The sequence below is a fragment of the Gossypium hirsutum genome, chromosome D07 (genome assembly GCF_007990345.1).
Source record: "Gossypium hirsutum isolate 1008001.06 chromosome D07, Gossypium_hirsutum_v2.1, whole genome shotgun sequence".
Classification (NCBI taxonomy): domain Eukaryota; kingdom Viridiplantae; phylum Streptophyta; class Magnoliopsida; order Malvales; family Malvaceae; genus Gossypium; species Gossypium hirsutum.
The window spans coordinates 11,921,546-12,065,724 of NC_053443.1; the positions used below are offsets into that span (position 1 = coordinate 11,921,546).

Sequence of the window (144,179 nt, forward strand, 5' to 3'; positions counted from 1 at the left end):
GTTTTTCCTATAATTTTTGAATAATAGACCTCAGTTCATCACATTCCTAGTGCATTCAAGTCTCGCATTACAGAATTCATAATTAATTTCTTTCTTCTGCTAAGAATTTTAATGAAATTAATAAAATTGTAAAATTCTCATAAGCATTTTACTTAAAATAAGATATTTCATTTAACTAATAGCATTATAAACATTGAGATACCAAATTATGTAAAAAATTAAAATATAAATATAAAATCTCAAATTTACGAATAGTAAAAAATTAAAATATAAATATAAATATAAATATAAGATATTACATAACTTACATTAGTTAATATACATAAATTACATAACTTAGTTAATTAATATTATACATAACTTACATTAATATTATACATAATTACATAACTTAGTTATTTAATATTATACATAACTTACATTAATATTATACATAAATTACATAACTTAGTTAATTAATATTATACATAACTTACATTAATATTATACATAAATTACATAACTTAATTAGTTAATATACATAAATTACATAACATACATTAATATTATACATAAATTACATAACTTAGTTATTTAATATTATACATAACTTACATTAATATTATACATAAATTACATAACTTAATTAGTTAATATACATAAATTACATAACATAATTAGTTAATATACATAAATTACATAACATAATTAGTTAATATACATAAATTACATAACTTAATTAGTTAATATACATAAATTACATAACTTAATTAGTTATTATACATAAATTACATAACTTAATTAGTTAATTATACATAAATTACATAACATACATTAATATTATACAGAAATTACATAACTTAGTTATTTAATATTATACATAACTTAGTTATTTAATATTATACATAACTTACATTAATATTATACATAAATTACATAACTTAGTTAATTAATATTATACATAACTTACATTAATATTATACATAAATTACATAACATACATTAATATTATACAGAAATTACATAACTTAGTTATTTAATATATTATACATAACTTACATTAATATTATACATAAATTACATAACTTAGTTATTTAATATTATACATAACTTACATTAATATTATACATAAATTACATAACTTAGTTATTTAATATTATACATAACTTACAACTTACATAACTTACATATTTTTAATTATTCGTAAATTACATAACTTACATAATTTTCATAATAAATAACTTACATAAACATAACTTACGTAGCTTAATTATACTTATTCCTAAATCCTAAACATGTGCACATTATTGTCAAGATTAGGCTTCAAGAAATAAGAAATGGACCGGTCTTGGATGAATTTGTCAAGGGTAAGCGACGATTATCGAAATGGAGTACAAACTTTTCTAGATTTTGCATTTCAATATGCAAGCCAAGAGAACATGATTCTTTGCCCGTGTAAGAAGTGTGTCAACATAAACTGACATTATCGTGAAGTTGTATACGAGCATCTAATTGTTGATGGGTTTGTTCGTGGTTATAAACAATGGTTTTTTCATGGAGAATGCCCGCCTAGTACTTCCTCTTCAAGGATGGATGTATCTTATGATAGTACTGCTTACCATCAGTCTGTTAGAGGGGATGATATGGAAGGGATGTTGCGGGAAGCATTTAATATTCACAGTCATGGTTTACAATCGTTCCCACCCGACTTTGTGCCATCTGATGATTGCCGAACCCGGAAGATGTGTACATCATGAAGAGCCGAATGGAGAAGCGGCAAAGTTCTACGCGCTACTTAATGAGATGAATGAAGAACTATATGAGGGATCGAAATTTTCAAAAATGTCTTTATGTATTCGTCTTTTCCAGTTAAAATGTTTGGGAGGGTGGACCGGGAACTCATTGACAATGCTGTTAGAGTTTTTGAGAGAAATGTTTCCGTTTGCAAAGATCCCTCAGTCATGCAAAGATATGAAGAAAATGATAAAAGAATTAGGTCTTGGGTACAACAAAATCCATAGTTGCCCGAATGATTGCATGTTGTATTGGGGCGATCGGAGAAACCAACAGTACTGTCATGTATGCGGCGAATCCCGTTGGATAAATAGAAACACAGAAGATGGGAACGACGATGAAAATGATGCACAGCCAAGAAAGAAGCCGGTCAAGATTTTACGGTATTTTTCGCTGATACCAAGGCTTCAAAGGCTTTTCATGTCCTCAAAGACAGCGGAGTCAATGACGTGGCACCATGAAGGACGAACCGATGATGGATTATTAAGGCATCCGGCAGATTTTTTAGCTTGGAAATCATTTGACAATAAATTTCCAAGCTTTGCAAGCGATCCCAGGAGTGTGAGGCTTGGCCTAGCATCGATGGATTTAATCCTTACAAGATCATGAGTACTGCATACAGTACTTGGCCAGTGGTGCTTGTTCCTTACAATCTGCCTCCGTGGATTTGCATGAAGCAATCTTCCCTTATCTTATCTATGATTATCCCTGGAGAGAAAGGGCCCGGGAATGATATCGACATTTATTTACAGCCACTTATTGAAGAGTTAAAACAATTATGGGCTGTGTCGAGACATACGATGTGCTGAGAAAGGAGAACTTTAATTTACGTGCAGCTTTGATGTGGACCATTAATGACTTCCCCGCTTATGCCAATTTATCCGGTTGGAGTACCAAGGGTCGTTATGCGTGCCCTTGTTGTGCTGCACAAACATGTTCACAATGGTTATACAATGGGAAAAATTTCTCTTACATGGGGTATCATCGGTGGTTACCGGAAAATCATAGATTTAGATCTTAGAGTTCGGTATTTGACAGTACTGAAGAGTTCAGAGAAGCTCCTTCGCAGACAAGTGGATCTGAAATCTTGTTAATGTTGGAAGATATGAATTTTAGTTATGGGAAGATGAATCAACCGCCAAACACGCAAAGACATAGAAGATCAAATGATGAAGCTGATGATAACTCCGATGAAGAGGATGATCCTAATGAGGCAGACTTGTGGAAAAAAAGAAGTATTTTTTTTGAGTTGCCTTATTGGGAGTACCACCTTTTACGACACAATCTTGATGTTATGCATATTGAGAAAAATGTCTGCGAGAACATTGTCTGTACAATTTTGAATGTAGACGGAAAATCAAAAGAAAATCTTCAGAGTCGACTTGATTTAGTTCAGATGGGAATTCGACCTGATCTTCATCCGAATCCACTTCCGAATGGTAAATATCGGTTGCCGCCTTCTATTTTCTCAATGTCGAAGACAGAGAAAGAAGTGTTCTGCATGGTGTTGAAGGATATAAAGGTTCCTGATGCGTATGCATCTAATATATCTCGATGTGTTAGTGTTAAAGATCGAAGACTATATTTGCTAAAATCACATGACTATCACATCTTGATGCAAGATTTACTGCCAGTTGCTCTACGATGTTGTATTTCGAAGAAGGTGACGTCTTGTATAATTGAACTATCCAATATAATGAAAGCCATTTGTGGCAAAGTTTTGGATGTTCAAGAACTTCAGAAGGTACAGGATCGAGCCGCTTTAACTTTATGCAACATGGAGAAAATCTTCCCACCTTCCTTCTTCACTATTATGGTTCACTTGATAATCCATCTCCCGCATGAAGCAATTCTTGGCGGACCCGTTTTCTATCGATGGATGTATCCCATAGAAAGGTGTTAATCGAAATTTTTAAAATTTTCCTTCATTCACCTATATGCCTTTAGTTACAACTTTTGATAATGTTGTATACTGTGTTTAGGTTCCTATCCAAATTAAAGTCTTATTGCCGCAACAAGCGTTATCCAGAAGGATCGATTGCTGAAGGCTACTTGGCAGAGGAATGTATGACCTTCTGTTCAAGATATTTGGAAGATGTTGAAACAAGGTTGAACAGAACAAATAGAAATGCTAGACTCACGGATCATAACTTGGCCGATAATTATTTGTTCCAAAGTTTTGGAGAACCAATCGGTAAAGTTGAAATTGCAGAATTATATGATTTATCGTGGGTTCAAGCACATCGATATGTTCTGTTTCACCACGAATCAGTGGAACCTTTATGCAAGTAAGTTCTACAAATTTGTTGGATATTCATTATTTAAAAATTGTTTATAATCTAACAAACTGAACATATTTTTAACATAGTGAGTACAAACAAATATTGAGATCTCGTTCGCGCTCCCGAAGAACACAACATCGAGATATCAATAAGTTGTTTACAGAATCTTTTCATGAATGGTTAAGCCAAACGGTATGTAATTGGAGCTTTCACCGACAAATAATAATATTTACTCAAAACATTTTTAAATACAAATGTTTACTTTCCATTCAATAGGTTTGGAGTGGGAAGAACGTCATCGACGAAGTTAAATGGCTTTCTCAATGTCCAAATCGGGTGGTTAAAAGATATAGTGCGTTCCTCATAAATGGATTCAGATTTCATACAAAATATCGCGAGAGATTGAGGAGAACGCAAAATTGTGGAATAGTGGTTAATTCCTCAATTACAAGTTATGCTAGTGCTAGGGACAATAATCCTGTGGAGGGAAATGTGGAATATTTTGGACTTCTTATTGACATAATTGAGTTGAATTACTACGGCAAATGGAAAGTTGTCTTATTTTGAGGTGATTGGGCCGATGTTAATACTGCACGTGGAATCAAGCATGATCAATTTGGTTTCACAATGGTAAACTTCGCTCGATTGATTCACATAGGACAACAATTGATTGATGAGCCGTATGTATTTTCTTCTCAAGTCAAACAAGTTTTTTACTCAAAAGACCCAACTGATGAGGGCTGGTACGTTGTACTCCGTAACATCCCTAGAGACTTGTTTGACATGGGCAGTGGAAGTAGACATGACATTGACGACAGAACAGAAACTTTGCCATTTCCAGAACAGAACTTAAACGAAAACATCCCTAGTACTAGTACACAATTTCAATGGGTCCGCCAGGATACGGACGAAGAGATTTACGAATTATAATGTATTAACTTTTTACGATTATCTAATTACATCTACGAATGATAATATTTCAACTATTTTATATGTGAAATTATTGTTGTAATTGTATACTAAGTTTTCAACTAATTTATTTGTATTGCAGATAAAATGCCTAGAAGAAAAGTGCAATCGCACCGCATTGTTCAAGGTACTCCAAACTCGGCGGAAACAAACAGCACTGAACAACAGACAGCTATTGGATCTTCGAATGTCCCGGTTACACCTGAGGAACCTATAGAAGTTCAAAGTAATTTAACATTTAATTTACATGTGTGTTGACTTCTTGTTTGTTTATTTTTAAATTTCGTATATTACAATACTTTTATTTTTCAGATGAAACTGGTGGGACGCGGAGAGGTCGCGGACGTACGGTACTGAGCGATTTATACGACCTAGATCCAGTCGAGCGTGTCCAAGTATCCAGAGGTCAGCCTATTGGATCAGAAGCTCGCCTTTTAGCAGGATACATGGGCATTCTAGCAGGGAATGCAAATATGTTGCCAATTAACTTCGAGTCATGGCATAAAGTGCCCGAAAGTAACAAGAACCAAGCTCTCGATAACATTAAGGTAAAAAAACGTGTATGTCATTTATAATACTTGGGTTTAAGATTAGTTTACATTTACTTTCTTAAGTTGTGTTTTTTGTAGGCGAGATTTGCTCTAGAGGTCTCCGATGCTTATGTAAAGAAAGCATTGGGAAAAAGATGGAGAGACCATAAGAGCACTTTAAAGAAAAACTATTTTAAGATAAAAACAACACTCGACGAGAGATTACAAAATGTCCCGCCGGGAATACTGAGGTACCAGTGGGAAGAGGTCGTTAGATTTTGGACTTCGAAGAAAGGAGAGGTATGTGTAACTTATAAAATTTTGTAATTATTTTTGCGTATAGTATTTCCTAATTAACGTACTAATAATTTCATAATGTAGGATCGTGAAGAAGTTGGAAAAAAAGTAGGCAGCAACAAAAATTCACTCACATAGCTGGGTCGAAAAGTTTTGCGTGTGTAGCTCATGCAGAGGTATTTTCAATTTTTTAATATTGGCAGATATTTATTACTTACTTACAATAATATTTTTACTATTGTATTGTAGGAACTGTCGTCCGGTCAAAAAGTTGGACGCCTTCAACTTTTTGACATTACACATAGGAAGAAAGATGGAAACCCTATGACTCCTGAAGCTGCAGAAATTATGGTACGTTTGCTTAATTAATACAATTTCACTTGTTTTAATTATTTATAGTGTTTATTTTCTAATGATTTATTTCATTTATTGTAATGCAAATATTGTTAAGTTATGTTGCATTGGGTTTTTTAATATATATTGCGTTCCTAACTATTTGATTTATTTTTTAGGAAAAATTGAAGGATAAAAAGGCGGAGTACGAAGCGATTACTTCCAGTGATAGTTCTGTTCATATTGACGACATTGATAACCGGATTATCACTGAAGTTTTGGGTCCTGAAAGGTATGGTCGGGTTCAATTTCAAGGATCTTTTGTTAACCCATCCCAATATTTTGGATCTAGCTCGCAGCAATATATGCATTCGGAGAGTCGAGCCGAAGCTGAAGTTCAGAGGTTAAGAGACCAGATGGCTCAAATGCAAGCGACAACAACTGAGCAAATTACACAACTTAAAGCGGAGGCAACATCGAGAGAAGCTGAGGTTCAAAAAAGATATGAAGAACTCCAGCTACAACTGAAAGCAGATGCAGTAGCGAGAGAAGCTGAGGTTCAACAAAAGTATGAAGAACTCCAGCAGCAGCTTAAAGCAGATGCGACAGCAAGAGAAGCAGAGGCAGCAGCGAGAGAAGTACAGGCTGCAGCGAGGGAAGCAGAGGCTAAAACGAGGGAAGCAGAGGCTAAAGCGAGGGAAGCAGAGCAGCGTCAAAAGTTTGATGAACTCTAGCAGCAGCTTCAGAGTATGATGAAGATGTTTCAGCAGTTGCAACAGCCGCCGTCTTAGACTATCGTGTAAATATACTTCGATTTTGACTTTTAATTATCATTTTAACTTTTAACATTTTTGTAAGAATAATACGAATTTTATTTTATTTATTGATATTTATTATATTATTTCTTTAATACATAGATTTATTACTTTTGGCTGGTTTAGATATGATTTCTTCTGATTTGTTTTTACAGGAGGGCTGCAAAAATATAAAAAATTTTATTTTACAAATCTGCCAAATTTAGTGGCGTTTTTTTTAAAAAAGTGCCACTAAATTTGGTGGCCTTTTTAGTGGCGTTTTTGGTTAAAGCGTCGCTAAAGATAAAGGTCTTTAGCGGCGTTTGTGGAAAAAGCACCACTAAAGATCATGGTCTTTAGCGGCGTTTGTGAGAAAGCGCCGCTACAGATCAGAGTCTATTGCAGTGTTTTAGGGGAAAACGCCGCTAAAGAATAGGTCTTTAGTGGCATTTGTGGTCAAAGCGCCGCTAAAGAATAGGTTCTTTAGTGGCGTTTGTGGTATAAACGCCGCTATAGATCAGGGTCTATTGCGGCCTTTTAGATAAAAACGCTGCTAAAGACCCTGATCTTTAGCGGCGCTTCTCCCAAAAACGCCGCTAAAGATCAGGGTCTTTAGCGGCGCTTCCACTAAAGCGCCGCTAAAGGTCTTACTCTTCAGCGGCGTTTGTGCTAGTAGCGCCGCTATAGACCAACACCTTTAGCGGCGTTTATTTCTAAAAACACCGCTAAAGTTAGCGGCGCATTCTTTAGCGGCATCTGTTGCGACGCTTTTCAAAGCGTCGCTAAAAGTATCTGCGGCTCTAAAAAGCGCCGCTAAAGGCCTAAAAAAGCGCCGCTAAAAGCCTGTTTTGGTGTAGTGCAACAAAGGATCATGTTTTGAATCTTTTTCAAATTTTCAATCTTCGACACTAAGGCACTAATTAATTAACTAGGTACCAATTTGGGGCGTTGCGAGGGTGCTAATCCTTCCTTGTACGTAACCGACTCCCGAACCCGTTTTTTTATTTTCATGGACCAAAATAGTTGTTTTGATAGAACCAAATTGTTTATTAAAACAACTATTTTTCGAGGTGACCCGATCACACCTCATCAAAAAAGATTAGTGGCGACTCCCATTTTTATTTTCATTTTTCAAAAGCCAAGTCGACTCCGTTTTATAATTTAAAACGACTGTGAATATAACTTAAAATCAAACCTTTTTTATAATTTTTTTTGATATATCAACAGAGTAACACACAAAAAATTTGAAAGGGAATCAATATATAGACTTATTCCTAGGAATTAAATATATATTCAGAATTACACAACTATGGTAAATTTTATAAGTAGAAATACCATATATTTATAACAGAGTAGGACTAGAAGGCAGACCCGTGCAAGTAGGGTGGGAAAAATGGAGAGCATTTTATACCTTAGTCTTTCAATTGAAATCTGCATTGAAGCTTTGCCATCTTTAATGCTATTGTCAATTTGGTCCAATCTTCTAACTTGTTCACCAACTGAAAGTATTTATGTCTCCAAGACATACAAATTAATAAGGAACCAAAAACTATCCAAAAATCCAACAAGGAACCCAACGACCATCCTAGTAAAAAAACATAAAGGTTCAAAGAATTCATCATTTTTCCAGATAAGTTGTTGTTTGATAAGTCCAAAACACTGAGAAAAGATAAAACTAGATATGCTCTTCGGGATTTCACTAGCAAGGTTGTTTGTGGACAAATTGAGTGATTCCAACACCTTCATTTGGCCAATCTCCCTGGTTATGCTTTCCTCATGTTTCTTGATATATTCAGTGCAATCAACCCTTTCAAACTTGCTATTTATTGAGGGATTCCCCCACTTTTTGTTGCACGCCAAGTCAATGATCTTCAATAGTCCAGGGGTTTTCACATATTCTTGTTCCACAGCTTTTCATATAACTAATAGATGATCATCGAAGGTGCTTGTTGGGACTAAGAAAACAGAATGAAAAATTTGACAGAAACTTGAGCTAGAAGGCTCGATGTCTTGCTGAGGAAAACATTCAAAATCAGCTTAAGAACTTGAGTAAAAACCAGAGAATGAAGAAGAATTTCTGAAAGTTTCATTACAAAATGAATTAAGGCATAAAGCCATTACATATACCAGTCAATAAGCTGGTCAAAATAAGCAAATGTCATCTAAACATTTACCTAACACCACTAAGTAACCTAGTAAATTGATAAACATAACTTGCACACATAGTGAAGCTGATTTATCAATCCATCAGCACCTAATTACATCAAATATTTTATCAACTTAGTTCAAATCTAAATAAGTAACAAAATATTTCCTTGAAGTAACAAAATCAGCAGCATAGGCTCTAGCTGCAACATGCATGGCTCGGGCTGCATGGTCTGCTCCTTGTGCTACTCCTTGTCCTGCATGGAAGCCAACTTCAACAGTGCCACCATATACTCAAATTTTGGAATTATTGTCCCCCGTGTCATCGATGTCAACATAATAATACGTCAACTGGATTGTTACTTCCGAACTTCCAAGGGGAGCCATAGCAGTCAAATTGCAGAGGCATGAAGGAATGGTTCCTGAGATATTGTTGAGAGAAAGATCCAATACTTGAAGAAACTGTTGGCAACATAAAGTTGAATGTATGTCTCCATTAAACTCATTCGATCATAGACAAAGAAAAATCAAATTCTCCAGTCTTTCTCCTATCCATGGTGGAATGATTCTACTAAAATTGTTATCCTTTTGTCTGTTGCAACAATAATATGTCATTGTCTTGTTCTTTTCTTTGATCTGATTATTGTGCGTGGGTTGTGGAAAACTAATAAATGAGAGAATTAAGTTACATGCTCTCATTCAATTAAACTGGTTTATCAAATAAAAAATAAGTTTAACTCCTACATTCTTCGAGTTTGAAATTAAAATTATTTGTGATACTATTTTTTAAATTTGAAAAATTGATTAAGTTCAAAAATAACTTGAGCCAATCATTAAGATATTTGATTCCGAAATAATTAGTTCAGTACTTCATATGTTGTCACCATAGTTTAATATATATTTGAGGTTATTGGAATTTAAGAATCCAGAACTGTTACAATTTGACCAACCATGCAACTGTTACAACCTTGCCCCTTGGGGCATGCAAAATTTGCTCGAATTTAGTTCTTTTGTTATGTCGTTTGGTTGAAAATGATAGGTGCTGATTGACATAATCAGTTTGAGTACAAGTTAAGTTTTACTAGTTTCCAAGTTATTAGTGGGAGTAGTTGTGTATTTGGTAGATTTTTATCACTTAAGTGGATTGTTTTCTTGTTGAATTGATAAGCTGATAGTTTCATACTTTCTATGCTGCACGTTTGTGTTTCTTTGTTCTCTATTCTTCTTTCACAAAACCACTAACAATTGGTATCTAGAGCTCCCATGGTTAGCCATTGTGGTAAAATTGTTGAGGCATGATGGAATGCTTCCTGATATATTGTTGAGAGAAAGATCCAATACTTGAAGAAATTGTAGATGACGTAAAGTTGAAAGTATGTCACCATGAAACTTATTTGATCGCAAACAAAGAATAATCAGACTCTCTAGTCTCGCCCCTATCCACGGTGGAATGATTCCAATTATTTTGTTCTCCCCCAAATCCAAGAGTTTCAATCTGGAACAATTTTTTAAGGATTCAGGTATTTCACCATACAAACTAGTGTTCCTTAAACGCAATGATCCCAACTGCTCAATTGTTCTCAGAGAATTGGGGACTGCCCCTAACAAATTATTGTTCTCTAAATTGATAGTATATAATTGCTGGTATGTAGTCCAACAATCTGGAATCTGTCCCGATAACAAATTGTTAGAGAGATCAAGATAAGACATAACTATTCTTCTCTGTGCATAAGAAAGACAACGATCTATTGAACATGTTGTTGGACAGATCCAACACTGTCGATTTAGACAAGAATTGAGGTATGGGGCCATAAAAAAGATTCGAACTCACATCCGTTGAAGGGTAAGTACCAAATTTTAGCGCAGATTTGGAACTCTCTCACTGATTTGGTTGAAGGATAGGTTTAAAAACAGGAGTCTTGAAGGCAAATTCCAAAACCAATCGGGGATGACGTCTGAAATGTTGGAATTGGAGATTTATAGATGGAAGAAACTCTTTCAGTAAGAAGTTGCAGCCAGTAGTCATATTCTGGGAAAGAATCTATATGTAAACCATGAAAAATTGGGAGCAACTTTGACCTGAAAACGTTGCCAGGAAATGGAATTCGATCTGTTTATGTGGGACGAGTGTACTTATACTAAAGAGTGTCAGAAAATGGCATGTTCGAAACTAATTTTTGGCCGAGAATGGCTTTTAATAGTTAGAGTTGCAGGAAATGGTCATATTTTGGGAAAGTGTTGGGTTTTTTATAGCAGCAAAACAAGAGAACAATACAGAGAACAAAGGAGGAAGAAACAAAGAACAATTTACTTACTCACAAACGTGCAGCAAGGAAGCAATCTGCTTTACACAACTGATATGCTTGCTCATTCAATATGAAAACAATACATTTATAGTCAAAATACATCACCAAATATTCAACTAACCCCACTAATCAGCATTAGGACTATTAAAACATTGCTTGTACACATGGATAAGCAGATTTATCAGCTCAATCATCCCATCAAAACATCAACATCAAAGTTCATTTTCAACCAAACTAAATTACATTGCAACTAAAACAGATATTGTTGCTATAACGTGCACAATTGCTGCAGCATGCATACAAGCTGCATGCACTCAACAAAATCATCATAGTATTATGTACTTTAACAAAAACATAACAGCAGCATGGTTGGCCATTTTTCAACAGAAAGAATCTACATGTAGCTCATGAAAAACTGTGAACAATTTTGACCTGAAAACGTTGCAAGGAAATGGAATTTGATCTGTCTATGTGGGAAAGTTTCAGTAAGAGTGTATTTATACACTCTAATACACCTTCATTTATTGCTTGTTTCATTAAGAAACATCTGTTTCTTAATTTACTTCGTTTCGCTATGATAGAGAATGAACTTTGTTGGTTCATTTGGGAATTTTGTTTCCTTGAATTCACTTTTTGATTCATTGATGTCTCTAAGCTACTTATCTCATCCTGTATTCTTTCTGGCAGGCTGATGGCTAGATTTTTTTGTGGACTTTAGATATTATATATCGATACAGCAACAGTGAGTATCACTTGAAATTAAACCTTATTTTACAAATGTTTTGATATACCAAAATAATAACACACACAAAAAAAGTAGTCCGTATATATATTCACGGGAAATTAAATATATATTCAAGATTACACAACTATGATAAAGCACACAATATATTAAAACTAGCATATGACTAGGAAGCAGACCCCAACGTGTAGGGAGAGAAAATGGAGAGCATTTTATACCTTAGTCTTTCAGTCGAAGTCTTTGCTGCAATTTGACTGTCTCCAATGCCATTGTCAATCTGATCCAATCTTCTAGTTTATTCACTAGCCGAAAGTATTTATGTCTCCAAGACCTGCTAATAATTAACGAACCGAAAACACCCCAAAATCCAACAAGAAATCCAACTGTCATTCCAGTAAAAAACCTGTAATAAAAACCCACAAAACATTTGTTGCCAAGTTTTTACATTTATGAGGGATGAAGGTACATCATTTGAAAAAATTTATTGCTCCTCAAACTCACTGATGGACCCTGCTCTATCAAATCCATTGAGCTTGCTATTATTCCCAATAAATTATCATTTGAAATACTAATGATTTAATGTCGCTGTAGCTGTAGTCAGAATTTCAAACCTCATTATATATGATGAAGTTGGTCAGTATGAAGCAAACACTCGACAGCAGGCAGGCCATGAAGACCAAGCTATGTAGGAGCTGCTGATGCAAGCTTATTTTGCTCATTTTGTAATTTCTAGTCAATGAAATGTAATTTAGTTCATTTAGAACTATGTTAGGTAGATGATTGATGTAATTTTCTATCATATGAGCTGTTAATTCAACTTTGCTTGTATGCACAAGTTAATTACTTCAAGTTTCAATGTTTAGTGGTGTTAGGTAACCATTAGGTGAATGTTTACTGTTTTTGACAAGCTTAGAGCTTGATTTATGTATTGGCATTTTGCCACTGTTAATTCTATGAATGAATCAAGTTTTGTTCATCAAATACTCTCCATTTTTCTAGCTTTTTCTTTTTTTTCTTTTGCTCGAATTTATTTGTTTGCTCAGCAAGCATCGAGGCTTGTTGCACAAGACACTTGCCGAGTCTGTTATTTCTGTTAGTGCACCAACAATTGGTATCTAGAGCCTATTTCTTAAGGGACCTGGTATTCAATGAATGGCTTCATCAAACTTTTCACCAGCTACACCATAAGTTTTCAATGGGGAAGGCTATCACATATGGGTGGTCAAAATGAAGACCTACCTGCAGGCTTTCGATCTGTGGGAGGTGGTCAACTTTGATGTTGAACCAGAGCCACTTAGAGCCAATCCAACAGTGGCTCAGATAAGGCAGCATGCTGATGAGAGGACCAAGAGGCACAAGGCTATGTCCTGCATACAGAACTCAGTGTCAGATGTGATTTTCACAAGGATTATGGCCTGTGAAACACCAAAGCAGGCCTGGGATAAGTTGAAAGAGGAATTTCAAGGGACAGAGAGGACAAGGCAGCAACAGTTGTTAAATTTAATGAGAGAATTCGAGAACTTGAAGATGAAGGAAGAAGAAAGTGTCAAGCAATATTCTGACAGGATTATGGCTGTGGTAAACAGCATAAGGCTCCTTGGTGAGCAGTTCAGTGAAGCTGGGATAGTGGAGAAGGTGATTTCAACATTACCAGAGAGGTATGAGGTAAAAATCTCATCTCTCGAAGACTTAAGGGACTTGACCAGCATTCCCTTGACAGAGCTTATCAATGCTTTTTATGCACAAGAGCAGAGAAGAGCTAGCAGACTGGAGGAGCACCAAGAAGGTGCCTTTTAGGCAAAAACCAATACTGCCTATAAAGGCAAGAAGACCTGGAAAAATAGGCCTAAGCCTGATGCTGCAAGGGGCAATGACCAACCTTGCAGGCATTGCAAGAGGCCTAGTCATCCAGAAGAAAAATGTTGGTTCAATCCAGATGCTGTATGCCAGCATTGCAAAAAGAAGGGTCATGCTGAAAGAGTCTGCAAAAGCAAGGCCAAATCAAGGCAGAATCAGTTTCAACAGATGAAAGCTGAGGCTCGAGTAGCCAAGGAGGACAGTGACCAAGAGGAGTAAGTTTTTATTGTGTCATGCTCAGCTGTACAGGAGAGGCTCTCATCTGGTTGGCTTCTAGACAGTGGATGCACCAATCACATGACACCTGATGCTGCAATCTTCAAATCTTTAGACAGAAGCTGCAGAACCAAAATCAAAATAGGTAATGGCCACTTTATTCAAGCTGAAGGCAAGGGTGATGTGCTGATATGCACTCCCACAGGTGCCAAAGTGATTTCAAATGTGCTCCTGGTGCCTGAAATTGACAGAAACCTGCTCAGTATAGCTCAACTGCTGGAGAGAGAGGTTATTCTGTGATGTTCAAAGATAACCAATGCCAAATCAGTGATCCAAGTGGATCCAAGCTGATGGCAGTCCCTATGACTGATAAGAGCTTTGTAGTTGACTGGACAATAGAGTCAGACACTGCCTACGCAGCTACAACAGTTGAATCCAAGCTTTGGCATTAAAGGCTTGGACATGCCAATTTCAGATCAATGGCTCAAATGGTCAGAGAAGGATTAGCTGAAAACTTCACCAACATAGTGAAGCATGATGATGTGTGTGAAGTATGTCAGCTAGGCAAGCAGGCTAAACTTCCATTTCCCTCAAATCAAGCCTGGAGAGCCTCTGAAAGATTGCAATTGGTGCACACTGATGTGTATGGCCCCATGAAGACTGATTCATTAAGTGGAAACAGGTATTTCATATTGTTCATTGATGATTTCTCGAGATATTGTTGGCTTTACTTCTTGAAACAGAAATCAAAGGTGGCCTCTGTGTTTTGGAAGTTCAAAACTGCTGCTGAAACTGAAACAGGTTGCAAGCTAAAGACCATAAGGTCTGATAATGGGACTGAGTATACCTCAGCTCAGTTCCAAGCCTTTTGTGATAAGGCAGGCATCAAACATCAACTTACCAACACTTATACACCTCAGTCAAATGGTGTGAGTGAAAGGAAGAATAGGAGTTTGATGGATATGGCTAGGTGCCTGGTGATTCAGAAGAATCTGCCTAAAGCTCTATGGGCAGAAGCAGTTAACACTACAACATACATTCAAAACAGGCTTCCAACCAAGGCTTTGGACCAGAAGACTCCATTCGAGGCCTGGTTTGGATTCAAACCATCACTGGCTCATTTGAAGGTCTTTGGATGCATCTGTTATGCACATGTACCTGCTGTTAAAAGGGACAAATTGTCTGAAAGGGCTCGACCTGGTATTCTGATGGGCTACAGCACTGTCAAGAAGGGTTTTAGGATCTTGGATCCTTCAACAAACAAATTGTCAGTCAGCAGGGATGTGGTATTTGATGAAAGGTTATGTTGGAACTGGGAAAGACATGAACCTGAGGAAGTTTCAGAAGAACTTGCAGCAGATCAAGCTGAGCCAGACCAAAATGGTCCTGAAATGGACATTGATGATAAAACAGTCAGGGGAACAAGACCATTGACTGAGATTTATGAAAGGGCTCATGTAGCCATAGCTGAACCAAGCAACTTTGAAGAGGCTGAAGCTCAGCAAGGGTGGAAGCAGGTAATGGCTGAGGAGATCAGCATGATTGAGAAGAACCAGACCTAGAAATTGGTTGAAAGGCCAGTCAAAAAGAAGGTAATTGGGGTGAAATGGGTGTACAAAGCCAAGCAAAATGCTGATGGAACCTTGAACAAACTAAAAACAAGGCTAGTTGTCAAGGGGTTCAGTCAAAAATATGGCCTGGACTATCTGGAGACCTTTGCACCAGTGGCCAGGCTTGACACCATCAGACTGCTGATTACCTTAGCAGCACAGCTCGAATGGAAGATCCATCAACTAGATGTGAAGTTAGCTTTTCTGAATGGCTTCTTAGATGAAGACATTTATGTTGATCAACCACAAGGGTTTGAGATAGTTGGCAAAGAGCACATGGTCTATAAACTGAAGAAGGCCCTATATGGCTTAAAACAGGCTCCAAGGGCCTGGTATTCCAGAATCGATGGCTACTTGACTAATTTGGGATTTTTTCGAAGCAAGAGTGAACCAACACTGTATGTCAAGAAGGAAGGGGCACAAACACAGCTCATTGTGTCCCTATATGTTGATGACCTGCTGGTGACAGGAGGAGATCAAACAATGCTGGTCAATTTCAAGACCAAGATGCAGGAGGTGTTTGAAATGTCTGATCTAGGGGAGATGTCCTATTTTCTTGGAATGGAGGTGTCACAAACACAAAATGGGATATTCCTAAGTCAGAAAAGCTTTGCCACAAAGATTCTGACCAAGTTCTCCATGCAGAACAGCAAGGCAACTAAAACTCCTATTGCTGTTAGAGAGAAACTATCGAGCCAAGGTGAATTTGAGAGAGTTTGTGAAACTACCTACAGAAGTCTAGTTGGTTGTTTGCTATACTTAACTGCCACTAGGCCAGACATAATGTATGTTGTAGGATTGCTCTCAAGATTCTTGCATTGCTGCAATGAGAAGCATTTTCAGGCTGCAAAAAGAGTGCTCAGATATATCAAAGGCACTTTAAGCTATGGTTTGAAGTATAGCAAGGAAGAAAATCTGAAGCTGGTTGGCTATACTGATAGTGACTAGGCTGGCTCGATAGATGATATGAAAAGCACCTCAGGGTATACTTTTAACCTTGGTTCAGCCATGTTCTGCTGGAGCTCGAAGAAGCAAAGCCTGGTGGCTCAATCTACTGCTGAAGCAGAGTATGTGGCAGCAGCAAGTGCTGTCAACCAAGCCATTTGGCTAAGGAAAATCTTGGCCGATTTGAATGTACATCAAAGAGAAGCAACAGAGATCTTTTGTGACAACCAATCTACTGTTGCAATTGCTAAAAATCTAGTGTTCCATGGAAGAACAAAGCATTTCAGCATTAAATTGCATGTTGTTCGAGAAATGGAGCAAGCACAAGAGATGAAGCTAATTCATTGTAATTTAGAGGATCAACTTACTGACTGTAACACCCCTTAACCCCGAACCGTCATCGGAATAGGGTTACGAGGCATTACCGAAAGTATCAAACAGTTTACAACAAATCTGCCCAATCGCGCAGCAGTTACTAAATTACTTATAATTTTAGCTACGGAACTCAAAATTTAATTCCATAAATTTTCCCTGAAACTAGACTCGTATATCTTCCTACCATAAAAATTTCATAATTTTTGGTCCAGCCAATTAGTACAGTTTATTAGTTAAAGTAAGCCCTGTTTCACCAATTGACTGCCCTGACCTCTTGTCACTAAAAATAAAATTTCTCATTGTAGGATTGTCATATGAAGTTATTACTTGTTTCTACAGAAAATATACTCAATAAGGATTCTATACATATAAACTACAACTCATAATTATTTTTGTACCATTTTTAGTGATTTTCTAAACTTAGAACAGGGGACTCCAAAAACAGTTCTGACCCTGTCTCACTAAAATTCACATATCTTAAAATATAAAATTCTTTTTGCTAAACCGTTATTTTTATATGAAAATAGACTTAACAAGCTTTAATTTAATATATCATTCACCCTCTAATTCATTTTATACTATCCTAGGTGATTTTTCAAAGTTACGCCACTGTTGCTGCCTGAATTCTGTTTCTTTGCAAAGTTTACCCTTTCTTGATTTTCATACTTAACCATTTTAAAAGCCAAACATTATCACATACTCACACATCTTTCTTTAGCAATCTCATAGATACAACATTCAAAATGACTAATCCCTATACATCACTTAGGTTTATACATTACCTAGGTACATGCCACATTATCAACAGAAAGGTACATCACTAAAATGTCTCTGAGGTCGGGATTACTTTGGATGCTGGATCGAACATTAGTTTTTTTACTAACCTGCGCACGGAAACAACCGTACGCTGAGTATGGGTATACTCAGTGGTATTACCATAATTCAAATTAATAACATTAATCGATAAATTATAAATATTTTATTTATGTCTACAATTATTCATTAATTATCTCATACATTAAATCAACTTGATAATTAATAACAATAAGCAATAATTCAAATCTTATATTTAATTGTATTCATACCTTATTTCACTATCTCAATTCCGTGGGATTTTTTCTTATAGTTCATTTCAATTCATATACAATTCATTTCATTTAATTTATATTCAATATCAATTTTATTGCAATTTTTACTCACTAATATCATATAACAAAATTTACTCTTTATCATATTATGAACTTTGGGTTCATATATTTAAATCTCATATCTCGATTTCCAATTCACATATCAATTCACAATTTCACTTTCTCATTTCTTTCCATATCCCAATCAGTCACACTTATTCAAATTTTCTCATTTCAATTATTTACCCCTATTAACAAGACTCGGACCTTGGCGGATACACGGATCCAACCAAACACACCAGAATGGCACCCAGTGCCTCATCGGATAGTTCGAAGCAATAGTTGACACCCAGTGTCTCATCGGCAAAGCCGAAGTAAGTTGGTACCCAGTACCTCATCGAATCTATCCGAAGTAACAGTATGACACCCAGTGTCTCATCGACTCAAGGTCGAAGTATCCCTGAACACTTCCAATCCTATGGCATGCCAACTATATCCGACTCAGCCCGACTAGTTAATAGGGTTTCCGAATCACATTTCAATTCAATCACTTTCTCATACTTTCAATTCAAATCATTCCAATTTAATCACCATTTGATTCAATACATTTTTCTATTTCAAATTCACTTCCCACTTTCAAATCAATGTACAGTTCAGTACCAATACATATTTCACAAATCATACTTCGATTCGAATCAAACCACTTTTCAGTCAATACTCAATTCACGTATTCACACTTATTCATAATTTAATTCACTTTTATTCAATTCATATTTTTAATTCATTCAATTAAATATCGATATTCTCCTTATTTTTATTTACTAAACATATTATTCAAAATTCAACAATTACTATCAATAAATTCAATATCAATACGTATATATATATATATTTCATTCGATTCAATCATGATACTCACCTCAATTTTCTTATCATGTATATTAATTTAAATTTTAACGATTAATAATTAAATTCGAATTATGGTAATACTAACCGGAATTTCTCTCGAGTCACTTCTTGTCCACTTTCCCCTTTCCTTTCTCGGACAATGACTCATGCACGACATTAGCTACGTAATTAAACAATTAAAAATCATTAATACACAATTTCATTAAAACATTTCCCGTATACCTAAACTTTACCCAAATTCTAATTTAATCCCTTATCAATACTAATTTTATTTTTCCATTCTAACTCTATATTCTCTCTTAATTCTTACTATAAACTCAGTTTAATTCTTCAATTTCCCCATAAATCCCTAATTTCGGGATCTTTCAATTTAATCCCTATCAGTTCAAAACTTATATTTTATTTTACAAATCAATCTTTTACTAACTTCTAACTTAAAATTCAATCATTTTAACCTCTAGTTCATCAATTAATTCAACATAACTCATGTCTAACAATCTACTAACTTTCAAAATATCAACATAAATCAAGTAGTATTTATCTCTAGGATTCCAAAAACTCAAAAATTATAAGAAAAAGACTTAATTTGACTTACCAATTGAGCTTGGAACCTTAAAACCTTAAATTTCCCTTTTTCTTTTTCTTTCTTTCTTTCTTTCTTTCCTTCCTTCTCTGCCCGTTTTGCTCTCTGTTTCTTTCTCTGTTTCGTCTCTTCTATTCTGTTTCTTTTCTTTCTTTTTCTATTCTTTCTTTTGTTTTATGTATATATATAATATAATATAATATATTAATAATAATATAATATAAAAACATAATCATTACTATAATATAATAATATTTTTTAACACATAAAAATCTCAGATTTTTATACTTATGCCGCCTCAACTTTGGAAAAAGGCATAATTGCCTATTTGGTCCTTTTAACTTTTCTTTAATCTATAATTAAACTTTTATCCCTATTGCAATTTAATCCTTTTTCATAATTAACTATCGAAACGTTAAAATTTCTTAACGAAACTTTAATATTATCCTATTGACACTCTGTAAATATTTATAAAAATATTTACGGCTCAGTTTATGATATCGAGGTCTCGATACCTCGTTTTTGACCCAATTTACCTAATAATTTCTTTTAAATCACAAAATTCACTGATTCAAAAATATTTCTAACTTTTTCATCGAATTTAGTGATCTCAAATCATTGTTCTGACACTACTGAAAATTGGGCTGTTACACTGACATTCTAACTAAAGGTCTTAATGTCATAAGGTTCGAGCATTTGAGAGGAAAATTAGGTGTTTGCACCATACTAACCAAGGAGGAGTGATGAAGTTGGTCAGTATGAAGCAAACACTCGACAGCAGGCAGGCCATGAAGACCAAGCCATGCAGGAGCTACTGATGCAAGCTTATTTTGCTCATTTTGTAATTTCTAGTCAATGAAATGTAATTTAGTTCATTTAGAACTATGTTAGGTAGATGATTGATGTAATTTGCTATCATATGAGCTGTTACTTCAGCTTTGCTTGTATGCACAAGTTAATTACTTCAAGTTTCAATGTTTAGTGGTGTTAGGTAACCATTAGGTGAATGTTTACTGTTTTTGACAAGCTTAGAGCTTGATTTATGTATTGGCATTTTGCCACTGTTAATTCTATGAATGAATCAAGTTTTTTTCATCAAATACTCTCCATTTTTCTAGCTTTTTCTTTTTTTTTCTTTTGCTCGAATTCATTTGTTTGCTCAGCAAGCATCGAGCCTTGTTGCACAAGACACTTGCCGAGTCTGTTATTTCTGTTAGTGCACCAACAATATACAACAATTAACCATGTGGAGATTATAAGCATAATATGTATCCAGTCGACCCCTACCACATGTAGATGTACGTAATTCAAAATTATGGTATATTGGGATTACAAGCATACTGGTCGCAATTTGGTAAACATTACATCCAAGATGTGAAAAATAGAATGTCAATAATGACAATGAATCATAAAAAGAGGAAGAAAATAAATACATACAAATTTTACATAGAAATATTTTCGGAAAAAAATCAAAATTCATTATGTTGAATTCAAATAATACAAGAGGAGAGATGAATTGTAACACCCCTAACCCGTATGCGTCATCGAATTAGGGTTAAGAGGCAATACTAATCAAAACAGAACTTAGAACAGACATTCAATATAGTTCAATAATTTTAACGGTTACATATAAATTGCTAGGTCTAATATTAAACATGCAAAATTTTAAACTTCTCTTTAAAATTACAATCCAGTTAAAGCATAAGAATATAAGCCATTTTCGTATGGCTATTAATTTCATATACAATATATCAAAGTACGACTTTCCAAAACATTTATCTAGCCTGTACATGCCATAATTAAAATTTATACATTTACTGTACTCAGACCATTTTATTTATAGTCAAATATATGTACCTTTCGAAATGCATTCAATTGAATATATATATTTATACCAAACAACATTACAACCAAATGAATATAACCGAGCATATATGTATGTTATACACATATCATATCCAACTGTGTATGTATACTCATAATAAACTTATAACCAAATACAAATCTAATACATGTGACCGAATGCATCCTTCTTCATCAAATAATTATAAATAGAGGTGTATACATTTCAAATGCATATGTAGATACTTATCAAATACATATACCGAATATTTATACGTATACATTTATCGACTGCATAAATCAAAAGCATGTATGTATATTTTACAAATGCATAGACCGAATATGTACATATTCATTAAAGATAACCAAAATCATATAACTGTACACTTAATCACATACTTTAAACAGATTCACTGGCACTTAGCCTGCTAGGCTTAAAGCCTGATTCAGTACACCGGCACTTAGCCTGCTAGACATATAGTCTGAAATGTTTCACCGGCATTAAGCCTGCTAGACGTAAAGTTTGATATTGTTTCACCAGCATTAAGCCTGCTAGACGTAAAGTCTGAAATTATTTCACCGGCATTAAGCTTGCTAGACATATAGTCTGAAATGTCTCACCGACATTAAGCCTGCTAGACGTAAAGTCTGATATTGTTTCACTGGCAATAAGCCTGCTAGGCGCTAAGCCTGAAATCTCAATTTCACATACACAAAATAATTCCTCGAAAAATTCTTAATAGCAAACACATGTTCGTTGTACTCCATGTTCAATCATAAAAGAGTTTACAAATCATACTTTCAATTCAATTCAAGTATTTATAAATTTATAAACATATATCTATAATCGAACCTCACATATGAAAATATAAGATTTTATATCTTTAATTCAATCCAAGAACCTATATACGAATATACATATAGATATATTCGAACTCTCATGTACGTATTTAACATTTATACCTTTAGCTAAAATCATAAACTAATACATGTATATACATTTATATTCGAATATATATGTATATATATATACACTGTAGAAGCCCAAATTTGCTAGGCCCATTGTCCAAATAAAATAAAATACAACAAACCCAAAATTCAATCCCAACTGCCCAAACCTTAAGCCCAAACCTAATAGCCAATAACAAACTTTCAGCAGCAGAAAACCCTAGGGTTCCCTAACCCTAGGGCGCCACCCTAGCGCCGCATGCCTCTGCCAAGGCTCCCTCACGCACTCCACCGCCACCGTCGCCAATCGCCAGCCTTCCATGCGCGTCTGACACCACCTGCAACACACAAAAGAAGAAGACAACAAACACAATCCAAATAGTAAACAAACAAAAAAATAGAAATTAAGAAGTCGTGTGGATCGGCTATAAAAGCCTAGAATATCGCCCTTGTATTTTTCTTTGATTTTTCTTTATAAAAGACGCATACCAGAGAATCAAAGGAGAAGAAAAGGTTGCCCATTCGTGTTCTTCGTTTTTTTTCTCTGTCGATTTAGTTTTTTTTCTTTTTACGAAATTGTTTTTATCTTTTTTTAAAAAAAAACTATTGATATAAAAAAATAAAAAGGGAGAAGAGGGGTTACCTGAGCCGACCGGTAGCCCCGCCATCGGTCTCTTCGCCGCTCTAGGATCCGAACGCGGGGGAGGGCTAAGGACCCTTTTTCTTTTTTTCTCCGATTTCTGGCTTCAGGGACTCGGCCTTTAAACGCGCTTCAAAGAGCTGGTCGAAGAGGCGTCTTCGCGCGACGCCGGCTGCCGAACACGGTGGCGCTACGGCGGCAAATGTGGCCGGTTTCTGGGATTGATGAGAGTGGGGGAGGGAGATTTCTGTTTTTTTTAAATGAAAGAGGAGAAATGAAGTTTGTAAAAAAAATTGGTTTAAATAGCAACAAGGAAACGGCGTCATTTCAAGAGTGGCGACCCGCATGCGCGACCCAACCTACCAAGGGGATCCGCGCGTTTCATGAAATGGGCTATTTTCGCCCTTGGTCCTTCCTCATTGTTGACTGTTTTAATTTAGTCCTTTTGCTTGTTTGTTTGTTTTCTTTAATTTGGCCCCACGCACTTTCTTCATGTTTCAATTTAGTCAGCGCGCGATTGCTGTGCCTCAGGACTTGGGCATATTGCCCGATAAGTCCTTCGCACTTTGCGCGTGCTTCATTCCATCCCCCGAACCTCTTATTTGCAAATTTGGCCCCAAATTTTGGCCAGATTTCAATCTGATCCTCGACCTTTTAAACCTCAAGTTTTTTTATTTTTTATTTTTTTTCTTTTTTTATTTCATATATATATATTTAAAAGTCAGTTTTATTTAATACTTGATTTAATATTGTTTATTTGTTTATTTGTTCATATTTTATTTATTATTTTATTTGAATATATTGGTTTGTGTATTTTACTCTTGTTATTAATATTACCCTATCATTTCATTATTTATTTATTTTGTTATTTTTAAATACTTTCAAAGTTCTACTATTATTATTGTTGTGATTATTATCGTTAATATTATTATTTACTGATTCTTATTTTTTTAAAAAATTAAACTTCAGATTTTATTATATACATATACATACATTTTTAACATGCATACACACATAATTTTTTCAAATTTATATACATGTATGAATATACCTACTTCAATATATATCATCTATACTTTATACTTTACATATGTGTACATTTTTTTATTTTTATAAATTCGTACACGTTTATATTTTTACATTCTCATATATAATTTATATATAACTCTTAAATTTTTACATATATGCATACATTTTGTAAAATATATCTATATGTAAATATTTTATATAAACATGTACTTATTTTCACATTTTTTATAATTTGTATACATCTCCATACATACCTATATCTTATAATTTATATATTTATTATATTTTGTACTTTTAAAATATGTATAATAAAAACATACATGTTTTTATTTTATTTTATTTTTCTTTTACTCGATGTTTATTTATTAATTTGCCTATATGTTCATTATTATTTTAAAAGGACATTTTAATCCTATTTGCTTATTCATTTGTTATTATGCGATTGATCCAACTCTTATTTATTTATTTCATTGTTAATGTTTGTTCGTATTATTTATCCTTAACTTGTTGCATTCATTATTGTTTCGTCACACATGTTAACACCATACGTCAAAAGAAAATTTTTTAAATAAGGCAATATTTCGCGTTTGGAAAATCGAGAAAACGTGCCCTAACGTGCTGGGTTTCGATTTTTCGTTTGACCAAATGGCCAAATATCCTTTTAAACTTTCAAAATAATGAAGGCAATATTCCGTATTTGGAAATTCGGGAAAGTCGTGCCCTAACTTACTGGGTTTCGATTTTTCTCGCATTGAATCTAAATAATCGAATATCCTTTTAAAATTGAAACAAATGAGGTTTAAAGAAAATAAAAGGCAAGCTTATTCTCAAAATACGAGGTGTCGTGTCCTAACTTACAGGATGTGACATCTTGCTAATTCAAGATAAGAAGGCCTTTTTCATTTTAATTTATTCGAGTAATTTTAAAATAATACAATATAAAGAGGGATCGTATTTTTAAATTCTTTTCGAGTTTCTGAATTTTTGACACCAAGACATTAAGTAATCAACTAGGTACCAATTTTGGGCGTATCGAGGGTGCTAATCCTTCCTCGTACGTAACCGACTCCCGAACCCGTTTTTCTGAATTTTGTGGACCAAAATCGTTGTTTTAATAAAATCAAATCGTTTATTGAAAACAACCACTTTTTAAGGTGATCCGATCACACCTCATCAAAAAATATTGGTGGCGACTCCCATTTTCGTTTTCATTTTCAAAATCCAAGTCGACCCCGTTTTGTCAAAAAAATGGTGTCAACATACGTTAGACATTCTTGTCTTTATCTAAGTTCATAATTTATTCATGTATATATACACATATATAATTTCTTAACTAAATTTAATACAAGAAATTTACATGTATATATACACGCTTAATCGAAAATAACATATATATTTAATTTCATACCTAAGTTCAATATAAAAACATATATATGTATATTCATACATATTCAAAACTCCACATGCATACTTAACATTCATACCTTAAAATATATTCAAGATTTATTCAAGTATTTTCATATACAATCGAACCCACATAGACATACTTATTCAAAATTACCTACACAATTACAATATACTTACCTTTAATTAAACCAAGAATATATACATGTATATACATATATGTATTCGAACCTTGTGTATACATATATAACCCTCACACAATCAACTAAATTCAAGAACATATACATACAGATACATATATAAATATTCGAACATTATATATATATCTATATACCATTCCTACTTTAACTTAATTCAAAGATTTATATAAGTATATACCTATATATTCGAACATTGTATATACATATATACCATTTATACTTCAATTTTTTTTTGAATCAAATTACTTTTATTTATAGCTCAGCAAAAATACATACATACATACATACATACATACATATATACATACATACATACATACATACATACTGATTTGATAACATTAAATAGCTAATAGACTTACCTCGGACAGTGTAAAATCGAAACCGGACGATTAGTCGACGACTTTAACTTTTTCCCGATCTAACTCCGATTTCTTTGGTTCTTGATCTTTAATTAAGCAAGGATATGGCCAAACTTTAGAAAGCCATAGTTGAGCTTCTTTTTGCTTAACATTCGGCTTGGAGAAGATGATAAAATCATCTTTTCTTAAGTTATTTTAACTAATATATATTTTAATTACTTAATGACTAATTTAACCTTAGTTTAATTAATTATAAAACATATAACTTAAGGGCAATTTAGACCATTGCAGCCCACTAACTATTAAATGGCTTAATTTTCATTTATAACCCTTATTTTTAAAAGACAACAACAATTGGGTGCTTTTAAATTTAACCCTTAAATTTTTATTTTACGCGATTAAGCCCTTTTTATCAAATTGTGCACTCAAACGATCAAATTTTTATACAAAATTTTTACACATAGTCATTCACATACTGCAAATATCAAAAATAATTTTAAAATATTTTTTGACTTGGATTTGTGGTCCCGAAACCACTTTGTCCAATTAGGGTCAAGATCGGGTTGTTACATGAATACATCTATTTATAGGTTTAAAAGCTTTATTCTAATTAAAGTCTAATAGAAGTAATGTAGTAAAGTTAAAACATCTAATTCTAATCAAATATCAAATAGAGGAACTACACTTCTATACGGATTCCACTTGTGCAACTTGTATCTGCCCCCGCACCCCCGGTTGCGACCCTAGTCCAATATTTTTACTTACTGGGGATCTACAATGAGCTATGTCTTTGCCCTCATAAATCTCCCTATCTTGCCACTTATATTTTATTTTAACAAGAATTTGGGTCATATAACTCTAACATAAGAGTACAAGTTGAGATATTTTTCAAATACTGACCGTAAAAGGCCCATCAGATCGGTTCAGTCTATTGAATATATTCAACGTATAATTATCTCAAACAGAAAATGGTAGGAAACTAGGTAAGAATCTAACGGATACTATGTTTAAATTAAGAAAAATCGCCTCAGTGCCATCGCTATGCCTAAAGTAAGTCAAGCAACGAGACAACTCTTTTAAGTCTTTTGAGGACAACGGGTTCAAATGGGAGTTGTGGATGTGATTTACATTGGTTGGAAAATTGGAGCTTTGAATCAATGGTTATATATCTACATGAGGCCCAGCACAAAAGACCCATCAACGTTTAATTGTTTCAATTTTGCTGTCAAATTTGGCTGCTTCACCCACAGTTCTATCAATATTATGGCTTTCCTTCTTGTTTCCACCAACGCAATGATCGAACCTGTTGCGTCTTAAAAGAGTAGTTGTATTGAGAGAAAGAAATCTGAGCAAGAGGATAAAAGGATAAAAAGAGAGGATAAGAATCTACTTTTCCTCCTTAGTACAATGACTCATCAAGCTTTTAAAAAGTAAAGGTACAATAATTTACATGACTCAGAAAATAAGACAAATGATTCAGCATCCTTTAATCAGTATCATAATTCGTGCTGATGTTAGAGGTAAGGTTTAACTCTTCTACTTTTCTTTTCTTTTCCTCTCGTGCCCTATAACATTTCAGCTCCAGCTGTTCAATTCTTTGCTCCAAATCAAGTATATTTCTACCATATTTGATTAAGTTTATTTATCAAGTAATTCAGTTCTCACATTCGATTTCAAATTCAATTATCTATGTTTGTGATTTGATTCGAATTCTTAAAAATAATAATAATAGTTAAGGAAATTCAAGTGTTGCTCAAGTCCAACATTAAGATTTTTCTTTATTCCAGTTCGCTAAACAGATAGAACCACTCCAACTTAAACTTAATTTATGATTGAATTGAATTTGAGTTCACTCAAACTTGATTAATAAAAATGATTGAGTTGAGTTTGAATTTGGGTTTCAGTTTGAGTTTGAGTTCGAGTTCGGTTTCTTATTTTATTCAAATTTTTTTCACGGTTGATTGGGAATGAGATATGTGGAATGTCATATTTGACTATGATTGCTCAATGATTACCCCTTTGCCACATGCTTTCAAACCTAATGAGATATGTGGAATGAGATATTTATGTACTCTTAATTTATTTTCAATTTACTTGTGTAAAATGATTTCCCATGCAACATTTTATTAATTGAAATATTCTACTTGACAAATTTATTCAGAGTGTGACATAATTGTCACTAATTTGCATATTAAGAACATGACATATTTATCACAAAGAATATAGTTTACAATTATATTGATACACTATTAATATTTATCAATTTCCACAAAGTTAATGTTTGCAAATAAGGAACTTAAGAAATTTGTTCATTTAAATTTTAAAAATATTCACTAATTAATTTTCATAATTGATGTTTTAATTATTTGGTAATAGTGTTTTATTTCAATAATTTCACCAAATAAAAACTAAAGTATTATAAACAAATAAATATTTAACAATAAAATGTGCCATGATCTTATTTGTCATTTTACACATATCAGCTTTCAGCTATATTTTACCAAACACTTTTAAATAAATCGCTAATAGAATTAGTTGGTCAAACCAGCCACAACAATCAGCAATCAATTATCAGTCAATTACCAGTCAGGACTATTATATATTGATATGGAAACGGAAAGTATTACTTTAAATTAAATCTTTTTTATAATTTTTTTTAGTATACCAACATAATAACACAAAAAAAAAAGTCCATATATATATATATATATATTCCTAGGAAATTAAATATATATTCAAGATTACAAAACTATGGTAAAAAACGCAATATATTAAAACTAACATATGACTAGGAAGCAGACCCCAACGAGCAGGGAGAGAAAAATGGAGAGCATTTTATACCTTAGTCCTTCAATCGAAGTCTGCGTTGCAATTTGACCGTCTCCAATGCCATTGTAAATCTGATCCAATCTCCCAGTTTATTCACCAACTGAAAGTATTTATGTCTCCAAGACCTGCTAATCAATAAGGAACCGAAAACTCCCCAAAATCCAACAAGAAATCCAGCTATCGTTCCAGTAACGAACCACAAAGGCTCAAATAATTCTTCATCACTTTCAGCGATAATTTCAGTACCACCATTGTTAGGTAGTTTTGGTGACTCATCTCCAAGACATTTGTTCAACGGGTCTCCGCACAATCTCGAATTCCCTGCAAAACAAGTAGCATTGAAACTTTGCAATTGAGTGCTTAAGGGAATTTTTCCAGACAGATTGTTGTTTGATAAGTCCAAAACACTGAGAAAGGATATATCAGACATGCTCTCCGGAATTACACCAGACAGATTGTTTGTTGACAAATCGAGTGATTCCAATGCCTTCAATTGACCAATCTCTTTAATTATGCTTCCTTTCAACATATTTCTTGATAGATTCAAAGTAATTAACCCATGTAGACTTGCTATTTCTCGAGGGATTTCCCCACTTAATTTGTTGCACGACAAGTCAATGGCTCTCAATAATCCAAGGGTTTTCCCATATTCTTGTTCCACACCTTTCCATATAACTAATAGATGACCATTCAAGGTACCAGCAAAGAAAGCAGTAGTACTGTCCTCTATGTCATAGACATCATTATAATAATACGAGAACTCGATCGTTGCTGCTGAGCTCCCAAGGTGAGCCATGGTAGTCAAATTGTTGAGGCACGATGGAATGGTTCCTGATATATTGTTGAGAGAAAGATCCAATACTTGAAGAAACTGTTGGTGACATAGACTTGAAGGTATGTCACCGTGAAACTTATTTGATCGTAAACGTAGAACAATCAAGTTCTCAAGTCTTTCTCCTATCCATGGTGGAATGATTCCAGTTAATTTATTTTCCCCCAGATCCAAAAGTTTCAATTTAGTACAACTTTTCAAGGATTGAGGGATTTCACCATGCAAACTCGTGTTCCTTAAACGCAATGATTGCAGAGTCTCTACTGAGCCCAATGAAGTAGGGATTACCCCTGACAAATTATTGTTCTCCAAATTGATTATGGTTAATCTCCGACTTTTGATCCAACAATCTGGAATGCCTCCCGACAACAAATTGTTAGAGAGGTCAAGATAAGACAAACCACTATCCTTATTTGTGCATAAAAATGACAACGATCCATTGAACATGTTGTTGGATAGATCTAACGTTGTCGACTTAGACAAAAATTGAGGTATGGGACCATGAAAAAGATTTGAACTCAAATCTATCAAAGAGATACGATCAAATTTTAAAGGCAGGTTTGGAACTCTCCCGCTGATTTGGTTGAAGGAAAGGTCCAAAAACATTAGCCTCGAAGGCAGATTCCAAAACCAGTATGGGATGTTGTCTGAAATGTTGGAATGAGAGATATCTAGATGGTAGAAATTTGTTTGATTTCTAAGCCAACTAGGAAATTGGGGTCCAAGCTTGCAGGAACTCATTTCAATAAAATCAAGTTGAAACGGAGGTGTCCAATTAGAGCTAAGATTGAAAGACAAAGCATTAAAGGATATCGAAAGATACCGTAATTTGGTAAGATTAAATAGGTGGGCTTCGGAAATGACATCATGCAAAGAGTTGTCGGAAACATCCAAGAGCACCAGTTGAGACAATTTGCCGATGTTGACAGGAAGGAGACCCTCGAATCGGTTTCCTCTAAGATATAATTCTCTCAAAGATGACAATCTTAAAAGATCAGGCAATGGCCCAGTGAATCCATTTTCATCTAAATTCAAAACATTGAGCTTTGAAAAGTCTCCAAAGTTGTCTTCGAAATGCCCGCTCAATTGGTTAGATCCAACATCTAATTCTCTCAAAGATGAAAATGGTACGAAGCTGGGCAAGGATCCATTGAAATGGTTAAAATCCAACTTCAAAACCTCCAGAGAATCATTGGCACATCCACTCAAGTTCTTCACAGCAAAGGTGAGAGGTCCACTGAGCTTGTTATCCCTTAAGTTTAATTCTTTTAAATGGCAGAGATTCCCCAATGACTTTGGTATTCCACCTTCGAGACTATTAAGCTCGAAATTAATTCGCTCCAGAGCTGGCATGTTGTCAAAAGAATCCGGAATCAAACTCGATAATTGATTATGTTGGAGATCGAGTTCAACCAAGTTTCGACTTATATTCAGCAACAGAGGAAAAGTCGAAGGATGCAAACTAGAAGACCAAATCAGGTGAAGAACAGATAAAGAGTTTGAGGAATTAAAATGGACAAGAGATGAAGGATCAACCTCCGCAAAGTCACAATATCCAAAGTGTATAACTGAGAGGGAAGGATGAGATTGAATAACCTGTAGCCAGTTTGTAGCTTTTGTAAAATTGGTGCAACTGATTTTCAGCAATTGCAAAGAAGAAAGATGGGAAAGCCATTCAAGGTTGTCGGATATCAAAGATTGATTAATATCATCGGTACTGAGATCAAGATAAACTAGCCTGGAAAGGTTCCCAAGCTGGAGAGGAATGAAGCCCGTAAGAGCATTTGATGAGAGATTGAGGTATGTGAGGTCAGAAAGTGAACCAATGAAGTCTGGGATCTGGTCGAAGTGATTTAAAGAGAGGTCCAAGTGACTCAAGTGCTTTAACTCAAGCAAGGAAGTGCCAATCACACCTGAAATTGCCGTCCAACTGCCACCAAAGATACCGTAAGTGATTCTGGGACGGAGGTCCAGCATGACAACATGGCCGGTCGTGTTGTCGCAGCCGACACCTTCCCATTTGCAACACTCTTCTTCTTTGCTTGTCCATGAAACTAGGAGGTTTAGGCTATTGTCGTAACCAATAAGACCTTTCTTGAAATCAAGGAGAGCTCGTCTCTCTGCTGCAATGCACCTCACACTCTGATTTTTTACACTGATGCCAAAACTAGCAGTAATCAGTGCAAACAGAAGCGCAAGCCATAGGTGAAAATGAAAATGAAGTCCTCTTCCTCTCATGAAGATGGAAAATAATGGCTCTGAAAAGATGGTTCCAAAGAAAATGTATAGCTAATAAGTACTCCGTTTATCCGCATAGCTTCTTAAATAAAAATAAATTTGCCCCACTCATCACGGCCGTTGCTATCCCAAACCAAGTCAAGAAAATAGCCATGTCGGTAAGTTTGAGGAGAAGGGGCCGCCCCCCTAGGCCTAGAATCCACACGTTTGAAACAGGAATTGCAGATATAAATTCCTGGAATGTGTCCACTGTCCTCCAAAAAATTACCCAACGACTATTAATAATCAACATTCTGACTTTCCTTCTTGTTTCCTGGAAATTACTAAGGAATAAGGAGAGCGAACGAGCTATTGTTCCTCAAACGCAATGATCCAACCTGCTTTATCTTTAAAAAATGTTTATACTTGAATAATCTACTTTGAAATTATGGTATATAGGCTAAATTTAATGAATATGCCGAACATGGAGAAAAATTATGGAAATGAGCCACTTTCTGCCTCAGGATATTTAGAGAAAAAGTTGATTTTGGAGACAGAAATTAAAAATGCATTAACTTTTTCGGGATAGTTTGATTTTTGAGTCCTGGGTTTGATTTCTCTTCTACTTATGTTTGTATTTTTTATTTCATATTAGTTTAAGCTTTTTTTTACTTTTAATTATTATTTTTAACACGTGAGTTGCTTTGGTTAGATGGTTAAATAATGGTGATTTTATTTTTAAGTCCTAGGTTTGATTCCTCTTCTAGGCATATTTGTATTTTTTTTGTTTTATGTTGTTTCAAGTTTTTTTTAATTAATAAATATTTTTTATTTTTAATTAATAACTCTTGTATTTATAAAATCAAATAATAAATATGTAGTTATATAATAAATATATATTTACATATATCATTATGTTAAAAATATTTGAAATTAATATTTATATATAATATAAACATCAACTAAATTTTTTGATATATTTTTCTTTATATATAATATTTATCCTCTCCCTATATATTGTGGATATGGTGATTTCTAATATTATAAAATGAAATAATTATTTCAAATATAATTATTTTTATACGTAAAATATTTCAAATATCATTGTTTTTTCATCTATAAGGTATGAGATTTCAAATATTTTTATATGTGAAATATTTTAATTAATTATTTCAAATATAATTATATTTATATGTGAAATATTTCAAATACACATATAAAAATATATAATAATAAAATTTACTACACTCGTGATATGGATTGAAAAATAAATATTACAAATATAAAAATTATATTTATTAAAAATAATGACATTTGCAATAACTATTTGGTTTTATAAATAAAAGAGTTATTAATTAAAAAATGAATTAAAAATAAAAAACTTGACAATATATTTATTAATTAAAAACATTTTTAACATAGAAGTTATGAATTAAAAATAAAAAAACTTGAAAAACAATATATTTTTTAATTAAAAAAATTAATTAAAAATTAAAAAAAAGCTTGAAATAGCATGAAATAAATACAAATATGCTTAGAAGAGGAACCAAACCTAGGTCTCAATGAAATCGCTATTATTTAATCATCTAACTAGAGGAGTTAATATGTTAAAAACATTATTTAAAAAAAGAGTTTGAAATAATATGAAGTAAAAAAATATATAAATATGAGTAGGAGAGGTATTGAATCCGAGACTCAAAGACAAAACCACTAATATTTAATCAAAAAAGTTAATGTGTAAAAAAAGTCAAAAAACATGTGTTGTAGAACGTGTTTTCAGCATACAACGCGTCCAGACTTTCTTTCTCCAAAATCGGTTTATTTTTCTAAATATCCCAAAAAAATGTCCTATTTCCTTCTTCTTCTTCTTTTTTTATGTTCAGCATATTCATCAATTTTAGCCGAGGGATTACATGCATAATTTAGCAAGGAAATGGAATTTGAGCCGGCTCTCAACTTGAAATTATTGCCCCTTGTGTCATAAGATAATCATACATCAACTTGATCGTTGCTTCTGAGCTCTCAAGGTGAGCCATGGTGATCAAATTATTGAGGCATGATGGAATGGTTTTTGATATATTGTTGAGAGAGATACAATACATGAAGGAATTGTTGGTGACATATGTCACCATGAAACTTATTTAATCGAAGACGTGGAACAATCAACTTCTTAAAACTTTCTCTTATTCATGTGAGGGATGATTCTATTTAATTTATTTTTCTTCGGAGTTAAAAGTGTCAATTGAGTACAATTTTTTGGGATTGAGGGGTTTTATCGTGTAAACTTATACTAATTGAACTTGTTATATTTATGAACTTTATAATTAGTCATGTGAAAGGATGTAAAATAAAATATGCACAAAAGCAATAATGCATGCACCAACTATATTCTGTGCCGAATCTAGAGGGGGGTTGGCGTGGGCCTCGACCCCCCCTAAAATTTAAAATTATTATTTAAGTCTTTAAATTTTTTAAAAAATTTTAAATTAATAAAGGTAAAATTGTACTTTGGCACTCTTAAAATTATAAAAATTTGATTTAATCTTTTAAAAATTATAAAGATATAGACTATAAAAAATAAAAATTTCATTCGGCCCTTCTAAAAGATTGTTCTGGCTTCGCCCTTGACTATATATATTTTAATTTTGTTGATTTGATTCCCACTTTCTTTTTATTTTTAGAACATAATTCTCACTTTCTTTATTTGATGTAAATTCACAATATAAATTCTATGATAAGTTTAGAACTATTATCTGTCCATTACAGCATGTTATTATAGAGAGGAGTGACTTGACCTTTATAGTTCAAAACTCAACGAATTCCCTTATATGCTCTTTTTGCTGAAAAGGGTTAAATCACTATTTGAGACTTGAAGTTAACAACTATTCTCACATTGGGTCTAATTTTTTTTTAAATTAGTCCTTAAACTTTGCAATTAATCCTATATTGAGACTTGAACTTTTTGTTCAAGTTAGCCCCTAAACTTGTTAATTATTCCCATATTGAGGCTTAAACTTTTTTGTTCAAGTTAGCCCCTGAACTAGTTAATTATTCCCATATTGAGGCTTGAACTTTAGAGTTTTCAAGAAAATATCAAGGATCAACTTGAGAAAAAAACTTAAACCCTAATCTAAGGATAATTGTCAAGTTTAAACCCAAAAAGTGATTTAACTCAACTAAAAATGGTAATGTTGTATGATTTAAGCGTCATTGACATGAGCAAGTGCATTGATCTTGCATTTTGCTCTGTTCAATTATTATTTTTTAGCCAAATATGAATTTATTTACTCATCCGATAAGGAGTTTCAAGGTTGAGAAACAGAGTTCCTTTTACATTATTCGTCAACAAATAAAAGCAGTGTAAAATCAAGACTAAGCACAAGAAATCCGGATTGTGATGCATTCATTACACCAAAATAATATTAGTCCAGTACTTGTTCATCATCCAAATTCCAGTTTTCAATAGGTTCTCATCTTAGTTTCTTTTTTGTAAAGTTATCTACATATGGAAATTCGGAACACAGGTAATGTTTTTCCACAGCATTAACAGGCCTACTCGTTGTCGCCATCACCGTCGGGATCGAAATCTCTAATCTTCACATCAGCATCTTCGCCATATTGAATGCAGTTGTCAATTTGAGCCAATACATATTGTATGCTGTAAAAGTAGAACATTTCACCATTATCAATGATAAAAACAAAAAGAACATAATTTGTCAAGCATAAGCACTCCCAAGAACATGGTGTTCTTTACGAAATCATTTCTAAGACAAGAAGCTTACAAAAAATATAGTTCTCGAAAGCAATGTCACCATCCTATTGTTTTAATCTTTTCATTTAAAACTTAAATTATTATGCTAAGTTACTATGTTACTCATACTAAGGTATGTGAGTGTCAGATAATGGCATGTGTTTGACACGGGTATGTATATAGAGAAAGAATATACCTGCTTTCCTTCCTCAAGTCGAGGGGAATAAAGCTCACCATGCTATATTCATCCACCTAACATACAACAAAACAATGATGTGACAAGTTTTAACATGATATATAACAAACCCAAGCAAACAATTTTAAGACTTTGTATGAATCCTATGAAAATGTGAAGAATTACATGCAAAAGAGTGCAAATGAAACCTTGCAACAAATAAAACAATGTTTGATGTATTCACTTAACTGGAACTAAATAATGCAACTTTATTGGCAACCACCAATAGAAAAAGCCACATTAATGGTATGATCATATAATAATTGAAACGAGCTTGTAAGCATTCCAAGAGACTCCAAATAGCCAACCAAAGTTATCTTACCAGTTCAATCAAAGATTTGTTTAGCTTTTTAAACCGAGGAGCCATCCGTTCATTCAACTCTGACAGTAAATGATGAGGCTCTGGATCCAAGTAGCTATGAATAACAAAGACATTGATTAAGAAAAGAAAATGAAATATATGAAAGGAAAAAAAAATGGACTGCAGGCTGGAGAAGAGTGGCGTAAAAGAAACCAATACTAACTTTTCGACATCCCTCTTGTTTGTTACAAGGTCCATCTTGGAGAGGATATTAATATGTGGTACTTCAAGCTGGACCATTGCAGAAAGTGATGCCATGCATCCACTTACGTACTTAGTAACATCTGTGATAAACTGGTGCAAATTCAAATAGTTAGAGATGGTAAATGCCATAACCAATTATAGAGACATGCCAACTAAATTTGAATAGCAGACAGGCATGCTGAAAGATGCAGAGCTGAGACAAACCTGGGAATCAAGCAAGTATACAGCACACACATTAAAGTTCTTGCGCTTCAAGTGCTCTACAAAGTTACGGAGCACTGGTACATGTGAAAAAAGTTCTATTTGGCCTATAAAATGACTGAAGGTTAGCAAAATTTATTCCCATTTCTAGTACACTTCAACAAATTATATCACAGCAGAAAGCCTAATTCAGTAACGTAAGACCCCCAGTGTAAACCGTTGCCAAGGTAAAAGCTAAAGAAGTTGAAAATACTTTTCCAGCTTTTGCTGACAAGATACTAACATACGCATCCAAGCAAAAGAGATACCTGGACAATCAAATACCAGATAGTCGTCATCCAAGTAATTGTCCAATTCTTCATTCAGCCAATCATCAAGATTATCTTCAAGATGTCTGGTTGGAGATTAAGGTTTACATTTTCGCTCCCAAAATCTAACAAAGAAAGGAATAAAATGCAGATCTTCATATGATAGAATACAAAGCTAAGGACATTGGCAAGATGAATAAAAATGAAAATCCCACTGATAAAGCAAGACAAGAATAAAAGGAAAGGATACTCCATGCAGTATATAAGGCCACCATTTGGACCCAAGCCAAGCTCCTCCATCACATCATCCAAACTAATGAGTTCTCGTATATCTACAAACCAACAAAACTCCATTGCAACAAAACCAGAGGGGAAAAAAAAGAAAGAAAAGAAGTTAAAAGCAGTGAGAATCATTCAAGCAGAAGGTTGATTACCCATGGCTACAGGATAGTCGAAATTTTCTGCAGCAGGATCTAGGTTCACAATATGTATTGACCGTCCAAGGGTTTCGCAATGCTGGTACAGGCTAGAGCAGTAGGTTGACTGATTCCAAAAACACAAAGTCACTTTAGCATAAATAAGCAATGCCAATAAAAACCAACTGGCTAAGCAGACCAAAGACTGCACAGACTAAACCAGGAAAACCCAAGGTAGATAATCCTCATTCCAAACCCTTGAATGGAATAGTTGATAGACTAACTCACCTTGCCACTGCCTGCAGGACCAATAACCAATTGTGCATAACCCATGATAGCTTTTCCCACTTATCAACCTTCTTCACTAACTCAGAACGAACACAAGGAATTGACTATCCGGAACGATGCAAGAATCGCGACAGTAACATATGCAGTACACCACACACCAACAGCAAACAACAAAATCAAGAAATCAGAATGGCCCATAAGCAGTGGTGATAGAGAAACACAACATCACATAACCTGAATTATCAATACCAAAGAGAAAACTGGAATCACATTCTGATTACATTACCCAAATATGTAAGAAGAAAGAAACCCCATCATAAGATTTAAATATTAATAAAAATGTAAATTAAACAATAAAAAAAACATGAATTTTGGATAGAGTTGACCGCTACAAATTCAGCAATTGGCATAATAACAAATGAAACCAGCTTCATCCAGTTCATTATATGTAGAAAATTTGTGTACTAACACAAAACCCAAAAAAACCCATAAACGAAAGTGCAGAATATAATCATATTAAAACCAAATAAGAGAAAAATTATTGACTAACTGATTTTCCTCTCATAATAATCTTTTAATCATTGAAGAACAGCTACATAATTGAAAAAAGCAAGACGTGCAAATAGTTCCCCAAAATGAATCGTAGAAAAAGGGAATATATATTATTAAGGTTAAAAACCAGAAGATTACCTGAAATCGTGAATGCTAATTTTCTACAATGGACACTGAAAGAAAGGAGAAGACTTTGAAGACCAGGCTTGGGACACAGGCACTCAGGTTTTAGCCTTTTAGGGCTTTGCATTCGATTGTTTAGAAGCTAAACGACAACGTTTTTGGTGAAAATGACCAAAACTTTTTTTTATTAAAAAAGGTTAATAGACTAAATAAGCCCTTGAAATTTATCAATTTATTTAAATAAACCCTTATATTTTTATACATCCAAATAAGCTTTAAACTTTAATTGGTATTCACTCAAATAACCTCTTCACCTTTAACTTGTGTTTCTTATTTTTCTCTTTATACCTTTGGATATAATTGTGTAAAAATTTATATTATTTTTTATGTTGAAATCATGTATTATAGATGTTTTACTTCACTCATAGACCTTTTCATAAATAATTAAGTCATCGATTCTTAAGGCAAGAAATTTGGTAGAGATAATATATGATTATAAATCTCAACATAACTTTTAAAAAAATCCAGAAATAAAATTTCAATTAAAGACTATATTATGGAGGTTTTTATGTTATGAGTCGGGTTGTATTTTGTCTTTTCTATATAAAAAATGAGTAAATTAGTTCATGTACATTAGATTAAAGAGTAAATTGGTCCTCTTATTAAAAATTTCATCAACTTCTATTGTTAAAAATTGTTCCTTATATGTTAGAATAAGGCACACGTGGCATGACACATGTAACTGTTTGGTTATTTTGTCAAACATGTCAGTTTTTAACGATAGGAATGGATGAAATTTTTAACAGAAAAGATCAGTTTACTCTGTAATCTAATGTATGAGAATTAATTTACTCATTTTTTTAGTAAAAGGGATAAATACCACTTGACTCCTAATATAACGACCTTCATGATACTTTTACTGATTGTCTTCTATATTATTTATAGCAATGACTCATTTTTTTTCTCTTCAATCAAATTATATAATTAATTTTGTTGTAGAGTAAAAGCTCAAAATTTAATCAAATCAATGTAATCAAAGTAGCAATTGCTGAAATGGTGGTGTGTTATAGTTCAAGTATTGTCCTGGAGTGTCTATACGGTATACGTAAGAAGTTCGAGCTTTATCATAAATAAACTTTTCAATCATTATAAGATATCTCGTTTTATAAACACACTGCCTATATAAAAACTTGGACCTTTAATAGAATCAAAAGACAAAATTTCAAAACTAAACAGAGCACAGACATTTCGAAAACATACTACCTAACAAACAACATTTTACAAAAGTGTCCAAGAAAAATGATATTACCTCCAAATCCGCACCCTATTTTTTATCAGACGTTATTATGTTCTTCATTCTTCTCTCTCTCCTGTTTTGTGCTAAGTGTATTGGGGAACTGACCAAAGAACATATAGAAGGCAAATTCAGCCATTGATGGATGTTTCAATGCAAGGTATAAGATTCGACCTAATATAGAATTGCTAGTATCATGCAAAACTTTGATCTTTCTTTTCTCAAGTGTTATTTGTATCGTGCTGGGTGACTATGCATGTGCACATAGCTCTAGTCTGGTCATTTAGAGAAAAAACCCCAGTTCTAAATAAGGTTTGCAGCATTTGTCTATAGAAAGAATAAGCATAGTATGTGGCTGTTACATTATCCGCTATGTTCTTTTAAGAACTGATTTGTTTGTTGAAGCTTTAAGACCGGTCAATGTTTGGAAGATTTTAAATAATGATATTAGGCCTCTTGACTAATTTTTTGTGTGTCTCACTAAAGAGATATTCAGGTATTTATACATATTGTTACCGTTTATGATTTTACTCCACTATTTATGGACTTGACCCTACTATTCATAGGACTGACATTCTGAGCAGACCTCGAGTATGATGGACACGTGTATTGTTCTGGGTCACATGATGAACCTTGCAGCCCATCACATGCGAACTTCTTGGGTATGTGCAAACTGAGACCACAAACTCTCTTCGACTCGTACGAGTTGATACCACGAGCTCCCCTGGCTGTCCTCTCGCTATATGTCTCGCACACATCCATCTGGCGAGGCCGATTCGAGTCGCGGTAGGCAACCAAAATTTTATTTGGTTTTCAGGTTAGTGATCATTGATGTATAACAATGCCCAAAAATAGTTTTTTTATTTATTGAAAATATGAGTTAAGTTTTTTGTCTACAATATTTAAAATTTAAGTCAAGTTTGTTATCCTATTTTATAATATGTTATTTTTTATATATATTATATAAAAATTGAATGTAAAGTATTATAATCTAAATATTAAAAAATTTTAAGTTGTTTACATTTATAATTTTAATAAAAGAAAAAAAGGTATATAGTGAACATTAAATTAAAAATTAACATTAAATTAAATTAAAAGAAAATTTTCTATTTAAATCATTTATAATTTATAAAATTTTAAATTATTAATAGTAAAATTAAACTTTAACCTCCAAAAATATTAGAAAATTTATTTAATCATTTAAAATTTGTAAAGATATATACCCTTAAAATAATAAATTATATTTTTACTATCATTAAACTATATTATTTAATTACGACAACATAAAAATATTTTTTTACTCCGCACATCAACTAAAACCAAATGAGAAAGGCAGTACTATGAACACCCCATTTGTCCAGCCAGTCAACGACAATTTTTTTGTCTCGAAGCATAGCAAAGTGAGCAACTCCAACTTCGGTCCATCACCTTACCAGCTGCCATGGCCAGTCCAGCTCTCCCACTCCCAATCCCACCTCTAACTGATTGATCCCCTTACTCCAAGCCAGTTCTAGGCCGTGATATAAGCCCAATAATTTAGCAAACTCTATGTTACAGTTACCATGACTGCTACCAAACCCCACAATCCAATTACCATGACAGTCTCGTATTACTCCTCCAGAACCAGCACGGTGATGAACTTGATCCCAACTTCCATCAACATTAAGCTTATAACAACCCTCCCGAAGCTTCTCTTAACTCAACAGTAGCTCGTCTCTCTTCACTGCACCACTCACGACAGAATTGGCAGCTACATGTTCCTGCAAGAGGTGCACTAGGCCAGCAAGCTTGCAAGCAGTCGAAAAGGGTTCATTACCCATGAAAAAATAATCCGTAGATAAAATTATGATTTAATCTTTATAAAACTATAAAATTGCATTTTAAATCTCATGAAAAAAAATATTCTAACTTCATCCTTACAACCATTCATAAGTTCTGCCCGACTCATATATACTTCTAGTAGATGAATGAATGACCCTAATAAATATGTCATCAAAGAAATTGATAGTTCTCTATTAGCTAACATCACAAAAAACCCAAAGCTGTATTTTGTAGTTTACCCTAAACCTTTTATTTGTGGAAAAATATAGTGTGAAAAGAGAAGTCAATTGAAGTTGAAATTAGTCTTTGATACTGTTCAGCAAAATCGTGTTGAGGACCCCACTTCATATTTGAGCTTTGGATATTCCTTTGCTTTTATAATTGCCCTATATAGTTCCTTCATGTTCATGTCCCCATCAATCCCAAGAATAATCTTCAACTTTTACCCTTTTTTTTCATTGTTTTTTCAATACAAATAGTTTTTCTTTTTACAGAAAATGATTGTGTCCTTAATATCCTCAATCATATTTCAAAAAGAAAAAAAAAGCAATCATATTTCTTGCTTTATTGCATGGTTAAGAATTATGCAAGATACAACTTGATCATTCCACTTTCATTTTCCTTTTCTTTTTTCTTTTTATTAAGCATCCTATAAAGTTTGCCTTCAAAATTTCTTGCCATGAATTGCCCTTAAAAGATGCTTTTTGTAGTGAAGGAAAAAAAAATAGATGCATAAAACTAAAAGTAATAAAGAGATTTTTATATTCAAATTGCATTTTGTCTTTTTTACTTAAAAATGAATAAATTAATTTCTATACATTAGATTAAAGAACAAACAAATCCTCTCTTTTAAAAATGTCATCCATACTATTAAAAACTGGCTTAGCTCGTGGAATAATTAGATAATTACACGTGGCGTGTCATACGTACCTCATGGTGACATATATGAACCAATTTTTAATGGTAAAAATAAATGAAAGTTTCAACAGAATGGCTGGTTTGCTCTTTGATCTATCATATAAGGACTAATTTATCAATTTTTTAGTAGAGAAGACAAAATGCAATCTAACTACTAGTATAAAGGCCTCCATGATACTTTTACCATGCATAAACCAACTAAATTAAACTAGTTTTAAGATATTTGTTTTAGGCTAAATAGGCTAAATATGTCGATTTATTTTTAATTGGCCAATTATGTCGTTTTTTTTCAAAATTTAAGGAAATAGGCCGATTTTGGAGAGAGAGTGTGTAAAATCGCATCTAGCTGGAAGCGTTTTCTAAAAATTCCATAGAAAACACATCCAGCTAGATGAGCTTTCACACACTCTCTCCAAAATCGACTTATTTCTCTAAATCTTGAAAAAACACTTATTATATTGCCTATTTAGCCTTTGTTTCAGCCTAAATTGCAGGGGAACCTTGGGGAGCTGACAAGCTCCTTAAAATAGAAATACTACTTTTGATCCTTTAAATTTTATAAAATATTAAGTTAGTACATGGTAAAATTATATTTTAATTTTCAAAAAATAATAAAATTTTAATTTAATATTTTAAAAATTATAAAAATATAAACTAATCTCATAAAAATACATAGCTTAATTCCATCCTAACCTTCACCCATAATTTATAAATTCGGGGTAATTTAAATTTATATATACTAACGAACCATCTTCATCTGAACCCAAAATGAGTACAATGAAAAAAAAAAAAACTCTAGCCTAGTTCCTAATGAATTTTACTTTATTTGATTTAGATGGGTCTATTATTCTATTTGCTAGGTTGATTTAATTGTCAAACTTGACTGGCTATAAGCTCTAGGTTTTGCCACAAAGTATTTGATTAATTGCCCAAAAGAAAAACATAGTGTCAATATCATATCATATCATAATATATTTATGTGTGCAAATTTTTTAATGAAATAGTTTGATATGATATCGTAATTAAAGATAAGGGCTTGCATGCACTAATGACTTTTTCGACATCTAAATTTAACTTTTGTTAGGGGAAGAGAAGACACATTTTCAAATGCTTTTGGTATTTTCTTATTTATAAATTATAAAATTGGAAAGAAAAAAAAAGTCCATAAAGAAAAAGGATAAAAGTCACTGAGATTTGAAAATTTGGGAAAAAAACTAAAAAAGACAATGTGGGGTGAAAAGGGTTTTTTGAAATCATTTATGTCAATTATTCATTTTTGAAATTAAGTATATATTTGGTATGAATATACTAATTTGAATAATTTATATTAGTAGTTATTTAATTAGTAATTTTTTTTATCACTCAATTATGAAAAGTTATAAAATAGTCATTCAACTATTAGTAGATTTTTTTTTCAATCCCTCGACTATAAAAAGTTACAAAATGGTTACTTAACTATTCAACTTTTTTTTTTTTGGTCACCCAACTATCTTAAATTTTTGGATGCTTTTATTTTAACATTAGCCAACTGATGACAAAAAAAATAAATTTAAATAATTAAGTGACTGTTTTATAACTTTTTTGAATTATAAAAGAAATACTAATAATTAAATGACCATTTCTTAACTTTTCATACCTTAGCGATTACTAATTTTAAAATGCCATATAATTATGTTGAATCCAACCTGGTTTGGTTAAAGATGTTAAATGGCAGATCTTAATTAGCTTTATTATTCATTTAATTGGGGATTGAATTTACTACTTTTGTTGGAAATTATACCCTTTTGCTCTGCTTTATTTACATACATGTATACCTAAAATATAAAGTATAGACTATTAGATTATTCAAATTATAGCCTTCTTTTTTATTTGCTTTGCATACATGATATGTACCCAAAACTTCATCATATGCATCTCATGGATTTTTTTAATTCTATCCTATATTCAAATTAATCCAAAATCAAAATCGAATCGAAATGTTACTAATATATTGCTATTTTATCTTTAAGATTGATACGTGTTAATTTAATACATTGGTATCGGTACAGAACAATATAAACAAAAAATAAATTTTCTTCTTTTTAAAATAGAATATATTTCATTCAATGCGAAGATAAAAATATTATAAAATGGAACACATAATGATTCAATTCAAAAAAATAATAAAATATATAACTCAAGAATCCTATCTCATCACTAGACTTTTCATGGACCAGGCTTCCGTTCAAAAAGTGGGAAGATTTAGATAAAAATATAAACTTAAAAAATGAAATTGGGAAAAAAATAAGGCTCGTTTTGAAAACGAGTCGAGTCTCGGAAGGTTTTTTGGCCCAGGCTTGGTACAAATTTGAAAAAAAAAAACTTTGTTGTTTTGTTGTTGTTTCCTCACTGCTTTGCTGCAATTTCATTATTACGTTGCTACTATTTTATTATTATTGTTTTAATATTGTATAATCATTGTCCTATTGTTAATTTTGATATTATTTTAGAGACATTTACTTATTTAATTGTACCTATCTTAGTGTTATTTAAATATAAATATTTTTTAATTTGATGGAAAATATTTCTTTTAATATTTTTGATATATTATATTTTTAAAAAATTTTATATAAAAAATAGAAAAAATTTAATACAAGTGAAATTTTAAAATTATTTTTCAAATCAAATCCTAACCTATCAATCGAATGTAAAATTTTATTGGAGTCGTCCCGAATCCAACCAATGACGACTCTACTCGTCACTACCAACATGCCACTCCTACTAAGTAGGTCATGTCACAGCAAGAGCTTCCATAACAAGTACCATCAACCGCCTTAAAAGTGGAATAATATTAGTAAAGGTAAATGTACTTAAAAAAATAATTTTTATAAAGCGTATTATAAAAATAATAATAATTGATGAAATTTGGATAAATTCAATAAAAAGGGAGAAAAGCATTTATAGGGAATTGCAAAAAATAAAATACAAAATAAAATGAAAACCTTCAAAAAGCACGTCTGAATGCTCTTTAAGATTTACAACTGCACCGACACTAAATAATATTTATTTTCACAGTTTTAATTTATATATAATAAATTAAGGTGATTATTTATATACCATCACTAAATAATAACAAGACTCATTATTTATGAAATAAAAAATTAGGGAATGACTCATAAATAAATATTAATACTTTCATTTAAATATAAACTCGAAATTAAAAACCCAATTTAAACTTTAAATTTTAAATCATAATAATTAAAATTTGGATTGTGAGATTAATTTTTTAAAAATTAAAATATTTAAAAAGTCTTATAATCTGATGTATAATATTTTGTTGTTATTTTTTCTCTATTTCTTTAAATATTTTTTTATTTTTGTTAAACATTTAAAACAAATAAATTTAATCCATAAATAAATAAATAAATACCAATTAAGTAAATTTTTTAATAAAATTATACGTAATAATTTTCTTTTATTTTTCACACACATTTATTGACCACCCATTTTTGTAAATTTATCTTTTAATAAATGAAAATTTTAAACCAAGATATTTTGACCCATAAACAAAGTCAGATATTATTATTCACATTTTAAAAAAATACCAAATATTAAATTCCTAAATCCTAAAGCTTTGTACGTACAAGAATCTAACCAAATCCCAAATCAAAGAAAATTTTAAGAAAAAAACAAAAGAGAAAATGACAATCCTTACTTTGTACGATTCCTTCTATTCTTCCCAGTGGCAGTAGGCACATAGGAGTTCGAGACACCTTAAAGAGCTATTTTATTTATCTATACATAAATTATTAAAGGGACTTTTAACCATTATTATTAACTAAACAATAATTGAATTAATTGAGTTTGTCTAACGCCACCCTCCACCCCACATCTTTTATCTTCAGATTTCATTTACTTTTATTTCTCAATCTTATAATTTCATATTAATTTAAATTTTCTTTTATTAATTTAGGCAATATTTGACTGAAATCATTGTTAAGTTGTTGAAAGAAATAAAAGTGAATTTCACGGAAAGAATTTAAATCAAAATATTTAATAGCATGACAGTATATTTATACGAAACTTCTATCCTCGGCACATACAATGGAGCTGTAGATAGTCAAGTAAAATTCAATCCACGAAATAATTTGATCTATGGACAGCGTCGTTTTGGTGAAGGTCGTAATGTCAGAAGAATCATTACCGCAAGGCGTAAGGGGGAAGTTATAAGTGTCTATACAGTAAAATTGATTTTTGACAAAATGAAAAAGACATAATAAAATCGTAACCATAGAATACGACCCTAATCGAAATGCATACATTTGATGGTGAGAAAAGATATATTTTACAAAGTATTTGGATCAAGTTTGAATCTTGAAGTTGTTACTGTTGAAAGGATTTTACTTGAATACCATCTTTAACCAAAATAAAATTATGCTCAGATCATAAAACAGGTGAAGATTAAAATCAAACATGTGGACAAACTACAAATAAATGTGCATTTATCACATGAATCTTGCATGTTAATATAATATCCTTCCTAAATTTGATGGCATCAAGGGCAAAGTTAAGAATTTTGCTTAGAGGCTTAGATAAAATTATAAATTTTTGAAAATTGGTTAAAAAGATTAAATTGTATTATTAGTTTTTTAGAGGAAATAAAAATAGAATTTTTTTTTTCATTCAATTAACAACTAAGAGACTTTAATGGAATGATTTAATATTTGGGAGGGTCTTAAGGAAAAATTTTCCTTTTAATCAAAGGAGCCGAAGCCTTTGTTCAGTCTTCCATTTACAATTTAATTTCTGTTTAAAAAATGCTTTATGTTAAAATTTAAACTTGTATTTAAAGCTTGATGGAAATATTTGATTGATAGCAAAGGAGAAGTTAAATTTTTTTTGTACGGGGGATTGAAATTAAATTATAATTTTTACGATAATAAAAGTGTAATTTCATCATTTTAATAGTTTTTATCTTTATAATTTTTTAAAAATTAAATTAAATTTTTGTTTTTATAGGAGTTAAAATATAATTTTATCTTTATTAATTTAAAATTTTAAAAATTTCAAATATTCTAAATAAAAAAAATTTATTTTAAGGAGGGCGAGTGCCTGTCAGCCTCCAGCTACCCCTGATTGATACAAACAAGTGCTTTAAGGAATGAAGTAAAATATTTTGAAGTTTAGGACTAATGTAGAATATGAGCGATGGTTTCAGAACTATTGATGCAAGTAATCCTTATATATATATTTTAATGTAATTATTGTATATTATATCAATCAGGAATATTTTAATTCAATATTCTATTTATCTTATTATTAAAATATTAAAATAGGATATTAATTACTAAGCGTAGAATTCTTATAAGAAAAAGGGTGGTGGTTGAGTGACAGGCGGTGAATTTATCAGAGCTCCCCAAGTGCCCAAAAAAGTGGCAGACTAGAGGAGAAAAGGTGGAAAGTCCGACCGTTTAAATTGACCTAAATTTGCGGGACGTAATTGTCGGCAAATCAACTGTCTTAAATTTCCATTTCCCGCCCTTTCTTTTTTTACAATTTTTATCAATCAATCAAACCACTCTTACTATTTTCTTTGAGTGGACTAATTTATTAAAAATATAAAAATGTAATTAAAAAATTAAATGCAGTGATTATACTTATACAAATTTATAAAAGTTATTAAAAAACAATCTTAGCTGATTCATTTCTTTGTTCGTGGAAACAAAATCATTTCAATTTATAAGTTGCTCATTTATTAAAAAAATTTTAAATTTTATTATTGTTTTTTTACATAAATTAATTATTGTTAAATTAAATTAAATTAATGTTTATCTTTTTAAGTTAAAATTTCTTCGTAACCCAACACAAATCTTCTACTTCAACTACTAACTGATACCATGAATCAATCCCTTTGTCTCTGCATGTCTCCTTTCTCTTAAACCTGCAAAAGACCACCATGCTTTCCTCCACCTCCTCTGCCGCCGGCGGCTGTTTCTTCTTCCTTTTATGGTGGTCATTTTCATCATGTGAAGCACTTCAAGTTCCTAATCGTAGGCTCCTCCATGAACCATACTCCACTCTTTCCTCTGAACCACCTTCTCTTCCACCTCCTCCATCTCCACCCAACCCCAAATACACTTTATCTTCCTCCGCCGCCACTTCTCCTCCAGGTTCCCCATTTTTCCCTTCCTTCCCTTCCGCTCCTCCGCCTCCTCCTCCTTCCACTTTCGCTTCGTTTCCCGCCAATATTTCCTCCCTTGTCATCCCTCACACTCCCACCCCCAAACATAATTCCCAGAAACTCGTTATCCTTGCTATCGCCGCCGTCCTTTCCGCCTCCATTGTCGCCGCTATTATCGTTTTTGTCTATTGTAGACAACGTGGGCCGAGACGTGACTGCTTTGAAGATAACAAGACCGTAACGTCGGATAATAGCAGTAGGGCATGCCAGTACAACCACAATGACAATAACAATAATAACAATGCCGCCGGTGCTCGTAAGGTGAGAACAACGTCGACAACCAGTTCCGAGTTCCTTTATTTGGGAACTGTGGTGAACTCACAAGGCCGGTTCGACGACGGTTCCGGTGACTCTCCGGGCAATGACGAGTTAGATCAGACAAAAATGTACTCTCCGGAGCTCCACCCATTGCCGCCTCTGTCCCGACAGAACACCGGTCGGAACTGTCGGGACGGTGAAGTAGAGTACGGTACAGATGATGATGATGATGATGAAGAAGAAGAGGTGTTTTATTCGCCAAGAGTGTCATTGGGCGGGCGTGATAGTTCGACCGGAACCGGATCCGGGTCAAGAAGGGTCTTCACGGCGGCGAAAACCATTGAATCTAGTAGTACTTGTTCGTGTTCATCTTCCAGTTCGGGTTCTCCGCCCAGGTCTCGTTCCCTTAGTATTTCCCCGCCGGCTAGTTTTAGGTCGCGATGGCCCGACCCGAAATCTCCTCAACTCGTGCAAACTCAGGCTTCACCGGAGATGATTTTAATTGATTCACCACGAGTTTCAAATGCATCCATTAATGGAACCATACGGTCTCCATCGTTGTCATTGATCTCTACATCACCAGATAGAGTGTTCATAAGAGAATCAAACGATCCAAACATGGAACCTCCTTCACCGTCGACGGCGTTGGTTGAAAACCCTGATTCATCATCACCTTCACTGTCTTCTCCAAACAGAGTGTTGATCGAAAAGCTCGATGAATCGATTAAAAACTTCAAGGATTTCGTTCAAAACATGAAAGCTCCATTGATTTTAGCTTCACCTGGTACTAAAGACTCTCAAGGCAACGATCCTTCAGTTTGTTCAGCTTCTACATCCCCAGACAGAGCTTTAAATTCACCATTGTTAAACAGAGCTTTCGAGGAAAGCCCAGAAATGTCACCATTGAAGCCTGATTTTTACAGTAAAGCCCCTTCTTTATCATCTTTAGCTTCTTCATCACCAGAAAGAGTTTTAGAAAAAAGCCCTGAATCATCTCCTTTAAGACTTAACAAAGCTTTACAGAAACCTATCTTATCTCCACCGCCTCCTCCGCCACCTCCTCCACCTCCAAAGCAACGACGGCTCTGGGAAAAACCAGTTCCATCAGTATCTTTTGCACAACAAACATCAAAGCCGCTGCCTCCATTAACACCCTCTTCAACACCATTTATAATGGAAGAACAGGAGGAAGGTTTAAAACCCAAGTTAAAGCCATTACATTGGGATAAAGTACGAGCTAGCTCTGGTCGTGAAATGGTGTGGGATCACCTTAGATCAAGCTCATTCAAGTAACAATTCCACTTGTTTAGTTCTTTTACTTGAATTCAGTTCAGTCCTTCCATGTGATTCTAACAATTTGGTTTCTGCAGGTTGAATGAAGAGATGATCGAAACACTATTTGTCGTAAATCCGAACTTGAAACCGAATCAAACGACACCGCGGTCCGTTCTTCCATTACCAAACGAAGAGAATAGAGTATTGGATCCCAAAAAGGCACAGAACATTGCAATTTTATTGAAAGCACTCAATGTGACAGTGGAGGAAGTTTCTGAAGCACTTTTAGAAGGTACAAAATGGCATTATAAGATGATATGTATTGTGAAATGTTTGGTTCTAAGTTTCATATCTATGGTGATTTACAGGTAATGCAGATACACTTGGGACTGGATTTCTTGAAAGTTTATTGAGAATGGCACCAACAATGGAAGAAGAATGTAAATTGAAGGAGTATAAAGATGATTCACCTGTTAAGCTCGGTCCAGCTGAGAGATTCTTGAAGATGGTTCTCGATATACCCTTTGCGTTTAAACGGGTCGATGCGATGTTGTACGTAGCTAATTTCGAGTCTGAAATTGAGTACCTTAAGAACTCTTTTGAAACTCTAGAGGTAATTCGACTCGATTCCATCGTTCGATCTATTTTGCAATGGACTAAAATGACATTGTGTGTTTTTTTCCTTTTCGTAGGCGGCTTGTGATGAACTGAGAAACAGTAGGATGTTTTTGAAGCTGCTAGAGGCAGTACTCAAGACCGGGAACCGGATGAATGTTGGGACGAATCGGGGCGATGCACAAGCCGTTAAACTCGATACACTCCTTAAACTTATTGATGTCAAGGGTGCTGATGGTAAGACAACACTCCTACATTTCGTCGTGCAAGAAATCATAAGAGCTGAGGGTGCTCGTCTTTCGAATACCAACCAAACACCAAACTCCACTTTAACCGAAGATGCTCGGTGTAGAAAACTCGGTTTACAGGTCGTTTCAGGTCTTAGTTCAGAGCTCACCAATGTTAAAAAAGCAGCTGCAATGGATTCAGAGGCACTCAGTAGTGATGTCTCCAAGCTTTCTAGAGGCCTCGAAAACATCAGTGACGTCCTACGGTTAAACGAAACAATGGGGTTGGACGAGAGCAAAGAGAAATTTTCGGAATCAATGAACCAGTTTATGAAAATGGCTGAACAGGAAATCCCAAGGATTCAAGCACATGAAAGGCTAGCACTATCACTAGTCAAGGAGATTACTGAATACTTCCATGGGAATTCAGCAAAGGAAGAAACTCATCCCTTTAGAATCTTCATGGTGGTGAGGGATTTCCTTACGGTTCTCGATCGAGTCTGTAAGGAAGTCGGGACGATAAACGAACGAACCATTGTTAGTTCTGCGCATAAATTTCCAGTCCCAGTGAACCCAATGATGCAACAAACATTCCCAGTTCCAGTAAATCCAATGATGCAACAAGCTTTTCCTGGATTTCAAGGGAACCCACACTATGATTCTGATGATGACACTGCACCATCCTAGTCTTTTGCAGCTTAAAATCAGGTCAAAAACGAACTAGGACACGTGATTTTTCTATGTCAGTCACGAATATTTCTAGAAAAAGGAAGAGGTGATTGGCATCATGTTAGGTGTTTGTAATTTATCATTTTTCTTATTTTTCCATATTTGTATATAGATTCATGTACAATATTTTGGGAACACTTTATGTTTTATAGATCTAATGTAGGAGAGGCTAAATTTAGAAAATTTATTATGATGATGATCAAAAAACAAAATTATTACCATGGGAAAGCCGTCCTTTGCTCATTTCAGCATCTAAAAACATTATTAGCCGCCCTCCTCTAATTAGAGTCTTTAAAAAGAAACATTAGCCGCCTCTTCTCCCATTGATGACCTTGGCTGCAGCTCAACATCAAGCCAAATTACCGAAGGAAAAATGTTCAATTATATTCAAGTGTTGGATTTTTAAGTTTATTTGTGCTTTTCCAAATTTTTTTTAATATATAAGAATATGACAGGTTGAATTTTCATGCTGTATAAATGGTGGATTTAACCTGTGATTAATTTTAGTTTTTAAATTTTTTGAATCAATTAATTTTAATTTTATACTAAATGGTAAGAATTAGGTTTTATTATGATTTTTGTACTAGATATAAATTTAATCTATGTTCTCTAATTGAATAATTCTTATCCCTATACTTTTTGAATTACGATTTTTTAATATAATTTCTACTATTCATGGTCGCTCGCAAACTTTTAAATTGGAAGATTATATTTGCCTAAGTGACTAATTGTTGCAACAATAGTGTCAACCGAGATATGGTTCAATCCTCAAAATGTGGGGCACTAAAGTTATTGACTTTTTTTTTAAAACTAAGGGTCTGTTTGATAGGGGGAAAATATTTTTCTGAATTGGTTTTTCCCATTTTCCAGTGTTTGATTGGAGGAAAATATTTTCCTCACGTAAAATCAATTACAAACACGGGAAAAAGAAGCTTTTAATCTTGGAAAATGTCTTACCGATTTGGAATCAGTAAGACATTTTCCGATTTTTCCAGCGTTCTCCCTTCTCCTCTCTACACCGATCTGGTTTCGTTCTCCCGTTCGTTCTCCCTTCTCCCTTTCGTTCTCCCTTGATTTGGTTTCGGGCTCCTTTTCCCCTTTGATTTCTTCTTCTTTTTATAAATTGATTTGGAGATTTTCTGCTTGTTTTTGTCTAAGATCTTGCTTGGGTTTTCTGCTAGTTTGGCTGTGTTGTTTGGCTTGTCTTGGGCAGACTTTCTTCACAGACTTGCTTTAGAAAGGTATATTTTCTTCTCCATAGTTTTGTGAATCGGTTTCTTGTCCATAGTTAGAAAGATTTTGGCCACTGTTTATGCTAAATGTCACCTTTGCTCTCACTGATCTGTGCGTGCTTTTTTTGTTTGATTTTAAGTGTATTTTTAGCAGATCGAAGCTTGTTTCGCTGTTTTTGATCAAAGTGTTTTTTTTCTTTTGATTTTCGGTTTTTGATCGAAATTCTGTGTTTTTCTGTTTGTTTGTCACTATCTCGTTTACTAACTGTTCATGCAATTCTTAAAGAGTATTATATCATAATGGATTCTTTTTAAGTCTCTGTTTGGTTGATAGGAAAATTCTAGAATTATATGAAAAAAGAAATGCAAATTTAAGTCTCGTTCAGAAAATGATTTCTACTTCGATTTTGTTTTATTATTCTATTTTGCACGTTCTATTTCGTGCAATGCTTCATCGTATCCATATTATGTTACTCGTACTCAGATTTGTATATATGTATATGCATCTGATAATAATATGTTCAAAGAATTACAACATTTGATGTTGAAGAACAAGAAATTAGCTTCTTCGTTTTTTTTTTGGTTTAAGTGATTCTGTTTTAAGTATATGTTTTACCTTTTGCAGCCATTTCATATCTTTCAAGCCTTCCCTCCCAGAGCAGGCCAAGGTGAGGATCTTTGACTGGTTGTGAAAAGTGAAAGAAAAGTGTAACAACCCGGTTTTGACCCTAATCGGAATAGCGGTTTCGGGACCACAAATCCGAATTAGAAAAATATTATTAATATTATTTTGTGTGTTTATTTCGTGTGCATTTGATTGTGTGAAATTTTCGTGTTTTAATTTCGTCGTTTAAGTGTCCGATTTAATAAAAGGGTTTAATCGCGTAAAATAAAAGTTAGAGGTTAAAATTTAAAAGCACCTATTTGTAGTTGTCTTTTTAAGTGGGAGGTCTAAAGATGTAATTAGACCAATATTTAGTTAGTGGGTGGTATATGCCAACATTGCCCTTAAGTTATGTAATTTATAATTTATTTAATTAAGGTTAATTTAGTCATTAAGTAAATTATAATATTATAACTAAAATAAGTCATAAAAAGATGAATATGTTCATCTTTGTTAGCCGAATATTGGAAAGGAAGAAACCATCCATGGTTTTTTAAGTTTCGGCACTTTCATAGCAAAATTAAGGTACGCTTTGGTTTCTGTTTTTGATAATTTTTACGTTTTTGAGATCGTTGCTTTGAATACTACCCGACCCATGCTTGAATTTCTGATTTTAATGAATATTTTGAGTTATTCCATTGATGAATATTTGTGTTTTGTGATGTTTGACGATGAATAATGGAAGATATGTCTTAGATTAACATATTTTGTCTTGGGATTTTTGATGAATTTGAGTATTTAGGGCTAAATTGTGAAAATAAATTTTTGAGGGACTAAAATGTGAAATAAATGCAATGTGTGGACTTGTATGAGAACCATGAATATTCGGCCCTTGTGTGGTATGGGCAAATTTTGTGTATTTTGTGTTTTGTGCAAAAAGGACTAAATTGCAAAAAGTGTAAAATGTTAGGGGCAAAATGGTAATTTTCCCATTTATGTATTTTTGGACTTAATTGAATGTTTTGATGAATAAAAAAGTTAAATTTGATTATGTTTAGATCAAGAAACGAAGAAAATGAATTTGGATCGGGGAAAAACGAAAGCAATCGAATAGTCTATCGCGTCTGCTGATATTCGAGGTAAGTCTATCAGCTATTTAATGTTATTAAATTAATATATATGTAGGTATATCTATTATGTTTGTTGTTGAGCTAAAATTAAAAGAAATTTAATTGAATAAATTCAAATTATAAATGGTATAAATATGTATATACAATGTTCGAATATATATATGCTTATATAAATATTTTTGAATTAAGTTAAAGTATGAATGGTATAAGGTATATATATATTCAAATAATTATATATGTATCTATATGTATATATACTTGAATTTGGTTGGTTGTATGAGAGTTATATATATATATATGTGCATATAATATTCAATTATATGTAAGTAAATACATGTAGAAATTCTTGCTTAAATTAAAGATATGTATAATACATATGTATACATAAGTTTCGAACATATATATGTAGGTAAAACATTGGGTTTGATTGAAGGTATGTATGTTGTAATTGTACAGATAATTTCGAATAAGTGGTTATAAGGGAGTTGGAACATCTATATATATATATATGAATAGGTCTTGATTATATTTTAAGGTATAAATGTTAAATACGTACTTGGGAGTTCGAATATATCAAAATGTATATTCGTGTACAGATTCTTGAATTTAATTGAATGTATGAATTGCAAACTCTTTGTGATTGAATATGGACTACAATGAATGTGTGTTTGCTATTAATAAATATTTGAGAAATTATTCTGTATATGGAAAAATTGAGATTTTCAGGCTTAGAACTTAGCAGGCTTATTGCCGGTGAAACACTTCAGACAAAATGTCTAGCAGGCTTAATGCCGGTGAAATATTTCAAACTATATGTCTAGCAGGCTAAGTGCCAGTGTATTGAATCAGGCTTTAAGCCTAGCAGGCTAAATGCCGGTGAATCTGTTTTTAAGTATGTGATTAAGTGTATAATTATATGATTTTGGATATGTTTAATTGATAAGTATATTTATATATACATTCGGCTAAGTGCATTTGATGATTATATATTTTCGGCTTATGCACTTGTAAAATATATATATCTACTTTGGGATTTTGTATTTGATAAGTATATACTTTTAAATATTTGGTACACATACTTGATTAGTAACTACATATGCATTCGAGATATATATATATACCTTTGTTTATAAGTATTTGATAAAAAAAATGAATGCATTCATTCATATGTATTAGAATTGTATTTGCTTAATGTTTATCATGAGTATACATACATATTCGGTTATGATATGTGTATAATATAGATATATATGCTTAGTTGTGTACATTCGGTTGTAATGTGGTTTGGTATAAATATAAAATCAATTGATCGCATTCGACAAGTATATATATATTGGACTATAAATAAAATGATCTGAGTACAATAATGTATAAATATTAGGTATTCGTGTTAATTGAAATCTCAGTGAATTAGATTAAAGAGTTATATTATTTATATTTATATACATTTAGTTATGCTGTAGACTTACTAAGCTTTAAAAGCTTACTCTGTTTGTTTTCATCCATTTGCTTTTATAGATTTTGGAGACACGTTACGAGCTCGGGGATCATCAGCATAGTCCATCACACTATCGACTTCTTTTGGTATTTTGTTAAATATTTGAACTTAATCTTATGGCATGTATAGGTTTGAGTACGATGTTAATTACATTTTGATTGTAAATTATAATAGCTACGCGAAAGTAATTAAATTTTCACGTTGTGATCAGTTTGGTTTTAGAAATGGTTGTGTTTGTTCGGTAATGCCTCGTAACCCTAATTCGGCGACGGAGACGGGTTAGGGGTGTTACAAAAAGCTGGTAAATGATTCTTGTTATGCTTTAAGTCTAGCATTACGTAAGCAGGGTTTGTGGTTCATGTTTTTAAGTATCTGCTTTACCTTTGTTCTCCAGAGTAGTTGAATATTTGTTTCACAGCTACATATATAGGAATTTGTGGTTCATGTTTTTAAGTATCTGTTTTAAGTATCTGTCTTACCTTCTGCTGCCATTTCATATCTTTCAAGCCTTCCCTCCCAAAGCAGGCCAAGGTGAGGATCTTTGACTGGTTGTGAGAAGTGAAAGAAAAGCTGGTAAATGAAACTTGCATTTGTGCCGTAGAGCCTCATTCGGAGGCATAGCTTTTAACACGCTCTTATATAGAAAATAGTCATAATTGAGCATAATGCAATTTCAGTTCAATATTTCATTTCATTTATTAAGGTTTCAGTTTCGTATATGGCGGTGCTGCATTGTTGATATTATCCCAATTATGAGATATTATTCCAATGATGCTAAAAGAGAATGGGGTAGAGCTAACAAGAACAAATTCATAGCATGTGGATGGTTTTAAATAGTTGTGCAAACACTTTGAGTGTAAAACTGCTTCTTGATATGGTTGTGGAAAGATTGTGGGTTAAGCAAATGGCACAGTTTCTGTTAATGTAGTAGGTTGTACATTGGTTTTGGTTGCATTTCTTGGTGGATGTCGTTTGAATAATAAATTAGAATAACTAAAATTTTTTCTTACACTGATTTTAATTTTGATTCGTATAGTGTACACTGACTAAAACATTTCACACCGACTAATGCACGAACAATACTAAAAAATTAATTTTTACCAACTTTATGGATAATAATTTAATTAAAGATACAACATAATGAAATATGGATTATTCGTTTTTCTTTATCTTTTTTTTTGTGAATTTATTCGTTTTTCTTTATTTACAAGTAATCGATATCAAAATCTTTTACGAAAAATCTGATTAGTATATTCTCAAACTAGAATCTATATCAAATTGGTCTCTATAATTTAATTAAAGATACAACCAAAGTTTTTTTAGTTAAAAGTAAGAAGCATAGAAAAATTTGGCTTCAAAAATTTTCTCAGGGTTGAAGATATTGATACATTTATGTGGTATAATATTATGCACTTGGACAATGTTGTTACTATGTGGTGTACTACTAATTATGTATTTGGATAATATTATTTCTAGTCTCATTGTGGTTTCGAAGCAATTTATAATTATTCAATATTATTACTAGTACTCATTGTGGATAATATTTTTTCAATTTCTAACGATCAATATTGTAGCTTAATAATTCAGTATTATTATAAATAAATCATTGCAATATATGTAAAAGCAATTTAAAATATAAAAATTTATTAATATATATTAATATATGTAAAAAATAACTTTTCCGGAAAATATTTTTAGGAAATCTGTCAAACAGCAGAAAATATTTTACACAGATTCAATCAAACACCAGAAAATATTTTCCAGTAAATCATTTTACAGAAAAGTAAAACATTTTCCAGAAATCATTTTACGGAAAACATTTTAATGGCAATCAAACGGACCCTAATATATGAAAATAATAAGCTGATATAGCATGAATAATGCCCATAAATAAGTAAATAATGTGTTTCAGTGCACTCGAACCTATATTGTAATGGCCTAATCTCAAGGTTATCGGAACAGTGGTTTCGTAACCACAAATCCGATTTAAAGAGAAATTTATTTTAATATTTTTGCATGAATATTGATATGAGAGGAAAATCATATGAAAATATTGATAGAAAAATTTTACCGATTTAGTGGTTAGTTAGAAAAAGAAATTATTGAAGAAATTGGGTAAAAATAAGGTATCGAGACCTCAATCTCGTAAAACCGAGTCAAAAATATTTTTATAAATATTTATGAAATGTTAGTAATATGGTATTAAAATTTCGTTAGAAAATTTTAATGTTTGGGTAGTCAATTAAGTGAAAAGGACTAAATTGAAAAAAAGTGTAAAAGTTACTAAAAGAATTAAATAGCTCAATTGTTAAATGAGGAGGGTCATAAATTGAAAATAAGCCCAAAAGGAGGTATTTTGGGCGGCATAAGCTGAGAAAAATCAGGAGAATTAGTGAAATTAGGGTAAAATAGGAAAATAACAAATTTTACTAACATAAAAATGAGACCAAATTAGAATATCTAGAATTCTCTTTATTTTTCTGCATTCTCATCAGACAAAAACATCCTAAGGGTTTATTCAAGCTTATTTTTCATACTTTTTGCACCAAGTAAGTTAATCCTTGCCTTTTTCTTGTAATTTTTGTGTTTCTAAGACTTTTACAACTAGGTCCTATTACTAAATTCATTAGTTTTTGATTTTATGAATGAAATTGAAAGTTTCTATGAATATGTGCTGGAAGTTTATGATGAAATATCATGAAATTGAAGCTTTAATTTGTATATGAGATGATTTTATTAGGTAATTTCAATAGAAATTGATTTGTAGGACTTAATTGTGAAAAAGTTAGGAATTAAAGTCTAGTGCTAAAATTTTGATTTCCAAAGGTTATAAAATAGTTTAAAGTGATATAATAAAGTGTTAATTGAGAAAAATCAGCTCAATTGAGAGGTTAATTGAGCAGGGATGAAATTATCATTTATTGAAAGCTTAGGGGGAAAATGGTAATTAACATCATGCACTAAAACAGTTTTGGACAGCAGCAGTAGGTTATATTTGAAAAATTTCCAAAAATTGTAGAAATTGAATTAGAGGATGAATAAAATATGAAATTAAAGCTTATTGAGTCTAGTTTCTTATAAAAGAAATGGTGTAAGTAATGGAATTGTAAATCATGAGATATAATAGATTTTGTGAGACAAGGTCAGAATGAATTCGGGTTCCCCTGTTCTCACTTTGGAAAATCATTAAAAATTGTACAAAAATGATAATGAGTTATAATTTATATGTTTAGAATCCTTAATAAGTCTATTTTCATAAGAAACAACGGAAACATCATCCAAATTCTGTACAATGAGATAATTAATTTTTAGTGAAGAGGGGTCGAAACTGTCAAATAGTGAAATAGGGGAACTTTAAAGAATAAACTGTACTTATTGGCTAAACCAAAAATTCTGAAAATTTTATGGTAAGAAGATATGTGAGTCTAGTTTCAGGAAAATTAGCGGATCTTAATTTGGAGTTCCGTAGCGCAAGATATAAATAATTTAGTGACTATGACTTAGTGAGACAACTTTGAATGCACTATAAATAATAATGAAATTATAGAGAATGTTACATATGAACATGAAATGTATTAGATTTATGATTAATTTATTTATTTAGATCCAGAAAATTCAAGTACGATGCTAGATCGAGGAAAAGAAAAAGTTCGGGATTAGTAGATTTTTTGTTTATGAACAAGTATCGAGGTAAGTTCGTGTAATTTGAATTATATTCTTAAATGCTTGAAATATATTTTTCTTGATGTGAATATGATTTAGATGTTTATTGTATGATAATTGATGAAGTATTGATATTCTTGATGAAAAGAGAAAATAAATCCAGGTTGAATGGAAGGAAAATTTGATGGATCTCTGAAAAGGAATTGACGGTAAAAAGGATCTAGCCCGGACGGGTGATCCTATCTTGATATAGCCCTCCCTAAGAATATGTGAAAAATAGATTTAGCCCGGACGGGTAATCCGAATTAGGGTCTCAATTTAGCCTGGATTGGTAATTCAGATCCAAGCTCATTAGAGTAATTGTCATTGCAGGCGATTTAGCCTGGACTGGTAATCCCGACAATACTATATGAGTTTATATTACAGAGGATTTAGCCTGGACTGGTAATCCCACTGTAAGGATGAGGTTCGCAGGAGTGTGCTCTCTGAAATGGAAATGTGCGCACATGAATATGAATTGACGGACCCGGATTTGTACACTAAAGTGTACCCCTGAAAATCCATCGAAATTCCAAGCAATTCAACGGGATAAATATGGAAAAATAACAAGGGAATGGAAATCATTGAATTGATGAGCTCATCAATCATGGTATATATATTATTGATACATGTAAATTATTGAACTAACTTGAATATCGAGTTTGTGCATGATAGGGGAATAATGTATTGAATGGATGTATGAATGTTTATTGCGTTGTATTGAAAATATTAGGTAAGTATAATTCTTGTTACACGAGCTTACTAAGCACAAAGTGTTTACCCTGTTCCCTTTTCCCCTGTTTTGTAGTGTTAAGAGCTCGGAGGTCGGATTCGGTCAGAGACGCATCACACTATCAACCTCAATATTTCGGTATATAAAGAAACTTTATTTTGGAAATCAATGACATGTATAAGCTAGTAAAGTAAATGTTAATGTGAAATGAATATATGGTTAGCCATTGGTATGGCTAACAAATTTTGGTTTTGGTATGTGATGAGGTTATCTTGTGAATATGTTAAATCTATCTTGAAAATATGTTGAAATGGATTGGTTGTGTTGGATTAGTCTCGGTTTAAAATTGCAGGGAATGTTAGAAATTTATAAAGGGGTTATATTGAGTTCAAAAAAAAAAAACTTTGGGATTTTGCGAAAAATTTCTTATGGTTTCTGTTGACACCATTTTTTTGATGAAAACGGGGTCGACTTGGGTTTTGAAAATGAAAACGAAAACGGGAGTCGCCACCAATCCTTTTTGATAAGGTGTGATTGGATCACCTCGAAAAGTGGTAGTTTTTAATAAAAGGTTTGATTTAATTAAAACAATAAGTTTGGTCCACGAAATTCAGAAAAACGGGTTCGGAAGTCGGTTATGCACGAGGAAAGATTAGCACCCTCGATACGCCCAAAATTGGTACCTAGTTGATTTCTTAATGTCTTAGGTCGAAGATTGAAAACTTTAAAGAAATTTAAAATACGATCCTTAAAAAAAAACTCGAATGGCATGGATTTAAATTCAATAGGATATTTGGCAATTTGGTTAAACGAGAAATCGAAACCCAGCACCTTAGGGCACGTTCCTCGAATTTCCAAACGCAAAACATTGCCTTATTTTGAAATTTTTAAGAAGGATATTAAGCCATTTGGTTGAACGAGAAAAATCGACACCCAGCACCTTAGGGCATGTTTTCTCGAATTTCCAAAAGTAAAATATTGCCTTATTTAGAAAAACTTTCCTTTTGATGTACGGTGTAAAATATGCATAACAAAATAATAATGAATACGACAAGGTAAGCATAAATATTGTGAGGAACAACAGATGTTAAGTAGGCAAAATGAAAATGACCAAGCGATTACATATAAAAAATAGCAAGTAAATAAATAAGTAGAACTAAAGCATTTTTAGAAAAGTAATAGTGTATGCGAATAAATAAATAACACCAAGTAACAACGATTACAATACATAAGATAAATAAAACCATATAGAAAATATGAAAATATATGTATGTATGTATATTTTTAAGTTATGAAGATAAATAATACATGTATATATGTAAATAGTTTAAAAAAATGCGTATATATATATTATAAAATATATGTCGAGATTATAAAATATATGGATGCATGTACATAGTTTTAAAATGATAAAACATAAAAAAATACATTTAGGATTTATAAAATATATGTACAGATTATAAGAACGTACGTGTGCATGTATATTTCTTAAAATTATAAAATAAAAAAGACGTATGTATATACATATATATATGAAAATAAAAAAATATAGATTATATAATATAAAAATATATATAAGTAGGTGTATATATTATGTACGTATATTATAACAATGTATGCATGTATATGTATACAACAAAATTTGAAGTTTAAAATATTAAAATAAGCAAATAGTAAAATACTAATATTAATGACATAATATAAAAGCAAAAAAAAAAAACTAGGGCCAGATTTTAAATGAAATAATAAAAAAGGGTAAAGGACCACAGTAAAATGCGCGTTAAGAAGGAGGGACTGATCGCGCAATATTCCCCATCCCGTATGCGCATTGTTTGTGCGGGACCAGATTGGAACAGGCGAGAAATTACGTGGCCGAAATTAAAAGAAATAAAAGAGTGCGTCGTATGTGTCACAGAATTGGAGGGACTAATTGTGTAAAACACCCATTAGGGTAATAATGCACAGCCCTCTTTCCTTTACACGGCGCCGTTTAAACTTCAACACAAAAGCTAAAGACTTTGTTTTATTTTTTTGCTGCTACATTCTGCAGAGAGACGCAAAAAGAAATAAAAGGGAAATTCCCTTCTTTGCTAGGGTTCCAGGCTTAGCCTTGGAACCCCGGCGCCATCACGCCTTCCCCTGCCCGGTGGCCAGAGCCATGCTAGGGTGTCTCCCACCAGCACGTTGGAGTACGCTCAGAGACCAAGGCTCTAAAACGGGGAAACGAGGAGAAAACGGAAGGCCTCTGTCCCTTCCTTAACCAACGTTCGATGACGGCGAAGAGCCGATGACGACGTCGGATTCAGGGGCCGATTCAGGTGAGTTTATTCTTCCCCTTTTCCTTTATCTTTATTTTTTGTTTTTGTTTGAAAAATCAAAATAAAAAATAAATACAACGAAAAAAAGAAAAAGGAAAGATTGGAATCCAAAATCCAGGAAATCACCTTTGATTTTTTTGCTTTTATTTCTGTGAATAAGTTACAAGAAAGAAAAGAAAAAGAACCCCCCATTCGAATTACACTTAGTTCGGCCTTTATAGCCGATTATGTTGTTTTTTTTTTCTATTGTATTCTACTGTTCTTTTGCCTCTGTTTTCTTCTATTGTTTTGTCTTGTTTGCAGGTTTTGGTGAAGTCAATGGAGACGGAAAGCTTCCATTTTGGTGCAAGGCGCAGCTGGCGATGGCAGACTTCGGGTGTGGTGCACGCTGAAGGTGCACATGGGTAGCAGCGGCGCTAGGCAAGGGTAGGGAACCCTAGGGTTCCCTGTGCTGTTTAGTTTTTGGGCCCCAATGGGCCGTTTATGGACTGATATATTTTTTATTTTTTTAGTTTTGTTTCGGGCCCGGGGTAAATTGGGCCTCTACAGTTTTGATTTAATCTCGATTTGGTCTGGATGTATGTTTTGGGCTTCGGAGGCCCAACCAAGGGACGTCATGACATGTTTTGATAAATGAATAGTATTGAACTCGTAATAATGAAAAATTAATTCGGTAAAATTTGGTAATGCCTCATACCCTATTCCGACGATGAATACGGGTAGGGGGTATTACATATATCCTCCTGCATTGATAACAATGCCTATGTCAATCGAGCTAAAAATCAATCGGCGGTTCCTCTTTAAAAATTTTAATTAGACTCATGTTTTTAAAAAAATTTCTCATTAATGCTTTATATTCTAGCTTATAATTTATCTCAACCTCCTAATGCAAAATTTCTAGTTTCATCCTTGAAATTATGCCAAATTAAATCTCAAAATTTAAGTTGGAGGGACTAAAACCATAATTAAGCTGCAAATATAATTATTTTGCAGAGAATGGATTATATGAAATTGTGATTTTACTCAATCACAGTTTCATACCATCCTTTCTTGTGCAGAGAATGTGTTAAGTATGACTCATATTTCAGTCAAATTTGAAAAAAAATCTTCCAGTTAAATTCTATTTATTTGTTTCAATCAAACTCTGATTAGTCTAGATTATTTTATTATTATTTCACCTATGAATTTAGCCTATAAATATGTTCTTTTACAACCTCATAAAATACATCAATTAGATATTAGAACTTTTGTGTTTACGTTTTGAGGGTTATTTGTTTTCGGGTTTTTGGAGTTTAGTTTTTATCTTCATCTTTTGTACTATTCGTTTCTTTTGCCATTATAGTGAAATTATCTTTGCCTGTGATTTTTTATTCTCTTTGGAGGGGTTTTTCTACGTTAAATTTGTGTGTTCAAATTCTCAATTTCTTCTGCTATTTTTACTTGTTCGTTGCTTAATCGGGTCGATCCCCAACAAAATGGATTGTATGAAACTGTGATTCCACGTCATCTTTATCCCTTTGCAATGGTAGAATGACAAATCAAATTTTTCCTCTGAATTTTCAACTTTTTGCTACTGAAAAATTCAAATCCAATTCTCCATTTGAATTTTTTCAATAGGAAAAAGTTGAAAATCAGGAGAAAAAAACTGATTTGCCATTCTTCTATTGCAAAGGGATAAGGATGGCATGGAATCATAGTTTTATACAATCTATTCTCATATATTTGATGTATAAAATTTTGAAAATAATAAAACTTAATAAATTTAACAACTACTATGTAATTTTTTTTTAAATTGGACTGACCCGGTTTGATCATCGATTCGCTGGTCCAACTAGTCCAATTAAAAATTATTAAGAATTCAAAAAATAATAATAATTAAAAAATCTGGTTCAATTGATTTTTACTTGGTTTAATCAGTCCGTATTGATTTCTAGGTTAATTAATTCAAAGCCCCTATTTAAATTGGTACCTTAATAGGATTCAAATTTTAAAATTAAAAAATTAGACTTAAATAATAGATATTAATTGTAAAAATAAAATTATAGAGATTGAATCACAACTATATAAAAAAAACCATCATAATATAATTTATCCTAATAATTAATAGTTCTTACCTACCATGTTATTTACGAGAAATGGAGAAGCCGTCGTTATGGGAGGGGAGTATATATATACACATGTACACCAGGGAAGCCGCAAAACTGCAAAACTGAGAGTAAAAAGAGAGACCACAATGGGAGAAGAAAATAAAACCAGAAATTTACCCTAATCTTCCTATCCCAGTCCAAGGCCACATAACCCCCATGTCCCATTTCGCAAAACGCTTAGTCTCCAAAGGCATCAAAACCACCTTAGTCACCAGCGTCTTCATCTCCAATCCTTCTTTCCCAACCCATGCTCCACCACCTCCACCGACCTCGAAACCATATCCGACGGCTTCGACGAAGGCGGCTCTAACCAGGCCCCTAGCACCAAAGTTTACCTTCAAACGTTTTGTTCCGTGGGTTCTAACAGCTTGGCAACTTTAACTAAGAAACTCGTCGATACTGGCGATCGTCCTGTTCTTGTCTACGATAGGGTTCTCACGATGGGCGTTGGACGTTGCAAAGCAGTTTGGGATACCGCCGGCTGTGTTTTTCACCCAATCTTGTGCTGTCAACAATGTGTATTACCATGTTAGTAAGGGGATTCTTCAGCTGCCACTGCTTCCGGAGGTTAATGTTTCACTCCCTGAATTGCCTTTGCTTCAAGTTTCGGAGCTACCGTCGTTTATTTCTGATTATGAACCGCAGTCGGCTTGGTTTGATGTTACTGTGAAACAGTTTGAGAACGTAGATGGAGCTGACTGGGTGGTTTTTAACATTTTTTACGAATTAGAGGAGGTATGTCCTTTCTTAATACTACTTCTTTTGCTTTGGATTAATTTTGAGTACTATTCCGGTTTGAAACTCAAGTAGGAATGTAACTTAGCCGAGTGAAATTAAAATAATATTAAATTCTTCATTTGAATTTCAAAGTTTAATCCATCTAATAATTTTAAGTTTGAGTTCGGCTCAAGACATAATTAAGTTACTCGACTTTAAATTTGATTAAGTTTATATATCTATTTTGCTACTTAAGTTCAAACTTGAGTTTGATTAAATTCGTTCTAGCATAAGCTCTTTTAATATAATATAAAAATATATTAAAATGAAAAACTTGATGAAGCTTCCGAGCTGTTGAAATCGAGTATTATAGTGCTCGAATTCAACTCGATTGTCCGCTCGAACTATTAGAGCTAGAGTCTGGCCCAATAATTACTAAATTAAATTTGAATTTTTTTTTGACTTGAACTTGAATAACTTGTGAGTACTAGTCATTTACACTCTTAGGCTTGAGTTATCTAGTCAAGTAACTTTGGATTTAGATCATTTCAAGTTTCGGTCATTTTAAGTTTGGGTCAATTCAAGTTCAAGTTGGACCATTTTCAAATTGTTTCTTTTAGGCTAAATTAATCAGATTGATAAGTTGAATTTCTGAGTCTAGGTCATATTGTTAGATATACGTTGGTAATTATTAACTTCATATACACTTATCAATTCCGTAAATAAGATTGGTTTTTGGGTTAGAAAAATTTGGATCAGATCAATTTGAGTTTTGAAATTTTTGAATAATTTTGATTTTGTTTAGTTTCGGGTTTGAATAAACTTTGATTTGATTCGTCTTAAGTTTGGATTGTTTTGATTCTGAATCATTTGAGTTTGAGACTTGAGGTGTTTTTTTTCAAATTTAGATCGTTTAATGTTCAAATTATTTTAGACTACCGGTTCAAGTTCTTTTGATTTTAGATAAATTTTAGATTCAAATCATTTGATTAATTCAAAAGTATAGGTCGGATGAGTTTAGACTCTTGATTTTAATGATCAAATTAGATTGAATTAAATTTAAATTTGAATTGATTTCGGATTAAGGTATTTTCATTCATAATTATCAACTTAATTACTAACTGATTGTTGATTAGGTGGTGGATTGGATGTCAAGTTTTTGGAACGTAATGACAATAGGACCAACAATTCCATCAATGTATTTAGACAAACGACTTGACGACGACAAAGACTACGGCATGAATCTCTTCAATCCAGAGACAGATGCTTGTCGGAGTTGGCTAAACGGCAAGCCAAACGGCTCAGTCGTGTACGTCTCATTCGGAAGCCTTGCATTACCGGAAGCCAACCAAATGCAAGAGCTAGCTTTGGCCTTGAAAGGCAGCGATTGTAACTTCTTATGGGTCGTAAGGGAAACAACCGAAATGGCCAAACTCCCAACCCATTTCATAGAGGAAACTAAGGAGAAAGGCTTGGTGGTGACTTGGTACAATCAACTCGAGGTGTTGTCTCACGACTTGATATGTTGTTTTCTCACCCATTGCGGTTTGAATTCCGTTCTCGAAGCGTTGAGTCTTGGTGTTCTGATGTTGGAGATGCCGTTTTGGACCGATCAGATCACAAATGCGAAGCTAGTGGAGGATGTATATGGGGCATTGGGATTACGGGTCGGCGAAATCAGAATGATTTAGCGACGAAAGAGACGATCGAGCGGTGCTTAAACGAATTCGTAAATGGAGAAAAGGGTAAAGAGATTAAGATGAATACAATCAAATGGAAGAATTTGGCTAAAAAGGCGGTCGAAGAAGGTGGAATTTCAGATAAAAACATTGATGAATTTATAGCTAAATTACTTGAAAATTATTATGTTACGACCTTCTTTATAAATAAATAAAAAATGCATGCATGCATGCATGCATTTTTCTAATGTAATTTAGCTATAAATTCCATGCATTAATTACAACATAATGGTTATTTGTTTTTTTATCACATGATAGCTTTTAATTGGTTGTTTTTTTTTTCTAATGAAGGGTCATTTGGGTCATGAAAAGTTAGTTTAGGTTTTTAAAAAAAATAAATACCAAGGATGAGAAAAATGTACAATTTAAGTACCTTTAAAAAATAAAAAAATAAACAAGAAATAGATAAGAAAAAAGAATAGAAGAAAGAAAATTTATTATTAAAATATTAATTATAAATCAGTTCAATATTTTATAAATTATTTGTAATAAAATATTGTTTATAATTTAAAATATGACTTTTTTGGTCTTTAGTTATATAAATTTTTAAAAAAATAATTTTATAAAAGCAATAGAATTAAATTAATATACAAAAAAAATTGTATTTATTATGTAAAAGAAAAGAAAGGAATGGTGAAAACAGTGTCAGAATAGCTGACGGAAGGATCTCATCTGAGTGATACTAATCATTTTGGATTAAATTAGAACAATTTAAAATTTAGGGACTGATTTAAAATCTGATCGTACTTCGAGGACCTCTAGTGCAAATAATGTTTTTAAGATGTGTGCATTATCCATTACTTTTGTTATTGGGCCAAGCCCAGCACGTTCAATTTATTCCGACAAGATCTTATGATCTTAGATACAAGAAAACATGGGTCAAAAACTCAAAATCTTTGTCTGAATCACACGTGGCATAACTTTAAGAGCACCCCTCAATTTTCACTAACACCACACCTCTTTCACGCATAAATGCTTTAATGTCCGATAGCAAAATTCGAGAGTGCTCCAATTAAAAAAAAACAAAAAACAAAAATGGCTATGCACTGACTCACACTGCATTGCTTAATATAAAACCTTAGCTTTTTTACCTTCACTTTCCTCTCTTTTGCTCTCTCTTTCTCTCTTAGGGATTGAAGAACAGTAGCTTAGCAGCCACACATATCCCCTCTTTTGAACCTCCCCCCCACCCCCCCCAAAAAGGAAAAAGAAAAATGGATTAATAATTCGAAATCTCCTTCGGATTAGTCGAATTAGGTCAGTTTATCACTCCATTTCCCTTTGAATCAAGTCAGGTAAATTTCCTCTTTACTTTTTTATTCCTTTCTTTTCGTTTTCATTTTCTCTCCAGATCGGCACTATTTTCTTTTAAATTTGTTGACTTTTTTATGCTTCTGGAATCCCATGTCTTGAACTGTTAAATTTCGTGTTTTTATTTGCTTTGTGCTGATTTTGCTTTTTTAGAGGGTTTGGTGGGTTTTTTTTCTTGGTTTAGGGTTTAGGATCTAGGGGTTGGTGGTGTGTTTTATGTGAAATTGAAGCTTGTAAAATCACTGGTGAGAGCATTTACTTCTTTAATGTAAAATTATATGCTTCTCTGTATTTAGGCTTTCTAGGGTTAAGCTGGATCTCTCTCTCACTTTATATCTATTTCTCTTTTGTCTTGAAGACTTATTTGTAGTATTTGTGTAGGGTTTGAAATGGGGTTTGTTTTCTATTTATTGCAATAAAGGTATATTTACTATGAACATAATAATGCTGAAATTGTAAGTGATAGTTGTATTAAATTAAATTTGGGAACTTATTTTTAAGTGGTCCTTATTGAGTCAAGCCATTTAGAATGGGGAAGTAGTGAAAAGTAGGAATGAATTTGGATTTTCTGAAAATCATTATCTTCCAACATGGAGCTTAGATCATTTGTGGTCTTTCTTTGGGGAAGTGTTATTGTTGTGCGAGGATTACTAGAAGTCTGTTTCATGTTGTAATATTTGTTGTTTGAGGATGAAATCTTGTTCTGATCCAAGGTAAACTTGCTTCTTTTGGAAATTGTTGATGGATATTAACGAAGGAATAGTATCATAGTTGTGGAACCGAGTTAGAAATATATGTAGAAAAAAATTCTCGGGATTGTCAACCGGAGTCTGTCTTTTTAGTGGATGGAACTGTTATTCATGGCGTGTTTTTTTGTTTTTACTTTTCCTGTTGTCCACTCAATAGTGCTACTTTTCTTTTAGAAAATGGGTCTAGTAGGATCATAATGGGAAATTTTGTTTAGCGACTTGGTAGTTCTGCTAACTTTTTCCACAGTGTCTATTTTATGCTGTGACTTGTCGCTGGTGAGCAAGTGAGGGATCAGATAGGGATAACTTGAGATGCTGCTTTCTTTTCCTCTTTTTATTTATTTAGAGTGAAGGATCGCAGCTCACTTTAGTATAAAATATTTGGCATTGATGTGACTAGACGTATCCCCATTCTGTGTTGTGGCTAATAAGTACAACTTGTACAATGGATCAAGTGATTTCAAGCAGCAGATTCTCCCGAAACCCTGTCCCTTCTTGTGAATACTGAAACATTAAATGCTCATCTTTTGTAAGTATCCATGTGGTCTGAATACTGCAAAATTTTGAAGGATGTGTAGCCATGTCTTAATTGACTTTGTTTCTTATCGTGAAAGTGTGGAAAGGAAATGTTAATAACGGTAGGAAGTGTCATTAATGAGTAATCCGATCCTTTTGTTTTTTATCATGAAAGTGTTGGTTGCTAAGGAATCTGTAAATGGTTCTTACAGTGGATTACAAACGTAGTTGTCGACATTTTCTTGATATACATGTATTCAAGTTGTAGTATTTTGCCATAGTTTTGCTTATAACTATGCAAGTCCTCTAGTTTTGTTGCTCTTTACTTTATTCTCTTCAGTTTATATTGCTGTGCTTTATTAGTAACTTGTTATCAGTGTTACAGGCAATGTTCAGTTATTTGAAATAGAAAAGATATGTTTGGTTATGTCAGACTTTATCTTTCGTGTTATTCAGTTTCTTATTTTCTGTTTTGCTGATGTCTTTCTCTTTCAGTTTTTATGCCATGGAAGATTCACAGTCAGTTGCAACACTCATAGGCTCGACAGCCTCCAAGATACAGCAGCTTCAAAAAGCATTTGCTGAACTTGAAAGTCAGCGTGCTCTAACACTTAATCTAAGATGGAAAGAACTTGAGGAACATTTCAGTGGTCTTGAGAAGTCCTTGAAGAGACGCTTCCATGAGTTGGAAGACCAAGAAAGGAATTCGAGACAAAAACAAGGAAAGCTCGAGAAATGCTACAGAAGCGTGAAGCAGCTGTTGTAGCTAAAGAACAATCCTCATTGGTGAGGTTACAAGAAAAGAGAGATGCTGCTGTTTTTTCCATTACTAATGCTTTAGAGAAGCACAGGAAATTATCATCTGGGCAGCCTGCTGATAATGGAGATAATGGTGAACTCTCAGTTGAGGAGAAACAACCTGAGGATATCAAAAGTTCTTTTGAGAATGGAAATCTCGAGGTGAAATCTTATCCTCAATTGGTAAAACTATGTGAAGAAATGGACTCTGAAGGACTACAGAAGTTTATTTCAGATAATCGTAAGAACCTTGCTGCTCTGAAAGAGGAAATTCCTTGGGCGTTGAAAGCTGCAGCAAGTCCAGCTCGCTTGGTCCTGGAATCGTTGGAAGGATTTTACCCTTCAGAAGTTGATGGAAAGAAAGATGCAAACCTATTGGGGCTTAGGCGAACTTGTATTATGTTGATGGAATGTCTTAGTGTCTTGCTTTCTAATCTGGATATGGTTTCTGTTTTGGCTTTGATCTCTGAAGATATTAAGGAACAAGCAAAGCTAATTGCTGAGGAATGGAAACCAAAGCTGGATGCTCTTGACATGGATGCTAGTAACGGTAACTCATTGGAAGCTCATGCTTTTCTGCAACTTATCGATACATTTGGTATTGCTTCTGGTTTCAACGAAGAAGAACTTTCAAGGCTGATACCAATGGTCTCTCGTCGGCGACAAGCAGCTGATCTCTGCCGTTCCCTTGGTTTATCTGAGAAAATGCCAGGTCTGTTCAGTATCAACTTACACTAGCACAAGTAACCTGGTTAATTTATAGTGCATGTGGTTAATTTGTACATTAACTTTTATTTATCATTTAGGTGTAATTGAAGTTCTGGTGAAAAATGGAAGGCAGATTGATGCAGTTAACCTGGCTTTTGCATTCGAGCTAACAGAGCAGTTTTCACCTGTGCCATTACTGAAATCCTACTTGAAGGAGGCTAGAAAAGCTTCTTCACCTGTAAAGCCTGGAAATGCCTCTCCCACTGCCCAGGTGTGTTTTTTATTGGTTTGCCTACTACTGGCCAAATATATTTCGGTTTGCTATTAACTTATAATGTCAAATTTATCCCTAAACGTTTACATCTTTTGTCAATTTGACTCTTATTCTTTTTTTGAGCTAAATTTGACTCCCTCAATCTTTTGAAAAGAGTCAAATTTGATCATCAATCTTTTGAAAAAGAGTTGAAATGATGTTTTTAACAAGAATACTAACTAAAATGTTAAATTTTTAAACACAACAGCCTGCATGACAATGCACGTGAATTTAATATTAATTTTTTTGAATTTTTTTGTATTTTTAATTTAAATTTTGATTTTTTAATTTTTAAATTATTTGTTGATGTGACATAGAAAGCAAATGATGTTATGTTAGCATGATGTGCACATGGATTGCCATGCGAGTTGTCCCACCAGCCACGTTAAAAAGTAATGTTTTAGTCATCATTTTCGCTAAAAAAAGCAATTTGACTCTTTTTTGAAAGAATAAGGGTCAAATTTAGTAAAAAAAAAGGAATAAGGGCCAAATTGACGGAAAATGTAAATGTTGAGGGCTAAATTTATTGTTATGTCTACTATTAAACATGTTTGAGGGGCAAGCACATTTTTATTATTTTTGCTCACAAGGCCTTGTCTGAAGCCGATTGGACCAGCTTTTTGGCTAGTTTACCCATTCTTACACCCTTGTGTCTTGCCTGACCATTTAGTATATGATTTGGCCAGTTGTGTTTTTGCATTCTCGAAAATGAATCACTAATTGCTTCTGTGTTTTCAGACTGAAGTTAGTGAACGGGAATTGACTGCTCTTAAGGCTGTGATTAAGTGCATTGAAGAACATAATCTGGAGGAGCAATACCCTGTCGATCCACTTCAGAAACGAGTTCTCCTGTTAGAGAAAGCAAAAGCAGACAAGAAAAGGGCAACTGAAGTTGCAAAGCCTCAACCCAAGAGGCCTCGTGCTAATGGTGCCGGATATGGTCCTCGAGTCACTAACGTAGCTGCTGACAAAACATTCTATCCCAGAGTCACTGACAGGTACATGCAGTACGTGTATGACAGACCCTATGTTTACCCCGGACCTGCTGACAACCACAGCCACTCTCTTCTTGCTTCTGCTACCTACAACTTCTCTCCTAGTCATGGGAACTACTTTGGAAACGGGTACCAGTATCAGACTCCGTATCTTCACTAATTCCCAAACATGGCATAAAGGTAACTATGATCCTCTCACTTTAGCTGTTAGCTTTAACCTTTCAGGTGCAGTGTATGAATGGATTTAGTATTTTAAAAAAAAAACAACAAAAAATGGAAAAAAAAATGTGCTGTTTAATTTGAATCTGGTGTAGACGAAGATATTTTGATCCTCTAATATATATGCACTCTTTATATGTATATCCGTTGTTTTATTCTTTTATATTTTGTTCTTTTCTCCTAGTTTTGTATGGATTGTGGGCTTTGCACAGGTAAGTGTTTGGTATGCTACATGGTGTATTCTAACAGGATAATATTCTTATCCTATATATACACACAACAATGGCTAGCTCGGGTTGGGGTTCATCCTTTTTTATCGGAACGGGAATGCAGCACATTTTTGTGGTTAATCGCTTTATCTGTTTAGAGAATACTTGCGATGAGGGATGTTGGTAACAAAAAAAAGAACTCAGCTCAGACCTACAGAGGCCCAAATACCAAGCATGGACAAGCAGCTGGATCAGTCCACTGCCTCAGTCTAACACCAATCCAGTTCACCACCTCATAACACCAATAATAGCAAACTAATTTTTTTTTTACAACTTGCAACGATTATTTTAAAAGGTTACAAAATGTTTATTAAATTATTTGAAATTTTTTATTTAAGTTAATTATTTAAAATTTTTTATTTAAATTATTGGATTAACTTTTTTTAAAAGGTTTGGTTAGCGAGTTCTAAGTGACTATTTAATGATCGATATAGTTGATTAATATTTATCGACGAGTAGAAAAATATATATTAGATTCAAATTACGATTTAACGATCAGTGTTGGAAATTGAAAAGAAAATTGTTTGCATTTTAGTTTATAAATTTGTAATGTTTAAAATTGTTTATTTAAAAGAAAATCGAACTGTAAAAAAAAGGAAACGAGAGATTTTAGTTGATGCAATAGTGTGTAAATAGTCAAATGACTTAACTTTTTTGAAATTTAATGATCAAAATATAAATTTAGATGTAGTTTATTATTATTATTATTATTATTAATTTTTACAACTTGCACACTCCTAGCTGGAATAAATTACTACCACAGCTATTAGTAAATAATTCAGATCAAACGTTGAAGTTGAGCAAACTAATTTTTAACCAGCAGAATATATAAAAAAGGCAGCGGCAAAAATGAAGTGATATAACTAATAACTAAAGAGATCTGTAAATGGATGTAATGGATAGGGGATGATAAGATTCATACATTCTCCTATCCAATAAAAATATTCTATGTTGACACCTCATCTTTCTTAAACCACAACTTTCCCAGAATTAGATGCTCTTTGCTTTCATATCCTCTCACTTTACCTTGGCTTCTATTACTTGTATATTTTCTACTTCCAAGTTTCTCCTTCTTGAGTTCCCTTTGATCTTCAATGCCTACCACTTCTTCTCCATTGGCAAGTCGGCTGAAGAGCAGTTCTACATCTTCTCTTTCAAGAAAACTGGTTGTCCTCAAGGGAATTTCCGGAGCCCCATTTAGATTCTCACCCGGCAAGACCCGAACTCCCTGTTTCACTGTCAAAGCTGTTCAATCAGACAAGGTAAGCAAATGGTCGTAAACCCATCTATGGGATAAAATGTATAGTGGACGTATTGTATTAAAAAGGAGTTAGATTGTATTTTAAAATAATTGAAATTTTTAATCAAATAGATTAATTTGATCTTTTATCTATTGTACAGAAATTAATTTATCCATTCTTTAAATAGTGAAAGAAAAATAAAATCCAGCTTCCCCATAAATGATAAATTTATGGGTTTTTTTTCCCTTTTTTGCAGCCAACATTTCAAGTAATTCAACCCATTAATGGTGACCCATTCATTGGAAGTCTAGAGACACCAATCACATCAAGTCCTTTAATTGCTTGGTACTTATCCAACCTTCCAGCTTATAGAACAGCAGTGAACCCACTTCTAAGAGGCATAGAAGTCGGTTTAGCCCATGGTTTCCTCTTAGTAGGTCCATTTGTCAAAGCTGGTCCTTTAAGGAACACAGCTGTTGCAGGTCAAGCTGGTTCATTAGCAGCTGCTGGTTTAGTTATAATCCTAAGCATTTGCTTAACCATGTATGGTGTTGCATCATTCAATGAAGGTGAACCTTCCACAGCTCCAAGCTTAACCTTGACTGGGAGAAAGAAGGAGCCTGACCAGTTACAAACAGCTGAAGGATGGGCTAAGTTTAGCGGAGGTTTCTTTTTTGGTGGAATCTCTGGTGTTATTTGGGCTTATTTTCTTCTTTATGTACTTGACCTTCCTTATTACTTTAAATAAGATCATTGTCTTTATGCGTTTTAAGTAATGCAAATCAAGTGATTGTAATCATATGTTTAATGATCATTTTATTGCATCAACTTAACTTTCTATTTCAATGCCATAATTAAATGCTAAGTGATAGCGGGGGAAAGTACCGTGGAGACTTTTATATTAATAGTCTAGTTGAATTTTGTCCTTTTATTAAAAAATAGATAAATAATCTTTATACATTAGATCAAAGAGCGAACTAGTCTTATTTGTTAAAAATTTCATCTATTTTACCTCATTCTAATGTACAGGGATTAATTTTTAATAGTAAAAATAAATGAAATATTTAACAAAGAACCAATTTATTGTTTAATCTAACATACAGGGACCAGTGTGCATATTTTTTAAGTAAAAAAAATACAAAATGAAATCTACTTCTACTACATACCTCTAATACCTTTACTCCATAGGGAAAACAAATTTGGAAGATTTTGAACCAATGGTGGAAGCAAATCAAAGCATAATAAAGCTCTCAATAATACCAACATGCCACGTGTTTTACATAATCTCTTGAAATTAACTTATTAAACTACACTTTGATGATTTGTATGATGGTGTAAACCAAGGGGTAGGGAGGGGTTTGCCCCTTGTCAAATAGTTAAATTGCTCTGTAGGTCCTCCCAAAATTGAAATATTTAGTTTTAATCTCTTTAACCTTTGATTTAGTAGAAAAATTATAATTTTAGCCTTTTTTTTTGAAAATCTAATAATTCGATTTAAAATTTTTTAATACAAAATTTTTAACTTTGCCCCAAAATTTTATAATCTCTCTCCCGTTAAACAAAATTTCTGACTTAGTTCTTGTATAAACTTTAGAGAAACTTCCCATTAGATCATGGGAAATCCCTGCTTCTGATTCTGTTTTCATTGCTTCACATACATACATACACAGCAAAGAAAAGATAGCAAATTTAATTAGACATAGGAAAATTCTCTCTTTCCAGCCTCCACATTTGCAAAACTTAATTGAAGTTCCAATGAAACCTTCAAAAACCCATTAATCATGCAACCTTTTCAATACCAAAAGAAAAAAAGAAGAAGAAATTAAAGACTAATACTACTTAAGAAGGGCTTAAACAATAAACCATTATCAGAAAAAAGAGCAGCACAAGCAGGAGGCCTGGCGGCATCACCAGGCCAACATCACGACGAAGAAAGTTCAACTTGTTTTTATAAATGCTAACCGAAGGTAAGCCATGCTTGAAGTGGACGAGGATGATAAGCAAAAGCAAAGGCACTACAACGAAGACCAAATGCAAGATGAAGGTCCATTTGTTCCACTGGGACTTGTAGTTGAAAACTGATGGGATCAATATCAAAAGCAAAACGATAGAGGTAATGGAGATCAAAGTCCAAGCAATTCCCATCAACATTGTAGCTTTTTTTGGCTAGGGTTTTTGACCTTGCTTCCCCTCTTATAGAAAAGATATTGTTGCTATTTATAGAAAAGATTTCGTTTGGACATGTTAATCTTGGTCCAAATCCAAAGATTCACTCCAAATTAGTTTTATTTTTAAAATCCATTTCATCATAAAATTTTAACAATTTGAATTTATTCAACCCGGATTTTTAAAAATATGTTGTTTAAATAAGGTTAATGATTTTGCAAAGAATTTTTACTAGGACAATATTTAAACATGGTTTGTAGAATTAAAATATTTTATTGACAGTCAAGGCCTAATAATAAATTACAATCTATCTCCTTCACGAATTATTAAATTATAAATTTATATATGGTAAAATTTCACTTTGACCTTTAAAAATAAAATATATTAGCATGGTAACACACCCGTTCATGTGCACATCATGATAACATAACACTACTTGTTTTATATGTCACATCAATAAATAATTCAAAAATTATAAAAAGTAAAAAACATATCAAAATTTAATTTTAAAAAATATAAAAAATTAGTATGAAGTACACGCAGATTGTTACGCGGGCTGCCTTGTTTAAAAAGGCAACATTTTAGTTGGTATTCTTGTTAAAAAGAACATCATTTCAACTATTTTTCAAAAAATTGATTGTCAAATTTGACACTTTTTAAAATGTTGAGGGCCAAATTTAACTTAAAAGAAGAATAAGGGTAAACTTAAGAAAAAATGTAATCGTTAAGGGCTAAATTTAACATTATGCCAAAATAAAAAAAAATGTTTAGACTTGTTAAAAATTAATGGAATCATAAACTAATATATAATAAAATTATATTTTAAATTCTAAAAAAAATATTATAATTCAATTCTAATCGCTCAAAAATTTACTAAATTCACTACTGTGACAGTGTAAAAATATCAACCCAACTTTTGAATATATATATATTTCCATATACATTTTACTGAAAAAATATTAAAATTATTTTGTCATGATTTTAATTCAATAGATTGATAACAAATAACTAATTTTTTTAAACATTAATTAATCTCATTATGATTCTTATTTCTTTTTGATATAATGTCTAGAACTACTTATAGCCTCTCTCCAACACTTAAATAAGAAGGATAATGTGCTTCAGCGTATTTGAACTCACGTCTTCTTGCACTGACAACAATACTGATGTCAATCGAGTTAAGACTCAACCAATTTTTTTTGAATATGACAAATTAAGATATAAAACCTCTTCATCTGCGCCAAAAAAGTTAAAAGGTAACGGATTCGGCCAAGTTATATCTCTAAATATTAGTTAAGGTTATATAATAATAATAATTATTATTAATATATTATTTTATCAATTCAAGAAGAATAATTTTTTAATTATAATTTTATTTTCTTAAATGATCGCTCCCATCAATGTCACTAAACGCTGATCAACATTTCTCAAAAACTATATAAGCTATGAGTTATTGACTTTGAAATTAAGCCATTAATTTGAATGTTCCTGGAAAGAAAAAAGTGAAGCATTCATACTAGTACACAAATTTTAGTTGGTAGGAGTCTTGAAACCCAACGTGTAGGAAGGGTTACTTTCCCAACGTATAGACTAAATTAATGTTTTTGAATATACTCCTTCAAGATTCCAGCCATTTATTCAATTTCCACATCTTTTTCAGTATTTTAGGAAAAATAAAAATGTGACCTACTTGACCAAGTCCATTTTAAAGTTTATACTAGTTTATACCATGTAACTAGTATTTTCTTATATATATATAATATGATTTATGTTATATGAAAATTAAATATATCTACACTGTAAGATAGATGTTGAAAAATTATTGTTAAGTTGTTTATATTTAAAGATTATTAATTTCTTCTCATTTTACTTAAAAACAAAATAATAATAAATTAAAACTTATACGTTCTTACTAGATATCATACATCTTTTGAGTTAATATAATTTCGTCTCATTTTACTCCCCAAGAAAAAAAACAACATTAAAAAGAACGTGATATGTTTTTACCAAATGTCTGATAAAGTTATCGAAACCTTTCAAAATAAATACTAATTCCCCTAAATTAACTTGTAGAAATAGTGTATTCAGGTCGAATACCAAGAGAGCTAAATTTTTTAGAATCTCAAAGTTTAGACAATAAAAAAAAAAAGGAATTTTGAGTTTTTTGAACTAAAATTAGAGATAAACAAGAAATTAATTAAAAGCTGAATATTATAATTAATGAAAATCAAATCTTACCAAACTTCCAATCTAAAGGTGTAGGTTCCATCCAATTGTAATTCTAAAGGTAGGCTTAAAAATCAATTTCTCATACTCAAATACTTAGTCTACTTATTCAAAAAGGTTGCAAAAAGAATAATTCTCTTGATATAATTGATTCAAAGCAAGCATTCAAAAATTTATGTACTACGAAAAATTTTAACAAACTTAAATGAAAACTTAAACAATAATAATCATATTTATCACAAAAATCTCTCCCTACATCTAAACTCTACATCGTCCTCAATGTAGAACAAAGTAGATTGCTTACATAAGAAATAAAAAGAAAAATCCCCTGATTTGCAAGCAATCTGGACTTGAATAGTCTAGAGTGATGGTGGACAAGGAGGTGGCACCACCCAACGCTTCATCTTCAACAAACACGTTGTATTTAATGGTCATGCCTTATTAAAATTAATCTCTTGCCTAGAAATTAAACTTCTTCATTAAAAACACCTAAGAACTGAAAACAAAATAAAGTAGGTGAAAGAAAGTAAAAAAGTAGAATAAAAAATAAATAAAGCATTTGGGTTGCCTCCCAATAGCACAATTGTTTATCGTCGTTTTGCTCAATGAAGCCATGAAACATTTCAGTCATCCAAATAAATAGGGCGATCCAAACAAAACCTAATAAGACACAGAGCAATTTCATCCTCACGGAAGATTTTCAATCTATGACCATTCACTTTGAAAATTTTATTCGAATCCAAACTTTTAATTTCCACTGCACCATAAGAAAATAAATTAGTAACAACAAATGGACCAAACCATCGAGAATGAATCTTATCAGGCATAATCTTCAATTGAGAATTATATAGCAACACTTTTTGGCCAATCTCAAACTATTTCCTATGAAACATGTTATCATGAAACAACTTGGATTTCTTTTTGTAAATTCTCAAATTCTTATAAGCATCCAATCCTAATTCCTCTAATTCTTGCAATTGTAATAACCTTGACATCCCAACTTTGTCTAGGTCCATATTGCACTGTTGAACCGCCTAATAGGCTTTATGCTTGATTTCTATAGGTAAATGACATGCTTTACCAAAAACTAACCGGTAAGGAGACATTCTTATAGGGTTTTATTAAGCTGTGCGGTAACCCCAAAGAGCGTCATCTAAACTAAGGCCCCAATCCTTCCTACCCATATTCACTATTTTTTTCCAAAATGGATTTAACTTCTCTATTGGAAACTTCAGCTTGAGGGAGATAGGCGGCAGCTACTTGATGATTCATTCCATATTTCTTCATCAAAGATTCAACCGATCTATTACAAAAATGAGTTCTTTGATCGTTGATAATTGCTCTTGGAATCCAAATCTCTTAAAGATGTTAGCATTGACAATACCTACAATAACTTGAGAGTCATTAGTTTTGGTGGCTTTAACTTCCACCCATTTTGATACATAATCCACAACAAAGAGTATATAAGAAAAACCAGAATATGAAGGAAAAGGTCCCATAAAATCAATACCCCACATATCAAATATTTCACAAATAAGAATTGGAACTTGAGGCATTTCATTATTGCGTGTTAGTGCTCCTACTCTTTGACATCTCTCACAACTTTTGCAAAATTGATAAGCATATTTAAACAAAGATTTCCAGTACAAACGTTTATCTAAAATTTTCCTAGCGGTTCATCTAGGTCCAAAACGTCCACCATAAGCATAATCATGGTAAAAGGCTAAAACATATTGGAATTCATTTTCAGGCACACATCTCCTAATCACTAGATCGAAACAAAATTTCCATCAGTATGGATCGTCCCACACATAATACCTAGGCTCACTTTTTATCTTGGCTCTCCTAGGCTTACTAAGATCATGAGGTAAATTTCTTGTTACTAAATAATTGACCATATCTGCATACCAATGAATCATACCTTTGATTTGGAACTAATGCTCATCTTGAAAGTTGTCATTGAAAGGTAAATCATATTTTCCAGTGAATCAATCTACTCAAGTGGTTTGCAGTAGAATTTTCCAGTCCCTCTCGGTCATTGATATTCATTTTAAATTCTTGAAGAAGCAAAATCCACCTTATTAGCTTTGGCTTTGAATATTCTTTGACAATAGGTATTTCAAAGCTACATGATCAGAATACTCAACAACCTTTGAACCAAACACATAAAATCTATATTTATCTAAAGCAAAAACAATTGATAAAAGCTCCTTTTTCTGTAGTGGAATAGTTGCATTGAGCATCATTAAAAGCCTTGGAAGCATAATAGATGACATGACTTTTCTTGTCAACTTATTGTTCTAGAATTGCTCTTACGACATAATTGCTTGCATCACACATGACCTCAAATGGTAAATTCCACTGAGGTGCTTGAATGATAGGTGCGTTTGTTTACAAATCTTTGAGTTTATCAAACATCTCGTTACATTCTTTCCCAAACTCAAGTTGAATTTTCTTTTGTAATAAATTTGTCAATGGAAAAACAATCTTAGAAAAATTCTTGATAAACCTACGATAAAACCCTGCATGTCCAAGAAAAGAATGCACTTCCTTAAAATTTGTAGGGTAAGGTAAGTTTGCAATTATGTCTACCTTTGCTTTATCAACCTTTATACCCTTAGAAGAAATCACATGTCCTAATACAATGCCTTGGGTAACTATAAAATGACACTTTTCATAATTTAAAACCAAGTTAGTCTCAATGCATCTTTTCAAAACTTTGGTTAAATTATCTAAGCACTCATCAAATGAATCCCCATATACCGTAAAATCATCCATGAACACTTCAATTTGTTTTTCAATATATTCAGAAAAATACTCATCATGTATCTTTGAAACATACCTGGAGTATTACAAAGATTAAAAGGGCATAGGTTCCAAATGAACAAGTGAATGTCATCTTTTCTTTTTCTTGTGTAATAAGGATTTGATAAAAATACGAAAAACCATCACGAAAACAAAAGAAAGATTTTTCAGCCAACCTTTCTAACATTTGGCCTATGAAAGGTAGGGGAAAATGGTTTTTCCTTGTCACTTGGTTAAGTTTCCTAAAATATATGGACATTCTCCAACCATTTTGCACACGCATTAGTACAAGCTCATTATTCAAATTTCTTACCACAATAATCTTAGTTTTCTTCTAGACAACATGAATCGAATTTACCCATTCGCTATCTAAGATTGGATTGTTTATACCTGCATTTAGCAACTTGAGTATCTCTTTTATTACCATTTCTTTCATGGTTGGATTCAATCCCCTTTGTGATTCTCTTGAGGGTTTAGCATCACCTTCAAGCAAGATTCTATGCATACAAATTGATGGACTAATACCTTTAATTTAATGCAGACTTTGATGGAGATCAAATGATAATTCATGTATCATTATCTTTAGAGGCGCAAGCAGAGGCTCATTTACTTATGTTTTCTCATATGAATCTTTTGTCTCCAGCTATTGGGGATCCCATTTCTGTACTAACTCAAGATACGCTTATTAGGCTCTATGTATTAACGAGTGGGAATCGTCGAGGTATTTGTGTGAATAAGTATAGTCCATGAAATCGAAAAAGCTATCAAAATGAAAGAATTGACGATAATAACTATAAGTCTACAAGGGAGCCTTTTTGGTAATTCCTATGATGCGATTAGAAATTATAGGTAGAAAAGAATCAATTTAGATAGTCTTTTGTGGTTTCAGTGGCGACTAGAGCAATGCATTATTGCTTCAAGAGAAGCTCCCATCAAAGTTCACTAGGAATTTTTGGGTACCTATTGTGAGATTTATGGACATTATCTAACAGTAAAAAGTTTTTAAAAAATTCTTTGTATATATTCAAACCACTGTTGGTCATATTTCTCTTTACCGAGAAATCGAAGAAACTATATAACGATTTTTTCGGGCCTATTCATATGATATCCAATCATATGGTATCTAAGTTAAAAAATTCTATGAAACCAATATGAATTCGGGTCTCTCCGATTCAACTAGGACCCCAACTCCTGACCCAACTTTCTACCAAAATCAAGACCGAGAAAAGAAAGTTTTCCAACCATTGACTCAAACCCATTGGCGAAGTCCACTCAGCGAAATAAGGGGGTATTTATGGCAGAACAGGCCAATCTGGTATTTCATAATAAAGTAATAGATGGAACTGCCATTAAACAGCTTATTAGCAGATTAATAGATCACTTTGGAATGGCATATACATCACACATCTTGGATCAAGTAAAAGCTCTGGGTTTCAAGCAAGCCACTGCTACATCCATTTCATTAGGAATTGTTAATATTTTAACTATACCTTCTAAGGGATGGCTAGTCCAAGATACTGAACAACAAAATTTGATTTTGGAAAAACACCATCATTTTGGGAATGTACATGTGATAGAAAAATTACACCAACAATTGAGAAATGGTATGCTAAAAAGTGAATATTTGCGACAAGAAATGAATCCTAATTTTAGGATGACTGACTCGTTTAACCCAGTCTAAATAATGTCTTTTTCAAGAGCTAGAGGAAATGTATCTCAAATGCACCAATTAGTAGGTATGAGAGGATTAATGTCGAATCCCCAAGGACAAATGATTGATTTACTCATTCAAAGCAATTTACGCGAAGGACTATCTTTAACAGAATATATCATTTCTTGCTATGGAGTCCGAAAATGGGTTGAGGATACTGCTGTACGAACATCAGATGCTGGATATCTTAAGCGCAGACTTGTTGAAGTAGTTCAACACATTGTTGTATGTAGAATAGATTGTGGCACCACCCGAAGGATTTCTGTGAGTCTTCAAAAGAGGACGCTTCTGAAAAGAATTTTTATCCAAACATTAATTAGCCGTGTATTAGCGGATGATATATATATATGGGTTCGCGGTGCATTGCCATTTGAAATCAAGATATTGGGCATGGGCTTGTCGATCGATTCAGAGCCTTTTGAACACAACCAATATCAATTCAGACTCCCTTTACTTGTAGGAGTACATCTTGGATTTGTCGATTATGTTATGGTCGGAGCCCCACTCATGGTGACTTGGTTGAATTAGGAGAAGCTATAAGTATTATTGCGGGGCAATCCATTGAAGAACCGGGAATGCATGTCGGTTATGGTCCATCCAATTAGAGCCTTATACTCCAAAGCTTGAACCACCTTATCTTATTGTTCAATTGTGATTCCTTTCAAGACTATGGCTGGAAATGTCTCACTTTCACCCAAATACACGTATTTTAGGTGATGGGACAAGTCTTTTAATTCCAATTTTGGTGCTTGCACAAAAAAAGGTAACATCTTATTAGTTGTTGTAGAAATTTCTGCATTAGAAATTTTAGATAGAACTTTGATTTCTTCCTCTTCCATACTCATCCCGACTTCCTCAAGTGGAGTTGTTCTCGAAGAAGAATTGTAGTGTAATCTCACGAAGGGATTTCTTTTCTGCTCCTTAGTGATATTACACTACAATTCTCCTTTGGATTTACTTCTGGTTGTGAAGGTAATTTTCCAAAATTTTGAGCCTTCAACTTACTAACTGATGTGGCCAATTGAGTAATTTGATTGCCCAAATTCTGAATGCTTACCCTTGTTTCCTGTTGAAGTTGATGTGTATTGTTAACAATATCTTCTAAAGATATACCTAAATTTGAGGCTTGTTGTTGTGCGGGAGCTTGAGGCTGTCTAACAAAATTGTGAAGGGGATGTCTTTGTTGTCCTCATTGATTTCCATACCTTAAATGCTGGTGATCTCTCCATCCATGGTTGTAATCATTAGAAAAATGATCACACTTCCTTTGGGGTTGACCAGGAAATCCACCCATAACATTAGCTTCTTACACTGAATCATGTTGCAATGTTAGGCATATATCCGTAAGATGCCCCTGAATTGAACATATTCCACAAGCTTTTGTCACTTGCAATTGTCTTACAGCTATTTAACGAACCAAAGCAATTAATTTAGAAATTTGATTTTCGAGAGTATTACCTCATTAACTTGTCTAATGGCTCAATCCACCCTTGTTCCAAATTGTTAGGAATTTTCAGCCATGTTTGAAATTAATTGCTTGGCTGCTTCAGGTTTCTTATTCACTAAAGCTCCTCCATTTGCTGCATCAATCATATTTCTATCCATTGGTAATGACCCTTCATAGAAGTATTAGATTAAGAGCCGGTCTAAATTTTGATGATGGGGAAAATTGGCACACAATCATTTGAACCTCTCCCAATACTCATACAAAGTCTCTCTAGTGAACAATGTTATGCCATGAATATCTTTCCTAATGTTGGTAGCTTTAGATGCAAGGAAGAATTTCTCCAAGAATTGTCTCATCATCTCATTCTACATTGTTATTGATCTAGAGGGTAGATAATATAGCCAATATTTTGCTTGATCCTTTAAAGAAAAGGGAAAAGCTCTAAGATTGATTTTCTCATCGATCACACCATGTGGTTTCATTTCGGAGCATACAACATGGAATTCTTTCAAGTGCTTATAAGGATCTTCACCTGCACATCCATAAAAAGAGGGCAGTAAGTGAATTAAGTCAGGCTTTAATTCAAAATCACCTTTTATATTTGGAAATGTAATGCATAAAGGTTGTTGATTCAAATTTGGTACAGCTAACTCCTTGAGAGTTCTATTTGCCATCATTTCTTCAATTTCTTCAAAAATATATATGCCACCAATAATCAAATCTATCCCTGCTTCTTCTTTAAGATGACTTTTTCTCTCTTTACTTTCTTTTCTCAATTTATGCGTTGTCTTCTCGATTTCAGCATTATACTGTAGACCAGTAGTCTGAGAAAAACGAGTCATAAACAAAATAGAAAAATAAATAAAACAACGAGAAACTAAAATAGCTCCTCGACAACGACGCCAAATTTGATAGAGTTGTCAAAGCCCTTCAAAATAAATACTGATTCCCCTAAATTACCTTGTAGAAATAGTGTATTCAGGTCGAATCCCTATAGAGCTAAAATTTTTAGAATCTCAAAGTTTAGACAATAAAAATAAAAGGAATTTGAGTTTTTTGAAATAAAATTAAAGATAAACAAGAAATTAATTAAAAGTTGAATGTTATAATTAATGAAAACCAAATTTTACCAAACTTCCAATCTAAAGGTTTAGGTTCCGTCCAACTGTAATTCTGAACATAGGCTTAAAAATCAATTTCTCATATTTAGAAAAGTCGCAAAAAGAATAATTCTCTTGATATAATTGATTCAAAGCAAAGCATACCATTACACTGCTGGGCATGATAGCATCCCATATTAAATTCAATGTTTCAAAGCACACCATTACACAGCTGGGCATGATAGCATCCCATATTAAATTCAATGTTTCAAAGCACACCATTACACAGCTGGGCATGATAGCATCCCATACTAAATTCACTGATAACATTAAGAATCGTGAGAAGAACTAAACCAAAACCAGTTAATTGAGAGCTACAATTAAATTAATGTTGTACATTTGTAAGCGATGTAATTGAGAAAGCCATAACAACACACACATAAGCCAACTCCTTGTTACTTATATCAATCATTTATGACAATTACGGATTACAAATTCATGGGTAATAATAAAAAATTCAATATAGAATTAAAGTGTCAATTTAATCAATATCAAATATTCATGAGAATAAGAACAATAAATAAAAATTCCGATTTAATACAAGCCACGCACACAAGATAATTCACCCTTTGAATCAGGAAAAAAGAAATTCACCCCACATAGTGAAAATAATAATTCACAAGTAACTGCTAATTCAAAGGAAAAAAAAAAGTCAAAGATATTTGTTTTTCTCCTTGGTGGGCTACTCCCCAACATATATATATATATATATTAAAAATAAACCTAATAACAGTAAAGCAATCCTAACCACACAAAACAACTCTACCGCGTTTAATGTTTGAGTGAAATTCAAATTCAATTTCCATTTTACTCCTTTACAAATTCAGTCCTCCTAAATTAATTTCTTAAAGTTGATAGCTCCCAAATTCGCCCACATCACAAGTCCACTATTTTAACAAAATTCTCACGATGCACCAATTTAACTAAAATTTTGCAATTAAGTCCAATATCATCAAAACAAACACAATTTCTACAATTAAGCCCTCAATATAACTAGAATTTGAGGGAATTAAACACAAATTTATATATATATATATAAAATTATAGTCCATCAATGTCATGCATTTTTTGAGTTAATTGAAATAAAATTGATAGTTTAGGCTTCATTTTTTACCAAAAAAACTTTAAATATCAAAATGAAAAAAGCAGTATAATTTGGAGGCTAATTTTATAGTTAAACCTTATTTTTAAAGAAATCTTAGGAAATTTCTACCCATACTTATCTAATACGAATCCAACATATCGATTTGGATGAATAACCCCATTCTTGATTTGATATACAAGCGAGTAGGTTGAATGAAGCCAAAGGTGTTACATAGACGAACTCTATGATTCTGGTGGTTGAAAAAAACTCAACTGAGACAATTCATATTTAGACGTTATGTAATTTACGCCAACCTCATACTCTTAAACCTATATATATATATATATATTCCCCATTTACATTTCATAAAGGAAATTAATTAGAATATATTAGGTACCAAAGAACAGAAAACAATAAATATTCAAAAAAGAAAATACAGCATTTGGCCTAATGATAAAGAACCAAATTTTGCTCTTATTTGCTTTCTACTTTAGTCTCCTCGGTGAACTAAGTGGCAAAGGTGGTGGCCTTGGACCTGCGGTGGACAGCGAAGAGGTTGATGTTGGGTTAATCGTTGATATGGGATCGAGGGAGGGGAAAGTTATCCATGGCCGCGTTTCCATGGCGATTTCCGATTTCAATAGCTTTGGCAGGGACAACCAAATGAGGATAGTTCTCCATACAAGAGACTCCAAAGGGGACCCTTTGCTTGCTTTATCTTCCGGTAATTATAAGCTTTCTACTTTTTTTTTTCTTCCTCTAAATCTACGTAATTTTGAGTAAAAGTATAATGGAAACCTCTATATTAGGAGTGAGATCACAATTGATCTCTTTTACTAAAAAATGGATAAATTAATTCATTTACATTAGATTAAAAAGCAAATTGGTCCTTTCTGTTAAAATATTCATCAATTTCTACTGTTAGAAATCGGCGTAGCTGTCTAACCAAATAGTCACACGTGATGTGTCATGTGTATCTTATGTTGATATATAGGAATCAATTTTTAATAGAGGACCGATTTACTCTTTGATCTAATGTATAGGGACTAATTTGCTTTTTTTTTTAGTGGAGGAGTCAAAATTCAATGGTACTTTTACCTTAAACTTTCTTGCATCAAGGCATTTCTAATATTAAAAATAGTTAAATTTTGTTATTAATCCGTGTATTATGTATAAGTTGTGGATTTAGTCATTTATTTGGTCATTTTTAGTCTTTGGACATTTCGAATTTTAAAATTCTATTCCAAATCGAATGATAAGTGCTAAATTCATTAAGTTTTATTAATCCCAAAATATTATAAGGACAAACATACTATCACATGTGTAATGTCTTATCAATTTATATTTCTTACATATTATTCACAAAGAAAAAAAATCAATTAATGCCTTTAATAACCGAAATTCATGTTGAGATTAAAATTTTAAAATTCTAAAAAAATAAAAATAAAAATAATCAAATTAAAAAATATGAATTAATGTATAATACAAAATTAATACAAGAAATTAAAAAAAATATTCTGTCAAAATTTTGAAATGCTTGACATGAGTCCATTTTACCGACAAGTTGATTTATATACTTGGCATTAGTCTAATTAGACTAATTAATGCAAACGAAATTTCCTACAACTTCAAAAGAAAGGGACAGATCAATGAGTTATTCCAATATTATTATTAGAATTTTTTTTTTAAAAAACTTCATAAACCAGTTAAAAATGAGCTCAAATTACTAAAATTTATTTATATTTATAAATGATCAATTGTATTTTTTATAATTTTTTTGAACTTTTAATAAAAAACGTATGTTATTTATTTAATATTTATTAATTTTTATTAAACTATTAAGCATATACAGCTTAAATATATTTAAAAAATTTAAATTATAGTATTCATATATAAAAAATAAAAATATATATATTCATGTTTGGAAAAAGATTTCTCCAAAATCCATTTAATGTAGGCTAAAAGTTCTGATTCAACGATTTGACCTTTTTATGCTATACATTTTCCTATCCAGCTTTTAATCTCGGGGAAAATAACAAAGTCAAGGTCATCTTCAGTGCGCAAAAATTAACATTGGAAGCAAAGTCTTTGGCTGAATTTGGGAATAACACCAAAATTCCAGTAATCCCAATTTCCGCCCCATACTTGATTCAAGTTCCACTACATAACCATGCCGAAGTGAAAGGAATTATTGCTTTCGCAGAATTACATGAATGGGAAAAGGTTATCCTCATTTACGAAGATCATAATGACAATCATTGGAGTGATTTCTTTGAAGAGAAAAAGTTTCAGGTTGCATATAAAAGCTCAGTGGCTGCTTCATCGGAAGATGAATACATAATTGAAGAGCTTCATAGGCTCAAAGCAATGGAAACTTCGGTATTCGTTGTGCATGTTGAACCTGTCTTAGCATCTCGTATTTTCGTACACGCGAAAAGGCTAGGAATGGCTAGCCAAGGGTATGCATGGATCGTTACCTCCAAGTGCATGAATCACTTGCAGAATTTGAAAGATTATTCATCGATATCCGAAAACATGCAAGGATTCATTGGTTTCAGGTCTTATAAGATGAAAGGATCAAAGGAGTTTGATATGCTACAACTGATGAACTTCATTACTCAAATGGTCAATTTCGAAATAGTGAATGTGTTAGGTACTGAAGGGGAAAGAAGAGTTGGATTTTGGACAGGCAAATTCACCAACAAATTATCACACGGGTTTGCCCATGGAAGGCATTTATTTTCAAGCTCCGGCTTCGAAACAATAATCTGGCCTGGTGGGACATCAACCATTCCCAAAGGTCGAAGGATGCAAACGAGCAGTAAGACCCTAAGGATTGCTGTTCCAAAATCAAACGGTTTCCCTCAATTGCTGAAAGTGGACATTGATCTTCAGGCCAATATCAGCTTCTCTGGTTTCTGCATAGAAGTTTTCAAAGCTGCAATGGCGGGTTTGGAGCATAAAGTGCCCTATGAGTTCGTCCCCTTCGAATATAATAAGACACACATCGGTGAGGCGTATAGTGATCTTGTCTACCAAGTATATCTCCAGGTATGGTTCTTAACAATTTTATGTGCTTCGTCTATGCCACTTGGTTTTATTGATTTGTGTTGGATAAACAAAAACAGAAGTACGATGCTGCTGTTGGGGACATAACGATCACATCAAATAGATCATTGTACGTGGATTTTACTTTGCCGTTTACGGACATGGGGATCGGGATGGTTTCTCGGCTAACCCCAAAGGAGAACCAAAACTTGTGGATTTTCTTGAAACCACTCACACCAGGTCTTTGGCTTACAATTGTGGGAGTTTATGTCTTATCAGCTTTATTTATTTGGCTGATTGAACGCCCTGCACCTGTTGAACAACAAACCGGGCAATCAAATGGGGAAATTGGAAGGATGTTTGGCTTCTCCTTCTCTATCTTTGTTTTTGCACATTGTAAGCATTCTCATGCATACATGTTACACTCATTAGGTCAAAATCTGTTTTTGCTCAAATTCGAGATTTTATTTCGTTTCTTTAATTGCAGGGGAACTTTTTTTGGACGGGTCCAAATTATAGTGTATATTTTTTTATGATAGTAAAAATATAATTTTATTATTTTAATAGAGTATGTTTATAATTTTTAAATGATTAAATTAAATTTTTATTATTTTTAAGGGGCTAAAATACAATTTTACAATATGACTGAACCCACGTTCCAATAGCAAAATTAGTTTATATTTATTTTATGTAACTTGATTTAGAAAAAAGGTTTGATATAATTTTCGTTTGAAATGTGAATTTGTAGGGGAGAAATTATCGAGCAACTTGTCGAGATCAGTAGTTGTTTTGTGGGTGTTTGTGCTGTTCATATTGGGCTCGAATTACACCGCCACTTTGACATCAATGATGACGGTTCAACAGATTGAGTTCAACACTGGGAAGAGCATCGTAGGACGTGGAGCAGGTCCTGTTGCCCAAGGAGCTATTGGCAATCCAAATTTCCCGAATTCACATTCAAAATCTATCAGGCTTACTTCACTCGAAGAATATGTGAAGGCTTTATCGGAAGGAAGTAAAAATGGTGGAGTCTCTGCGATAATTGAGGAGATGCCATACATCAACGTCATGGTAGAAAAATATCCAACTCGTTATTCCAAGGTCGGTCACGTCATGCCTACCACCAATGGCTTTGGCTTTGTAAGTTATTCAAGTACTTCTCATACATACATAATGTAACAATAGAATTTTAGGTAAAGTTGTTCATGAATCGAACTAGTCTTGATTTTTTTATTTAAAAAATTAGGTTTAAAATCAAGTTTGATTCGATTTGATATAAGGGTGAAGTCAACAAATTTATCTTGAGGAATCAAGATAAAATTATAAAATTTTTGGCGACTAAATTAAAAATTTTATATTAAAGGACTTAAATTGAATCACTATTTTTTTCTAGGGCAAATACATATTTCATTTTATCAAGAGATTAAAAAAACTTAACTTGAAATTATTTCTTTTCGGGAGGGGTCATAAAAGCAATTTTTCTATTTATCAAGAAGGGCAAAGCCCTCGACTTTGCACCTTATCTAATAACCGGTTTCACTTCATATATACTAATTTCTAATGATACATGCGTTACATGTGATTTTACAAGTTTATTATTTAATCAAAATTTTAAATATTATAATTTTAATTATAGTAATTAACCTAAAATATTATTTTTTATTTAAATTATCGAATAGAATTAAAATATATTAACTTATAAATTCAAATATTATTACAAGAAAATTTTCAAATCATAATTAAAGTATTTTTAACGTATTCAACATATTATATATTTTTAGTTTATGTATTTAATGAAAAACAACATTATTCAAAAAATAAATAATTAACTCTAATATTAATTAATTGATAATTAAAATGCTTAGAAATTTATTCAAGTAATAACTCTATTTTACATTATTAAAATTAACACAACTTTTTTTACAAATAAAATTAGCACAATTCTTTTTACATCAAAATTTTTAACTAATAATTGTAGTTTAAATTATAATTATAGTTATAGTTATCACAATTTTTCTCTTATACTTTTATACTTAGAGTTTCATTCAAGTAATAACTACTCTATTTTAGAATTAGCACACGTCTTTTAACTAATAATTTTAAGTTAAATTATACTTATTTTTAAATGTATAATTATCACATATTTTATTTTACTTCAACTTTTTTTATTTTTAAATGTGAATTTAGTAATATGATAAAAATTAAAGATTCTCGTCAACTCAAAAATTTTTCTAAACTCCTGCTTATATATATTATAGATTATAGATAGTATTTAAAAATTGTTTTTATATTTTATAATTAAATTTATATAAAATTAATTTTGTTATTTAATTTAAATCCGAACCCAAGTTAGTCCAAGGCAAAAATTTCCTTGTCGATGTTCAACCTAGGTTAAGAAGAGCCTACCAAGTTAGGCGGGTTGCTCGTCCCAAAGACAAGTTTAGTTTAGAATGTCTCTCGAGTAGTTCTATGTGTTGAGATTTTGCAAAATGATTTTTTTTTTGAAAGCATCGAAAAGTCAATTTTGAGATTCAAAATTTTGAAGATCCAAAAAATACATTTGTGAAGAGATATCCAAATCTTGGCACATATGATGGCTAGTTATATACCTGTACATTGCCCTAATGTTTTAACTTCATTGTGAATCTTCAGGCATTTCGAAAAGGTTCACCCATAACTCATGACATATCAAGGGAAATTGCAAAACTAAGAGAAGACGGGACGCTTCAAAGGCTTGAAAATGAGTGGTTCAAAAATCCGATCATTGATTTTGATTCACGTAATACTTCGGACAGTGTGAATCCACTTACAGTAAGGGATTTTGGAGGCTTGTTCTTTATTAACGGAATTTTTTTAGCTATAACCTGTTTCTTGTTCCTCACTTCTTTGCTTTACAAAAACATCCATGTTATGAAAGAATGGGGACGACTTGTGAAACAGTACATTTGCATGAAAATATTCAAAAACAAAAGAGATGCCAATGCGGTACATCCAGAGTTGGATAATTTATGAAGTTCATGAATCTTATTTGTAAATTCCAGTAAGTTGTACAATTTTTTTAAAGAATATTCTCGTTACTCCTTGAGGACCTTTGTTTTCCATTGTATATTGATGGTAATAAATTTGTTTTATAGAATATTATTAGACAAATAAAGTTTATTAAATTGTGGCAAGCTGAGTGTAAAGAAAGATAAAAGAAAAAGTTTCATCTAAATCTTTTAACTTTAAAATAATTAAATTGTGCATATTAATTAAAAGATTAAACTTATGATTTAAGGATAAAATGATAAAAATTCACATGTTATTTCTTGCAAGGTTGACTATATGACCTAATATGATAAGATTGTAGATTATGTGAGTTGAGTTTGGTGTGGACTTTGACGTAGATGGATTAATTTGAGGTTTTCTTTAGAATAAATTTAGGGAGGCTTTCATTTGAATATATTACCCACTTAAGAATGATTGTATGCATTAACAAATATTGACATAAGTAATTTTAAATCCATAGAGAAAACTCTCTGAACATCACAAAAGCATGAATTTGCATCCACCAACCAAACTATATATTTTACATGGCAAATTTCATCAAACATAGTTAAATTCTCTGTTTTCCAGCATCCACATTTGCAAAACTTCATTGAAACCTTCAAATACCCCTTAATCATGCAACCTTTTCAATACCAAAACAATAAAAGAATGAAGAGGAAATTAAAGACTAGAACTGTTTAAGAAGGGCTTAAACAATAGGCCATTATCAGAAAAAAAGCAGCACAAGCAGGAGGCCTGGCGGCACCACCAGGCCAACATCACGACGAAGAAAGTTCAACTTGTAAAAATGTTAACCGAGGGTAAACCATCCTTGAAGTGGGCGAGGATGATAAGCAAAAGCAAAGGCACTGCAACGAAGATGAAATGCAAGATGATGGTCCATTTGTTCCACTGCGACTTGTAGTTGAAAACTGATGGGATCAATATCAAAAGCAAAACGATGCAGGAAATAGAGATCAAAGGGGAAGGAAGTCCCATCAACATTGTAAGCTTTTTTGGCTAGGGTTTTTGACTTTGCTTAAAATTAGTTTAATAATTGTAAAAGAAAATAAAGGAAGAGGAAAAAAAAAAAGGGAAGAAAAGATCATATATTAATTTTGTTTGAATAATTAAAATTTTAAGGATTACAAAAAATATGTGGCAGTATTTAAATACTATTTATAGAATTAAAATATTTCACTGTATACATACAGTCGGTGGAGTTTTGGAATGAAAATCCTCTGCCCCTTCCATATGACTCTTTTTCTGCTCTTTCAATCATATATTCACACTTGTATTTAATTTTTTCTATACCCCGTTAAATTAGAATTCGGCAAAAAGAAAAGAAAAAAAATTAAATGGTTAAAATTTGCCACAAGTTCTTATACTTTTCGAAAAATAAGAATTTAGTCCTTTTACTTTTATTTTATGAAATTTAGTTCCTCTACTTTTTAAATTTAAAAATTTAGGTCCAATTGTTAACACTAATAATTTTTTTGTTAAATTTCAAGTTAATTAAAAATATATTTTTTAGTTATATGACTACTAAGTGAGTATTTATTTATTTAGAAAATGTCATACAAAAAAATTTAATAAAAATAAAAATAATGTTAATAGTTAGACCCGAATTTTGAAATTTCAAAAATAAAGAGATTAAATTCTATGAAATAAAAGTAAATGTAGTAAATTCCTAATTTTCAAAAAGTACATAGACTTATAGCATATTTTAACCAAATTAAAATCACAATTGCTTCCTCTTCTCCTCTAGCCAACAAATAGAAGAATAGATTAATGGTACCTCCATTGACTCGCCTGAAATGAGAATCATACCAAGCGTTTTAAAAGTTTCAAAAGTTGTGGGTGGTAGCTCGAAACCAAGAGTAAAATAGCAGAAAATCAAAACAAAAGAATTCCCATTATCATCATGTTTAAAGCAAGATAAATGAGAGTTTTTGAGGAGGGTTCTTTTTTTGGGTTGATTGAGGATTTTTATAAATTTGATAATAAGGAAGTGATGTTAAGGTTCTTGTCCAAAATTTTTATTCCGAGTTTTGATTATACCTATCCAAATTATGTAAATATATAAAATATATTGAGCTATTTATATTTAGAAATTCAACAAAAGGAAAATTATATATATATATACCGGTAATAAAAGAAAGAATATAATTATTCAATATTAAGTTAAAATAAAAAAAAAACATGATTAGACATTGAACAAAAAAATAAACTTGTATAGTTGATTGAGTTTTAATTTGATTAGCTTGATTATTGTTATTAGTGTAGGAGGATATGGATTCAAATGCGCTGAAGTGCATTATTTTCTTATTTATGAGTTAGGAAGAGATTATAGATAATTTAGGTATTCTGTTCAAAAGAACATAGAACCTATAATGAGATTATTAAATTTTTTTTATAAAATTCGAGAAATGAAACAAATAATTATAATATTAATACTATATAAAAACCCGATCCTAACTCCGCATAGCTTTGAATTGACTTCAATTCAATTAATTGTATTCAGCTTAAATGAAAGGTAAAGAGTTCATAAAAAAACTGAGCCACAATGACTCGTTAAACTTTCTAGACCTATATATGGTTGTATGTTAGTGACACATTCTTCCCTTTGACTAATCATATGTTAAAACTTTCCAGACCTATGGTTGTATCTTAGTGACACATCCTTCCCTTTGACTAATCATATATTTACTACTTTCATGTGACGTTCTTTTTCGTGTAAAAGGATAGTACTTGATAAGAGTGAAGCTAAAATTTTGTGATTAAGATTAAAATAAATTTTTTTTTTAAAAAATGAAGAGGATAAATAATCCGATTCTTGGTCAGACATAATGAATCATATTTATATAAAAAAAAAATAGTTGATTGAATCCAAAGGTGCAAGATATGATGTAAATGGGCAAAGTCTATGGTTGTGGATGCAGCAATGAAAATAATAAACGAAGCATCGTGGCTTCTTCATGCATGCTTCAATTGGTTAAGGGGAGGGGATGACTCCAATGGTAAAAGTTTTCCCCCCTTGAAAAGAAAACTCGAGTGAGACAAAAATTATACTTAGACATTATGTAATTTATCAAGTCAACCTCTTACTTTTACACCTATATATGATACCTGTATAAATGAATATTATATATATTCCCCATTTTGACTATATATAGGAAATTAACTAAATCAGATAACATATCTGGCCAAATTCAATCCTCTTAAATTAATTTTTTAAAGTTGGTAGCTCCCAAATTGGTCCACGTCACAAGTCCACTATTTAATCAAAATTTTCACAATGCATCAATTTAACCAAAATTTTGCAATTAAGTCCAATATCTTCGACTCTTGCATAAAAATAAACACAATTTCTACAATTAATCCCTCAATATAACTAGAATTTCAGGGAATTAAACACAACTATATATATTTATTACCCATCAATATCATACACCTTTTGAGTTAATTGAGACGAAATTCATAGTTTAGCATCATTTGGAGGCTATTTTTATAGTTAAACCTTATTTTTAAAGTAATTTTAGGAAATTTCTACTCGTACTTAATCTAATACGAATCGGACATATATATTTGGACGAACTCTATGGTTCTGGTCGTTGAAAGAGACTCAAGTGAGACAAATCATATTTAGACGTTATGTAATTTATGTGATCCTCATACTCTTAAACCTATATATATATGTGTGTATATTCCCCATTTACATTTCATAAAGGAAATTAATTAGAATATATTAGGTACCAAAGAACAAAAAAACAAATAAATATTCAAAAAAGAAAATACAGCATTTGGCCTAATGATAAAGAACCAAATTTTGCTTTTATTTGCTTTCTACTTTAGTCTCCTCGGTGAACTAAGTGGCCAAGTTGGTGGCCTTGGACCTGCGGTGGACGGCGAAGAGGTTGGTGTTGGGTTAATCGTTGATATGGGATCGAGGGAGGGGAAAGTTATCCATGGCCGCGTTTCCATGGCGATTTCCAATTTCAATAGCTTTGGTAGGGACAACCAAATGAGGATAGTTCTCCATACAAGAGACTCCAAAGGGGACCCTTTGCTTGCTTTATCTTCCGGTAATTATAAGCTTTCTTTTACTTTTTTTTCTTCCTCCATGTAACTTTTGGTAAAAGTATCATATAAGATTTTGAATTAGGAGTGAGATAACATTTTATCTCTTTTACTAAAAAAATAGACAAATTAATTCATGTACGTTAGATTAAAAAAGTAAACTAATCCTTTTTGTCAAAAAATTCATCCATTTCTACTGTTAGAAATCAGTGTAGCAGTCTAACCAAATAGTCATACGTGATGTGTCACGTGTATCTCATGTTGACATATAGGGACCAAATTTTAACAATAAAAATTGATGAAATTTTTAACAGAAGGACTGATTTACTCTTCAGTCTAACGTATATGGACAAATTTGCTCATTTTTATAGTAGAGGGGGCAAAATTCAATTGTACTTTTACCTTAAACTTTCTTGCATCAAGGCATTTCTAATATTAAAAATGATTAAATTTTGTTATTAATATGTGTATTATGCATAACTTGTGGATTTAGTCATTTTATTTGGTCATTTTTAGTCTTTTCACATTTCTAATTTTAAATTTTTATTCCAAACCTAGTGATAAGTGCTAAATTCATTAAGTTTTATTATTCCTAAGTATTGTAAGAACAAACATATTATCACATGTGTAATGTCATATCAACTTGTTTTTCTCACATATTATTCGCACAAAGAAAAAACCAATTAATGGCTTTAACAACCATAATTCATGTTAAAATTAAATTTTAAAATTTTAAAAATATAAAAAATAAAAATAATTAAGCGAAAAAACATGAATTAATTTATAACTTTATGTATAATACAAAATTAATAAAAAAAATTCTGTCAAAATTTTGAAATGCTTGGCATTACTCCATTTTACCGACAAGTTGATTTATATACTTGGCATTAGTCTAATTAGACTAATTAATGCAAACGAAATTTCCTACAACTTCAAAGAAAGGGACAGATATGGAAAAGTTTTTTTTTTTTTTAACTTCATACCAATTAAAAATGAGCTCAAATTTATTTATATTTATAAATGATTAATTTAAGAATGTTATATTTATATAATTTTTTGAACTTTTAATAAAAAACGTATGTTATTTATTTAATATTTATTAATTTTTATTAAACTATTAAGCATATACAGCTTAAATATATTTAAAAAATTTAAATTATAGTATTCATATATAAAAAATAAAAATATATATATTCATGTTTGGAAAAAGATTTCTCCAAAATCCATTTAATGTAGGCTAAAAGTTCTGATTCAACGATTTGACCTTTTTATGCTATACATTTTCCTATCCAGCTTTTAATCTCGGGGAAAATAACAAAGTCAAGGTCATCTTCAGTGCGCAAAAATTAACATTGGAAGCAAAGTCTTTGGCTGAATTTGGGAATAACACCAAAATTCCAGTAATCCCAATTGCCGCCCCATACTTGATTCAAGTTCCACTACATAACCATGCCGAAGTGAAAGGAATTATTGCTTTCGCAGAATTACATGAATGGGAAAAGGTTATCCTCATTTACGAAGATCATAATGACAATCATTGGAGTGATTTCTTTGAAGAGAAAAAGTTTCAGGTTGCATATAAAAGCTCAGTGGCTGCTTCATCGGAAGATGAATACATAATTGAAGAGCTTCATAGGCTCAAAGCAATGGAAACTTCGGTATTCGTTGTGCATGTTGAACCTGTCTTAGCATCTCGTATTTTCGTACACGCGAAAAGGCTAGGAATGGCTAGCCAAGGGTATGCATGGATCGTTACCTCCAAGTGCATGAATCACTTGCAGAATTTGAAAGATTATTCATCGATATCCGAAAACATGCAAGGATTCATTGGTTTCAGGTCTTATAAGATGAAAGGATCAAAGGAGTTTGATATGCTACAACTGATGAACTTCATTACTCAAATGGTCAATTTCGAAATAGTGAATGTGTTAGGTACTGAAGGGGAAAGAAGAGTTGGATTTTGGACAGGCAAATTCACCAACAAATTATCACACGGGTTTGCCCATGGAAGGCATTTATTTTCAAGCTCCGGCTTCGAAACAATAATCTGGCCTGGTGGGACATCAACCATTCCCAAAGGTCGAAGGATGCAAACGAGCAGTAAGACCCTAAGGATTGCTGTTCCAAAATCAAACGGTTTCCCTCAATTGCTGAAAGTGGACATTGATCTTCAGGCCAATATCAGCTTCTCTGGTTTCTGCATAGAAGTTTTCAAAGCTGCAATGGCGGGTTTGGAGCATAAAGTGCCCTATGAGTTCGTGCCCTTCGAATATAATAACCCAACCATAGGTGAGGCTTACAGTGATCTTGTCTACCAAGTATATCTCCAGGTATGGTTCTTAACAATTTTATGTGCTTCGTTTATGCCACTTGGTTTTATTGATTTGTGTTGGATAAACAAAAACAGAAGTACGATGCTGCTGTTGGGGACATAACGATTACATCAAATAGATCATTGTACGTGGATTTTACTTTGCCGTTTACGGACATGGGGATCGGGATGGTTTCTCGGCTAACCTCAAAGGAGAACCAAAACTTGTGGATTTTCTTGAAACCACTCACACCAGGTCTTTGGCTTACAATTGTGGGAGTTTATGTCTTATCAGCTTTATTTATTTGGCTGATTGAACGCCCTGCATCTGTTGAACGACAAACCCGGCAATCAAATGGGGAAATTGGAAGGATGTTTGGCTTCTCCTTCTCTATCTTTGTTTTTGCACATTGTAAGCATTCTCATACGTACATGTTAAACTCATTTGGTCAAAATTTGTTTTTCTCAAATTTGCTGGCCTGGTTTGTTGTATATTTTTATAATATAATTAAATAGTCCAAATAATTAATTATTTAAATTAAAATATTGACATACTCTTTTTTTTATTAAAAAAAATCACTTCTAACATGTTATAGTAACATTATTATATAGAGGAACATATTTCCAATTACTATGAGATTTCAATTCTTTTATTTGTAAATTGTTGAACCGTCTATTTAATCTATTAAATCGAAAATAAATGATGTTCAGGTACAATTACACTAAACCCACGTTTCACTAGCAAAATTTTGAAAAAAGGTTTGATATAATTTTCCTTTAAAATGTGAATTTGTAGGGGAGAAATTATCGAGCAACTTGTCGAGATCAGTGATTGTTTTGTGGATGTTTGTGGTGTTTATATTGGGCTCGAATTACACCGCCACTTTGACATCAATGATGACGGTTCAACAGATTGAGTTCAACTCTGGGAAGAGCATCATAGGTGCAACAGGCCCTGTTTCCCAAGGAGCTATTGGCAATCTAAATTTCCCAAATTTACATTCAAAATCTATCAGGCTTACTTCACTCGAAGAATATGCGAAGGCTTTATCTGAAGGAGGTAAAAATGGTAGAGTCTCTGCGATAATTGAGGAGATGCCATACATTAACATCTTGCGACAAAAGTATCCAACACGTTATTCCATGGTCGGCCACGTCATGCCTGTTACCAATGGCTTTGGCTTTGTAAGTTATTCAAGTACTTCTCATACATACATGCATGCATAATGTAACAATAGAGTTTTAGGTATAGATGTCTATGTGTGGAATTAAAGATGGCTTTGGCTCGATTTGATATATAAGGGTGAAATTAAAAAATTTGTGTTCAGAGATCAAAATAAAATTATAAATTTTTTGGAGTTTAAATTAAAATTTTATGTTAAAGAACTTAAATTGAATCATTATCTTTTTTCAGGGCAAATATATATTTCATTTTATCAAGAGATTAAAAAAAACTTAATGTTGAAATTGTTTCTTTTTATGGGGGGTCATAAATACAATTTTTTTCATTTATTAAGAAGGGCAAAGCCCTTGACCCCATCTAATAGCTGGTTTCACTTTATATATACTAACTTCTGTATGTGATTTTATAAATTTATTATTTAATCAGATTTTTAAATATTTTATTTTTAATTATAGTAATTAACCTAATATATTATTTTTTATTTGAATTATTGAATAGAATTAAAAATATATTAATTTATCAATTCAAATATTATTATTAGAAATTTTTTTAAAATCATAATTAAAATATTTTTAACCTATTCAACATACAATATAATTTTAGTTTATGTAATTAATGCAAAACAACATTATTCAAAAAATAAATAATTAATATAATTAACTCTAATATTAATTAATTGATAATTAAGATGTTTAGAATTTTATTCAAGTAATAACTCTATTTTACATTATTAAAATTACCACAACTTTTTTTTTAAAAAAATTAGCATAATTTTTTAGCTAATACTCGTAGTTTAAATTATAATTATAATTATAATTATCACAAATTTTCTCTTATATTTTTTAGAGTTTCATTCAAGTAGAATTAGCACGCTTCTTTTAACTAATAAATGTAAATATAAATTATACTTATTTTTAAATTTATAATTATCACATATTTTATTTTACTTTATTTTTTTAAATATGAATTTAGTAATATGATGAAAAATAAAGGATATCCTCGTGCTCAAATTTTTTTTTTAAATTCATACTTTTTTATATATTATAGATATTATAGATAGTATTTAAAAGTTATTTTTATATTTTATATTTAAATTTATATAAAATTATTTTTGTTATTTAATTTAAATCCGAGTCAACCCAATTTAGCCCAAGAAAAAAGTTTCCTTGTCGATGTTCAACCTAGGCTAAGTTGAGCCTATCGAGTTAGGTGGAGTATTCAACCCAAAGGCAGTTCTAGTTTATGATGTCTCTTGAACAATTCTAAGTGTTCAGATTTTATAAAATGATCTTTTTTTTGAAAATATTAGAAAACCAATTTTAAGGATCTAAATTTCAAAGAATACATTTGTGAAGAGATATCCCAATCTTGGCACATAGATATTATAGCCCTAATGTTTTAACTTCATTGTGAAATCTTCAGGCATTTCCAAAAGGTTCACTCATGGCTCATGACATATCAAGGGAAATTGAAAAACTAAGAGAAGATGGGATGCTTCAAAGGCTTGAAAATGAGTGGTTCAAAAGTCCGATCACTAATTTTGATTCAGATAATACTTTGGACAGTGTGAGCTCACTTACAGTAAGAGACTTTCGAGGCTTGTTCCTTATCAATGGAATTTATTTAGCTATAGCCTGTTTCTTGTTCCTCACTTCTTTGCTTTACAAAAACTTTCATGTTATGAAAGAATGGAGACGACCTGAGTTTGTGAAACAGTACATTTGCATGAAATTTTTCAGAAACAAAAGCAATGCTAATGCAGTACACCCAGAGTTGGACAATTGATGAAGTTCATGAAATTACATCATGAACCCTATTTGTAAATTCCAGTAAGCACTTTTATTGAGGAATATCCTCATTACTTCTTGAGGACCTTTGTTTTCCATTGTGTATATTGATGGTAATAAATTTGTTTTATAGACTATTATTACACTACTCAATGACAAATAAAGTTTATTAAATTGTGGCAAGCTCGCAATGCGAGTGTAAAGAAAGATAAAAAAAGTTAAATCTAAATATTTTAACTTTAAAATAATTACATTGTGCATATTAATTAAAAGAGTAAAATGATAAAAACTGAAATTCATATGTTATTATTTGATTGGTAGATTTGTCGTTCAAAGTGGATGTCTTACTAGGTTGATTATATGACCTAATATGATAAGATTGTACATTATGTGAGTTAAGTTTGGTGTGGACTTTGCCCTACATGGATTAATTTGAGGTTTTCTTTAGAATAAATTTAGGAAGGCTTTCATTTGAATATATTACCCACTTAAGAATGATTGTATCCATTAACAAATATTGACATAAGTAATTTTAAATCAATAGAGAGAACTCTGAACATCACAAAAACTAGAGAATCAGCAAGCAAAGAAAAGCATGAATTTGCATCCACCAACCAAACTATGTATATTACATGGCAAATTTCATCAAACATAGTTAAATTCTCTGTTTTACAGCATCCACATTTGCAAAACTTAATTGAAACCTTTTCAATACCAAAACAATGAAAGAATGAAGAAGAAATTAAAGACTAGTACTATTTACGAAGGGCTTAAAGAATAGGCCATTATAAGTAAAAACAGCAGCACAAGCAGGAGGCCTGGCGGCACCACCAGGCCAACATCACGACGAAGAAAGTTCAACTTGTAAAAATGTTAACCGAGGGTAAACCATCCTTGAAGTGGGCGAGGATGATAAGCAAAAGCAAAGGCACTGCAACGAAGATGAAATGCAAGATGATGGTCCATTTGTTCCACTGCGACTTGTAGTTGAAAACTGATGGGATCAATATCAAAAGCAAAACGATGCAGGAAATAGAGATCAAAGGGGAAGGAAGTCCCATCAACATTGTAAGCTTTTTTGGCTAGGGTTTTTGACTTTGCTTAAAATTAGTTTAATAATTGTAAAAGAAAATAAAAGGAAAAAAAAAACCAAGAAAAAAAAAGGGAAGAAACGAAGATTAAGCAAAGAAAAAGATCATATATTAATTTTGTTTGAATAATTAAAATTTTAAGGATTACAAAAAATATGTAGCAGTATTTAAATACTATATTTATAAAATTAAAATATTTCACACTATTAAATTATACATAAAGTTATTTGAGGTTTGCAATATTTTATTTTTTTACTGACATTATTTTTGGTGAAGGTAAAATTATTTTTGTTCAAATTCTATTATTAATTTCATACTATACCTAAATTATGGATTTAGGATAGGTTTCGATGGACGGTGCGTTTACCTGTGATTAGTGTGAAAATACTGGTGGTGGTGAGATTAGATACTATAGCGATATTGTAGCGTGAGAGAAAAAGTAAGTTAAACACACCGCATCCCACCGCCTAACCAAACCCACCCTTAATTTTTTTTAATAATTTGATATATTTAGTCTCTACATTTTTTTTAATTTTAAAATTTCAATTTTAACTCAAACGATAATCATTATATCTATTAATTTAAAAATAATAGAATTTAAAGACTACCATCTCGATCATAACTCAAATTTTAATGACTAAAAATGGTAATTTTTTTGTTAGTATAAATTCAAAATATATAGTCTTCAAAAAGTATAAATTCAAAAGGGTATCTTATATAGGTGTAAAAGTAAGAGGTTGACTTAATATATATAATATATAATATTTTATTTTTCATAATATATAAAATATATTGAGCTATTTATATTTAGAAATTCAACAAAAGGAAAATTATATATATACATATACAGGTAATAAAAGAATAATATAATTATTCAATATTAAGTTAAAATAAAATATATGATTAGACATTGAACAAATAAATAAACTTTATAGTAGATTGAGTTTTAATTTGATTGACATGATTATTGTTGTTAATGCAAGAGGATGTTATTCGAACACGCTATTTATGGATTAAAGAAGAGTTATAGATAATTTTAAACATTCTATTTAAAAGAACAGATACGATAAAATCTTTAATGAAACTACTAAAAAATGCATATAAAATTAATACTTATAATATAATACTATATAATAACCCGACCCTAACTCCGCATAGCTTTGAATTGACTTCAATTCAATTAATGGAATTCAACTTAAATCAAAGGTAAAGAGTTGATAAAAAAAATTGAGCCCAATGACTCGTTAAAACTTTCTAGACCTATGGTTGTCTCTCAGTGACGCATTCTCCCCTTTGACCAATCATATAGTTACTACTTTCATGTGCGTCCTATTAAAATTGTATTTTCTATTGATTCATACTCAACTCTGTTCATATTATTATTGTAGTAATGGTATGGTTACAATGTTGTTTACGGCTAGGGGTGAGAAGATGAGCATTTTTTTTTAATTTAGTGGTGATACATTCTTAATTATTTATTAGTAGTTTGGTCAGATGTGGGATGTTTTGTTTTCTTGTTTAATTAAGGGTTTTGTAATTTTGATTAGGAATGAGATTGGTGTTTCCCAATGTCTTTCTATATTATCATATATATATACATATCAACCGAGCAAAAAAAAAAAAGATATAAGTTTATATATTTTCTTTTAATTTAAGAATTTTGAAAGGTTATGAGCAATAATAAAAATTGTACAAAAAAACACATTTTAAACACAAATGAGTCATATGTATAATTTGAGGATGAAATTTTGTGTTTAAAATTGAAATAAAAATTTAAAAGAAAATGAAGAGGATGAATAATTCAAGTCTTGTCTGATATACAAATGAGTCATATGTATAAAAAAAAAATAGTTGATTGAATCCAAAGGTGCAAGTAGATATGATGTAAATGGGCAAAGTCTATGGTTGTGGATGCACCAATGGAAATAACAAACGAAGCATCGTGGCTGCTTCATGCATGCTTCAATTGGTCAAGGGGATGACTCCAATGGTAAAAGTTTTCCCCACTTGAAAAGAAAACTCGAGTGAGACAAAAATTATATTTAGACGTTATGTAATTTATCAAGTCAACCTCTTACTTTTACACCTATATATGATACCTGTATAAATGTATATTATATATATTCCCCATTTTGATTATATATAGGAAATTAACTAAATCAGATAACATATCTGGCCAAATGATGAAGAACCAAATGTTGCTGTTTTTTGCTTTCTACTTTAGCCTCTTCGGTGAACTAAATGGCCTAGTTGGTGGCCTTAGACCGGCTGTGGGTGGTGACGAGGTCGGTGTGGGGTTAATCGCTGATATGGGATCAAAGGAGGGGAAGATTATTCAGAGCTGCCTTTCCATGGCGATTTCAGATTTTTATGGGTTACATAGGGACTACCAAATGAGGATAGTTCTTCATACAAGAGACTCCAAAGGGGATCCTTTGCTTGCTTTATCTGCCGGTAATTATAAGCTTTTCTTTTCTACTTTTTGAAGTTAAAAATAACATTATCATTAGCATGATTCCTTTTGTTTTTTCTTTTCTTTTCAAAATTTATGAGTAAAATCAAAGCAATCACAAAAAATCGAATAATTATAATACAACTAAACTTAAATTAAGAACTGAGTAATTAAAAAGTGTTCAGAAATCCATGTATATAACTATACATATTAAATTAAAATTTTAATTTTTTAATTGAGTTGGTGTGACACTTCAGGTACTAATTCAATTGAGTAATGGTTAAAGTAAAATTATTTTATAAAGTAAATCATATTATTTTTAAAGAATATACGATGAATTTAAAGTTAAAATCTCAACATACATAGGAAATAATTTTTCCTACGACATTGAATATATTTTATATAAAATACGAATTTTGCATAGAAAAATATTTGCCAAACTCTGAAAATTTTGGCAATTTTTAATGAAGTTTGAATAATCAAGGCAGACGAAATTTCATAGAAATTTATCGACCTATTATTTTAATCTAATACCTAAGGAGTTGATTGTTACGTAAGTACTCTATAGATATATTAAAAAAATACTTGTCTTTTCAGAATTTTTTTTTATAAAATATGTTTATATCAACATAATATTAAAATTCAATTGGTTTAAACTTGCCTCTATCTACCTTAGCTTTGTTGAAGTGGTCATGGGCACAGTTAGTTTACATTCATGTACCATACATAGAAGTGGAAATCTGTTTATATTATTTATTTAATATTTATTAATTTTATATGATTTTTATTTATTAACTTTTAAAGATAAAAATTTAAATATAAATTATATATTTACGATATAGCATAATTATATATTTACTTTCAGATTAAATAAGTTACATAATGTATAAAAAAATATAATTAATAATTTTTTCATATTTTCTAATGAATATTTGACGTTTGATGATGATGTCATCACCCTTAAATTATTTCAAAAAATATAAAAAAAGTAAAAATATTTTTATAATTTTTCACAAAAAATATAGATTTTTATATGATTTTCATAAAAAAATTATTTTTAATAAAAAACAAATTTATAAAAAATTAAAATCATAAAAAATTTACTATAATTTTTTTTAATTGAAATCAAATTCTTTTATAAATTTTTTATAATATTATAAATAAAAATTTAAATTTTATAAAATAAACTATAATTTTTCTATAAAAAATAAAATATAGTTACTTACATAAAATAATTTTATAAAAAATTAATTTTTTTATATTTAAAATATATATTTTAAAAGTTTTCATATAATAACGTCACAATGATGTCATTATCATCACATGTCAAATATTCATTGGACCACAGAAAAAATTAAAATGGTTTATCTCCTATAACAACATAAAGAAAACTAAACATATGTACCAAGAAAATCAAAGCAAAATATTAAAAATAGACTTATCCTTCTTCTTCTTCTTTTTTCTTTCCAAAAATCCATTTCCATATTTTTTTTTATTCAAACTCTTTTCAACCATCAAGCCTATAATTTTTGATATAGGCTAAAAATTATGATTCAAAAGTTTTAACCTTGATGTTATACATTCCCTATCCAGCTTTTAAACTCTCAGAAGATAACAAAGTCAAGGTCATCCTCAGTGCACAAAAATCAACGTTGGAAGCAAAGTTTTTGGCTGAATTTGGAGATCACACCAAAATTCCAGTAATCTCAATTCAAGGATTCATTGATTTTATGTCTTCTATTGACAAGCTAGAAATGGTGAACTTCATTACTCAAATGGTGAATGTGATGAATTTTAATAACTTCAAGCTCACCTCAAGCAATTTCGAAATATTAAATGTGCCTGCTCGTGGTAGGCATCTGCTTTCAAGTTCCACCATTGATGAGTCAAGTCCCAGAGGTCGAATGATGCAAACAAGCAGTAAAACACTAAGGATTGCTGTTCCAACAACAAATGGGTTCCCACAATTGCTGAAAGTAGACCATGATCCTCACACCAATACCGCAATTTTCTCTGGTTTCTGCATAGATGCTTTCAAAATTGCGATGGCGGGTTTGAACTATCAAGTGTTTTATCAGTTTGTCCCTTTCGAATATAATAACCCAAACATTGGTGAGGCTTACGATGATCTTATCTACCAAGTATATCTCCAGGTATGGTTCTTTTATCTGGTTAGTTTATGTCACTCATTGCTTTGTAAAAGTACCATGGAGTTTCATGTATTAAAAGTTGGATTACATTTGTTTTTATCTACTAAAAATATAAGCAAATTACTCATTGCATGTTAGATCAAAGAGTAAACCAGTCATTCTATTATAAAATACATTCATTTCTATCGTTAAAAACTGATTTTTATAAGTCAACAAGAGGTACATATTTTGTCAACCATGCCAAGTTTTAGTAGTATAAATAGATGAAATTTTTAATAGAAATGAATGGTTTAATTTTTGGTCTAGCATATAGAGACTAGTTTACTTATTTTTTGTGTAGAGGAGATAAAATGTAATCTGATTTCTAGTTCAGGACTCCATGGTACTTTATCAGACTTGCTTTTACTGATTTGTGTTGGATAAACAAAAACAGAATTACGACGCTGTTGTTGGGGACATGACGATCACAGCAAATAGATCATCATACGTAGATTTTACTTTGCCGTATACGGACATGGGGGTCGGGATGGTTACTCGGTTAACTCCAAAGGATAGCCAAAACTTGTGGATTTTCTTGAAACCACTCACACCAGGACTTTGGCTTACAATGGTAGGAGTTTATGTCGTAACAGCTTTGGTTATTTGGCTAATTGAACGCCCCGCATTTGTTGAACAACAAACCCAACAATCAAATGGACGAATTGGAAGGATGTTTGGGTTCTCTTTCTCCATCCTTGTTTTTGCACATTGTAAGCACCCTCCCAAGTCACAATCCATGTTACATTCCAAATTACTTAGATTCAATTATGGCTTTGATCCCTCTGCAATGCTCATGTTTAGGATTTAGTTCTTATTACATTCCAAATTACTTAGATCCAATTATGGCTTTGATCCCTCTGCAATGCTCATATTTAGGATTTAGTTCATATAATTTGGTATGATTTTATCATTCACTCTCATAACATCATTAGTTAGATCAAATAGTTAATACTACTAATTATAACAGTTAAAAATGTGATTTTTTTTCTTAAAAACATCTCATCAAACTCGTTCTACTAACATGGGTTTTTATTTGTGTTGGAATATGGTAAAAATACCATGGAGACTTCAGGTAGATTGAATCTTGTCCCCTTTACCAAAAAAAAATGTTAAATTAGTTTTTGTATATTAGATTAAAGAGTAAATTAGTCATTTCTGTTAAAAGTTTCATCCATTTCTACTGTTAAAAATTGAAATGGCTGATAGAATAATAAAAAAGTTGCACGTGGCATGCCATGTGTATATTATTCTGACGTACATATATATCAGTTTTTCACAATAGAAATAGATGAAATTTTTATTAGAAGGATTGATTTACTCTTTGATTTAATGTATATAGATTAATTGGTCTATTTTTTTAGTAGAGAAGATAAAATATAATCCAACTCCTAGTACAAAGGTCTCATAATACTTTTACGGTCGGAATATGTGTTTTTAAGCGGAAAAAATCACATTCTCATTTTAACTGGAATAGTTAATAATAACACCAATGACTAACTAATGATATTATAACAGTAGATAAATAAAACAAATTATGCCAGGATCCTAAATATAAATAAAGTAGAGAGACCAAAAAATTTTTTTTTTTTTTGACTCAATCCATATGTTGGATAGCCCTTTTGATGATGTTGAGTTCGTTAGAGAGAGAAAAAAATACCCTGGATGCTTCGAAATTGGCAGTTCGAGAGGCACTTCGAAAATAATATAGAGTTGTCAATGGTTTACACTTATTTTATGCAGCTTAATCTATAAAAATGTTGGTGTTTTCTTCTAAAATGTGAATTTGCAGGGGAGAAATTATCAAGCAATTTATCGAGATCCGTGGTTGTTTTGTGGGTGTTTGTGGTCTTCATATTAGGTTCGAACTACACTGCCACCTTGACATCGATGATGACGGTTCGACAGATTGAGTACAACTCAAAGATGAGCAACATAGGACATCGATTAGGTCCTGTTACCCAAGAAGTTGTTGGCAATCTAAATTTCGACAATTCTAGTTCAACTTCTGTATGGCTTACTTCACCCGAAGAATATGCAAACGCTTTATCGGAAGGTGCCAAAAATGGAGGAGTGTCTGCAATAATTGATGAAATGCCATACATCAGCATCTTCCTAGAAAAATATCCAACACGTTATTCCATGGTCGGCTCCGTCATGCCTACCACCAATGGCTTTGGCTTTGTAAGTTATCAATCTCTTAACTGTTATACATACACATGCAATTTTAGGGTAAACTTGATTATGAGTTGGATGGGATTGCTTCACGGTTAAGTGTTTTAAAAAAAAAATTCAAATCCAAATTTGAATACCTTGATTAAACACAAGAATGAAGTCAAGAATTTAGTGTTGAGGTTCAGAATAAAATTATAAAATTTTTGGGGCTGCAACTAAAATTACATTTTTTTTCATTTAATTAAGAGGCTAAAAGAATTTAAGTTATTATTTTTAAGAGGGGCCAAAATTGCAACTTTTTCATTTAGCAAGAGGGGCCAAGTCCCTTAGCTTTTGCATCTAAGAGCCCGGTTTACTATTCATATATTCAATTTATTATTAAATTTAAATAAAATAATTTTATTATTTAAATTGAATTTGGGACAAATCAAATTGATTTGAAGTATAAATTTCTGGTCGGAGCTCCACTCAAGCTGAATTGACCCTACTGAGTTAGTTGGCTTGTTCAGCCCTTGGACAAATCTAATTTCAACATGTCTCCTAATAGTTCTATGTCTTGATTTTACATAAAGGTCTTTTTCGAGGTCTCATGTTAGAATATGAGAAAGGCCAATTTAGGAATACAAAATTTTGAGCTATGTGAGTGTTCGAAGAATATATACACGAAAATATGTACAAATCTTGGCACATAGGATGACTGTTTATATACATGTATATTAGGCCTAAAGTTTTAACTTTATTTTGAAATCTTTAGGTTTTTCCAAAGGGTTCAGCCCTGGCTAGAGATATATCAAGGGAAATTGCAAAACTAAGAGAAGATGGGAGGCTTCAAGCACTTCAAAATGCATGGTTCCAAACTCCGATCATTGATTTCGATTCAGAGGACACTACAAACAGTGTGAACTCACTTACAGTAGGTGACTTTCGAGGCTTGTTCCTTATTAGCGGAGCCTTTTTAGCTATAGCTTGTATTTTGTTTTTGGCTTCTTTGCTTTACAAAAACTTTCATGTTATGAAAAAATGGATACTAAAACTATACATTTGTATGAAAATTTTCAAAAACAGAAGAGATGCTAACATAATACACCCAGAATTTGACAATTGATGATGTTCATCAAGCAATATCATTATCCCATTATCTGTAAATTCCCAATAGGTCATACATCTTTCATAGAATATTTTCACTACTCCTTGAGCCCTTTGTTTTCCATTGTATATATTATTTTGATAGTAATAAGTTTGTTTTATAGAAAATTATTACTACTCATTGACCTTGTTTCACCATTGTCTAAAGGGATATTATTTGCTCTATTAAATCCACTTCTAAATTACTTACGGCATTGGGTGTTAAAAACATTGAAAATAAGTATATTAATTATGTTTGATAAATAAAGAAACGAGTTACAAATACTTAAGTTCAAATCTAAATCTTAATTTAAAAATAATAACATCGCATATGTTGAAACTTTTTTTGCGATTCAACTTTTTATTTAAAAAAACGAAAATGGAGTCGCCACCAATCCTTTTTATTAAGTGTGATCGGATCACCTCATAATTGATCATTTTAATAAAAGGTTAGATTTACTAAAATGATGATTTTCGGTCTACAAAATCCAGGAAATGAGTTTAGGAGTCGGTTACGCATGAGGAAGGATTAGCACCCTCGTAACGCCTAAAATTGACACCTAGTTGATTACTCAATGTCTTAGTGTTGAGAATTAAGAATTCAAAGAAAGATTAAAGTACGATCCCATTTTTTTCATGATGTTATTTGATTAAAATATCGCTAACTAAATTAAATTTTGTGAAAGGGCCTTCTTATTTCGAATTAATCGAGAGAAAAAATCATGTCCTGTAAATTAGGGCACAATATCTCGAATCCTTGAAAATAAGAATACTCGTCATTTTATTATTACTTAAATCCTACATGTCTTAAATTTTGAATAGGATGTTTGGTTATTTCGATTCTAAGAAGAGGCCATACTCTGTAAGTTAGGAACACGATTCCTCGAATCCGGAAAATAAAGAACATCGCCTCGGTTTTAATTATTTTTCATGTGCTTGTGCCAAAAAACGGATGAGTGTATGTAGTAATATTTACAATTTAAAAAGATGACAAAATTATCGTATTAAAATAACAACATAAGCAATGAAATAAAATGACAATACTATAATGAATACAATAATAAGAAATAATAATAACAATAATGAAAAATATTAAATTAATAATACTATATGATAATAATGATAATAATAGTGAAATAATATAAAAATGTATGATAATATTATTATATCCAAAATAAAATATAATAATAGTATTAATAGTATCAACATTTAAAAGTAAAGGACCAAAATAAAATAGATAGGGAAATTTGAGGGAAAATAGTAAATGACTATAACATAATAATAATATCTAATGACAAAAATAAAATAAAATAAAATAAATAACTACATGTAAATAAAATTGCATAATTTAGACAAGAGGAAAAATATAATAATCATAAAATAAAAGTTCCCAAAATGATAAAATAAAAAAATGAAAATAAAAAAAAGTGGGCAAAGGATTAAATTGAAATGCAAAAGAAATTCTAAGTATAAATTAAAAAAAAAGCAAAGCAAAAGAATTAAATCAAAACAAAATAAAATAAACAGGGACCCAAAGGGTTATTTTCCCAAACCCATGTCATTTCCTCAAGTCGACAGTGGGTCAAAGGACTGAATTGTAAGGAAATCAAAATAACGGGGTAAAAATGAAATAAAATAAAATTATGTAGGACTAATTTTAAAATAGGCTAAAACGTGGAAGGGAAAAAATAGAAAATACCCCTTCGCTTCAAAAACACGCGAATCTTGAAGGAATTCAGGTTGGGCATTCGGGTCACCTCAAAACGACGCTGTTTTGGGCATTTTAAGCTATGCCCCCAAAACGTCGTTGTTTAGTATCCCTATATAAATTTAAAAAAACTAAAAAAAATCATTTCTCTTCTCTGTTTAAAAAAAATCTTCTTCTTCTTTTTTTTTCTCTCAACTGTCCTCCTCCGGCCACAAGGGCCGCCGCGACCACCGATCATCGGCGATGGAGATAGCCGCCTTCGGTGGCTGAAAAATACCCAAAACACTCCATTTTGACTCATTTTTTTCACGTGGGATGTTGATATGGGATTTTTAACCCAAAAACTAAGTCGAACCTCGTCAAAAGGGGTAGAAATGATTTCGATTTCCCCTTTTCTGGCAAGGTAAGTTTTCTTTAAACCTTGTTTCTATTTTTTTATGTTCTTTACGAAAAGAAAAAAAGGATAAAAATCAAAATAAAATATAAAAAAACCCTTTGTAACTTGTTTTTTTTATTTCTCTGTTGAATTTCTTTTTTTTTGTATTTGATTTCTCGTGTTAAAAACGTTACATGTGATGGTTGTGGCTTTTATAGTCAAACTATAATATTTATTTTTTTGTTTCTTTTTTGTTTCTCTGCTCTGTCTTCTGTTTTCTTTTTTGCAGGTATTTCATGGTGGTGGCAAAGACTTTTCGGTCAACCATGGTGGGGAGATGTGCCCCTTACCATTTTGGTGAAACAACAGAAGAGGTAGACCTCGGGGCGTGGGCGACTCTGGGGAGCGTGTTTGCTGATGTGGCAAGAGCGGCGGCGGCACTGGAGCTTTTAGTTTTTAGGGTTTCTAAAATTTTTTTAGGTTTTGGGCTTGGGTTAGTGTATTTGGGCTTAAGTTTTTTTTATTTGTTTGGTTTATTTGTTTCTGTTCGGTCAGACAAAATTGGCTTGTTACTGCTGCCCCTCTTTGCTCATTATCGTGTAACTAGAATGGAGCAAAGACTTTAAAGGAGAACCAATATTTTCTGTCTCGCTGAATCTCGACTTCTCTTGTGCTTCTTTTTTCCAAATAGCCCACTCTTTCAATCCATTGGTTATTTTACTTTGCTGTATCTGCTTGCTATAACTTCAGGAAGGCATGATTTAGTATTACAATTTCATCTTGCTCCATTGCAACTTCAAGGAGATAAGATTTGTTTGTTGTAGTTTCAATTCGACCCACTACAACTTTAGGGGTATAAGATTTGTAGCTTCAATTTGCTCCATTGCAACTTTAAGGAGATAAGATTCGCTATAGTAAAATCAATTCGATCCACAACAACTTTAGGGGTATAAGATTTGTAGCTTCAATTTGCTCACTACAACTTCAGGGAGAAAAGATTCTCTATAGTAGAATCAATCCGACCCACTGCAACTTAGGGGAATAAGATTTTGTAGCTTCAATATGCTCCAATGCAATTTCAGGGAGATAAGATTCGCTATGATAGATTCAATCCAACCCACTGCAACTTCAAGGGTATGGGATTTGTAGTTTCAATTTGCTCCACTACAACTTTAGGGACATAAGATTCATTATAGTAGTTTCATTCCGACCTACTGCAACTTCAAGGGTATAGAAATTGTAGCTTCAATATGATCCACCGCAACTTTAGGGATATAGGATTTGTATCTTCATCTTGCTCCATTGTAACTTCAGGGAGATAAGATTTGTGATTTCATTTATCTATTACACCGTTCTCTGACAAACAGGACCTGTAGAATCCATTTCATAGGCCTATATTTTATGCCAAACAATTAGGATGTTATGATTAGAATGAATCCAATGCTCCTAACTAGATGTATATGAATGATATTTGCATGACTGCATAATGTCATTTTCGAGAATGATCCCCTTTTTAGTGTTTAGGTTAACATTGTTCGTTTTTCGTCAAGGTTCTATCACTGATGTGTTACCATGCCTTCTTGTTCAAATCTGGTATTTTTGACAGGAAACCCAAAGAGGTAATCACAATTTGGACTACTCGTTCCAAGATATTTCCAACCTTTAAATTTGGTTATTTTTAACTAGTGGTCCCGGTTTCAAGTCTCTATACTATTTAGAAATTTTCAAAACGATATGCAGAAATTTTTTCATACTTTGACATTGTTAGTCCATTAACCATTATTTCAATGTAAAATGCTTAAACAAGGTTGTAAAAAATGGATAAGTTTGAAAATTATTGGGTGCAAAGCCCTTAATGAAAAGATTAATCAAAGTGGCAAACATTGTAAAAAATAAATTGGATACAAATGAAACTAAGTGCCCCAGATATCGCAGTATGAGCTTCTCTGAGCAAACTTGCTAAGGCCTATCCCAAGCCGGGTATGTGTTTAGTAGATCTAGAGTGTTTTGTCGATGCTTCAAGATGTAAAGTTTCTCTTCCTTGTTACCTTTGTGGGGGAACAACTATTACATGCCCATTCTTTGGTTAAAATTTGTGCCGTCTTTTTGGGGTTTTCAACTCAAAGCTCATTTGGTCTCAAGACGCCTTTTGTGGGTTTTCGCCTTAACCTTTCTTTTTTTAGGTGAAATACCTCTTGACTGAATCTGAATTCACAGGGTTGGACAGATCTCTGCCATCCATCTCGATCAAAATCAATACTCCTCCAAAAAAGACCTTTTTTACCACATAAGGTCCTTCCTAATTCGACATCCATTTTCCTCTAAAGTCCTTTTGCATGAGAATGATCTTTTTCAACACCAAGTCCCCTCTTATGGAATTTTCTAGGGCGAACCTTTTTGTCATAAGCTCGTATCATTTGTTTTTGGTGCATCTGACGGATAGCTTTTAGCCTATTCTCTTCGATCAAGTTTAACTGATCATACTTTATCTAACTTCAACTTTGATAAAACTCAAGGAGAAGGAATCTCGACTTCAGTGGGCAAAATTACCTCCATTCCATAAACCAATAAGAAAGGCATTGCCCCGGTGGAGGTTCTGATAGACGTTCATAAGTATTGAGGGCAAATGGTATTTTCTTATGCCAGCCTTTATAAGTCTCTATCATTTTCCCTACAATATTCTTAACGTTCTTATTGGCTGCCACCACTACACCATTCATTTTTGGGCGATATGGTGACGAGTTATGATGCCTGATCTTGAATTGGCTGCAGACCTCTGATATCGTGCTATTGTTCAAATTTAATGCGTTGTCAGGTATGATCCTTTCTGGCATTCCATATCGACATATGATTTTTTTCTTCAAGAATTTGCTAATTGTCGATTTCGTGACATTGACATAACAAGCAGCCTCTACCCACTTGGTGAAGTAATCGATGACCACAAAGATAAATTAATGCCCATTGGAAGCTTTTGGCGAGATCGGCCCAATGACATCCATACCTCACATAGAAAAAAGCCATGGAGAAGTCATAACATGAAGAGTTGATGGAGGCACATGAATTTTATTTCCATAAATTTGGCATTTATGACACATCTTGGCATAATTGATACAATCCCCTTTCATGAAAGACCAATAATATTCAAATCTCATGATTTGTCTGGCCATTGTAAAACCATTAGCATATGTTCCGCAAACACCTCCATGGCTTCTTCCAGTATTTTTTTGGCCTCGACAGCATTTACACATCTTAGTAACACATTATCATTTCTTCTTTTGTATAGGTTCTCCCCATTTAAGACATATTCATTGGCTTGTCTCCTTAGCGTCCTTTTATCATTCTCGGTTGCTTGCTCTGGGTATTCATGGTTCTTTACATATTGCAGTATGTCGTGATACCAAGAGAGGTCATCCTTTTCTTCTTACTTAATGTTGTAAAAATGGGTCGGAGTCTCATAAATACTTATCTGGATAGGTTTTACATCCTTTGGTTTATTCACTTTAATCGTGAAAGTTAAGGTAGCAAAGACATCGACCATCTGATTTTCATCTCGTGAGAGTTAGCAGAAGGTGATGTCATCAAACTCCTTAATTAACTCAAGGACCAACTTTTGATAATCAATCAACTTAGGGTCTCTCATCTCTCATTCACCTTTGATTTGATAGATCACTAGTGCAGAATCCCCATATACCTCTAGTACCTTGATCTTACGTTCTACAAATGTAGGAATACTCATGATACATGCTTCGTATTCTGCCATATTATTTGTGCAATCAAAGTCAAGTTTACTCGTGAAAGGATAATGATCTTCATTTGGGGATATCAAGACTGCCCCAATTTCGTTACCCATGGCGTTTGAGGCTCCGTCACAATTTAGTTTCCAGGGATGTTTTTTTGAAACATATTCTTTAGTGGTCACAACATACATTAGATCCTCGTTTGGAAATCAAAATTTAAAGGCTCGTAATCCTCTAGAGCTCTGCTAGCTAGGAAGTCCGCTATTGCACTCTCCTTTACTGCCTCCTGGTTTACATAGATTATATCAAATTCAGAGAGCAGAATTTGCCACCAGACCATTCTTCCATTCAATGCGGTATACTCCATTATGCACTTTAGAGGGTCCATTTTCGAGATGGGCTAAGTCGTATAGTACAACATGTATTGTCTCAGCCTCCAGGTAGTCCAAATTAAGGCGCAACGCAATTTCTCAATTGACGAATATATTGTCTCACATTCAGTGAACTTCTTACTGAGGTAATATATAGCTCTTTCTTTCCTCCCTGACTCATCATGTTGGCCAAGCACGCATCCCATAGAATTTTCAAATACTGCCAAGTACAATATCAGTTGCTTATCTGGGCTAGGTGACATCAGCACTGGGGCATTAGACAAGTAATGTTTAACCTTGTCGAAGGTTTTCTGGCATTCCTCATCCCATACACCTAGATCATGTTTCTTAAGGAGACGAAATATGGGGTCACATTTCTCAGTTAGTTGTGAGATGAACCGGAAAATGTAATTTAATCTCCCCAAGAAACCCAGACCTTCTTTTGGGTACGCGATGTAGGTAACTCCTGTATAGCTTTGACTTTATTCGAGTCTATCTTGATCCCTTTTCTCGCTGACTACAAATCCCAACAATTTACCTGAAGTGGCCCCTAAAGTGCATTTTGCTGGATTCAGCTTTAGCTAGAATGTTTTCAACCTCAAAAAGTAGTTTCTTCAAGACTTTTACATGATCCTTTTCTGTTCAAGATTTTGCGATCATATCATCGACATAAACCTTGATTTCTTTGTGCATCATATAATGAAACAAAGTTACCATGACTCTTTTATACGTTGCCCTCGCATTTTTCAATCAAAATGGCATCACCTTATAGCAAAATGTTCCCCACATGGTTATGAATGTGTTTTTTTTTTCCATATCTTCAAGATACATATTTATCTGGTTTTATCCAAATAAACCGTCCATGAAGAAGAGCAGTGAAAAACTTGTTGTGTTGTCCACTAAGGTATCGATGTAAGGCAACGAAAAATTATCTTTCGGGCTGGCTTTGTTTAAATCATTAGTCTACACACCTTTGTACTTTCCCATTTTTCTTAGGGATAGGGACTATATTGATTACCCACTCCGAGTATTTAAACACTTGTAGGAAACTAACGTCAAATTGTTTCTTGACCTCTTCTTTTATTTTCAATAGGACGTCGGGCCTTATCCTTCGAAGTTTCTATTGAATTAGCTTGTATCATTCCTTTATGGGAAGCCTGTGTACCACAATATTAGTACTTAGACTAGGCATGTCTTGATACGACCATGCGAAGACATCTTTGAATCCTTGGAGTAATTTAATAAGGCTTCTGATCTTCACCTCTTTAGTTTCTTATTTGTCTCCTAAGCTCACAATTTCCATTAGCTCTTTGTGAGGTAGGATCTGTTTCTCATCTTACTTTACCATCTTTAACAAATTATGAGGCAAGTTATAATCTCAATCATCTTCAAAGTTCTGGGGTTCCTTTAAACACATATCCTGCTCGAAAGGAGATTCTGAGTTACCAGCAGTGTCGCTCATATTATTGATATCCGGAGACCTATCATACGAATAAAAGGAGACCAAAGGAACAAATGAATATAAGAATGATTAACTGTGTGGCATAAGTATGAATGAAATGAAAAAGAAAAAAATAGAAGAATATTTTCCAAATGGAACACAAAGATGCATTTGTTTTTATTGAAATAAAAATAGTGGACATGTGCTTTTTTCACAAAAGGATTCCTATTACTCCCAAGCTTAGAGAAATAGGTGCGTTCTGAATATTACTCTAAAATGGTCCTAAAAACTACAGGGATCTCCTCCACAGTCCAGTTGTTCAGAACACTTTAGGCGATGTAGGAACAAATTCCTGATAGATTTTTTTTAGTTCATTCTTCAAAAGCACAAAAATCTTTCCCTTCCAAACCCTCGAGATCTTCAAAGAATTTCAACTATTTATTATCCATCATGCTTTGTACTAAAGTTTTGAACTCGACACACTTTTGGATTTTATGAAATTTATTGTATGCAATGAAATGTAATATTAATGAATGGAAAAGACACATGCAAAAAGGCTTTGATTCTAGTTCAATTCCATTAGAATAACTTTACTAAAAATTGAGTTTTTTTACATAAAACTGATACTTCCATTTTATCAAGAAACCTCTTTTCAATGACAAACTCTCTATTTAGCAACCGAACACGAATCAACACCCTTTTTTAAAGATGAAAATACAATACAACCACAGCCAAAACAAAATGAAACAAGTCAGTACATGTTGTATAAAACTTGAATACAAAGAAAAAAATAATAAATGGAGCATCTCTTCTTTGTAATCTATTCGGGTGACCTCTAAAGGTTTGATATGGTAATACCTACGGTAGGTTCTTAGGGCTCACCACATGCGGTTTGGTTCTAAAGTAAGGGTATCTAAACCAACAGATTCCTCAATCCTCACCCATTATAGCCTCATACGGAAAAAGTTTAGTTCAGGGGAACACATTTCCCTATGTCTATATGGAGGTGAAGACCTCACGAAAACATAGGTACGGATGTATCCCGAAAGCGATCCACTATTCTATACGGAGGTGAAGACCTCACAACTCTTCTTTGTAATCTATTCGGGTGACCTCTAAAGGTTTGATATGGTAATACCTACGGTAGGTTCTTAGGGCTCACCACATGCGGTTTGGTTCTAAAGTAAGGGTACCTAAACCAACAGATTCCTCAATCCTCACCCATTATAGCCTCATACGGAAAAAGTTTAGTTCAGGGGAACACATTTCCCTATGTCTATATGGAGGTGAAGACCTCACGAAAACATAGGTACGGATGTATCCCGAAAGCGATCCACTATCCTATACGGAGGTGAAGACCTCACAAAGGAATAGCTTCTCACTCTCACTTAAGAAAGGATAAAATGGAACGATTATGCAATGCAATATATGTGAAAACATACAAAGAGAAACTCTCGAACCAATAAAATAGATGTATTAGATCACTATGTAACTCGAGATAACAAAGACATTGTTTACCACCAAAACAAACATGAAAGATGAAATGCAAGGATGAGATCGTCAATTTAAACCAAATTATCAATTTTTGACAAAAAGACCAAAAAGTAATCAACTCGCAACTTGACCCTCTTATTTTGTCCCTAGTGGAGTCGCCAAGCTATCAAAACCTTTTTGGCGATTCGACTTTTTATTTTTTAAAAAATGAAAATGAATCGCCACCAATCTTTTTTATTAGGTGTGATCGGATCACCTCGTAATTTGATCATTTTAATAAAAGATTAGATTTAATAAAATGATGATTTTCGGTCTACAAAACCCAAGAAATGAGTTCAAGAGTTAGTTATGCATGAGGAAGTATTAGCACCCTCATAACGCCCAAAATTGGTACCTAGTTGATTACTTAATGTCTTAGTGTCGAGAATTGAGAATTCAAAGAAATTTTAAAGTACGATCTCTTTTTTTGCATGATGTTATTTGATTGAAATATCGCTAACTAAATTAAGTTTTGTGAAAGGGCCTTCTTATTTTGAATTAATCGAGAAAAAAATCATGTCCTATAAGTTAAGGCACGATATCTCGAATCCTCAAAAACAATAATACTCATCATTTGGTTATTACCTAAATCCAACATGTCTTGAATTTTGAATAGGATGCTTGGTTATTTCGGTTCTAAGAAGAGGTCATACTCTGTAAGTTAGGAACATGACTCCTCGAATCTGGAAAATAACGAACATTGCCTCGATTTTAATTATTTTTCATACGCTTGTGCCGAAAAATGGATGAGTGTATGTAGCAATATTTACAATGTACAAAGATGGCAAAATTATTGTATTAACAAAATAACAACATAAGCAATGGAATAAAATGACAATACTATAATGAATACAATTATAAGAAATAATAATAACAATGTACAGCCGAATATTTGCCCAGCCCATTACAAAATTAAACCCTTAACCCAAACAAAAACAAACCCAATTAAACCCACCAGCCCAACTAACCTAAACCTACCCAACAGACCCAATACCCCAAGCCCGAAATAACCCTAGCCCAAACCCAAAACAGAAAGAAAACAAAAAATTTTTCAAACCCTAGGTGCCGCACCTAGGGCCTTTTGCCGCCGCACCTAGCCTCTGCCGATGTCGCCCGCTTGCACCGCCACGGTCATGTCGCCACCGCCACAAGCACCTGCAAACAAGTCAAAAGCAGCAGCAATATTTGACAGAAAAAGAAAATAGAATAGATTTTATTATTTGGCTATAAAAGCCATCAAAGATCTGTAACAATGAGGGGCCGAATTTCATTACTATATTTTAGGGGTTTTTTTTCTTTTTTCTTTTATGAACATTAGAATATCAAAAAAGAAATCGAAGATTGAAGGTTGTGGCTTCCTTTATTTTTACCGATTTACTCCTTTATTTATCATTTTTTGTATCATTTTTTTTACATTTTTAACTATTAATAGAAGAAAATAAAAAGAGAAAAAGGAAAAGGAAAACTCACCGGGGCGTGGCTTCAAACGCCCGTTCTTGCGCTTCGTCAGCCATCGGATACGGCGGCATTGCGGCGAGCAGGGAGGCGGCATGACATGGGGCCTTAAAACCCTAAGAGTCAGATTTTTAGAGAGAGAAAAAAAGGGCGTTTTAGTTTTTTTTAAATGGTGGCTGATAAGGGATTTTTGGGGAAAAAAGGGGTTTAAATACCCCAAACAAAACGGCTCCGTTTAACTATTAGGGTCAAGAGCCAAAACAACGCCGTTTTGGCCCTGACCCGCGCGATGACCCGACCCTGGGGGGAGGATCCGCGTGTTTCCTTCAAATGGGATATTTACGCTTGCAGTCCCTTCTATTTTGCAGCACATTACAATATGGTCCTATTTCGTTATTTTCTTTTATTTTGATTTAGCCCTAAAATTTTACTTTTGTTTCACTTTGGTCCACTGTAGCGCTGCGTTTTGGGGTCCTTGGTTTATTTACCATTTTGGTCCCCCCTCTTTCGGCGAGTGTCACAATCTAGTCCTTTTCGTTTTTTTTTTCGAATTCGCCCAGTATTTTTGTTTTTACTTTGATTTAGTCCTTTGTAGCATTTTTTTATTTTGTTCATTATTTTAATGTTATTATTATTATTATCCTTACTATTATTATTAGTATTATTACTAATATTATTATTACTATCATTATATTTACACTTATATTTACTTATATAAATTTTAGATATATGTGACATATTATATTATTATATAATTGTTTACATATGTATATACGTATATGTATAAGTATTTTTTTGTTTTTTCTAACTTATTAAATACACACATAAATACTCTTTTTTTATGTATATCTATATAATATATAGGTATATCTATGTACTCTTTTTTCTCACGAATATATGTATACATATTCATATATATATATATTATTTAATAATTCTAAAATACACATATACATATATTTTTCACATTTTTATAAATTTACGTGCATACATACGTCTTTATAACGTACATACTTATATTTTACATATTTTTGCATTTTTAATCTATATGCATATACATGTAAATACTTATATTTTTTATATCTTATAATTTATATATATTTTCATATTTTCATAATTTTTATACATATATATAGTTCCCTTATATGTACATACACATGTCCATATTTTATAATTTTCATCTATTTTCCTTTATTGTTTTTTATGTTTATTTATGTATTTATTCATATGTCCATTTTTATGTTTTAGTTTATTTTTTATTTATTTATTTGTTATGGTATATACATGATTTTTTATTATTATTCGTTTTTGCTCATATTATTTTTGTCGAAACCGTTTTTTGAAAACAAAAATTTTGGTTATCGACTTAAAAAACAAAAACTGGAGTCGCCACCGATCATTTATTAAGGTGTGATAGGTCCACCTTAAAAAAATAATTTCGGTCTGCGAAATTTGAGAAAACAGGTTCGGGAGTCAGTTACGCACGAGAAAGGATTAGCACCCTCGCAACGCCCAAAATTGGTACCAAAATGATTTTTTTAATGCCTCGGTGTCGAAAATTTGAAAAGATTTTAAAAGGGAACTTTTTAACTCATGAATGAATTAAAATGAGGAAACATTCTTATTTCAAAGAAATAAAACATCACACCCAGTGAGTTAGGACACAATATTTTTTAAATCTTCAAAATACCAAATATTGCCTTTTGTTTTAGAAATTCTTATCTCGAGAAATAAAATGTCATGACCAGTAAGTTAGGACCCAAGATTTTTGAATTCTCGAGAATAAGCTTTTATTTGAAATTTGTGGATTTATTGCAAAACAAATATTTGGCTTTCTAAATTCATCGAAAAATAATCGCGATCCAGTAAGTTAGGACACAATCTTTCTCGAGAATCATGAATGCCAAATATCTTGGAAATTTGTAAAAATATGATGATTTTGATGCTTCGATAAAACCCGAAATATATTTCCCAAAAGGTATGTCAAAAGTTAATGTATAATAAGAAACAAAACTTTAATTTAAAACATTTATGAATAAGCATTTACAAATATATATATACAAGTACAATTTGCAAATATGTGCATGCATATTTATATGTATTTTAAAAAATAAAGGATAATATATATAAAAAATATCTAGAAGTATATGTATAAATTTATTTACAAAAGTAAAAGGTTTAAAATATAACAGTATATGTATATATAAATATATAGAAATTTTAAAAAAATGAAAAAAAAACATAGGTATATAGTATATAGGTAGACGTGAAATGCAAAATATGTTATATGAAAACTATACATATAACGATAATATTAAAATGATAATAATAATAAATAATAACTAACACTATAATACAATAAAAAAACAAATTAAAAATAAAATAAAATAATAAAAAAGAACCTCAAATCACAGATTGAGGACTAAAATGAAGAAAAAAAATTAAGGGCCGAATTTAAAAAACGAGAAAGGATCAATCTGGAATGCGCGTCGCAACAGGAGGACCCAAAAGGCAATATGCCCATTAATTCCACGGCGCCGTTTCAACGCAATTTGCGAACTTGGTCAATGGACCAAATTGAAACAGGCGCGAAATGTTGTGGCAAAATTGCAAACGCGCGTAATACTGCATTTAAAATCAAAATAAAATAGGAGGGACCAAACACGAAAATTTCCCACCTGACGTCAGAGCACGCGGATCCTCCGCTTCGGATCTGGTCACCGCGCGGGTCAGGCCTGGGAAAACGGTGCCGTTTTGATCTGTTATTTAAAACAGATTTTTCTCTCTAAAATCATTTGACCGAATGAAAGGGGAAAAAATAAAAATAAAAAAAAAGTTCAAATACCCTCTGCTAGGGTTTCGTTATTGTGCCACCGTCGCCCTCAACCGATCGGCCAGTTCGGATCTTGGTCGTTCAAGGCGAATCGCGCTTCGGGTTTCATCGGCAAGACCATGCAAGTAAGCCTCTTCCCTTTCCTTTTATTATTTCTTTTTAAAAAAAAATAAAAACAAATGAAATAAAGAGAAGAAAAAACGAAAAAAAAACCCAATTTCACCTTGAATCGAAAATCAATATGAATTCTCAGTGCTTTTTTTCTATTTCTTGCTTATCTCCGTATATAATCCGTCCCCCTTTTGAGTAAATGGAATAGGGCTTTTATAGCCTAAAAATAATAGAAAGAAGAAGAAAAAAACTATTCTCTATTCGAAATCTGTTATTTTCCTTCTTTTTCGTTGCTATTTGTTCCTGTTTGTTGCTTCTTTGGGTTGTTTGCAGGTGCGTGCTTGGACGCGTGTGCGAGATTCGCGGCGGGCGGAGCAATCTGCGGAGTGCAAGGGGGACTGCTGGGCGTGGGAGCGGCGCGCAGGTAGGGGGTGGTTGCGGCTTGCGGCGACGGCAAAGAGGCTCTTAGGGTTTCTGCTATTTTTTTGTGGGCTAGGTTTAGTTTGTTGGGTCTATTGGGCTGTTTGGGTATTGGGTTTGTAAAAAAATGGGCCTTTATTTTTTTGCATACGGGCTCGGGTAGATTGGGCTTATTACAATTTTTGTTCACATTATCATTTATTATTCCATTATGCATATTAACACCATACTTCAAAAAGGAAAATTTTTCTAAATGAGGTAATATTTAGCATTTGGAAATTCGAGGAAATGTGCCCTAATGTGCTGGGTTTCGATTTTTCTTGTTCAACCAAATAGCTAAGTATCCTTTTAAAAATTTCAAAATGAGGCACTGTTTTGCGTTTGGAAACGTGCCCTAATGTGCTGGGTTTCGATTTTTCTCGTTCAACCAAATAGCTAAGTATCCTTTTAAAAATTTCAAAATGAGGCAATGTTTTGCGTTTGGAAATTCGAGGAAATGTGCCCTAATGTGCTGGGTTTCGATTTTTCTCGTTCAACCAAATAGCCAAATATCCTTTCAAAAATTTCAAAATAAGGCAATGTTTTGCGTTTGAAAATTCGAGGAACGTGCCCTAATGTGCTGGGTTTCGATTTCTTGTTCAACCAAATAGCCAAATATCCTCTTGAATTTTAATCCATGCCATTCGAGTTTTTTAAAGGTCGTATTTTAAATTTCTTCAAAGTTCTCAATTTTCGACACTAAGACATTAAGTAATCAACTAGGTATCAATTTTGGGCGTATCAAGGGTGCTAATCCTTCCCCGTGCGTAACCGACTCCCGAACCTGTTTTTCTGAATTTTGTGGACCAAACTCGTTGTTTTAATAAAATTAAATCATTTATTAAAAACAACCACTTTTCAAGGTGATCCGATCACACCTCATCAAAAAAGATCGGTGGCGACTCCCGTTTTCATTTTCGTTTTCAAAACCTAAGTCGACCCCGTTTTCATAAAAAAATGGTGTCAACAAACAACGATGAAAAATATTCAATTAATAATACTATATGATAATAATGATAGTAATAGTGAAATAATATAAAAATGTATGATAATATTATTATATCTAAAATAAAGTATACTAATAGTATTAATAGTATCAACATTTAAAAGTAAGGACCAAAATAAAATAGATAGGGAAATTTGAGGGAAAATAGTAAATGACTATAACATAATAATAACAATAATAATTATAATAATTATTATAATAATAATAATAATATCTAATGACAAAAATAAAAATAAAATTAAAAAATAACTACATGTAAATAAAATTGCATAATTTAGACAAGAGGAAAAATATAAATAATCATAAAATAAAAGCTCCCGAAATGATAAAATAAAATAATGAAAAAAAAGTGGGCAAATGATTAAATTGAAATCCAAAAGAAATTCTAAGTATAAATTTAAAAAAAAAAAGCAAAACAAAGGATTAAATCAAAACAAAATAAAATAAACAGGGACCCAAAGGGTTATTTTCCCAAACACATGTCATTTCCTCAAGTCGAAAGTGGGTCAAAGGGCTGAATCGCAAGGAAATCAAAATAATGGGGTAAAAATAAAATAAAATAAAAATATGCAGGACTAATTTAAAAATAGGCTAAAAAGCGGAAGGGCCAAAATAGCAAATAGCCCTTCACTTCAAAAACACACGGATCTTGATAGAATTCGGGTCGGGCATTCGGGTCACCTCAAACCGATGCCATTTTTGGCATTTTAAGCTACGCCCCAAAACGACTTCGTTTAGTGTCCCTATATAAATTTAAAAAAAAAACTAAAAAATTTTCATTTCTCTATTTAAAAAAAACATTTTTCTTTTTTTTTTCTCTCAACTCTCCTCCTTCGGCCTGATCATTGGCAACGGTGATCGTTGCCTCCGATGGCCGAAAAATACCCAAAACGCGCCCTTTTGACTCCTTTTCTCACGTAGGATGTTGATATGGGATTTTTAACTCGAAAAACTCAGTCGAACCTTGTTTCTATTTTTTTATGTTCTTTACAAAAAGAAAATAAAGGATAAAAATCAAAATAAAAGATTAAAAAAAACACCTTTGTAACTTGTTTTTTTATTATTGCTCTTTTGAATTTCTTTTTTTTTTGTATTTGATTTTTCGTGTAAAAGACGTTACATGTGATGGCTATGGCTTTTATAGCCAAACTATAATATTTGTTTTTTTGTTTCTTTTCTGTTTCTCTGCTCTGTCTTCCGCTTTCTTTTTTCCAGGTTTTTCACGGTTGTGGCAAAGACTTTCTGGTCAACTATGGTGGGGAGATGTGCCCCTTACCATTTTGGTGAAACAACAGAAGAGGCAGACCTCGGGGTGTGGGCGACTTTGGGGAGCGTGCTTGTTGATGTTGCAAGAGCGGCGACAGCACTGGAGCTTTTAGTTTTTAGGGTTTCTAAATTTTTTTTAGGGTTTGGATTTGGGTTGGTGTATTTGGGCTTAAAGTTTTTGTTTAATTTATTTGGTTTATTTGTTTCTGTTGGGCCAGACAAAATTGGCTTGTTACAGCATATATTAATTAATGGGATAAATCTATAGTTTAAGAGTAAAATGATAACAATTGAAGGGTAAATTTGGTAGAAATATAACATTCCCCCAAGAATCTTACACAAAATGAATTGTATTAAGATTACTAGAATGCATGATTACTGAAATCAAAATAAGGGAATGTGATTTTAGAGTGATACATTACCAGTGAGAATGTGAAATTCCTTGAACCAATGCCCCCTAACTCCAATCAATCTAATGTTAGAGTTATTCATGTTACTTCAGATTGCAGTCCCCTCAACAGTCATCATGAGTGTACCATTTAGTCACTCATATATCATACCTACTATTGATTTTAATTTTAATTTTAATTTCAAATTCATTTTAATTTTTTTATTTTTGGCTTTATGTTTTAGCATTTCAACCTTAGTACTTGATTTTAACTTCTTGTACGATCGATATTATGTATTTTTATTCATTTCGTTACCCTCATCCATTTTATGGTATGAGCATAATTTTGTTCGAGCAGAGGGTGATATTTAAGTAAAGTCTCCCTAATAATATTGTCAACTCCAAGATCCAAATTAGGTCTAAATATTTGAGAAAGAAATCTATTTCTACTTCTTCCAACTACTTGTTGGTATGGTTGGTGGCTTTTAATATTACTTTTTTCTAACTTTTAACTTGGAATATAAAAAGTTACAAAAGCAATAATTTTTTTGACTTTTTTTATTCTTTTTGTTTTCTTTTATTCAAAATAAAAGTGTCATGCAAAATAATATTTTTATAGTTATATTGTTACTTTAGATCCAGAAAAGTTAAAATTAACAATAAAATTGATACCCCTTTCGCGATGTTTTTTTTTTATGTTTTTTTCGACTTTTTTTTTCACTTTCCATTACATTTAAAACTGTCACCCACAACATTTCAAAGCGTCACAAAAGCCTTTAATATTTGTGACACTTTTTTGTAATTTCTCAAAAACATCATGAAAAACTCAAAAGTTGCATTTCAGTGACATTATTAATTTGGTTGTTTTTGTGACATTTTGAAAATGTCACGAAAAACTGTTTGTGGTGTCTTCGACGTAACTTTCGATAATAATACGATGGAATCAACATTTCCTTATTCCATCTCATGCTTAACAATAATTGATCCTACTATATTAGTGCATTATAAGTGTACTCAACGGTGGCTAATCGTACCCCTTTTCTCCTTTGAGTGGTGGTGACAATTAAAGATGATCTCCATATTTCTCTCCCATTCAAGGTATGCCTTGGGATAATTCTATCCGTAGAAGGAAGATGTTCATTTTTATGAAGTTGATGTTATTGTACTTTTCTTGTTGTGAAGAACCATCACTCTTTCATTAAGGGTGGCCTGACTAGCCATCTGTTTGGCGACCATCTTTTCCAGTCCGTCTTCAAACTCCATTGTTTGATTTTCAATCAGTTTATTTTATCGTCGCTTATCTTTTCAATTCGAGTCTCAAACTATGTTTGCTTGACTTCCAGTCGGTTCAATTGACCAATGCTTCAAGGGCTAACGAATTGGTTTTCTAGCCAGATGAAATACTATTCTTTGAGGACATCTTTTAGTTTCTGCAAGATTGAACAAGAATAAAATAAGAGAAAATTTTTTCACTGTTATTCACTCATGTTTGCACTCAATTGGCTTTTACCCTCCATTAAACTTACCACGCTTAGTTAAAATAAAGAAATAAATTCAAAGAGGATGAAGGTTGGTAAAGTAAATCAATTCCTTATCCCATGGCCGGCTATGGCTAACAAAGAACCATATAGGATAATTCAAATTTTACCCTTTAAATATTTAACCGGCCTTGATAAAAAGAATAGCTTTTATTATTACGATGAATCTATTTCCGGTTAATTTCATCTGAATTTACATTGAACAGAGCAGTTGGGAATTTACAAAATTGCATTGTAGCTTCCTCAATTAAAATATAAAGAAAAAAATTGAATATTAATTCGGTTGGTATCCACATTGTTGCTAGTACAAGAGGACGAGGGGTCAAACACACTAATGCTCGCCTTTATCCTTATTTAAGGGTTGAGGACGGGTTTGTTAGATAAAACACATTAGTGAACAAAATAAATAAATTATAAATAAACACATATGAAATAAAATATAAATTAAATTATTTATAATTAATTTTAATTTATAACTACAAAAATTAAATAAAACCATAATAAACAATTGAAATAAAGGAGAATCAAGATTTTACAAAATGTTGAAGTCCGTGAAACACAGTTTTCTTAAAACAGATTCGGCTGCTCTTAAGGTACTTGGAGTAACGTTGGTCGAATATCTCCCAGGATACAACAACAGTAGTAATCAAAATAGCAGCACCTCTACAACGATTAACAAACAATCAATGCATTTTTCTATCACTGGAATGTTTGAAAATACGAAGGAAGAAAAGGAAGATTTGAGAGGAACACAGTTTCGGCAAGAGAAATTATAGAGAGTTTGAGTGCGTAAAAACCCTTCAGAAATCATGGCCTTTTATAAGCATGGAGAGTGTTGGAATTTTGGAAAAAATATCCACAAAATTAATTTAATTTCAAATTAATAAGGTTTTCATATTGTCACCCATATCATATAATTGTGTCCCAACCCCATCAAATTTGAACCTGTACTCAATTCATGCGCAAAGCAAGGCTACAAGTTTAGCTATTCAATTATTTTTAAGAGAGTTCTCATATATAAATACATCTCACACTTGGTATCTAACCAATGTGAGATCTAAGCCTTTTACTTTTACTCAATAATATTTTCAAGTAACTTACTTTGAGTATCAATTTCTCATTCACCACTTAACCATTTTGAGCATATGATATACTGTTGCAAAGGTCTCTTGGAGTAGAATATGAAATCATAATTTTATGATTTAACTCTCCACCTTTATCTATTGAGAATATGCCTCAAAGTTCCTATAAAAACAATTTTTTTAACAGGGTTATGGGTGGCTTTAAGCATTATATCCGAAAAAATATATAAAGAAAAAATTTTAAACAATCCAAAATAAAAGTTTCATCAATTTGAATGGAGACAAAATCGAGGGTGAAGTTAAAAACTTTTTAAAAATGATCAAAATTATATATTTTCATAAAAATTAAAATGCAATTTATGTTACGATTATTTATAACCTCAAAACTAAGATTTCTAAGATAAAATTTATACCTCTCCTATGTATCACCGAACTAGATTAACCAAATAATTTCATTATTATCACTTCAAGAGACGGATGCATCTTCCCTTCAGAGTGTCTGGGTGCAAAGTTTCTAATACACTATTATTCATAAAATAAAATAAATATATATATATATATAAATATATCGACTTTCTTTATGTCACTTCATATTCAAGATTTGTAGTTGTACTTTTCAACATTGTCGTTTGATTCATTTCGTAGATTCAAATCAATATCATCTCTTTAAGAATACAATATCTATTATCAGTACATCTAATTCTTGTCAATAATTATATACTAAAACTGATCTCCAATCCTTATCTCATGGCCGGCTATGGCTAACAAACTCTATTTGATTAAATTACAAAGAACCATAGGATAACTCATTTTACTGCATTTTTATTACAAAGGCTCGAATTCCAGTTATCTTTGAAGTTCAATTTGTTTAATAAATTATTGGATAAAAAACTTGACTTTGTTATTCACCTTACTTGGTGAACAAGTTAAACTAAAATATTGATTTTAATCATCTTTGTCATTTCTCGTGTGCTTCCCAGTTAAATTTATTTTACTTGGTGGAAATTACTTTGAACGGAGCAGTTGAGAATGAAAATTGTTGGAAAAAAGTGCCATATACAAAATTGCATGGTAGCTTCGTCAATTAAAATAAAAAAGTTATATCATTTTGATTGGAGACAAAATATTTATCTTTCTTTTAAGTTAAAAACATGTAATTCTAATCAATAAGAAGCTGCGATGATGGTGTCATTTAGGTAAGGGCTTAATTAGTGGATGCTGAGATGGTTTATTAGTAGATGATTGGCTGCCGAGGGGTTGAGGGCTTGGGATATATGTGTATATATTTACATATCACCATTTAGGTTACACATAGGAAATTAAATCGGATTACGTACCAAGAACAAATGTTGCTGTTTTTTGCTTTCTACTTTAGTCTTCTCGGTGAACTAAGTGGCCAAGTTGGTGGCCTTAGACTGGCTGGTGGTGGTGAGGTCGGTGTCGGATTAATCGTCGATATGGGATCAAGGGAGGGGAAGCTTATACATAGTCGTGTTTCCATGGCGATTTCCGATTTCAATAGCTTTCGTAGGGACAATCAAATGAGGATAGTTCTTCGTACAATAGACTCCAAAGGAGATCCTTTACATGCTTTATCTATCGGTAAGTAATCTATCTTTTACTTTTGAAGTTAATTTAACATTATTAATAAATATAGATTACAATGTTAAGTCAAATATAAAACAATATTATTGAGAGAGACAATATTAAACCTTGAAAAGATTAATTTCTATAAACAATAACATAGACAGATAAGCAGAGGTATTCATGAGCTGAGTCGAGTTAGGATCAAGCTGATTCCAACCAAAATTTTAAGCCCGTTTGCTAGGCTCTAGCCAAAAAAAGTGCCAAAATTTGTTCCCAAACCCGGCCTGAATAAAAAAATGTTAAAACCCGTGCTAAGCCCGTATTATTTTTTAATATATTTTTTAGAAAAAATATAATATATCAAAAATACTAAAAATATTAAAATAAATGTTTCTCAACAAATTGGAAATAAATTAAAAATATATATGTATACATAAATTACACTAAGATAGCTACAACTTAACAAGCAAATGTATCTAAAACAAGAGTTATACAATAATAACAAAATAGTAAAAATGGTAGCAAAATACTAAAAAAAAAGAAAATAGCAAAAAAAAAAGAGAGAGAGAGAGTAAAAAAAACAGCATAAAAAATGACATTTTTTTTACGTATATTATATTAGAAAAGAAAAGTCTAACTTTGAAATGGTTGGCATTAGTCCATTTTACCGATTAGTTAGACTAATTAATGAAGACGAAATTTCCTACAACTTCTATCGAAAGGTACATTATGAGTAAATTGCTTTATACATTTATGTTCTTAAATATAAAAAGGGTAAACTACTAAAATAGTCACTTTTGTTTGCCTTAGGTTACATTTTAGTCACTTATGTTTGAAATATTACGTTTTAGTCACTTACGTTATCGTGTTGTAACATTTTAGTCATTGAGTAGTTAATTGCCAACAATGGTGTAACGGTAAGCTGATGCGGCATGTTAAATCATCATTTCAAACAAAAATTTTAGGTTAAATTCTACAATTGGTCTCTATATTTTTTCATTTTAAACAATTTTAAAATTTTCTTTTAAGTTCTTTTAACTTTTTTTCCATTCTCTTCTGCTTCTCCCTCTATTTTCCTCCCTTCTTCATTTCTTTTAACATAGTTTTTCTATGTTTTCCATTTGTAACTAGTCCAAAAGCTCATCTCACTCGAAAAAATTAAATTGTTCAAAAACATAAAACATAGCAAAACTACGTTGAAAGAAATGGAGAAAGGAGGAAAACAAAGGGAGAAGCATAAGAGAATGGAAAAGAAAGAAAGTTAAAAAAACATAAAAGAAAAAAATTAAATTGCTCCAAACGAAAATATATGGGGACCGATTGTATAAATTAACCTAGAATTTTTGTTTGAAATGATGATTTAATGTGCCACATCAGGTTATTGTTACACAGTTAATAGAAATTAACGGCTCAGTGACTAAAATGTTACATCATAATAACATAAGTGACTACAACGTAACATTTCAAACATAAGTGACTGAAATGTAACCTGAACCAAACAAAAGTGACTATTTTAGTAGTTTACCCATATAAAAAATTCTCCTCTTTTCATTTTTGTTATGAATTATGTTTATATTAAAAAATTATAATTTGGCTACTATTAGCTTGTTGAAGTCTCCGTAGGCTTATTCAGGTTAAACTAAGTTTAATCCGATTCAATATATAAGTTTAAATTTTATTTATATTTATAAATAATTAGTCTAACATATTGAGGTCTATTCATTTTATTTTAAAACTCTTTTTATACAAAAAAACATTTATTTTTATACATATAAAACATATTTTTTTAAAATTTAAAATTTATTAATTTTATATAATATTTATTTTATTAAAATTTTAAACGTAAACAATTTAAATATTTAAATTATAATGTCATATATACTTAAACTATATTACACAAATTACATAATATATAAATAAACACAAATTACATAATATATAAATAATAAATAATAACATATTATTAAATCAAAAAATAGATTAGGCTCATGTCAAAAAGTTAAAGCCTTTATTAATGTTGGACCTCAAACCTAGTTATATTTTGAAACAATCTTTTTATTTTTATTTTCGAAACTCATTTGTAGACCTAATAGTTTTAGGCTAAATGTTCAAATTAGGGTTTAGCTTTTTAAGAGTTGTTCATATAAGAGTTTAATCTTTCAAAATAGTCATATATATAATGGTCAAACCTTTACGAAAATGCTCAAATAAGGATTTTTCGCTCACTTCAGTCCAATTTGTAGTAAGAATTAGGGAAATACTAATGTGTTTAAAATAAAACATATAACAGTTGAATCAAATATTATTTAAAAATAAAAAATAAAAACATAAATTCAAATTTAATGTGCATCATTTGAAAAGCCCTTATTTGAGCACTATAAAAAATGTTTGGCCCTTCTTTGACAATTTTAAAAGATTTTAGCCTTCATTTGAGCACTTTCGTAAAGTTTATTCCATTATACAACCATTTTGAAATGTTGGACCATGAGTAACCCCTAAAAATTGTGCTCTAATTTGAGCATTTAGGGTAAAAGTATCATGGAGGCCCTTATACTAGGAATCATATTGCATTTTGTCCATTCTACTAAAAAATGGGCAAATCATTCCCTATATATTAAATCAAAGAGTAAATTAGTCCTTCTGTTAAAAATTCCATCCATTTTTATTGTTAAACATTGGTCCTTGTACATCAACACAAGTTACACGTAGTACGCCACATATAGCTATCTGATTATTTCGTCAACTATGCCAATTTTTAACATAAGAAATGAGTGAATTTTGTAAAAGAAAGAATAAATTTACTCTTTGATATAATGTATAAGGATTAATTTATCTATTTTTAAATATAGTACAAAATACAATCCGGTTTCTAATATATGAGCCTCCATAGTACTTCTATATATCAAGCATTTAGCCATATTGTTATCAAAAAATAAATTAGATTCAAAGTGTTAACCTCTTATGCTATACATTTCCTATACAGCTTATAACCTCTTGGAGAAGGCGAAAGTCAAGGTCATCCTGATCAGTGCACAAAAATCAGCATTAGACACAAAGGTTTTGGCTGAATTTGGAAAACAAACCAAAATTCCAGTAATCTCAGTTTCAAGCTTCACCATTGATAACGACCTGAACACAATACTATGGCCTGGTGGGACATCAACCATTCCCAAAGGTCGAATGATGCAAACAAGTGCTAATAAGACCCTAAAGATTGCTGTTCCAAAATCGAACGGGTTCCCTCAATTGCTGAAAGTGGACCCTGATCTTCAAACCAATACCACCATTTTCTCTGGTTTCTGCATTGCTGTTTTCGAAGCTGCAGTAGCGGGTTTGAAGTATCAACCGTCATATGAGTTTGTCCCCTTCGAATATAATAACCCAAACATCGGTGAGGCTTACAATGATCTGATCTACCAAGTATATCTCCAGGTATGGTTCGTAATAATTTTATCTGGTTCGTTTATGCCACTTGCTTTCACTAATTGTGCTATGGATAAACAAAAACAGAAGTACGATGGTGCTGTTGGGGACATAACAATCAATGCAAATAGATCTTTGTACGTAGATTTCACTTTGCCATTTACCGATATAGGAGTGGGGATGGTTACTCGGTTAACTCCAAAGGACAACCAAAACTTGTGGATTTTCTTGAAACCACTCACACGAGGACTTTGGCTTACAATTGTGGGAGCTTATGTGTTAGCAACTTTTGTTATTTGGCTAATCGAACGTCCTGCATTAGCTGAGCAACAAACCCAGCAATCAAATGGGCAAATTGGAAGGATGATTAGCTTCTCCTTCTCCATCCTTGTTTTTGCACAATGTAAGCACGCTCTCGCCCATCTATTTTGTTCGAAGCGTTATTTTATTATTGGTGACTGAATTTTCACGTGATTTGATTGAGTAAAAATACATTTAGCAATTAAAAATGTTTTTAGACATATAAAAATAGAGGGACTATATCCTAAATTTTAGCATAATAGAAGGATTAAAGCTATCATTAGACCCAAAAAATAATCCATTTGTTCAATGCCTTTTTCTATAATCTGTTTATACTTGTTTTATTTATCTTAATTTTTTTTAAATGATGATTTCTTTGAAAATGTGAATTTACAGGGGAGAAATTAACCAGCAATTTGTCGAGATCCGTGGTTGTTTTGTGGGTGTTTGAGATTTTCATATTGGGTTCGAATTACACCGCGACCTTGACGTCAATGTTGACGGTCCAACATATCGAGTACATCTCAAAGGTGGACAACATAGGACATCGATTAGGTCCTGTTACCCAAGAAGTTGTTGGCATTCTAAACATCCAGAATTCTAGTTCAACTTCTAAATGGCTTACTTCACCTGCAGAATTTGAAAAGGCTTTATCGGAAGGTAGCAAAAATGGTGGCTTCTCTGCTATAATTGATGAGATGCCATACATCAACGTCTTCCTAGAAAAATATTCAGCACATTATTCTATGGTCGGCCCTGTCAACCGTACCACCAATGGCTTTGGCTTTGTAAGTTATCAATTACTCCTAATTGTTTTACATACATATACTTTTAGGGCAAACTTGATTATGGGAGGGATCGAGTTGATTTACCGTTTAGCCTTTCTTTTTTTTCTTCTTTTTTTACAGTTAAGCCCATTGGACGTCAGAATGAAATTAAGATCATTTTAGTGATGAGGTTCAACATAAAACTATAAATTTTAGGGGACACAACTAAAAATACATTTCTTTTCATTTAATCTAGAGGGTAAAAGAACTTGAGTTATTATTGTTCGGAGGGGCAAAATTGCAACTTTTGCGTTGAGATTTTAGGTTAAAATCCAAAAAATGCATGTTTCAAGATACAAAATTTTAAGATATTATGAGTGTTCAGAGAATAAATATGTGAAGAGATATCCAAATTTCGACACATATGAGGACTATTTGTATGCTTGTGTATTAGCCCTGTTGTTTTAACTTTAGTTTGAAACCTTCAGGTATTTTCAGAGGGTTCAACCTTGACTCGAGACATATCAAGGGAAATAGCAAAACTCAGAGAAGATGGGAGACTTGAAATGCTTGAAAATGTGTGGTTCAAAAGTTCAATCACTAATTTCGATTCGAGGGATACTTTGAACAGTGTGAACCCACTTACAATAAGTGACTTTCGAGGCTTATTCCTTTTCAGTGGAACCTTTTCAGCTTTAGTCGTTCTCTTGTTTTTCGCTTCCTTGCTTCGCAAAAACTTTCATGTTTTGAAAAAATGGGGACGACCTAAGATTGTGAAACAATACGTTTGCATGAAATTTTCAAAAAATAGAAGAGACGCCAATGTAATACACCCCGAGTTTGATAATCTCTGAAGTTCATGAAGTTATATCATGAGCCCCAGATTGTATGAAACTGTGATTCCACGTCATCTTTATGCCTTTTCAATAGGAGGATGACAAATCAGATTTTTCCTCCTGATTTTTAGCATTATTAATTAGATTTAAATTTTTTCGAAAAAATCTGATTTGTCATTCTACCATTAAAAAGGGATAAAAATGACATAGAATTACAATTTCATATATACAGTCCTTTTTCACCCCTTATATGTAAGTTCTTTCAAAGAATATTTTCACTACTCCTTAATACCTTGTTTTCCCATCATATAGGTTATTTTGATGGTAATAAATTTATTTCATAGAGTGTTACTAGTTTCTAATCCGAAGAAATGTACTAAGGTGTATGTATCAATTAAAATATAATTATAATTATAAATTTTATAGCATTTTAAAATTATTTTAATTGAGAAAGTAAAAATAAAATAATATAAATGTGTTATTTTTAAAATTTTAAAATTTTGTATTACCATCAATTTAAATTAAGAAAAAGTTAAATTTTAAAATAAACTTAAATTAATTACTAATATTAATTAAATTGACCAAAATTTTAAAATTAAAAAATTCTTCAAATCAATTTGCTCAATTTTAGTAGTATAAATAAATAAAATTTTAATAAAAAAAAGACTAATTTATCATTTGATCTTAACGTATAAAGATCAAATTATCTATTTCTTAATAAAATTAATAAATTACAATTTAACTCTTAATATAAAATCATCCATAATACTTTTATCATAAAAAAAATTCCAATAATCATCACATCAAACAACTGATGCATCTTCCTTTTCCAATGTCTAGGTGCAAATTAGTTCGTTAAATAGAGCTTTCAAGTTGAACTTGTCCAAATTTTGAAGTTATCTATTAATAAATGGTTAAATAAAGACTCGAACGTTGACTTTGTAATTGACTTTGATCATCCCTGTCGTTGCTCGATAAACACATTCCCTTTGATTTATTCTACTTGGGACTGGGAGGATGTTACTTTACTCGGAGCAGTTAGGAATGAAAATGTTGGAAATTAAGTGTTATATTTAACTTAGCATATTATATTTTATCAAATCACCTCAAAATCAATTGGCTATTTTACCCATTTAACCCCCCCAAAAAATATTTATAAAAATGATCCTAATTCAAAAATATTCACCAAAATGAGCTGAAATGAACAGTAAAATTGGGTTATGGGAAATAGATGACTGGCACCACCTTTTTTCTATTAATTTTTTTAGGGTTTTAGACACTAGATGGCCGGTACCATATATTTTTTTCAAAAATTTTTTTGAGGTGCTGGCACACTAATGGCCGACACTCCTTTATTTGATTAAAACAATTTTTTTTTTGAGTAGTGGTGCTGGCCAACAAAGGGCCAAAATCACCCAACAAAAAAATTTGAGAATATTGCAACATAACCCTTCTTATTTTTCCATCTTTTTTATTTTCCAAGTTTAATTACATATTTTATATTTTAAAATAATATTGAACTACTTATAATATTTTTTTAATTATTATTGCATCACTCACATTATTATTAAATTTAAAAATTAATTTAAAATATATTGAACTACATATTTTATAAAATTTAAAATTTTCATGATTGAATTTTCTCATCATATTTAAATTTTCATGATTTTTAAAATTTTTGTTTTTATTTTGTTAAATGTAACTTGATTGTTGTTAAACTCAAGTATAAATAATAAATTAAGCCTAAAAAATTATATTTATTTTTAAATGTAATGATAATTTTTTGGAGGTGGTTTTGATAAAAAGTTGTTAAAGTTATCTTATTTTAATATATTATTAAAGAACTACAAATGAAAGTATTTTAAAACTATTTATGAATTTTAATATTAAATTTTATAATTGTGAAAATATTTTAAAATGCTAAATACAATATCCAAAATCACAGTAGTTGATACTAAACTAGTTAATTTTCGTAGTTAATTTAAATTTAATTTAAATTTAATATGCACAATTAAATTATATTTTTTTATAAAATGAAAATATGCTTTAATGATTTTCATCTTTTATAATAATTCAAATAAACATTGTTAAATTATTGTTTTTTATTTTAAAAAATAACGAGTAATATATTTATAAAATAATTAGTTCAATATATTTTAAATTAATTTTAAATTTAATAATAATGTGAGTGATGCAATAATAATTAAAAAACATGATAAGTAGTTTAATATTGTTTTAAAATATAAAATATGTAATTAAACTTGGGAAATAAAAAAGATGGGAAAACAAGGAGGGGTTATGTTGCAATATTCTCAATTTTATTGTTGGGTGATTTTGGCCCTTCGTTGGCCGGCACCACTTCCCCCAAAAAAATATTTTTTAAATCAGAAAAATGGGTGCAGGTCATCAGTGTGCCAGCACCACAAAATTTTTTTTTTGAAAAAAATACAGGGTGCCGGCCATCTAGTGTCCAAAACCCCAAAAATTATATTTTTAATAGAAAAAAATAGTGGTGTCGGCCATCTATTTCCCATAACCCAAATTTACTGTTCATTTCAGGTTATTTTGGTGAATGTTTTTAGATTAGGGTCATTTTTGTAAATATTAATTTTTTAGGTCAAATGGGTAAAATAGTCAAATCAATTGTCTTGTGGATGTCACATCAGTAAAGTTAATCAATGTTAATTTTTTATCTATTTTGAGACGATTTGACAATCAATGCAAGTTTAAGGGTTAAAAGAAATGAAAAATTAAATAAATGACTAAAATCAACTCTATTGCTACTTAAAATATCTACTTGTCGTATACCATTACACCATAATCATCAGAATTGTTGACTTGTAGTAAGCCAAATAGCTCCGATCCAACTCACCAACCCAAACACTAAGTCTCAAGCTCAACATAAGCGAGTCACAAGTAAAATAAAATGTAATAGGCTATTTTTGCCCAGGCCCAAATAAAAACCAAACAGAAAAAATAAATAAAAATATTAAAAGTCCAGTTTAGTTACAATACCAGCCCAAATAGCCTAAATTAAAAAAACCCTAAGACCCAATTATAGCCCAACGACGTAAACTTTTTTCTCAAAAAGAAACCCTAATACCTAGTTGCCGCTCCTAGCCTCTGTCACCATAAACCATTCATCTGCCACCGTCGCCTACAAGAAAAAGAAAAAAAATAGCAGCAACACGCAACAGTAGTACAAAATAGTAGAAAAAATAAAATATATATGTAAAATCAGCTATAAAAGCCTAAAAAGAACATATTGTAAGGATTATTATTTTTTAAATAGAAATCTAACGAAGAAAAATAAAAATCAAGTTTCAAAAGGTAGCCTTTTATTTTTTTTTTCGAAGTAAAACAAAAAATAATAAACAAAAACGGAAAATCATACCTGCCGTTTCATCTCTGTGCCACCGTTGGTGTCTCTTTCGGTCTGAAAGGCCTTCGAGTCCTCGGGTTTTTGGCTTTAGTCGAGCATTTTAACTCCGAATCGGATTTCTACACAAAAAGGTTTAAAAGGTATTTTTGGGTAATTTTCCGGCCATCGTCATTACAAATTGGAATTTTATCACTTTCGTAGTTACATCATTATCATTTGTTAGTATGACATTTTATATATGTTTTTTTATACATCATCGTTTTATTTTTTATACGCTTCCCTTTTGATTTTATTTTGCTATAACAATGCCACGAGTTGTGTTTAAATGTGCTTATCCATTTTTGTGCTATGCCCAAGTAGGCTAAATACACATTACTTTAAATATTGCATTCGTTTTTCGCACGATGCATAAAAAAGAAATTTTTTAAAAATGAGGCAATATTCATTATTTTTGGAATTAGAAAAAAGTGTCCCTAACTTACAGGATATGACTTCTTTTTAAAACCGAAATAATCGAATATTTATTTCAAAAATATAAAAATGAGAATCAAATGATGATCAAATAACATTCATTCTTGATTTCGAGGATTTAAGGCATTGTGTCCTAAGTTGCGGGACATGATTCTTCCTTCTCGATTGACTTGAAATAAGCCATTTTCATGAAAATTAATTTAGTAATGCCTTGATACAAAAAGGGATCATGTTTTAAATTCTCTTCAAATTTTTAATTCTCGACACTAAGGTATCAAGTAATCAACTAGGTACCAATTTTGGGCGTCACAAGGGTGCTAATCCTTCCTCATGCGTAATCGACTCCCGAACATATTTTTTAAATTTTGTAGACCTAATATCGTTGTTTTAGTAAATCAAACCTTTTATTAAAACGATCAAATTACAAGGTGATCTGATCACACCTTATGAAAGTGATTGGTGGCAAATCCCATTTTTGTTTTTTAAAATAAAAAGTCGATGACAAAGAAATGGTTTCGACAGCTTGTCACTCCACTAAGGAATAAAATAAGAGAGTCAAGCCGCAAGTTTATTACTTTTGGTCTTTTTGTCAAAAATTGATAATTTGGTTTAAATTTACGATCCGTTTATTGCATTTCATCCTTCATGTTTTGATATCTCTGGTTGTATAGTGGTCTAGTATATCTGTTTTATTGGTTTGAAAGTTTCTTTTGTGTGTTTTTCGCATATTGCATTTGCACAACTGTTCGATTTTTCCCTTCTTAAGTGGGAGTGAGAAACTATTCCTTCGTGAGGTCTTCACCTCCGTATAGGATAGTGGATCTCTTTCGGGATACATTCGTACCTATGTCTTCGTGAGATCTTTATCTCTGTATAGCCATAGGGAAATGTGTTCCCCTGAATTAAACTCAATCCGTATAAGCCTATAATGGGTGAAGATCGAGGAATCTACCAATTCAGGTAACCTTACTTTAGAACCGAACTGCATATAATGAGCCTTAAGAGCCTACCCTAGGTAGAACCATACCGAACCCCTAGTGGTCACCCAATTAGGTGTTCTATTTATTATTTATTGCTTTAAATTATAAATTTGTATGAAATGTACTGACTTGTTTCTTTTTGTTTTGGTTGTGATTACATTACATTTTCATCTAAAAAAAGGAGGTGTTGATTCATGTTCAGTTGCTAAATAAAGAGTTTGTCATAGAAAATGAGTTTCTTGATAAAATAGAAGACAACACAGTCGTGCGAATATGGTCCGAGAAAAGGCAACAAGAGAAAGGTGACAGCCTGTGAGAGGGGCAGGTCAGAGATATGGACTATATGATGAGCGAAGCTTTGGTTCGAGTACAAGAAGTGGCTGACCACTTGCAGACCCTAGCCGTTAAAAGCCTAAGATATGAATCGGAGTCAGATTGGGGCTAAGAATTAGCTTTGTTTCTCAAGAAAGTTAAGGTTTTGAATGTGAAGGCGAGGTCATATATGTATACACTTTATGTAAAGATATTCATTTTCTAGTAAAGTTATTCTAATAGAATTAAATCAGAATCAACGCCTCTTTTTGCATTCATTTTTCATTCATCAGCATCACATTTCATCACATACATTAAGTTTTATAAAAAGGCATTAATTAATCAAAATTATGACAGTTACCCTGGAAACTAATAAGAGTTTGCCAATCGAATATTGTTACGATACCCGCAGTAAAACCAGAGTCAAAGATCAAAGGTTAGAGAGATTGGAACAAATTTAGAAGGACACGCAAGATCAGTTGCAAGCCCATCTACAGGAAAAATTAGCTAAGGTACAACAAGACATGAGGGATCAAATACAAAAGTCCCAATGAAGCATGACAAGCCAGTTGACCCAGTTGCTAGCTAGAGGGACTGAAAAAAGGAAAAGTGTTGTGAGTAACTCTGGAGATGATAATAAAGACCATATATACCCCCTGGGCTTTACCCTAGTAAATTTCCAAGCCCAACCAGATGCATATCCATAAAGGGTACTCATTACCATTAGATCACAACAATACCAAGCCGGTACCTCAGCACTAGTGAATTACCCTACGAGTTTAGGTTCCCATCCATGGGATAATTCGACCAACCCCGTCATTCCAAATTTGGATGACATAATGAAAATGGATAGAGCAAGAGTAGAATTGCCAAAATAGTTAAAAGATCAATGCAAGTGCTTGGAAAAGAAATTCAGAGCTAT

General features: G+C 32.1%; 10 protein-coding genes and 3 long non-coding RNA genes across 14 annotated transcripts; 10 read left to right on the forward strand and 3 right to left on the reverse strand.

The window, feature by feature from the left end:
* Nucleotides 1-22,679: 22,679 nt before the first annotated feature.
* On the reverse strand, nt 22,680-26,430 carry LOC121219396 (uncharacterized). The gene is made up of 3 exons (XR_005916128.1): nt 26,219-26,430; nt 23,227-23,470; nt 22,680-22,921 (listed from the first exon to the last, which is right to left on the reverse strand). It is a non-coding gene; the product is annotated as an uncharacterized lncRNA (long non-coding RNA).
* Nucleotides 26,431-26,664: 234 nt separating this feature from the next.
* On the reverse strand, nt 26,665-32,796 carry LOC107954012 (receptor-like protein EIX2). Its single transcript, XM_016889459.2, has 2 exons — nt 29,060-32,796; nt 26,665-27,563 (listed from the first exon to the last, which is right to left on the reverse strand). The coding sequence occupies exon 1, from the start codon at nt 32,115-32,117 to the stop codon at nt 29,061-29,063; it is 3,057 nt and encodes a 1,018-aa protein (XP_016744948.1). The 5' UTR covers nt 32,118-32,796; the 3' UTR covers nt 26,665-27,563; nt 29,060.
* A 2,673-nt stretch (nt 32,797-35,469) lies between these two features.
* LOC107954010 (GPN-loop GTPase 3) lies at nt 35,470-38,659 on the reverse strand. Of its 2 annotated transcripts, none has more exons than XM_016889458.1 (10): nt 38,551-38,659; nt 37,861-37,964; nt 37,591-37,699; nt 37,407-37,488; nt 37,157-37,242; nt 36,852-36,955; nt 36,607-36,737; nt 36,405-36,498; nt 36,044-36,099; nt 35,470-35,754 (listed from the first exon to the last, which is right to left on the reverse strand). In XM_016889458.1, exons 2-10 carry the CDS (start codon nt 37,903-37,905, stop codon nt 35,649-35,651), a joined length of 813 nt encoding a protein of 270 aa, XP_016744947.1. In that variant the 5' UTR covers nt 37,906-37,964; nt 38,551-38,659; the 3' UTR covers nt 35,470-35,648. The 2 variants fall into 2 exon arrangements, with proteins under 2 accessions (XP_016744947.1, XP_016744946.1); XM_016889457.2 differs by having other exon boundaries at nt 37,861-38,094; nt 38,551-38,657.
* Nucleotides 38,660-48,267: 9,608 nt separating this feature from the next.
* LOC107954009 (formin-like protein 1) lies at nt 48,268-52,113 on the forward strand. The gene is made up of 4 exons (XM_016889456.2): nt 48,268-50,335; nt 50,417-50,613; nt 50,690-50,934; nt 51,014-52,113. The coding sequence occupies exons 1-4, from the start codon at nt 48,504-48,506 to the stop codon at nt 51,848-51,850; spliced, it is 3,111 nt and encodes a 1,036-aa protein (XP_016744945.2). The 5' UTR covers nt 48,268-48,503; the 3' UTR covers nt 51,851-52,113.
* A 595-nt stretch (nt 52,114-52,708) lies between these two features.
* Nucleotides 52,709-56,420, forward strand: LOC121219397 (uncharacterized). The gene is made up of 4 exons (XR_005916129.1): nt 52,709-53,133; nt 53,750-53,792; nt 54,787-54,867; nt 56,377-56,420. It is a non-coding gene; the product is annotated as an uncharacterized lncRNA (long non-coding RNA).
* Nucleotides 56,421-62,822: 6,402 nt separating this feature from the next.
* On the forward strand, nt 62,823-63,764 carry LOC121203390 (uncharacterized). Its single transcript, XR_005916130.1, has 2 exons — nt 62,823-63,109; nt 63,413-63,764. It is a non-coding gene; the product is annotated as an uncharacterized lncRNA (long non-coding RNA).
* A 1,648-nt stretch (nt 63,765-65,412) lies between these two features.
* On the forward strand, nt 65,413-67,664 carry LOC107956006 (UDP-glycosyltransferase 74G1). The gene is made up of 3 exons (XM_041096808.1): nt 65,413-65,599; nt 65,687-65,991; nt 67,110-67,664. Exons 1-3 carry the CDS (start codon nt 65,413-65,415, stop codon nt 67,662-67,664), a joined length of 1,047 nt encoding a protein of 348 aa, XP_040952742.1.
* A 1,109-nt stretch (nt 67,665-68,773) lies between these two features.
* Nucleotides 68,774-73,462, forward strand: LOC107954008 (FRIGIDA-like protein 3). The gene is given in 5 exon segments (XM_016889455.2): nt 68,774-69,007; nt 70,784-70,983; nt 70,986-71,798; nt 71,893-72,065; nt 72,846-73,462. Coding segments are annotated over 4 exon segments (1,593 nt in total). The 5' UTR covers nt 68,774-69,007; nt 70,784-70,793; the 3' UTR covers nt 73,263-73,462.
* An 820-nt stretch (nt 73,463-74,282) lies between these two features.
* LOC107954007 (photosystem I reaction center subunit XI, chloroplastic) lies at nt 74,283-75,659 on the forward strand. The gene is made up of 2 exons (XM_016889454.2): nt 74,283-74,852; nt 75,088-75,659. Exons 1-2 carry the CDS (start codon nt 74,685-74,687, stop codon nt 75,577-75,579), a joined length of 660 nt encoding a protein of 219 aa, XP_016744943.1. The 5' UTR covers nt 74,283-74,684; the 3' UTR covers nt 75,580-75,659.
* Nucleotides 75,660-87,738: 12,079 nt separating this feature from the next.
* LOC121219398 (glutamate receptor 1.2) lies at nt 87,739-93,579 on the forward strand. Its single transcript, XM_041097487.1, has 5 exons — nt 87,739-88,154; nt 89,445-90,481; nt 90,559-90,874; nt 91,227-91,618; nt 93,131-93,579. Exons 1-5 carry the CDS (start codon nt 87,881-87,883, stop codon nt 93,488-93,490), a joined length of 2,379 nt encoding a protein of 792 aa, XP_040953421.1. The 5' UTR covers nt 87,739-87,880; the 3' UTR covers nt 93,491-93,579.
* A 3,703-nt stretch (nt 93,580-97,282) lies between these two features.
* LOC107954006 (glutamate receptor 1.2) lies at nt 97,283-103,011 on the forward strand. Its single transcript, XM_041097489.1, has 5 exons — nt 97,283-97,590; nt 98,879-99,915; nt 99,993-100,308; nt 100,693-101,081; nt 102,502-103,011. The coding sequence occupies exons 1-5, from the start codon at nt 97,317-97,319 to the stop codon at nt 102,862-102,864; spliced, it is 2,379 nt and encodes a 792-aa protein (XP_040953423.1). The 5' UTR covers nt 97,283-97,316; the 3' UTR covers nt 102,865-103,011.
* A 3,121-nt stretch (nt 103,012-106,132) lies between these two features.
* LOC107954005 (glutamate receptor 1.3) lies at nt 106,133-111,965 on the forward strand. The gene is made up of 5 exons (XM_016889452.2): nt 106,133-106,411; nt 108,003-108,562; nt 108,993-109,308; nt 110,388-110,779; nt 111,525-111,965. The coding sequence occupies exons 1-5, from the start codon at nt 106,138-106,140 to the stop codon at nt 111,873-111,875; spliced, it is 1,893 nt and encodes a 630-aa protein (XP_016744941.1). The 5' UTR covers nt 106,133-106,137; the 3' UTR covers nt 111,876-111,965.
* A 20,580-nt stretch (nt 111,966-132,545) lies between these two features.
* Nucleotides 132,546-138,352, forward strand: LOC107956005 (glutamate receptor 1.4). Its single transcript, XM_016891765.2, has 4 exons — nt 132,546-132,801; nt 135,770-136,612; nt 136,906-137,297; nt 137,765-138,352. Exons 1-4 carry the CDS (start codon nt 132,546-132,548, stop codon nt 138,128-138,130), a joined length of 1,857 nt encoding a protein of 618 aa, XP_016747254.1. The 3' UTR covers nt 138,131-138,352.
* The last annotated feature ends 5,827 nt before the right edge of the window (nt 138,353-144,179 follow it).

Coding starts and splice junctions, on each gene's coding strand:
- LOC107954012 (XM_016889459.2), bottom strand. CDS start 32,117: ATGAGAGGAAGAGGACTTCATTTTCATTTTCACCTATGGCTTGCGCTT.
- LOC107954010 (XM_016889458.1), bottom strand. CDS start 37,905: ATGGGTTATGCACAATTGGTTATTGGTCCTGCAGGCAGTGGCAAG. Junction 36,956..37,156: donor TCTGGTATTTGATTGTCCAG/GTATCTCTTTTG, acceptor GTCATTTTATAG/GCCAAATAGAACTTTTTTCA. Junction 36,100..36,404: donor ACAAATCTTTGATTGAACTG/GTAAGATAACTT, acceptor GTTGTATGTTAG/GTGGATGAATATAGCATGGT.
- LOC107954009 (XM_016889456.2), top strand. CDS start 48,504: ATGCTTTCCTCCACCTCCTCTGCCGCCGGCGGCTGTTTCTTCTTCCTT. Junction 50,336..50,416: donor CTTAGATCAAGCTCATTCAA/GTAACAATTCCA, acceptor TGGTTTCTGCAG/GTTGAATGAAGAGATGATCG. Junction 50,614..50,689: donor TTCTGAAGCACTTTTAGAAG/GTACAAAATGGC, acceptor GGTGATTTACAG/GTAATGCAGATACACTTGGG.
- LOC107956006 (XM_041096808.1), top strand. CDS start 65,413: ATGTCCCATTTCGCAAAACGCTTAGTCTCCAAAGGCATCAAAACCACC. Junction 65,600..65,686: donor ACCAAAGTTTACCTTCAAAC/GTTTTGTTCCGT, acceptor TGTCTACGATAG/GGTTCTCACGATGGGCGTTG. Junction 65,992..67,109: donor TTTTTTACGAATTAGAGGAG/GTATGTCCTTTC, acceptor ATTGTTGATTAG/GTGGTGGATTGGATGTCAAG.
- LOC107954007 (XM_016889454.2), top strand. CDS start 74,685: ATGCCTACCACTTCTTCTCCATTGGCAAGTCGGCTGAAGAGCAGTTCT. Junction 74,853..75,087: donor AAGCTGTTCAATCAGACAAG/GTAAGCAAATGG, acceptor CCTTTTTTGCAG/CCAACATTTCAAGTAATTCA.
- LOC121219398 (XM_041097487.1), top strand. CDS start 87,881: ATGATAAAGAACCAAATTTTGCTCTTATTTGCTTTCTACTTTAGTCTC. Junction 90,482..90,558: donor TCTACCAAGTATATCTCCAG/GTATGGTTCTTA, acceptor AAACAAAAACAG/AAGTACGATGCTGCTGTTGG. Junction 91,619..93,130: donor CCACCAATGGCTTTGGCTTT/GTAAGTTATTCA, acceptor GTGAATCTTCAG/GCATTTCGAAAAGGTTCACC.
- LOC107954006 (XM_041097489.1), top strand. CDS start 97,317: ATGATAAAGAACCAAATTTTGCTTTTATTTGCTTTCTACTTTAGTCTC. Junction 97,591..98,878: donor TTTGCTTGCTTTATCTTCCG/GTAATTATAAGC, acceptor TTTCCTATCCAG/CTTTTAATCTCGGGGAAAAT. Junction 100,309..100,692: donor TATCTTTGTTTTTGCACATT/GTAAGCATTCTC, acceptor GTGAATTTGTAG/GGGAGAAATTATCGAGCAAC.
- LOC107954005 (XM_016889452.2), top strand. CDS start 106,138: ATGATGAAGAACCAAATGTTGCTGTTTTTTGCTTTCTACTTTAGCCTC. Junction 108,563..108,992: donor TCTACCAAGTATATCTCCAG/GTATGGTTCTTT, acceptor AAACAAAAACAG/AATTACGACGCTGTTGTTGG. Junction 109,309..110,387: donor CATCCTTGTTTTTGCACATT/GTAAGCACCCTC, acceptor GTGAATTTGCAG/GGGAGAAATTATCAAGCAAT.
- LOC107956005 (XM_016891765.2), top strand. CDS start 132,546: ATGTTGCTGTTTTTTGCTTTCTACTTTAGTCTTCTCGGTGAACTAAGT. Junction 136,613..136,905: donor CATCCTTGTTTTTGCACAAT/GTAAGCACGCTC, acceptor GTGAATTTACAG/GGGAGAAATTAACCAGCAAT. Junction 137,298..137,764: donor CCACCAATGGCTTTGGCTTT/GTAAGTTATCAA, acceptor TGAAACCTTCAG/GTATTTTCAGAGGGTTCAAC.